At 45.5% G+C, this 144,179-nt stretch overlaps 1 protein-coding gene across 1 annotated transcript; it reads right to left on the bottom strand.

Moving 5' to 3' along the window:
* Positions 1–34,056: 34,056 nt before the first annotated feature.
* On the bottom strand, positions 34,057–133,591 carry GRPR (gastrin releasing peptide receptor). The gene is made up of 3 exons (XM_029601738.1): positions 132,800–133,591; positions 43,156–43,504; positions 34,057–34,651 (listed from the first exon to the last, which is right to left on the bottom strand). The coding sequence occupies exons 1-3, from the start codon at positions 133,216–133,218 to the stop codon at positions 34,259–34,261; spliced, it is 1,161 nt and encodes a 386-aa protein (XP_029457598.1). The 5' UTR covers positions 133,219–133,591; the 3' UTR covers positions 34,057–34,258.
* Positions 133,592–144,179: the final 10,588 nt, after the last annotated feature.

Below are 144,179 nucleotides of genomic sequence, written 5' to 3'. Positions count from 1 at the left end.
ACTTTTCACTGCATGGGGACGAGAAGGCACAAAGTGCAACTCGTCGCACATTTTATATTGTTATGCAGTGATATCCGAGGAGCGAGAACATTTCCATACCTCCCTCCAGATCAAGCCCCAATCTTCTTTCTTGTATAGGCTGTCCCAGCTCCTGAATTTTAATGACCCAGACCACTGCAAGAAGGCCTTATATATCTTGCTCGGCCAACCTTTTAGGATTTTGATTCAGAAAGCTCATCCGCTCTAGCATAGATAGTGTGCGCTCCACATGTTCCCGAGAACCACCCGAGCACACATCCCTCAGCTGCAAAAAAACAAAAAAAAAAATGGGAAAGAAGTTAACTGAAACTGCTCTTTAAAATCTTCCCGTGAGCAAAATTTACTTTGTTTAAAGAGCTGGGACAGAGTCCTTAGCGAAGATCCACATCACATAGTGCGTATCTATCTTGACCATAACTTGACCAATGCCTCACATCCTAGTATTGGGGTAACACCCAGCATCTGGGGACCACTCCTTTCCCTATGATAGTTCCTCCAATGTCTGGTAGCTAAACATGATCCAGGCACCCTCTTAGATGTCGTTCCCACCCATGGGTACCACCACACACACCCCATCCCCCGACTCCCTAATTCCCTCAGTTCTGCCTCAATCCAGCACTGATTTTTATTAGGGACACTCCCCTGAGCCAGAATCCTGAACAAAGCAGCCCCATAATAACTCAGCAAATCCGGAAAATTAATTCCCCATCCCCCCCCCCCTCCTTAGACCATTGCAAAATCTTCAGGCCCACCCTGGCGGTTTTACCTGCCCATAATAAATTCACAATTAGTTTATGCAAATCTTTAAAGAAACTAGCAGGTGGCACAATGAGAATCCTAGTGAGGAGATATAAAACCAGCACATTATAAAGGTCTGAGTAGCAGGGTGCCTGCTGATAGTTCAGTTATGGAAACAAAGATCTCCTTTTGGTCACGGTGAATATCTGCTATGGTGATAAAGCAGCCTTGGGCAAAATCAGCTTTCTTCCTTGAGGAAATACCCTGGACAGTTTCTGCTTCTTAAGCTTCTTTGAGGCATCTTCTTTGATCCCTGTTCTGTCGTCACATAAGGCTGGAGCTCGTCAAATCAAAAACAGTATCTACCTTGAATCATTCTGGATAATATAAAATAATGCACTAGTGGACAACAGAATACTGTGGGCAGGATAAATGATGACAAGGGGAATGAGAAATGCAGAGTTTGTTATACTGAGAGGTTCAGATGGATTTATAAAGATGGAAGAAAGTCGTGAGTGAAATGTGGGGAATGCTATTGTAATTTGTAATGTAGAGGTTTCTCAAGATCCTCGGGGGGGGGGGGTTCTTGCACACTTGGGGGGGTGCTTTTTTGGCCTTGGGGCTTTAAGCTCCAGGCCAGGAGTGTTGTTACGTGTACCGATCACAGGGCCCCACGGTCGGCTACACTCACCTCCTGACGCCGACCCACTGAGGCGGCCCCGGGCCCCCTGGCCATGGCAGGGAGCCGGAGCCAATGCCGCACTGTTCCGCCGCTTTCCAGCTCTTGGCTCAATGCGGCAACCCTCCCCGGGCCGAGCCGTCTCGCTGATGTTGCCTTGCCGCCTGCAGCCGCACTGGAGGCACCACCGCCTTCATCTCAGGCTGGGCGTCCCTCTACGCGTGCGCGCCTCCCTTGAAGATTTAAAGGCCCCGCGGCGGGAAATTGCCCGTGGCCCTTGCTGATGACATCACCAGCCTTTCCCTTGGCAACAAGACCCTTCACTTTCCTAGAGCTGCGTTCCAGTGTTCCTGTTCTCCAGCGTTCCAGTGTTCCTGCCTCCCTCCGTTCCCACCTTCTGTTGCTCCTGACCCTGGATGGACCTTCGGCTTCTGACCTTCTGCCTGGACCTGACTTTGAGTATAGCTGCCTGCCTATGACCTTTGGCCTGGCCCTGACTTTGAGTACTATCGCCTGGCCCTTTCCTCATGGGATCATCCACACAGAGGCCCACCTGAATCCGACTGGCCCCAGTACCCAAGGGCTCAATCCACAGGGCATGAGGGCTGGCACGGGCGAAGCTCCAGCTGGCTTCTGCTTCCCGTCTGGCCTCGCCTACCGATGGAGGGGGCCTGTGGGGGTCTCCCCCACAGGCAGTGCCAAACTCCTCCTTGGTTCAAGGGTCCACTCCTCCAACAAGGAGCAGCGGGGTGCACATTGGTCTCCCGATGCTCCTGGTGAAAGTTAGCTTCAACTCCTGAGTTTTAGTTAATTTTAAGGAAAATAGCATGGGTTGCCTTTTACGATGCAAGCTGCATTATTTTGTTTGCACGGGGAAGCAGCTCATTTGTATACCTGCATAATTTGACCAAAGATATTGCCACAACAAGTATTCATTGTGGTTTAGTAAATATATCCCTAAGTTTTCTAGCTGAGGCAATGGAGAGTGAAGTGACCTGGCCAAGGACACAAGGAACAGCAGTGGGATTTGAACGGTGGTTCTCAGCCTGCTGCTCTAACAGCTAGGCCCCCTCACCACTCCCTTATGAGATTCAGCCACGTACTTTCATGTGCATCGAAAGATTCCTAATTAACCCTTTGAACATGTACCTTTCTAGGTATAACATTTGTGCAACTGCTGACTAGTTTACCTGTCCTGTCTAGAAACCGAATATTTTTTTGCCCAAGGATTTGATTGTCTGGAACCTCTGGAAGGGGTAAAAATACCCACAGGCTAAATTGTGCAAGCCAAAATCTTGGGTACAAAATGGCGTAGGAGAAGGAATAGCCCAATGGTTAAAGCAATGGGACCCAGGAAATCAGGATTCAGATCCCCCTTCCTCCACTGGTGTCCTTTGTGACCTCGGGCAAGTCACTCTCTCTCCCTCTATTGCTGCCTCAGGTATCCACCTTGATTGTAAGCTGTTTGGGGCAGGGACTTACTGTATCCAACCTCTAAAAATGCTCTAAACCATCAGATGGGCAAATTATAACTTTTGTTAAATTTAGTGCTTTGGGGGGGCTAATCAGGAAGCATTTTCCAAAACCCTGAGGTACTGACATTTTCCTAGGACTTATGTGAGATGGGGAGGGACTTTGGCTAAAAGTCAGCTGTTTTGAAAAGGAAAAAAAGCATGAAAAAACAAAAACCAGTTCAGGGAACCTCGGGTGCATGCGTGCACTGATTTCAGCAGTTGAAGTTGATGAAGGGAAAAGTTTTATGATAAGGACAATTTCAGGCACCAGAGTTAAGCAATCCTCCTTTTTCCTCTTCGGTCTTGTTTCATTACCTCAAACAATTAAAAGTACATCTTAAGAAAACAACGTTTATTGTAACCAGATTTGAGAATCTCATTGGTTCCTAGAGGTTTGCATAGATAGGAGCGAAGGGATATGTTCCATTACCGCTGCCCGTTTTCTTGCACTAAAACAGAAGACAATGAGGTTTGTCCCGCCAAGCAGCTCAGGAGGATCAAAGAGCAAGTTGATTGATTTTTTTTTTTGGCGAAGCAACAATCCAAAAAAATCAAACAATGTCCCAAGCTCCTTCTTCTTGCAATGACTACAAACACCGCTGCCACCAATAATTGCACTGGAACATCGCCTTTTCCTGAACATTTTCTTCACATCTGCGGCTTTTCTTTCTCTGAGTGATTTGACCCTACCGAAGGGGGGCAGTTCAGATCAATATCAACCACGTACATCCTCCTTCCACTTATGCACTGCGCAGAGGGCAAAGGGCATGTGGATGGCCAGAGGCGGCAGCTCGGCGCAACTTCCGAGAGATCCCCACAAGAGAGTAGCCCAAGGCCTTCCCTAAACGATGTCACTGTGATGGCAAACCGAACGAGACAAGGCGGGAAAGTCACTTTACCTAAGAGAAGGCTTCCCAGAAAGCAGCTAAAACCCTGCCACCCTGTACCATTCATGGGCGACCACTGGAAAAAAAGGGAATTCACCAGAGACATGCGAAAGGGTTTGCATCCGCCGGGACTCCTTGCCCTTCCTGAACTAGTCACACACAAAAACAGCAAAATTCACAAAAATGCCTTCTTTTTTTTTTTTACCGCAAATTCGTGGATAATATGCTTTGCAAATAACTAACTAATATTTCTGTTATGTTTTGCAAGAATCCAGCATCATTTTCTTTCTTTTCTTTTTTTTTTTTTTTGTAATTTCTCCTGTGAATCATTAGTAAATGTAAAGGTTTCACTTTTCTGCAAAAGGCTCTTGCCATTTTCTGACTGCTCGTGCACAGAGATGTTACTTATTTTGTGGAGGGTGCGGAGAGTAACGGATCTTGGCCAGACTCTCTCAGGAGGAAGATCTGCATTCCTTGCACATCTTTCCAGGCCTCCTGCTCCCTTCTCGAGGTCCAAGGTCCACTTATCAGCAGGCAGCCACAATGACACGAAATATGATCACTGGGTCTAGGGGCTCCTTTTGATCTCTGTAATGGGGGCAATTAACTGTAGATTCATTTTTCTGAGGGCTGAGGTTTAGTTGATACGGCAAACAGCTTTGGGTGGCTGAGACTGCATAATTTGTTTCAGAAGATAAACTTCCCCGGCACATTTGCAAATCTTTCTCGTCGGCCTAATGCATTCCGGCTATGTAAATGTCAGTCTGCCCCACACTGTGTGCACCTGGAATTCATTCCAGGCACAGCCATGCCGAATTTGTCTTTTCTTGTGCTGTTGTCTCCTTCAGCAGTAATCAACAGCGTGAGGCTTTCCTTTAAATGTGGTTTCTGTGATTTATTGCTTGAATTGGCATAGAGAGTGCACTGGACCTCGAAGAAGCTAAATATCTGTGATTCTTTTATAGCAGGAGCTCCGGTGATCGTCAACACACATTTTATCTTGATTTTTTTTTTTGGTAGTTTATTACAGCAAGCGCAATGAAATGAAATATAAAACTGAAAAGATGGGGAGGAAAGGTTGGCAAAGAGAACCAAGAGTTTATTTTGAGCCTGCTTAAACACTACCTAATAACAACAATAAAATAATGTTAATTCTTAACTAGGAGCCTGCTGGTGTGAGGGATGCCAGTGGAATAGGGGTTGGGGGACAGGGGAAGGATAGGTTGGGATACTGTTTCCTCCTTGCACTCTCCATTTTTTCCTGCTCCGCCTCTCCTCCCTTCAGTTGTACTGGTATAGGTGAGGTGAATGTGGGGGTGGTAGGAGATCATGGAAATGTAGGTGAGGTATGTGTGTGTGTATATGTGCAGTCTACCTCCCACTCCAGGTTTCCCCTTCCTTACCCCATGTGAGTGGGGGGCCGGTGTTGGTGTAGATGGAGGGGAGTGATGTAGGGTGAGCATAGGGTAGTGGTGTTGGTGTATGGGATTTGTGGGGGATAGAAAGTGTATGTGTAGATGGATGGAGGATGGGGGTGGTTTAGGGGTGGGTGTACAGCTGGTAGTGGGTATACTGAGGTTGGGGTGCAGTGTCTGTGCATGCATCCCCCACCCCCCCTCCTGTACTCTCCACTTTCACACTTTCTTGTGTGTGTATGTGGGAGAGGTGTAGGCGGGAGAGCGCAAGGATGGTAGGGTATGTGTGTGAATCAGATGTCTGTGGGGGGATACTGTTGTGTTCCGCGGTCGTGGCACCCCACGACTGCGGCCCCCTACCTTAGCTGCGGCGTTCCTGTGTCGCGGGAGCCCCGGGGGGAGGGCTCCAATCCTGGCCATCGCCCCCACACGGCCTCCCGAGCTGCCCGCTGCAGGGGGAGCCGTCCTGCTCCCCCCCTCGCGGCTTCTCTCCTCTATGGGACAAAATCAAAGATGGCCGCCGCCATCTTTAGGCTCGAGGCTGCGCCTCCTCATTAGCCTTAAAGGGACATGATCCCTTTAACCAGGCTCAGCTATTCCCTATGAGCTGGAGCAGAGGAAGTATAAAGGGAGACTTCCTCTGCTCATTCCTCGACTTGGCAACGTCCCCTAGCGCTGTCTAGTCTGCTTGCTTCGGTGAGTCTTCAAGCTTTGGATCCCGTTCCTGTTCTGTCTTGGTGTTCCTGGTTCCTGCCTTCGGATTGGCTTACGGTGATTCTCTGGTTCCTGACTTCAGATTGGCAAGCGGTGATTCTCTGGTACACGACTTCGGACTGGTGAGCAACGACCCTCTGGCACTCGACCTAGGACTCCTTCAAGTCTTCGTCTCCAAGGGCCCACCTAAGTCCCAGCGGCCTGGGTCCCTACAGGCTCCTCCTGGGGGGACCGCGGGCTTCCAGGGCGAAGCTCCAGTTGGCCTTTGCACCGTTACCCTGACCTCCCTAGGTCCACCTAAGGCCCAGCGGTCGGGTCCCTACGGGCTCCTCCCGGGGGACCGCAGACCACCAGTGGTGAAGACACAGCGCCTCATCTCGTCTCTTCATCGCCTCCGTGTTCGCCTCAGTCTCCAGTGCCAAGGGTCAGCTGGTCCCGCCTCCTGTTCTGCCTCGCCACCCGACAAGAGAGCCTATGGACCCTCCGAAAGGTATTCCATCCTCTCGTCGGCCAAGGGTCCACAAGCCTGAGCATAACAGATTGCCAAGTCCATGGACCCCGGCAGAGCATCCACCCACCAGGCCATTCCGGGAATGGCCCAGCACCTGCTGGATCAGCAGAAAACCCTGGACGCCCTGGTTTCCTCAGTGCAGAGCCTGAACCAGCGTTTTGACGCGTTGGCTCCTATGAACCCTACGCTGCCTTCTCCACTGATGGCTTCTGGGGGTTGGCCGGTAGTTCGCATACCGGCACCGCCGTGGTTCTCCGGGGAACCTCGGGCCTGCAGGGGTTTTATGAACCAGTGCAATATGCACTTCCACCTGCAGGCCGCTCTCTTCCCAGATGACACCACCAAGATGACCTTTATCCTGGCTCTTCTGGAAGGGAAGGCCCTAGAATGGGCTTCTCCCCTATGGGAACGGGACGATCCCGTTCTAAGGAACCTCAAAGAGTTTTGGGAGTTGTTCCGAATAAACTTCGGGGATCCGGCTCAAGAAGTTTCCGCAGGGCCGAGACTACTGCAGTTATGTCAAGGCTCCAGGACATTGGCAGAACACGCCATCGACTTTTGGCCCCTCTCCTTGGAGCTCGGCTGGGACTCCGACTGCCTCCACACCATTTTCTATCAGGGACTGAACCCCCGAATTAAAGACGAGCTCGCAGGACGTGAGATACCGAGCTCCTTAAATGCTTTGATTGATTTGGCCGGTCGCATAGATCGATGCCACCAGGAGCGCCGCCAAGAGGCCCAGACAACATCTAAAGCCGCAACTCCGACCAGACGTCCGCGACATTTGCCCTCACCCAAGGGTAGGTCAGAAACCCCCTGGTCGCTACCTGAAGAACCCATGGATGTGGGACAGAGGAAGCTATCCTCCCGCGAACATCATCAGCGAATAAGGAAGGACCTCTGTTTTTATTGCGGTGCAGCGGGCCACCGGATAGCCACCTGCCCTGCGCATTTGGAAAACTCTCGTGCCTAGGACCAGGAGGAGGCCTCGTCCTAGGCTCAACTTCATCTATACCTCCACTAACTGTTCCAGTGGTGCTAACGTCACCCGCGGGTGAGTTTCATACATTAGCCCTGGTCGACTCAGGTGCCGGCGGCAATTTCATAATGCGGAAATTGGTGGAGCACCTAAAAATTCCACTGGCTCGCACCCCTGCTCCTCTGGTCATCTCCTCCATACAAGGGAGACCCCTCCCAGGTCGTGTGACCCACTTGACAGTTCCTACCCAGTTAAGGGTAGGGCTCTTCATCGGGAAGAGATGTCATTCCACGTCCTGGAGCACTCGATGCACCTGGTAGTCTTGGGCCTCCCATGGCTCCAAGAACACGGTCCCCAGTTCGAGTGGAAGAGTTTACAGCTGACCCATTGGGGCTCGAGCTGTCATGGTAGATGCCTCCAACCTGTAATCCCAGTCTCCTACTCTGTGGCCTCCACCAGGCTTCCAGGATTGCCAGAGCCTTATGCTTCATATGCAAATGTGTTTTTGAAGCAAAAGGCCGAGATTCTGCCTCCTCATCGATCCTTTGACTGCGCCATCAATCTATTTCCTGGCACTGAGCCTCCTCGTGGGCGCACTTATGCCCTCTCGCCTGCGGAAACACAGGCCATGAATGAATATATCCAGGAAAACCTGGAGAGGGGCTTCATCCGGAAGTCAAAGTCCCCTGCAGGGGCTGGATTCTTCTTCGTCGGGAAGAAGGATGGAACACTGCGTCCCTGCATAGACTACCGGGGCCTGAATGCTATGACGGTAAAGGATCGCTAACCCCTTGCCTCTTATCTCTGAACTCTTTGACCACCTGCAAGGGGCAAGAATCTTTTCCAAATTGGATCTTCGAGGGGCTTACAACCTCATTCGAATTAAGGAGGGTGATGAGTGGAAGACCGCCTTCAATACCCGGGCGGCCACTATGAGTATTTGGTGATGCCATTCGGGCTTTGCAATGCCCCCACAGTTTTCCAGAATACCATGAATGAAATATTCCGCGACCTTCTGTACCAATGTGTGGTAATATATTTGGACGACATCCTGATTTTCTCCGATTCCTTGACCGCCCACCGCTGGCACGTCTTCCAAGTCTTGCAACGTCTCAGGGAACATAAGCTGTATGCGAAGCTTGAAAAGTGCCTGTTTGAGCAGGAGTCTCTCCCCTTCCTGGGATACATTGTCTCCAGTCAGGGATTCCGTATGGATCTGCAGAAGCTAAGTGCCATTCGGGAATGGCCACAGCCGTCCGGGCTCAAGGCACTCCAAAGGTTCCTGGGTTTCGCAAACTATTACCGGTCTTTTATTCCCCACTATGCATCCATTGTGGCACTGATGACAGCCCTGACACGTAAAGGAGTGGACCCCAAAAAGTGGCCTCCAGCAGCGGAGGCCGCCTTCCGTTGCCTCAAGGAGGTGTTCATGCTGCAACCCTGCCTTCGACATCCCGATCCGCAACGCCCATTCTTTGTCGAAGTGGATGCATTTTCAGAAGGAGTAGGGGCCATCCTGAGTCAGGCCTCCGAGGGCCACAAGCTACGTCCGTGTGCCTTCCTCTCCCGCCAGTTCACACCAGCGGAGCGGAACTACGCCATTGGCGACAAGGAGCTCTTGGCCATCAAAGTGGCCTTAGAAGAGTGGCTCCCATGGCTGGAGGGGGCACAGCACCAGTTCACGGTCTTCACAGACCACAAAAACTTAGAGTACTTACACCGGGCACAACGGCTCCATCCCCGACAAGCTCAGTGGGCCCTGTTCTTCACCCATTTTAACTTCATTCTGCGATACAGACCAGCAGAAAAGAATACTAAGGCTGACACCTTATCACGGGTATTTGACTCCATGAAGGGTTCTGAGGAACCACAGTACATCATTGAGCCATCTCGGATCCACCTGGCAGCTACCACTACCATCCTGCCTGGAAAAACCCTAGTTCCGCCGCACTTGCGGAGACAAGTGCTGGCGTGGGCCCACGATTCTCAATGTTCCGGCCACCCAGGGCAATCTCGCACGTTGCAGCACCTGCGCCGGTACTACTGGTGGCCCAAGGTGAATAAGGATGTTCGGGCATATGTGGAGTCCTGCCAGACCTGCGCTCGCCACAAGAAGATCTCCGGTTCAACCCCTGGGTTACTCCAACCGTTACCTGCCCCTGCGGAACCGTGGACTCATGTGGCTACAGACTTTGTGGTGGATTGCCACCCTCCAATGGCAACACAGTAATATGGGTGGTTGTCGACCGTTTTAGCAAGATGGCGCATTTCGTGCCTTTACCAGGGTTGCCGTCCGCACCACAGCTGGCTCAGCTATTCGTCCAGCACATCTTCCGGCTTCATGATCTGCCTAAAGGCATCCTGTCCGATCGAGGGCCTCAGTTTACTGCTAAATTCTGGAAGGCCCTCTGCCAGAAGTACAACATCACCCTAGATTACACGTCCGCTTATCATCCACAATCCAACGGTCTCGCAGAGAGGACGAACCAGACCCTAAAGCAATTTCTCCGTCTGTATGTTAATGAAAAACAGGACGACTGGGCCAGCCTGCTGCCTTGGGCCGAATTTGCACTGAATTCCCATATCTCAGCCGCTACGGGGTCCTCCCCGTTTCAGATAGTGTATGGGAAGCAGCCACGCCCGCCACTGCCTGTTCCCATCACGGTTGCATCTCCGACAGCTCAACTCTCCGCCGATGAGTTGCATCGCCTGTGGATTTCCACGCAACGCGTCCTGATCAGGGCTGGTCAGGCAGCTAAGAGATACGCAGACCAGCACAGAAGGACGTACCCGCCTCTCAAGCCGGGCCAAAAGGTTTGGTTGAGCACGCAGTTCATCCGGTTGAAACTGCCCTCATCACGACTGGCCCTGCGATTCATTGGACCGTTTCCCATCATCCGGCAAGTGGGTGCTGTCTCGTATCAACTTCGTCTCCCTCCATCCCTCAAGATTCACAACACATTCCACGTCTCCCTACTGAAGCCTCTGGTTTTGTCTTGGCCTTCCAGCACGCCTCCAACCCCGCAACCTGTGGCCTCTGAAGATGACCTCACCTATCAAGTCCGAGAGGTTCTAGATATAAAGAAACACAGGAAGAAATGGGAGTACCTGATAGCGTGGGAAGGCTTCGGTCCCGAGGAGAACTCCTGGGAACCACTGGCTAATATCCTGGACCGGAATTTGCTGGAGCAGTTCCACAAGGACCATCCAGCTAAACCCAGGCCTCCAGGGAGATGCCCTAAAGAGGAGGGTACTGCTGTGTTCCACGCTCGTGGCACCCCATGACCGTGGCCCCCTACCTTAGCCGCGGCGTTCCTGCGCCGCAGGAGCCCCGGGGGAGGGCTCCGATCCTGGCCGTCACCCCTGCACGGCCTCCCGAGCTGCCCACTGCAGGGGGAGCCGTCCTGCTCCCCCCTCGCGGCGTCCAGCGGCATCTCTCCTCTGCGGGACAAAATCAAAGATGGCCGCCACCATCTTTCGGCTCGAGGCCGTTCCTCCTCATTAGCCTTAAAGGGACATGATCCCTTTAACCAGGCTCAGCTATTCCCTATGAGCTGGAGTAGAGGAAGTATAAAGTGAGACTTCCTCTGCTCATTCCTCGACTTGGCAACGTCCCCTAGTGCTGTCTAGTCTGCTTGCTTCAGTGAGTCTTCAAGCTTTGGATCCCGTTCCTGTTCTGTCTTAGTGTTCCTGGTTCCTGCCTTCGGACTGGCTTACGGTGATTCTCTGGTTCTTGACTTCGGATTGGCAAGCAGTGATTCTCTGGTACACAACTTCGGACTGGTGAGCAACGACCCTCTGGCACTCGACCTAGAACTCCTTCAAGTCTTCATCTCCAAGGGCCCACCTAAGTCCCAGCGGCCCGGGTCCCTACGGGTTCCTCCTGGGGGGACCGCGGGCTTCCAGGGCGAAGCTCCAGTTGGCCTTTGCACCGTTACCCTGACCTCCCTAGGTCCACCTTTGTCCCAGCGGTCGGGTCCCTACAGGCTCCTCCCGGGGGGACCGCAGACCACCAGTGGTGAAGACACAGTGCCTCATCTCGTCTCTTCATCACCTCCATGTTCGCCTCAGTCTCCAGTGCCAAGGGTCAGCTGGTCCTGCCTCCTGTTCTGCCTCGCCAGCCGACAAGAGAGCCTACGGACCCTCCGAAAGGTATACCATCCTCTCGTCGGCCAAGGGTCCACAAGCCTGAGCATAACAGATACCTTTGAGAGGAGATGGAGGCACAGTGAAGGTGTGGGTGTTTTGAGGGGAGGTGAAGGTGGGATGGAAGGCTGTGTGTACAAACAATTTTGCCATCACGGTCGGCCCCTGTGACATAGTGAGGGCAAAGGCGATCAGCGCCATTTTGAGTACTGGCATCGGACGGCCGGCGTGCAGGAGGTCGCTCCCGGACCCCCGCTGGACTTTTGGCAAGTCTTGTGGGGGTCAGGAGGCCCCCCCAAGCTGGCCAAAAGTCTCTGGGGGTCAAACAGGCGTCCCGGAGCGACCTCCTGCACTCCGGCCGTCCGATGCCAGTACTCAAAATGGCGCCAATAGCCTTTGCTCATATTATGTCACAGGGGCTACCGGTGCCATTGGTCAGCCCCTGTCACATGGTAGGAGCACAAGATGGCACCGATGGCCATGTGACAGGGGCTGACCAAAGGCACCGGTAGCCCCTGTGACAAAGGCTATCGGCGCCATGATGAAACCGGCACCGAGGACCCCCCGCTGGACCACCAGGGAGTTTTGGTAAGTCTTGGGGGGGGGGGGTTCAGGAGGGTGGGGGGTTTGTTTAAATTTTTATTTAGGTGGCCGTATAATTCAGCGAAGATTCGTGTATTCGTGGGGAATCGCAATACGTTTCACTTCCCCACGAATACTACAAATAGTGCAATATACGTTGCGGATCGCCAATACGGTGAAAACAAATGCACACCCCTAGTCTCCTGCAGGTCGGCCCAAGGGTCCACTGAACTGAGACTTCCATAACAGTTGCTCCTCTTTTCTCTTCCTCTGGTAGTTTTTGGGACATCCCAGAAGCCTTTCTATTGCTGTCTTCTGCTTCTACAGTACTGATTGTGCTGGCCCTGTTCCCACATTGCCCAAGGTCTCCTGCATCAACTTCAGCAGAGTGCCATCCTATCCCTTTACCCCCAAGGAGCATCACCATGCATGTGAATGCACGGGTGCACTGCGATGCTCATCTTGGTTTGAGGTGGTGGGAGTGAAATGTGATGGCACAGAGAATTTGCGGATGGGTTTTATGTGTGGGGTATATATATTTGAAGATTATGTGGGGTTTGGGGTGTATGTGTGGGTAAGCATTGGTGTGTGGTTGATGTGGTAGTGTGGTGAGGGTGAAGGTGTGGGTGTGGTTGATGGTGGTGGTGTCAGTAATGTGAGGGTTGAGTGGGTGGTGGGGTTGTTGCGTGGGAGTGAGTAGGTGTGTAGGGCAAGGGTTGGACTTGGTTTAGTGATTGTATGTGGTGTGGGTGGTAGGGTAAGGGCAGAGATGATCCATGTATGTGTGTGTATGGTATGTGGTGTTGCTGGGAAGGGGTGAGTTAGTATATGAGGGATGAGTGTTACACGATTTGTTGTGATGTGAGTGGCTGTGACGTGTGTGAGAAGATCTATTTGGTGGTGTGTGGTGCTGTGAAGGGGTGAGTGGCTAGGGGAGCTGAACCTTGCAACTGGGTTGCAGGAATCTGCAGGTGGAAGTATAGGGACGTGCATGGGTGATATGTAGTGGTGTGAGTGGTCTGAGGGGTTGAGTAGGTAATGTGCGGTGGTGAATGGGTTTGTGTGGGGGAGAGGGTTTCAAATGGTGTGCATGGTGTAGGTGACTGAGGGTGGGGATGTATGTGAGTGTATTTTTTAATGGGGTGAAGGACGCTGAATTGCCAGTGTGAGGAGGTAGGTCTGTGGAGGAGGGCAGAGTGTTGCAACTGGGTTTGCAGTGGTTTGCATGGTTGTGTGGAGGTGGGAGGTGCATTTGTGGATGGTGGTAGTGGTGCTGCTGTGAGGGTGTGAGTGGCTAGGGATAAATAGGTGTGCAAGAGGACTGAGTGTTGCAACCAGGTTTGCAGGGATGTGCAGGAAGAAGTGTGGGGGTGAGTGTGAGTGGTGTGAAGGGGTGAATGGGTGTGCAGGGGTTAGTGCTCATGGTGTAGGTAACTGTGGTTGGGGGTGTGTGGATGGGGATGTGTGCGATGGTATGTTTTTGTGGTGTGAGGGGGTGAGTTTGCAGGTAAGAGGCAGATTGTTACGACAAGGTTTGCGGTGGAGTGGGTGGTTGTCTGGGGGTGGAGGTATTGATTGCATTATGGGTGCTGGTGTTTGTGGTGTGCAGTGAGGTGAATGGCTTTTTAGCTGTGGAAAGGTTGCATGTGGATGGGAGTTTTGGGATAGGTGTTTCTGAATATATTTTTGTGGCGAGTGGATGGTATCAGTATTGTGAGGGTGAGTGGGTGTTCGAAGAGATGACTGGTGTTGGGTGGGGATAGAGGTGTGTTTGTGGGCTGCATGCACTGGGGGTGAGGAGAGAACTGTGGAGTGTGTAGGGGGAATGGGAGAGTTTGGAGGGTTTGGAGGGGGGGGCGGGTAGAAATGCTCTCTGCACTTGTCTGCTGTCTGCTCTTCCCCCTCCCTCTACTCTCTTGACCATTTGAGAAGCTGCTTGGGGCTCCAGTTTCACAGGGTTGGTTTGCAGACTTCTCTGGCTGCTGCTCACCCTCTCTATACCATACCATCACTGACTGGGAGGATGTTGTAAAATCCTGTTAGGAGTATGAATGTTTTCCTTGCCTGTTTCTCATCTGCCATTTCTGCCAGCCCCTCACTCACTCTGTAGATGTGTAAAACCACTGCATCATGCATTTACATCCCATGCAGCACTCTCTGTGGTCTGTTCTGTGCAATGTATGTTTCGCCTGATGGGACCTGCCCTCCCACACTATGTAGATAGATTAATCATATTTCTTACAATATTAAAATGTACCAGTCCAAGTACAGATCCCTGAGGCACTCCACTGTTTACCTTTATCCACTGTGAAATCAGACCATTTAATCCTACTTTCTGTTTCCTGACTTTTAACTATTTTGCAATCCACAAAAGGACATTACCTCCTATCCCATGACTTTATAATTTTTGTAGAAGCCTCTCATAAGGGACTTTATTGAACAACTTCTGAAAATCCAAATACACCACATCTACCAGTTCACCTTTTCCACATGTTTATTCACCCCTTCAAAAATAATGTAGGAGATATGTAAGGCAAGACTTCCCTTGGGTAAATCCATGCTGGCTGTGTCCCATTAAACCATGTCTATTCAAATGTTTTGTGATTTATTCTTTATAACAATTTCCACAATTTTTCAGCACTGACGTCAGGCTCACTGGTCTATAGTTTATCGGATCACCCCTAGAGCCCTTTTTAAATATCAGGGTTACATTGGCCACCTTCCAGTCTTAAGGTACAATAGGTGATTTTAATTATAGGTTACCAATTAAATGTAATAGGTCTGGAATTTCATTTAGTTCTTTCAGAACCCTGGGGTGTATACCATCTGGTCCAGGTGATTTACTACTCTTCAGTTTGTCAATCTAGCCTACTACATCTTTCAAGTTCACCATGATTTGTTTCAGTTCTTCTGAATCATCACCCTTGAAAACCATCTCCAGAACAGGTATCTCCCCAACATCCTCTTCAGTAAACACCGAAGCAAAGAATTAATTTAGTCTTTCTGCAATGCCTTATCTTTCTTAAGTGCCCCTTTAACCCCCTCAGTCATCTAGTAGTCAACCGACTCCTTCACAGGCTTTCTGCTTTGAATATACTTTAAAAAGTTTTTATTATGAGTTTTTGCCTCTATGGCCAAATTTTTTTCAAATTCTCTCTTAGCCTGTCTTATCAATGTGCCGATGCTTATGCTTTTCCTATTTTCTTCTGATGGATCCTTCTTTCAGTTTTTGAATTTAGATCTTTTGGCTTAAATAGCCTCTTTCACCTCACTTTTTAACCATGTTTGGCCTTCCTTCCACTTTTCTGAATGAATGGAATACATCTAGACTGTGTTTCTAAGACTGTATTTTTTTACAATGTCTATGCCTGTTGTACACTCTTAACGTTTGAAATTGCACTTTTTAGGATTTTTTTTAAACTATTTTTCTCATTTTATCAAAGTTTCCCTTTTGAAAGTTTAGTGCTAGAGCCGTGGATTTACTTAGTGTCCCTTTTCCAGTCATTAATTCAGATTTGATCATGTTATGATTACTATTGCTAAGCTGCCCTAACAACGTTACCTCTCTCACCAAATCCTGTGCGCCACTGAGAATTAGATCTAAAATTATTCCTTCTCATATCAGTTCCTGAACTAGTTTCTCCATAAAACTGTCATTTATTCTTTCCCGGAACTTTATTTCTCTAGCATGTCCTGATGTTATACTTACCCAATCAATATTGGGATAATTGAAATCTCCCATTATTACTTCTCTACCAAATTGGTTAGCTTCCCTAATTTCTCTTAGTATTTCACTGTCCGTCTCATCATTTTGGCCAGGTGGACAGTAGTATACTCCTATTGCTATAGTCTTCCCCAACACCCAAGGGATTTCTACCCATAAAAATTTGATTGTGCATTTAGTCTCTTCCAGGATTTTTATCCTGTTGGACTCTATGCCATGCTGGACATAAAGCACCACCCTGCCACTAAGTTGCTCCTCTCTATCATTGCGATACAATTTGTACCCTGGTATAGCACTAACCCATTTGTTATCCTCCTTCTGCCATATATCTGAGATGCCAGTTAAGTCTATGTCATCATTCTCTGCTAATCATTCTAACTCTCTCATCTTCTTAGACTTCTGGCATTAGTATACAAACATTTCAAAGTGTGGTTTTTATTTGTATTAACATTCTGCTTTTCAGTTGACAGGGATAAATTGGAATCTTTTAGCTCAGGCGAGTTTTTAATTATAGATACATGTATTACTTTATTTATTATTGGAACCTCTCTGTTGGGATGCCCTAACTCTAATGCTTCATTAGTATCATTCGAAGATACGTCCTTCCGAACCATGCACTGCTGAGCTATTTTTGGCTTTCCCCTTTCATTTAGTTTAAAAGCTGCTCTATCTCCTTTTTAAAGGTTAGCACTAGCAGCCTGATTCCACTCAGGTTAAGGTGGAGCCCATCCCTTCAGAAAAGACTCCCCCTTCCCCGAAAGGTTCCGCAGTTCGTTACAAAACTAAATCCCTCTTCCTTGCACCATCGTCTCATCCATGCATTGAGACTCTGAAGCTCTGCCTGCCTCTGTAGACCTGTGCATGGAACAGGGAGCATTTCAGAGAGGTTCTCGATTTCAGCTTTCTACCTAAGAGCCTAAATAGGGCTTCCAGAATCTCCCTCCCACATTTTCGTATGTCATTGGAGCACACATGTCCCATGACAGCTGGTTCCTCTCCAGCACTGTCTAAAATCCTATCTAGGTAATGCTTGAGGTCCACTAACTTTGCACCAGGTAGGCATGTTACCAGGCCTCATGCCCACCAGCTGCCAAGCTGTCTACATTCCTAATAATCGAATCACTAACAATGCGGCCAACCTAAACCTTCCCTCCTTGTCAGAGGCCATTGCATCATCTAGAGAGCAGATCCTTGCTATAGGATTATTTCCTGCTGCACCAGGTTGATGGTCTCTGACCAGGTCAACTTCCTCCTCCAAGGCAGCACCAGGGCTGCCAGACTAGAGTTGGGACTTGGCTACTATGTCCCTGAAGGTCTTATCTATATACCTCTCTGTCTGCCTCAGTCCCTTCAGGTTTGCCACGTTAGCCTCCAGGGATTGGATTCATTGTCTGAAAGACAGGAGCTCTTTGCAACAGGTGCACACATACAACCTCTCATCAGCGGGTAAAAAATCGTACATGTGACACTCGATGCAAAAGACTGGAAGGTCCCCTCTTGCTGCTGGACTGCTGCCTTCATCTTAATTTTGTTCAGTTCCTAGTGAAGTTTATGTTGCTATGGGAGTAGGAATGCGTACAATTAGGGTGACCTAAAAGAGGATGATTAAACTCTTGATAAGGACTGGGGCAGTCCTGAGTTTAAGTTAAAAGGCTGCTTTAAAAACAAATTAATGTGAAAGTGTCACCTGCCTATAAATCAAAGGATGAGCTAGGGATAGTGGGAGAGGAGTGGGAGGAAGGGAAAGACAAACACACAAACCCCTGCTTTTTACCTGCCTTCTGACCAGCTATTTAATACAAACACACAAACTCCTAGCATACCTCAGCATTTATATGCGTATATGGCAGCTTTTTAAAATAAGGTCAGTGCACATTAGCCTGCCTTCTTCGTGCATCTCCTAATTTTGGCACATTAGCCTGCCTTCTTCATGCATCGCCTAATTTTCACCTTTATGTCTTTATCCCAAGCTCTTTTGAATTCCATTATGGTTCTTGTCTTCACTGCCTTTTCTGGGAGGGCATTCCATGCATCCACTACCCTTTCCATGAAGAAATATTTCCTGATGATATTCCTGAATCTACCCCCTTGGAGCTTCATATTGTGACCCCTGGTCACAATGCCTGGTTCTACAGCTTTCTCTTCCATGTATTCCTCTTTTTGAGTTCCTTTGTACATTTTGAATGCTGATCTTTTTGCTTTTAATTTTTGAGCCACCTCTTTGGAGAGCCAGATAGATTTCCTTTTCCTCATACTCTTATTTGCTTTCCTTTCATAAAGATTTATTGTCTTTGTACCTTTTAATTTGGCTCATTTCACCTATTTTCTTCTAGTCTTCTAGCTCCTCCTCAAGGATCTTCCCCATTTCAACAAAGTCTGTATTTTTAAAATCTAGGACTTTAATCTTCATGTCACTTCTTTCCATCTTGGCTACTTTATTAAATTATACTGTCTGATCATGGGTGCTCAGGTGAGCACCAACCCAGACATTATGTTTGAAAGTATTTAGGGGTTTCCTTGTACATTTGGTGACTTTCCTTTTGGATGCCAATTCAGTTTCCATTTTTGGTGCATCATCATTTTCCAATGCAGAAAATGTATTTTGTATGAGTATCATTTGGAGGAGTAGGTGTCTCTGTCGCTGGTCTTACCCTTCCAGAGCCCACTATAATCCCTTTTCTCCTGGCTTTCCAAATCCTCTATGGAAGTAAAGGCAGAGATTTGGAATGCTGTACAATTTGGGGAAAGTGCTTGCCTCTGGTCTACTGAACTAAACCTTCATGAACCACTGTAATCCATTTATTTCTGGGTTTGTGGTACTTCTGTGGGAGTTGGGGCAGATATATTCCTGTTGCAGCATTATTGGGGAGGTTTTTCCATCCTAGACAATTTCTCTTTCATATGAGTGAGCTCTTTTTTAATTGCAGGCAACTGAAGACAAAATGGGGCAAGCCTTTAGCCTCTGGATAGTGTGCCTTAGGACTAAGGCCCCACAGTTGTTGCACTGAATAAAAGTCATTATATTAATGTGTTCTATGAGGAACACTTGTATTATTGTGACTAAATCTAAATATTGTTGGATTCGTTTTTAAATGAAGTGTATCAATATTTGACCTGAAAGAATTTTTAAAGAAAGAAAAACAAAAGACCCTAGGTTGGATGAGAAGGAACCAAAAACCTCTCTAGATCCAAGTCTGTTTATAATATCTTAAAAACCTATAACTATGCCAAGTTAAGATTTAGAAAAAAATTTTGACTCTAGCACATATTTTGAATAGATACTTTAAATGAAAAAAAAATAAAAGAATTAAACACAAGCCAGTAAAGATTAGTAGTCACAGTTTGAAAGCAAAATTCATAGCAATATTATGACAGTTTAAGTTTCTATAGTTATAATGTTATCTGAGTTGCAAGATAATTTGTATCTGTGTTATCACTATGTATTTGAAGATGATGTAATTGAAGATAATTAATTAGGAGTCCAGGGAAGACTATATTAGAAAAGCAGTCCAAAGGGTGGGTGGGTAGAGGAGTAGGATGGGAGGGTGAAAGGGTAATAAAACAGTTGATATTAGTAGCAAAGAAAATTCAAGGGAAAGATTTCAATGTTGCTTGCCATTCCCTAAGAGAGAGAGAAGCCCAGGAAGTTATTCTTTAAGAGTCAAAAAATATATATCATGAAACAAAATATAATGGTAAACTAAAACACAAAGCGGTAGATTTTAAAAGCCTTGTGCGTGAACAAATGGCCACATACGCATGTAAGTGGGCCATGCAGGAGCTATGGAAATTTTAAATAGCTGGGAAGTGCGTGCAAAAATGGCCACATACGTGCGTAAGTAGGCTACGCATGAGCTATGCAAATTTTAAATAGCTGGGAAGTACGTGCGTACATTGATGTATGCATGCCCAGAAAAAGGGCAGGGCATAAAAGAGAGTGAGAGAGAGAGAGAGAGAGAGAGAGAGACTCTTTATAAGACTATTGTAAGGGGCACATTGATTCGGGGTGAGTTTTCGGGAGGTGGGTTGGAGTTAGGTGAGGGTGTTGTTACAGACACATTCACAGGTATTCATTGAAAAATTGACATCATAAAAGTGATGCCAGTGTTACAATGAATACCTCTGAATGTGTCTGTAACAACACCCCCCTAACTCCAACCCACCTCCCGAAAACTCATCCCGAATCAAAGTGTCCCTGTACAATGGTCCATATATAGGGTATCAGACTGAGTCTTATAAAGAGTGAGTCTCTCTCTCCCTCCCTCTCCCTTCCCGTCCGATATGTTCACAAGAGTATTTTATAACCTATGCGTACAGTTTATAAAATAGCACTTATGCTTGCGCATGCCGAGATATGCGCGTTTATGGGCGCACATGCGGCCCTTTTAAAATCTACCCAGCAATAAATAAATAAAATTGATCTGCAATAAGAACACATAAAACAGCAATTTAATAAATAAATAAATAAATAAATAGATCACACAGACAGAACACCGAAAGAAAATTTAAGATAATAAAACAGTGCTGGACTAAAACATGATCAAAGGATAAAAAGAAAAAAATGAAATGCAAACAGAAATGAATCAGCTTGATCGAACAGCTAAAGAGAAATAAATCAGAGTTAAAAGTAATCAGCAGGCATCTGAGTAGGCTTTAATAAAAAGTAATGTTCTTAAAGCTTTCCTAAACTTCAAGTAGTCTTTTTCAAGTCGCAGAGATAAAGGAAGGGGAATTCCAGAGGTTAAGAGCCAGCTTGGAGAAACTTATCTCCTGCACTCTTTCAAAACGTCTTGCTAGGAAGACCTTAGTAACCATTTTAGAAGGTAGGGAACAATAATGTGAGCTAAATATGGGAGTACGGGTGGGGTTGAGGGTCCCAAATCAATAAGCCTTAAAGGCAAAACATCTGATCTTAAACTGTACGTGGAATGAAATCGGGAGCCAATGTAGATCCTGCAACAGAGGAATAATATGATCATACTTTTTTTTTTTTTCTGAAAATTATCTTGGCTGCTGTATTCTTTCAGAATTCAGCAGCCAAGGTAATTTTCAGGAAAAAAAAAAAAAATTTCTGATCTGATTGGTAGTGAATCAGTGAAAAAGAGAATTACAGTACTCTAGTCTCCTCAGAATGAGGGAATGGGTAAGAAGTTTTAAATCTGAGGAATCTAAGATGGGTTGTAAATGTTGAATAAATCACAAAAAGAAATACAACTTTTGCATCAGGTTAGAAATATGCAAAGAATCTAGACATGCCTAAGAGGAAAGATTTAAGGCGCGCATGCACACGCATTTGCCGTCGCACACACGTGGGTGGACGTGCCGATTTTATAACATACGCACATATGCACGCGTGTTATAAAATTGGCTATCCGCGCGTACATGCACACGTGATTTTATATTGATGCGCGCGTGTGTGCGTGAATGCCATCTGGAGCACATTAAGTGAGGGGAATTTTAGTAGGTACACACAGCGATGCAATAGACTTTTTCCCAGTTTGCCCCAGTAAAGGAGAGGACTTCCTAAACCCCCCTAGCTAAATTGCCTCCCCTTTCTTCTAATAGCCCGGCGCATTAAAACCCCGCTGACTATCCTTGCTTTTTTTGTTCCACCACTTACACGCTGTCCATAACAGAAGTAAAGTTATGCGCAAGGGGACCCCGGCGCGTGCTTGTGTGCACGTAACTACTTACATGCTGACTTCATGGTGCAGTCCTGGCCCCGCCCGTTGCCCGCCCCTTTTTACGAAAACTATTTTTTTTTTATGCACGTACCAGGAGATACGGGCGCACCCGCGTGGTTTTTAAAATCCCTTCAGCGCCCGCCGGGCTGAGTCACGCACACATCTCCCGGCTTTAGCGCGTGCAGGGCTTTTAAAGTCAACCAGTAAAGTAATTAACTGCTTCTTTAAGATGAGTAGGATTGCCAGCCATTGATGGTACTGGTAGTGGATCAAGGCCCTGCTTCCCGGTGAGCCACAAAACTTCTGACTTACAGGGGTCAGCTTTCGGCTTACACGTGTTAAGCCAATTGGCTTCTTCAGTTAAACAATTATTACATTCAGTTATAGGGTCAGAAGATCTTAGATCACAACTAGCAATTACCTGTATATCATCTGCGTAAAAATAGCTCGTAAAACTAAGGCTCTGAATGAGACTCGAAAAAAGGTACTAAATACAAATTTAAAAGAATAGTACAAAGCACCAAATCTTGAGGAGCAGTGCAATCTAGCTGTTGAGAAACAGAAGTGGTGGCATTACAAGATACCTGGTAAAATCTGTCTTCTAAGTAAAGCTTTATAAAAAATCATGATCTCGTACTACCAATTCAATAAAGGTTAGTGATCCACTATATCAAATGCAGCACACATGTCCAAACACACTAGAACTGCCTTTCCATTATCCAATGAAAGGCTAACCTCATTAACAAGAGAAACTAAAGCATGCTGAATCAGCTCTAGCTAAATCTGGTTTATTTGGAAGCCTTTTAGAAGATAATATTGAGCAACTAAGTGCTTTACAATAATAACTTCTGCTGGCCCTGCAGTTCCCTCCTTATTCCTTTGGGCTTCAAGCTCACTTGGAACTGGCCTCTACAAAGCCATGTTGCCAGTAGCCTTTGTTCACAACTACTTGAAAATTATTTCCCCTATTGCATGGGTGGTCCTTGAGAACCTCAAACAAGTCTGGTTTTCAGGATATCAACAATAAGTAGGCATGAGATAGATTTGCATACAGTGGATGCAGTGCATGCAAATCTCTCTCATGCATATTCATTGTGCATATACTGAAAACCTGGCCTGTTTGTGGCTCTCAAGGACCGCAGTTGGCCACCCCTGCCCTGTTGGATAATCCTCAACCTAATCCATTCATTACAACAACTATTCTGAGTCAGAAGCCACAGACTACGGCATTCTCCAGAACTCAATGTGCATGCACCCCAAGTCGGGCCAGTAAATATCACTGTTGAGAAATAGATGAAACTCCCTCTTCCTCCCCCAGAGTCTGTGAACACTGCGTCTGCAGCATTCCAGGGTCGGCCAGCCCAAGTACAAGAAGCTGGGCCTAGGAATTGAACCTGGGTCTGCAGTGACACTGAGAACTGAGCTGGTGGCCATGGCCCACTTCAGAATAACAAGATCTATTAGTCCCAATATAATATACTGACCTGGGCCGTATATGCATGTCAGCATGTGGTTCTGTGCACTTAGGATGTGCTTTCTTTTTAAACTAATGCTTTTTTAGAAGGAAAAAGTCTATTTTCAGTTTATTCTAACTGAAACGAACTAAAAATAGGCACCCACAAATATCCTAAAATTTTCAGATATTTTTCAATTTGTTCCAAAAAAAAAAAAAAAATTAAAAGGGGTCTCCCCAGGCTTCTGCTGCTGCCCGAAGTCTGGGATCTGATGATCTCTTCCCCCACCCATCAATAAGCTGGGCCCCAGGACCTATCCAGCTCAGCTGAGCCAAACCCAGCTAGGGGCCTTCCCAGGCCTCTCTGACCCCTCCTATACCCAAATCGCAAATAATCCAGGGCTGGGGACTTCCTTCGCCCCCATTTCCCACTTCCATGGGAGTCTTCAGTGAAGAAAGGGTCAGAAATGATCCCCAGTTGCTCTTGCCCCTTTGGCAACCCTTTAAAAATGAATGTACCACAAAATGGTGCTTGCCAGCCCTAAGTCAAATATTGTCGCCATTCTCTTGGCCAGGTGGATCACTCCTGACCCTTTCTTCATTGAAAACCCACACAGAAGGGAGTAAGCAGGGGCTAGGGTTCTGGCCTCAGCATATTTGTGAGCTGCGGATGGGTCAGAGGGGCTTAGGGAGACCTTGTCATGGACTTGGCTCGGCTCAGCCAGGTAGGCATCGGTCCCAGCTTATTGGCAGGGGTTGGGAGGTAAGAGGGGACCCTGGAGACCGCAGCTGAGCTAGTCTCAGTCCAGCTGGGTAGACTCTAGTCCCAGCTTATTGGTGGGGGGGTTGGATGGGCCTGGAAAGGGCTTTCTAACCCTCCGCTCTTTTGGTATCATATAGTGACCCTCCCACTACAGTGGCTGAAGTGCAATAATGAAAATGGGGTTTCAGATGTTATTAGAAGAGTCACCCTGTGAAGAAAACCAAGAAGGGGAGGGCAGAAAGGGAATTCTTCTTTCAACTGAGTCTCTCTTAAAATGGAAAAAAAATTGGTCCAGAACCCACCCCTCAGGGGTAAAGGGGAAAGGCAGAACCCAAATTAGAAAAGCAAAATTTGAATATAATCAGACGAAAACCCTTAGGGGTCAATTTTAAAAGGAGCGCGTGCGTGTCCATGTGCTCACGGTTCCCAGCTCGCGTACATGGACGCGCTGATTTTATAACGTGCGAGCGCAGCACATGCATGTTATAAAAACGATGGCTGCACAAAAATGCGCACCAGATTTCAAAATCCACGCATGCATGTGCGGGCGACCCGGGACTCACATGCACGGGGGGGGGAATGTTCAAATTACGCACGGCGACACGATTGACCTTTTTTCCAATTCCTTACCAGTCCTCTCCAATTAAGGAGTCTGCTCCAATTAAGGAGCGGATTGGGAGGGAACTTCCCTAACCCCCTACCTAAACTTCCTCCCCTTTGCCCTCTACACCCCGACCTCTAACCTCTACCTACCTACCCTATTTTATTTTGTTCAGTAACTTACCTGCTCTGATGAGCATCGAATGGTGTTGTCCCGGCCTGCCCCACCCCTTTGGAGAGGCCTGGCACTTCAACATATAACGGGGTGACTCGCATGGCTGGGCCCTTCCAAAAATGCACGCGGCGCGCGCAAGACCCGGCCACGCGCGTAACCCTGTTATTTATGCACATGGCCCTTTTAAAATCAGGCCCGTTAGAGTATTCAATATACTTCAAAAGTGATGAATTTTGTTTTCAAGCAAGAATTATCAGTGTTGCATGTGCAATGAATAATAATATCTTAACAAGAAAACAGGATAACATGTTCATATAAATATTAACTAAAAAGAGCTCTTTTCTTAGTTTTCTTAGCTCCAGGAACTAACAGAAGTGGTTCTGAATATAAACCAGGATAACTATCAGATAAGTTCTCTATTAGTTCTCTCCTTTACATGGACTATTAAAGATGGAGATTTAAATCAATAATTGTTTAAAGAAGCTGATTCTTTGTATAAACTCTTTTTTCAGATGTTACTGGAACCAGCTGATGAATGATACTTTGAAAAGATTACTAGGAGACTTCTCCGGTAAGTATGTTAGTCTCTATTTTTATCGCTCTTTCTCCTGTTATTTACTTTTACTTTTTCTATCACTATTTGATTTTGCTTCTTTAATCTCCTTTCTTTCTCTCTTTCTCACTTTCTCTGTTTGTGGTGTTCACTGTTGCCGTTTCTGTTTGTGAGTGCCCTTTCCTTTTCTTTAAAACTCTTTGTAGGTATAAATGGCCATTGGTCTAACTAGATATTCTGGTGGCCAAGTTGTCAGCGTACACTTATCTGTATCCTTATTTGAGTAATTTGAGTGCGACACACTAGTGTTAGGGTGCACTGGTTCTTCGTACTCTCACCAAATCTTGGGGTTGATGATAGGGGGCGCTGTTTGTGTGCACTGCATAATTAGCTGAGATTTTAAGAATTTTTATACTGGAAAATTTTTTAGAAGGGGTTGTAAATTTCATATAATTATTAGTGCCCCCGGCACGGTAATAGTTTGTGATTTAATCATCAACTTCCAACCACCTCCATATTTTTCTTAAATTACTAAAGTCCAATGTACTTTCAATTGAATGGCATACATTTTTTTTTATATCTATATTTTTTCTTTTAAGCTGTTATTTTATATATTATTCCACACACATAAGCCTAAAACATGAATGAACCCTGCTTAAAGTCCCAAATAGATGTAAACTTTAAGCAGAGTTCATTCATATTTTAGGTTTATGTGTGTGGAATAATATATAAAAAAAACAGCTTAAAAGAAAAAATATAGATATAAAAACAATGTATGCCATTCAATTGAAAGTACATTGGACTTTAATAATTTAAGAAAAATATGGAGGTGGTTGGAAGTTGATGTTGCACTGGAGGTGGACCCTTAGCCTGGTACAGGGTTGGTAGGCTCCCTGGTTGCACCCAGAGAGCGCCTGCCACCAGGAGGCAGAGCACAGGAGGAGACGGAGAAGGCCAGAACAGAGTCTCAGTGGTCAGTCCGTGGATGGTCAGATAGGCAGAATTACAGTAATCTAGTCTCCTTAGTATGAGGGAATGGGTAAGTTTTAAATCTGATGAATCTAAGATGGGTTGTAAATGTTGAATAAATCACAAAAAGAAATATGACTTTTGCATCAGGTCAGATAGGCAGAGGTCAGGTTCCAGGCAGCGGTCAGACGTGGTCGGTGAACAGGCAGAGGTCGGGTTCAGGCAGCAGTCAGGTGTGGTCGATGAACAGGCAGAGGTCGGGTCTGGCAGCGGTCAGGCGTGATTGTAGTCACTAGAATCAGGAAACAGTTAGTAAGGAGCCAAGACAATTAAGGAGGGAACCAGAGGCAACTAGGAAGAGACCTGTTGCAAAGGCAAGCTCTGACTGTCAGAGCTTGCCTTAAGTAAGGCTGGAGGAGTGATGTCATCCGGGTGGGCCCGGCAGCCCTAGCATGCTGCGGCCCCTTTTAATCCTGTGAAAGGGTGCATGCGCACGCTAAGGAAAACTCAGAAGTCCAGAGAGCTCGGCAGCGGTGTGTTGGCCGTCGGCCAGACCCGGGAGGGTGGTGGCGGCATTTCCAGCGTGCCGCAAGGCCACGTACAGCTGGCAGGACCATGGTGAGGAGGTGATCAGGGCCGGCCATGGAGCCCATGGCCAGCTGTCACAACAGTTGATGATTATATCACAAACTATTACAGTGCCGGGGGCATTAATAATTATATGAAACTTACAACCTCTTCTAAAAAAAATTGTCCAGTTTAAAAATTCTTAAAATCTCAGAGAATATTAGGACCAGAGTTTATTGGTATGGTAAAAAAAAACATTGAGATTGGTTCAAAATAAATGCTTGTATAATATAGCGGTGACAGGACACTTTGGTCCAATTTGATTGATAACACGTGAAGATCACTGCATGTAGTGAAGTGAATTAGGTACTTTAAAAATAAACAGGATTCCTTACTATCGTGATAGCATAAAGTCTTCTGATCCGGGAAACAAAAGTGTATACTATAAGAACATAAGATATGCCATACTGGGTCAGACCAAGGGCCCATCAAGCCCAGTATCCTGTTTCTGACAGTGGCCAATCCAAGTCACAAGTATCTGACAAGTACCCAAACATTAGATAAATCACAAGCTACTATTGCTTATTAATTACCATAATAGCAGTTTATGGATTTTTCCTCTAGGAACTTATCCAAACTGTTTTTAAACCCAGTTACACTAACTACTGTAACCACATCCTCTGGCAATGAATTCCAGAGCTTAACTATGCGCTGAGTGAAAAATAATTTTCTTTGATTTGTTTTAAATGAGATACTTGCTCATTAAGTGACTTGGTGTCACCTAATAATAACTGTGACCTCAAAAAAATAATTGATAATTAAGTATCCCTATGTCTAACAGGATGAAGAGGGAAGTTGTGGCACATATTGGCAGCGTTAACTCAGACACACAAAGAATTTCCTCTCTCTCTGTATGCTTAGGCTGACTCAGTCCAAAGTTATCATGAGAGTCTTAAAGTTGTAACATACAGGTATTACAAGTTCAACTTTGGATTGCAATGTGACTTTTATGTCTTGCCACTGCGAATTATCCTGCACGTCTTTATTCCCCAGACAGATAAGTGTTTAACTCTAGAATATCTTTGATCATTTTATACTGTAGCTGTAATAAGACAGGGATCACTATTCTTTCCCTCTCCTCATTTTCTGTTTGTTCACTGTTGTGGTATCAAAAAAATATTGCTTTCACATAAATCCTCCTTTCCTGAATTGAGACTATCAGGCTTGCTTAACTTTTCAACTTTTAGTAGTAAAGCAGCTTTAAGATTAGGAGGGCTTATTTAAAGATCAGGTTGGCTCTTACCCTGCCTTCTCATATAGCATTTTTATGTTATCTGGGATTCTATTGGTGATAATAACAATATCCCAGAACACTATTCCTTCAAGGAAGTTAAAAAGTATTTTAGCCGCAAGTAATGGTTATGGGCTAGGAAACCACTGTAGTTCATCGATTAGAGACTAATTTTTTTTCAAAAGTGATACCTCTCACACTACCAGAATTCCTTAGTCTTTCACATAATGGAGTAGATTTTAAAAGTTTGCGCGTGGGCGTATTTGTGCGCATGCTATCTGGCGCACACACATGTATGCCTGATTTTATAACTCGCAAGTTATAAAATCGGGAGTCGGTGCACGCAAGGGGGTGCACAATTGTGCATCTTGTGTGCGCTGAGCCCGCGCAGCCTTCCCCTGTTCCCTACCCCCCACCCCACCTTCCCTTCCTTTCCCCTACCTCCCCTGCCCTTTCCCCCCTACCTTTTCCTTTTGGTTTGTTTTGTTGCAAAACTTACTTCATCCCTGGGGCTGAAGTAAATTGCGCGCACCAGCCAACTGCCGGTGCGCGATCCCCGGCACAGCGGCTAATATGGCCACTGTGCCAGGAGCCTGACCCTGCCTCACCCCGTCCCCGTATTCCCCCACCCCGCCCACACCCTGCCCCCTCCCCGCCCCTTTAGTAAAGCCCCGGGGCTATACACGCGTCGCCGGGCCTTTTAAAAATAGGCCCGGCGCGCAGTGTAACCCTCTTAAAATCCGTCCCTATTTATAACAAATGCCAAGAAAATATTCCATAGTCTTGGCTAAAATGTATATTTATCTGCTCCCATCCTGACTCTTACCTGGACAAATGTCTTCAAATTTGCATTTAACCACTGTAAATTTCACACACACATCCCCTTCAATCTTAAATGTGCTGATACATTCCCTCAGTGTATTTTTTCCAGTAAAAATGGTACTTAAACAGATTCTGTGAAAGAGTAGCTGCTCTGAGCTCCTTCTCTGAGCTGTGCCCCATGTCTGTCTGCATGTGCTCCCTTCTCTCAAAATGGGGGGCTGCTAATTTACCTCTCATTCAGGATGGAATTCCCATCAGCCCTAGCATTAGCTGAGCTGCCTTTGCAAAATGAAAGTAAATTCTTGGCAGCTTTGCTTTCACCTTGATCAACACTCACTCTCTTCAGTTCCATCCCCCTTCTTGGCTGCACAGTACTGCTTTATTTTTTTTCTCTACAGCTTGTCACTGCCTGCATTTTAACAGCAGACTGAGTCACAGCTCCAATATCTCTACAAGTATGGGCCACTATAGCCACACAAATCAAGCCATGGACACGCAGAATTTTGAACTTTCTTCCAAAGGGGCTATGACATCCCTATAAGCTCTCTCTTCAAGCTGTCTTGTACAGAGCTCAGAACAGACATGGGGCATCACAGGACTGTTCATAATGAGCTATAACAGGTCTACCTCAACCCAGGTCAGTTTATTTTTAATTTAAAAAAAAAACTCCTTTTAATTTTTCTATTTTTGTTTTTTAATTTTAATTTGGGTTTGGCAAATGAATCAAACCAATATAAATATTAAATGAGATGAATCTCGAATAAGCCCCAAAATAAAAATGAAAATATTGAGTCTGCACATCCCTACTACACACATTTTTGTGCATAGAACTATACAGATTCAGGAAGGAGTTTTACAAACCAAAAACCGTGCACACAATCCTGATGAAAAATTAATGCATAGATTAGTGCTCTTCCATGCAAATTCCATGCTAAGTAAGGCATTAGCTATTACTTTCCAATGTAGAGAGGAGCATAGGCTTTACTCATGTTTTCTTAGAGCTGTAAATTTAACTCCTAGTTAATGTAGTTAGTGTAGCTGGGTTCAAAAAAGCTTTGGATAAGTTCTTGGAGGAGAAGTCCATTAACGGCTATTAATCAAGTTTACTTATTTATTTATTTATTTAACACTTTTCTATACCGACCTTCATGGCAGAGACCATATCAGGTCGGTTTACATCAAAAAGGAGGAACTGTAACGAAACCGTAGGTAACAGGAAGAACAAAGTTACATTCAACAAGGGAGGTAAAACTTGGAAGCAAAGACTGCTGGAAAGAAAAGACTAAGGAACGAAGTGTTTAGGATAATAAGAACATATTTTGGATAAGTGCTTAGGATAATAATAACATATTTATACTTAGGGAATAGCCACTGCTATTAATTGCATCAGTAGCATGGGATCTTCTTAGTGTTTGGGTAATTGGCAGGTTCTTGTGGCCTGGTTTGGCCTCTGTTGGAAACAGGATGCTGGGCTTGATGGACTCTTGGTCTGACCCAGCATGGCAATTTCTTATGTTCTTATGTAAAGGTGGAGTAAAATTTGTGGGGTTAGTGTTAGTCAGGATCCTGTACTCGCCATTGATGCACATAAAACATAGTTTGTGTTTTGTGCACACTTGCTACTAACTCGTGTTTTTTATGCTCATAAATCATGTTTTGTGCAACGATAATGCTCACAAACCATGTTTTATGCATGCTAAGCATAATTTTGTACAGATATTCTTGTGTTAGCATGCATTTTTAACTCCCGATGCAGGAGTGAACTCTCTTACTTATTATTTATTTGCCTCTAAGGCTCTTCAAAGCAGTTTACATTCAGGCACTATTAGGGTGCAAATACAGAAATATGCACTGAACTTCAGCACAACCTTTTTACTCGCATCTTTTTACATCCTACTCAAAGTTAATTGAAAGCATATGTGTGATAAATGCTGGTGGGAGATGTCCAGCTGTCCCCTCAGGGTTAGGCTATCTGTTAGGCATATTTGAATGGACAGATGTTTGATGTCTCCCGCATTGTCTTTCTCTTGCCCTCTGGCAGTGATAGGAAAGCAATGGAAGGAAACAGGAAGCTGACGTGCAACACTTCAAACAGGGCTTAATGCAGCTGTGACTGAGAGCTGAGCAAACCTCCATGGAGTGTTTGGCAATACTGAGTCAGTCTTAGTTAGAGCAAAGTTTTTCAGCTAATATAACTGTGCACTATGTCTGGCCATTCCATAGTATTATAACCCCACACCCACCATGTACTTTTGTGCCAGTTACCTCTCTCAGTACCAGAGGCATTGCTACATACATAAAAGATCTGGGGATGGGCCCAGGTTCGCAGGTTGGATTTGGCCCATCTGTCTCTTTCTCTCTCTCTCTCTCCATCCTGCAACTGGGGGATCTCAGCCTGCTTATGGAGCCTTTGGAAAGGGCGGGAATCCAGCCAGGTGGGTGCCAACCAGGGGGATGGGGAGGGAGAGAGACTGACGTGTGAGGTCATTTATTTATTTAGTTTTAGTTTTTATATACCGATCTTCTTGCATTAGATACAAATCAAACCGGTTTACATTGAACAAAGAACTTGCCTGTAGGCGGTACATGGAACCATTAACGTATAAGAAAAACTCTGGGTAACATAGTCATAAAGTAAATTGACCAGGAAAACAATTAGCATTACATAGTAATAAAAGTCACAATGAACGGTCGATCCAATTGAATTGAACTTGGATCCATTAGGCAGAAAAAGATTAAAGGGTATCTGAGGGTTTCCTCAAGGTAACGTGAGTTAGAGAAAAAGTGAAAAATGAAAGAGAACTTATAATAAACCAAATCATAATTGTGAAGAGAAGGTCATCATGAGGTTGCCATCCTCCTGCCCCTGCAACCAAAGTAAGCAGCATGGACATTCTATAAGGTCATCAGTGGGAGACAGCCAGTTGTGCCTTAGGAGAGAGAAAATCCCTCTCTCAAGCAGAGCCCTGCAATTTAGAACTTTTTTCATTCAAGTCCTACAATTTAGAACTTTGCTATTGTTATGCGCTTGTGTGAAATGATACTTCATTGTAAGTCTGTAGCAGTAATCAGAGGGGATATCGCATCCTAATCCCCTAGCCTGAAACTCTGACTCATCTCTTCAGTAGTCATTTAATTACCTTCACAGTAGGAGGTCTGATAACCTTTTCAGTCTTTCTCTGGCTTCCAGGCTGATGGCTTGGGTTACACTGCTGCATCCATCACCTTTCCCCCTGCTGCAGTTCATTTTATGGTAGCAGCTCTTTCTTCCCCTCTTGGGAGGGGGATTTCAAAGTTATTTGGGTAACTTTAACCAAATAACCTTCCTGCTTGCCAGCTTCCTGAAACATGGACCTCTAAGGATTTTCTGCTGTTGTGTGTCTATGGGAAAAGATCTTGCTGAATCCAGCCCTCAGTCAATAGAGAGCCCTGAAAATCTAAACTATCTATTCATGGGGTAATTTTGTAAAATAGATGGCAAATACATGCATAAGCTATGCCAATTTTAAAACCAAATTTACACATGTAAGTTCATCTTGGAAAGGTGCCCCACCAAAGCTACCCACATACAATTATACCTGCTAATTTGTAGGCAGAAATCTGTCATGAAGCTTTATGTGAATATTTTTGAAATGCAATGATATGCATGTCAGTGCGAATCCCTCACCAACCTTGTACCTGGGAACACTGCTACTCAATTCTGGTAAATTTATGTACATATAAGATGGAAGCACAAGTTTATCAGGCTGGCCACTTCCTCAGGCAAAGCACTGTTTTATTCATGGAGATGCCTTTGAAATTTTCCTTCCCTATGTACTAAACCTGTTTGGCTGAATATATAGTATTTAATGTGTATTAAGAAGCTAATATTCAGTGCCACTTAGCCAGATAATTTCCAACGTATCTGGCTGAATGGCACAGTTTAAATATTCAGCCACTGTCAGCAGCCACCATTTAGCCTGATAAATATTGGTGGGAACGTAAGAACATAAGACTTGCCATACTGGGTCAGCCCAAAGGTCCATCAAGTCAAGTATCCTGTTTCCAAGTATCCTGATTCCAGTGGCCAATCCAGTTCACAAGTATCTGGCGGGATCCCAAGAGCGAGGAGAATGGACATAGTGGGGAGGAATCGCGTTAATCTGATAAGTTATTCACCTAACTCCAATTATTCAGAGTTAGCTAGGTAACTTATCCGACTAACTCTGGTTGTTCTATAGACCTGTTCTAAAGTTAGCTGAATAAACTTATCCGGTTAACCTTAAGATAGCCAGACATATTCAGCAGCGCAGCTGCACAACTGAATACATAAGGTAAGTTAACCGGATAAGTATATCCAGCTAAACTTGCCGAGCTGTACAATGGCTGCATATGGACTTCGTAATATCTATTTGAAAAGATCACTTGCCTATCAAGAAAGAAGAACCCCATTGATGATGTAGATAAAAGTAGAAACCAGGTAGCAGGTGGTATTTCTTTATTAACCTAACTCAAAACATTTTTAGACATGCTTTAGAGTCACGCAACACACTCAATAATGTCCAAAACTTTTATAAGCATGCCGGTTGGTATATGATGTTAACTTTTACAGTTTGTTAAACTAATACTTTTATCAAGTGTTGAAGGAAGGCTGTCTCCAAAATCATGTGAAAAATATGTTGCAAGTCTGGTAAAATGGTATTATTGAGAAGTTTGCTGACTTCTTTTAAACATCTGTAGTCTACGAGAGACCTTAATTGATAGATTTCACTGTACCTATATATAAAGAAAAATCCATTGTCCAGAGCTGTCAATAGAAAACATAGATTATTATTTTACCCCAGCTTGATCTGTTATATACACTCCAGAACTGTAAACTGGGTTGTAATTATATTCAGTCAAATATTTACAGTTTTCACATTTACTGTACAAGCAACTGCTTGGTTGGAGGGCCTCTGAGCCCCAGTAAACAAAACTCTCTATAGCACAGCCCCCTTCTACAGACCAACAAATAAATACTGAAGAGATCAAAACAATCATAAATAGCAGGCAAGTCCATGAAATCATATAATTAATATATTTTTTTAAAGAATTACTCTCTAACTCTTTATCTCTGTCAGTAAAGGTTAAAATAAATACCTTGCCTTTTTCTCACATTGTCAATAAACAATCTCCTGCTCGGTAAGACATGTCTGCCTTTATACCTCCCCGCAGCAAACACATGTTTTCATTCACCACCACCCACCCACCCCCGTTCCCATCACAGCGTTAACAATCCATTTCAAGCCAACACCCTATTCCCCTATGAGCGTTAACAATCCATGTCAAGCCAACACTCTATTCCCCTATGAGCGTTAACAATCCATGTCAAGCCAACACCCTATTCCCCTATGAGCGTTAACAATCCATGTCAAGCCAACACTCTATTCCCCTATGAGCGTTAACAATCCATGTCAAGCCAACACCCTATTCCCCTATGAGCAGCCTTCATGACAGACGTGTTTGCCATTGATGAGGCTGAAACTGACCACCGACTGGTTGGTGCTCTTCAGGGAGGTCATGCGCGTGGTGCTTCTTCCCATGCTTTGGGACCTCAGGAGGAGTCGGGTCCTGCAGCAGCAGAGCTGGTTGTTGAACTGTTTCCTGAAGCTCTTGCTGAGCAGATAGAGAGCAAAAGGGTTCACGCAGGAGTTGGCGAAGGCCAGGATGCGAGCGCAGATGCTGGTGATAAAGTGCAGCACCGAGGTGTCGACCTCAGAATAATGGTAGGACCGGTACAAGTAGATGACGTGGTTGGGAAGCCAGCAGAAAGCGAAGAGGCCCACAAACACCAGCACAGTCTTGGCAAGCCGCTTGCGGGATTCAATCTAAGGAGCAAAAAGAGTAACACAGGTCAGTTCTTGGTGTCTTTGTATGCTTGAACCATTTAGTAAAGGAGGAACGTCCATGGATTATTTTGAGGAATATTACTATAAATGAACACAGGGAGGGTAATTCTCAAAGGGAGCTCTGTGAGTGAAACAGTGTTTCATGTGCAGAAATGCTGTTTATAAAATTACCCGCGAGTTTACCTTCCCTGAGTGAAAGTGTCCCCGGGGTAGGGGTTTGGACTTGCGTGCATACTTTGGGATTTCCAAAAGCATGTCGGTAAATTGTCATGAAAACATTCTGGGCACAATTTAGCAGATCTGTATATTCAGGGTAGGTTTGGTGAGATAATTTTCAAAGCGGCATGCATGCAAGTCTGCTTTGAAAATTGGTGTAATTTGTGCTTGTATTTACTGATTAACTTATGCATGACATTAGAAAATTATCTCCATTTGATTACCACACGATGATCAGCTTTGACATTAAAAAAAAAAAATCAGTCCTTCAGTACCATGTCAAAAATGATTTTACTAAAGACGAAGTTGAAACAGATCACAAATGACCGTTATAGGGTTCATTTATAATAAACTATTCTTAATGAAAAAATATACTCTGGTCCTCTTTAAAAAGTAAAGGGACAGGCTCTTTTATTTTTTTTGCTAACCAGGTTTTAATGGCCACTTGAAAGAGAAAAATACCCAATGAGGGGGGTTGGTTTAAATTATAATATAGTTTTCTTTCCGAGTTGTTTCCAGTGGGGCGGATTTTAAAAAGGTTGCGCGCGTAATATACACGTGTAACCCTTTTAAATCCGCTCCTGCGCGTGCCGAGTCTATTTTGCATAGGCCCGGTGACATGCGCAAGCCCCAGGACGCGCAACCTACGCCTGCCCAGAGGCAGGCGTAAATAAAAAAATAAAGGTAGGGGGGGATTTAGGTAGGGCTGGGGGGCAGGTTAGATAGGGGAAGGGAGGGGAAGGTGGGTGGGGGCGGAAGGAAAGTTCCCTCCGAGGCTGCTTCGATTTCGGGCATAGATTTGTGCGTGCCGGGTTGCGCGCACAAATCTACGCCTGCGCGTAGGTACGAAAATCTGACACAGTGTCTTTATTCTTCCTCTGAAGATAAAAAAAATTTAACAAATCTTGTAATGCTTTTTCTTGTTTAATGTAAGCCCAGAAATATGGTCTGTTACTCCCATGTTACTGTTAAGGTTAGCAACGGCCACTCCATGCAGGTTATCCCCAAGCCTTAAGTTAACGGTAGTAACTGGTGCTCCGTGCAGGTTACCCCCAAGCATTATGTTAAGGGTAGCAATGTTAACAATAAAAAACAAAGCACTGTCAAATCCAAAATAAAATTACTGCTAGTCAGACAATGCTGCTTGAAAGTGCTCTGCTTTTGGACTTGGCTGTAGAAGCAGTTCGGTGCTTTATCCCTAATATCTGTGTATCAGTATCCCAGACCGTTAAAGGCAGGGCCCAGCACTGACTGTCACCTGAATCCCATTTCCCTCCTCCTCCCCACCTCCACCACCACCACTACCACCAAAGAGGAGAGCAGTGTTGAAGTTGTGTCAGAATCATGTAAGCTAATTAGTTAAGGGGAGTAATCCCCATGCCTTCTGTTAGGGGACGTAGATGCCACTCCACGCAGGTTTGAGTGGGCAATTGGGATGGGTGCTAATTAGGTTTGGAGGATAAAGTCGGAGAAGAAAGTGGACAAAAACATAACAGCTGGCACATGAGGAGGAGCTGCAGAAAGGACTCCTACAGTTCTACAAAGAATCCTGTTCTCTCCCAAAGAATGAAACATCGGGTGGCGGCAGCAGCAGCAGAGGAGAAAGAAAGACCCATGGACCTTGCCTGCGGAGTGGATGCATGTGTGCATGAATGGGAGCGTGGGTGGGAGGGATGTGTGTGTGAATGGGAGGCTGCCTGGGAGGGATGAATGTGCATGTGTGTCTGTGTGTAAATGGTAGCCTGTCTGGTGGTAATGGGAGGTACGTATATATATATATATATATATATATATATATGTATGTGTGTGTGTGTGTGTATGGAAGCCTGTCTGGGGGGAATGGGGTATGTGTGTGTGTGTGTGTGAATGGAAGTCTGTCTGGTGGTAATGGGTATGTGTGTGTGTGTGTGTGAATGGAAGCCTGTCTGGTGGTAATGGGGTGTGTGTGTGTGTGAATGGAAGCCTATCTGGGGGGAATGGGGTATGTATATGTGTGTGTGTGTGTGTGTATGGAAGCCTGTCTGGGGAGAATGGGGTATGTGTGTGTGTGTGTGTATGGAAGCCTGTCTGGGGGGAATGGGGTATGTGTGTGTGTGTGTGAAGGGGAACCTGCCTGGGGGGATGGGTGTATTTGTGTAAATGGAAGCCTGTTTGGGTGGGACAGGGGTGTGTGTGTGTGTCTGTGTCTGTGTATGTGCCTTTATGTATGGGAGACTATCTTTTGGTGGGGGAAGGGGTGTAAAAAAAGGTTTGTGCCATCCCTACTAATCTACAAAATGCTCAGGGTGACTGGAAATAAAAAATTTTCAGGTATGGGAAGCGGGGGATTTTTCCCTTCTTGTTTTAATTATTGGATGTGTCTGCTATTTTGAAATATTTTATTGCTGTTTGGAAATTTTTAAAACTTTTTATATGAGTTCTTAATTATTGGATGTTTTTCTGTTTGTCATGAGTGTGCTAATATTATTTTTATAAGTATGGTTTATTATGATTGATTTATATCTCTTGATTTCATTGTTTGATTTATGAGGTCTGGAGATGTTTCTGTTTTTCCATTGCTTCATAATATAGAGTCTATCTTGTTGCAGTTTCCAGTTCAGTTTCTGTCTACACATTTCTATTTATATATATATATATATTTTTTAATTTTTTATTTATTGCATTTTAAGGATATAAACAAGTAAATACTTGACAGAAATATCTCAAGTACAAATATAATGGCAATTATGTTTAACAAATACTAGTTTTTCAATAAAGCAGTAGTCTTATTTGTACTCAATCTTAATAAAAGAAAAACGGGAGAGCAGAAACAAGGAGCATTCAATTTGAAATTAATACAATCAGGTAAACAGAAAAAGCGCCCTGAAATCCTCCACCTTTCTTTACGAATTCACCAAAATAGTAAGCCTTACTGGGGGTTAGTTTGAGAGTCTAGAAAGTCTCTTAAATGAGCAGGTTCCAAATATATATATCTGTGTTTCCCAAGTTTTATATGACATTTACATGGAAATTGGAGCTTGAATGTTCCCCCCTTCTGGAGAACTTCCACTCTCATATTAAGAAATAATTTTCTCCGCTGTTGTGTCTGTTTAATTAGATCCGGATAGCACCAAATCTTTTGACCGAAAAATAACGTTTGGTTATTTCTGAAATAGTGCTTAAAGACATTATTTTTGTCCATCAAGAATGCAAAGGAAACTAATAGTGGCCTCCTTTGGGTGACCACCATTTCTTGCGACGAGTTCAGTAATGTTGTTAAATCAGGCAAAGATATTTCTTCCTGATTACTTTGAGTAGGATTAGAAGGAAAAAGATAATAAGCTTTTGTAACAACCGGTCTAATTTCTTCAGGAATTTTTAAGACATGAGAGGCATACAATTTGAAAATATCTAAGGGAGCAATATTTCTAAAAACAGGAAAATTAATAAACCTAAGATTGTGAGCTCTCAAATTATTTTCAATTCTTTCTAGTCTCTTACTAGCTTCTATATCACTTTTGACCAAATTTGCCTGAATTTTCTCTGCCGCATCCATCCGTTCTTCTATTTTTTCCATTTTTTCTTTTTGGGTAACTAATTCCATAACATTCTGTTCAGTCTGTACTTTTATACTTTGCACATCACTTGATAAAGCTGTAATGGCAGTCTAAAGATTTGAGCGCATTCCAGATCATAGACAAAGTTATTTCCCCTGGAGCAGCCATTATCACAGAATGTTCGACTTCCTGAGGCTCAGCTTCCCTTTCCCCCACTTACTACTTCACCGCCGCCTTTGCTCGATCTCGACGGGCCTCCTCCTGAAGTTGGCTCCGAATCCACAGCCTCCACTCCTTCTCGCGGGACCGGTCTGCCCTGCTCCAGATCGGCAAGTCTCCCCGTTGTCGTCGCATGCGGCTCCAGCCCTGCCCCTCCGTTGTTCTCCTCGGAGGGGGGGGCAGCCTCCGACTGCCTTCGATCTTCTCGGCGGTCCGGCGGCGGCAGCGGTCTAACCGGTGAGCCAGGACTCAGTGATAATTCGGTCAGAGGGGGATATCCTCGCTCCTCGGTGTCCCCTTCAGCGACCAGGTCTCCCGGCGTTGGTGGGGGAAGCGTATACGCGGCTGGGAAGCCTCGGTCGGTGTGGAGGAACTCTCTCCACATCGAACCCTTGCTTTCCGCTTGGTATGTGGCATGATAGAAATAGTTTAAGGAAAAAAGTCAAGAGCTCCCTCTGCCCGCGTCTGTTCAGGGCGCCATCTTGGAAGCTCTCTTCTATTTATATTTTAAGGTCTCTTTATTCTGTATTTGGTGAAGGTCTGTGTCTGTGTTCTGCATGTGTAAGCGAGGTGACATATTCTGCTAGCATGTATAGTTTCTATGTAGGAATTTAGAGCAGACTGGTTTGTTCTGCTTTCCTAATAGGAGGTGTTTTAGGGCCTGGAGTAATATTTGCCTTTTCATAGATAGGGATGTTCCTGTTTGAGTGCTTGCAGTTAGTACTGTTTTGGTATGGAAATGTTATTATATTGCTGTCATTCAGTTTACTCAAGGCTGTCCAAGGGCCAAACCCACACCTAACAGGTGTTACAGTAGGCCCAGTAGTATAGGGGTTCCTAGTGTCTCTTTTTTGCAGGGTTTTCTCGGTGGAACCACAGCAGTGCGTCATCTTCTGTACAACAAACTGGTCCCAGCTACAGGGCCCAGCTACAGGGCCCAGCTAGCACCAATCTTCGGTACTGGTAGGTGGGGCAGGAGCACAATTTAGAAATTTTTGGACCTGTGAATTAGAGTAAAATAGGTTCAAGGGGCTGTGATTTATTTCGGTGGCAAAAGGGGGCCTGGGACAGAGCGTGAGATTGACAGTTTCCATTGTGTGTTGATTATTGGGGTAAACAACAAAAATTTTGTGTTAAAAAAAAAACATAACCCGGAGGTAGGGGGGCAGCAACAGCAATTTATTGCAGAAGACAGCAAAAATGCTAGCACCGGCCCTATTCTTCCTCAATATGCTTGTATTGAACTGTAATACGTTGTAGTCATGTTCTATGATGAGTGAGACCAAGTACAAATCTTCATATATTTGTGTGATTTTATCCTAACTCCCCAAATCAGCATCTTAACTACATTAACATAAAAAAGTGCTTCTCCACTAGGTCATCTCCTCCTTAGACGATCACCTCTGCCTACAAATCTGTGTGTCCCTAGCCATTGGAAATTTGCCTTTTACTTAGTGCTAAAATGTTGTCACTTGACCTCTGCTTTTGGTTAATGTGTAAATTGTATTTATTTATTGAAAAGTTTTTATAACCCACAGTAATCCAAAACTCAAAGCAGGAACAGGAATATATATTCACGGAATGATATAGAAATAAGCAAACAAATGAGTTATCTCCAAGCTGATTGGCCCAACTCATAAAGTGCATCAATGCAAACACAGCCTTGTCAGAAAACAATACGTACACATCATTCTATGCACAGCATCATATAATAATAATAATAATAAAAGAAATGTCAAAAACAGTTACAACTCCTTTTGTCTTTTGGCAGCTGATCATCAAAACAAATCAGTTCAAGCTCTAATCAATCAGCCCATGAAACACTTGCATGAATAAAAGAGCTGTCAGTTGTTTCTTGTAAGTCTGTCTGTAGGCAATGAGTCGAAGCTATTCGGGATGACAATTCCTAAATATAGACCCTGCAATAGAGAACGCATTTCCCAAGTCTTGGATATCTGAGTCCGATGGGCAGATCTCAAAGTGCATGGGGGGTTATAAATGCATAATATTGCACAGATCCAAGGAGAGGATGCAGTGCTCAAATGTCTGTGGATCAACAGAGCAATGAAAAAAAAGGACAGGTGCGTTCTGGTCTTTCAACCCTGCACCAGAGATGACATGAGCAGCTGAATTCTATCCGACTTGCAATGCCCTCAACACATTTGCCGACAGACCCATGTATAAGGAATTGCAATAGCTGAGATTGGTCAACACTAAGTCTCAATAAAGGTTTTAAATCATGCAACAAACGAGGCTTAAAATAAGAAGACTTCACAGCAGCCTTAATATGGGCTTTAAGTGATAAATTAGATTCCAATACCACTCCTAAGGTTTTTTTTTATCTGAGGGACAATTTTAATCTCTGTTCCTTCAAAATTGAAGGTTGAGGGGACCTTTATCTGAAAGGAAATGACTGAAAAGCAGCACCTCAGTTTTCTTGATATTAAGAGTACGTCTGTTATGAACTAACCACTGGCCTCGTTTTCTCAGTGGTTCCTTTAAGTAAATGTGTGAGAGAGGACTCCTCTAAGGGGAGTGGGCCCTGGTTGGGTTTAAGATTGCACTGAGAGTGGGAGTGTGTGCTTTTTTTTTTTTTGACTTGGGGGTTGGAAGAGATTATATCTCATGGCAAGCGGTAATTACTGGTGGTGGGTCCATGGGCGTATCCAGCCTAGCAAGGCCTTGGCCATCCTGAGATCCGGAGTAACAACTCCAGGCTCCTGGGCTGTGCTTGGAAGCAGCCAAGGGGGATCTATGGATCCAACATCCTTGTAGCGGTGTCCAGAAAATTGCTGAGACATGCTGTTGAGAGAGGTTCCTCTGAAAGGCTGTGAGGACTGAAGAGAGACTAAACCACTTATGATGTATACCATTCTGATTACTATCTGGAAGTGTTACTTGAGAAAAAGAAAATCTAAGCATATGTTTGTTTTTTCTACTGCCCATCTCTGTTGTCTGATGCCCGTGATTCATGCTTCTGGTAATTTATTATTATTATTATTATTATTATTATTATTATTATTATTATTATCGTGCTATTGGAAGGCTGGTAAACCTAGAAGAACAAATAATTGTTTTTTAAGATCTCCTTTGAGTGAGGCTGCTCACTTGATCCCAGGGTGTGGGTCTCTCAGTCAAAGGCTATTGGGGGGGGGGGGGGGGGTGCAGTCAGAGGGGAGAGGGAGGAATTTATGCTTTTCCCTATCCAGCATGAGAAAATCCAGGCTTTGTCGCTCGGCCAGGTCCACTACACTGTCTGCCTTGACCATGTTTGTGATTTGTTTGAACCCACAGAGACTCAGAAACGCAGCATCAGAGACTCTTATTGTATGTATCCCGACAGGAGGTTGCAACTGTTTCGCGACTGTCATTTACCTTTCTAAAGGGGACACCTTAAGAGTCTGCAACCTGAATGCTCCGCTCTTTCTTGCCGAAACATGAGGCGAGTGGGCGTAAGGTATGTACTTATTTTTTACAGGATTTTTTTTTTTTGACAGAAAACTGAATTATGCAAGTTTATGAAAGATGTGTGAATAAATGGTAGGTAAGAGTTGAAGCCTGGACAATGACTGCTACTGCTCACAAGTTTCAAACTGGTGCTAATTCAACTCCTTTTTGCCTATTAAAGTAAAACATCCCAGTAGCCTAGCAATGGTATCACCTATACTGATGCATTCGTCAAGTGTTAGTATTATTTATGGGCATTTCATATACTGGACATCAAAAATGCAATGTTAAAGATCACCACAGCACCCGTAAGCATAGAAGCAATTGGCTGCTCATACGCATGGGCCGGGTCATGTATCATCACTGGTCTCAAAGCGCTTGCTGTAGATATTTCTTTTGCAAGTAAAATAAATCGAAAGGGTTCAATTGAACATTTTGCTTTGTCACGAGCACGAATGTTCAATTGAAGCTCTTGATGCCACGAAACAAGAGACATCTTTTGCAGTGTGCACCCCTGATGCCGAAATCGTTCGAAACGTAGCGTTATGTCGGGTTTTGAAGTTTCCATGGCGGAATGAACCACTGCTCCCTTCTGCACAACTGAAAAAGGAAGCGCTTGAGGGAAGTGATTTAACCCCTTCAGTTTATTTTGCTTGCAAAAGAAATATCTACAGAAAGCGCTTTGAGACCAGTGATGATACATGACCCGGCCCTTGCGTATGAGCAGCCAATTGCTTCTATGCTTACGGGTGCTGTGGTGATCTTTAACATTGCATTTTTGATGTCCAGTATATGAAATGCCCTTAAATAATACTAACACTTGACGAATGCCTCTTTTCTTGTGTAACATACTTTGTGCATTTTGTCCATTGACTCCATTTTTTTGTGTACTGAACCACTTTGTTGAATTTCTTTCAAAAATTTTTATTTTTGATGGGATAACATGGTGACCCTTCTCTACTGTTTGTAATAAGCACTTAATAAGCAATTAATCAGTACAATTTCATTCTAATCCTAAAGCTTTTTTATCCTCATGCAAGAAGCTGCAAAGAGAAGTTGGCTTACCTGTCTCCTAACGTGCACGTTTCCTTCTGCAGGTATATTGTAAGCGCTTCGGATCAGGTTTTTTGCAATGAAATAGTAGTACACAGAAATGATGGTCAGAGGGATGATATAGAAGATCAGGAAGGAAGTCATTGAGTGGATTTTGGGGTGCAGTCCAGAATGTGGGTATGGTGCACAGCTAACAAATGTTTTGTTGGTGCCTTTCTCATAGAATAGATGCAGATCAGAAAACATGGCTTCTGGAATCGCCAGCAGCATGGAGAAAACCCAGATCAGAGCAGCCTTAATGCAAATCTTTGTCAGAGCGTTATTGGCTTGAATATCCATGGGTCGCACAATAGCTTTGTACCTAGGAGGGTGGTAAAAAAAAAAAAAAAAAAGACTTTAGATAATAACCAGGAAGATGTCTGAAGAAGGAACCGCTATGGTCTCTAAAGCTTGCAATGTAACATCTTTAGATTATTCTTCTGGCCCAATAAAAGGTGGGTTTTTTTATTTTTTTAAGGAATAGAAGAACTCTGCCTTGCAATTGAATAATACCACAGTTCACTCAACTGTCTTTGCTATTTTCAAAATCTGTTTTATAACCTAATCAAGAAATATTCTCCAAAAGTGTTTCTTCATTCAGTATCTAAAGCATTCTTGCAGCACATTCTATGAACAAGCAAGAGCTGAGCATTCAGACAAAAAAAAAACATACATTAAGATGACAATTTTCAAAACCAATTACATGCATCAATATCAATTTACCTGGGCAACGTGGCTTGACAGAAAGGCTAGGATGTACACATGGCACACTCATGAGCATACTTTTAGTCACATTAAAGAGTAGCAGTCATTTGGATACATCCCTGCAAATTTTCAAATAAGGAGTCAAAACATGGCTATTCCGACAGGCCTATCCCGACACAAACCAAATTTAATTTCTCCCCAGCCCCCCCTGTTCGAACTCTCCACCCCTTCCTTTGTTTCCCTCGCTTCCCCCCGCACCACCCATGGATACCCTAGAAGAAACAATATCCCCCCCTACTGCTTAATTTATCCCTTTTTGATCATGATCGGTTAATGTGTCCTTTTGTAAGAAATAGTATTTGGTTCTAAGGTTACATTGTTATGGTTTTACTTTTATTTTATTCTTTGTACATTGTTTTACTGTTTTATTGTATCGCCCACCTGAGTTATTTGTAAACCGGCATGATGTGCTGCACGAATGTCGGTAAATAAAAGTTAGTAAATAAATAAATAAATAAATAAATAAATTGTATCAACCTTTGTGTTCATCTGTGATACAATATATTCTGGACTGCACAAACTATTTGCATTGTGAAGATTTCTTCAGTAACAAGACTGTTGTCAATGGGAACCGCATTTCTGATGTCCAGCGTGTTATTTTACCGCAGGAATAAACAACAAAGGAAATACTTTTCCCGGAGGGCCTTACAGAAAATATCTCTGTCTGCCCCTCCAGCCCCCATGATAAGAACCCCACAATATAAATGGCTTTTTGTGTGTGTGAGCAAAGGGCCGGGTGGTTAAATTAATGTTACCGATTTTGCACAGCACTAGATTGTTTCTGAAAATTATCAGCAGAAACATGTTATTTCTGATTAATCTAGCCCGGGGGTGTTAACTTCACTATATATGCCCCACTAGGATATGCTGAATAGCAGACTGCACTGCAATGCTGGCAAGGTGGATGAAAATACATTCCTGCATTTGATCTCAACCAAATGACATTTTTATTTTTAATAATCTGAATATCTATATTCTTTCAACTTTCAAGTGCCCTGTTTCCCACTGACAGATAGCTCATATCCTATGGTGATAAGCCACTTATGATTCCCTGTATTCAAGTACCTCACATCCTTACCAGCAAAAAAAAAAGATGATTGATTTAACCTTTGGGGTTTTTTTTTTTTTTTTTGGAAGATCATTTGCGTTTGTGAAAATCTCAAATAAAATGTCAACACCTAGAAAGAGAAGCGACTATTATCACTCCCAGAAAATAATTCATTTTAGCCTTTAAATTCTGGGATGTTTCTAGTAGATGGAATAACTGTGGCAAAGCTTGAAATAATGCAATGAGATCGTGATTTACTTAATACTTTCCCCCCCTTCTGGATCTATGGGGGCGGCGGGGGGGGGGGGGGGAAGCTGAGTAAATAAGGCCCTATACCTGCCAAAGGTGGGGGGGGGGGGGGGCGGAAGCAAGTCAATGGCATTGCCATGGGTACCCGCATGGCTCCATAATACACCAACATTTTCTTGGCAGACTTAGAACAACTTTTCTTCAACTCCTACACCCAGAAGCTGCTCTTCTACCTAAGATACATTGTTGTCATCTTCATCATCTGGATACATGGACTTGAAGCCCTTAAAGAATTCCACCAATCCACCCCACCATCAACCTGAGCCTAGAACAATCCACTCAGCAAGTCTACTTCCTGGACATCACTGTCCAAATACACGAAGGACACATAAGAAGCACATTATACCGAAAACCCACCGACTACCATACGTACCACCATGCCTCCAGTTTCCACCCATCCCCCACTATCAGATCTATTGTCTACAGCCAAGCCCTATGGTACTGTTCTGTCCCCTCAGAGAAGGACTCCCATCTGAAGAAATTACAATGGACATTTTTGGAATTACAGTTTCCACCCAATGAGGTAAGAAAACATATTAACAAAGCCAGACAAATACCCAGGATCATCTAAAAAAAGAAACTAAGAGAACACCTCTGATTGTTACCTATAGCTCCCAGTTGAAACCACTGAAACATATCATCAAGGATCTATAACCCATCCTGGACAATGACACCACCCTCTCACAGGCCATGGGTGGCAAACCTATCCTGGCTTACCGGCAGCCCCCCCCCCCCCCCCCCCCCCATATCCTCAAATGGATACTCACCAGCAACCACAAATTGTACAATGACACCAGTTCAGGAACCAGACCCTTCCAGAAACTCAGATGCCAATTCTGTCCACATATTAACCCAGACAACACCATCACAGGACCCAACAACATCAACTACAACATCTGGGCCTCATTCACCTGCTCCTCTTCCAATGTAATATACGCCATCACCTGCCAGCAATGTCCCTCTACTGTCTACATAAGACAAACAGGTCAATCCCTAAGAAAAAGGATAAATGGACACGTCTGACATTGGAAATGGCAACATCCAGAAACCAAAAGGAGAACATTTCAACCTTCCAGGACATTCTCTTTCTGACCTTAAGGTTGCCATACTCCTACATAAGAACTTCAAAAGCACACTCAAGCATGAAACTGCTGAATGGGAAACAAAAAACTTAACACTATCACCCTAGGTCTGAACAGACAATGGCTTCATCTATGAACTTAATTGTTATCAAATCTTTCTGTCTTTTCACACTTACCTCAGTTGTCAGTAGGTTATACCATAATGTTATTAATACTCTCTCCACACCATAACCTGCCTAATCCAATGTCTTCTCTTTATTCTATATATGTTTTACCCATCTCATGTTCATTACTTCATGCATCTGATGAAGAGGACTGTCCTCAAAAGCTCATGCTTCAATAAACTGGTTAGTTTATAAGGTGCCTCCCGACTCCTGTCATTTTTTGCTACACCAGATTAGCAAGGCTATCCCTCTGAAGAATTTGCACTAGATGATTCAACAATAATGCATGATTTATAGTATCAAATGTCACTGTTAAGTCTAATTGGACCAACAACCCTGATCTGCCTTTAACTCACAGTGTAAAAAGTCCATCCATGATAATAGTAGGGTTTCTGTGCCATGTTTTTTCCTAAAGCCGTATTGCTGTGCAACCAAAATCGCATATTCATCTAAGTATTCTTCCAGCTGAAGAAGAATACATTTTTCCACTATTTTCCCTAAAGTGGGAATATTTGATACTGGATGGTAATTGGTAATTACATCAAAGTCCAGTGCTATATTTTTTGTACTGGTCTTATTGTTGCTTGTTTAAGACACATAGGAAAACTACCTTCCTGCAATCCACCAAATACATCCTGCAAGGATGTATTTGGTGGATTGTTTTATATGAAAAATCCTTTCCTATTGTTATAAGGCTAAACGGACAAGGATCAAGAATTGAGAAAGTTGAATGAAGTCCATTAATAACTGACGTCGATTCTTTTAGAGAAATCCTTTGAAATTTTGTCCACTTCAAATCACTCTCTTGCTTTGGCATAAGCAACAGGTCAATCATATGAATAGATCCCAATTGAGCTTGCATTTGGACAATTTTATCCTGAAAATAGTATTCACTTAGGGGCAGATTTTCAAAGGGGTACGCGCATAAGATACACGTGTACCCCCTGAAAACCTGCCCCAAGTTCCCCCTGTGTGCACCGAGCCTATGTTGAATAGGCTCGGCGGCGTGCGCAAGCCCCGGGACACTCGTAAGTCCCGGGGCTTTCCTGGGAGGGGGGGGTGTTGGGGGGGGCGTGTCGAGGGGGCACGTCATCTGGGGCGGGGCCGTGGGCGTGGTCCCGGCCCGGGGGCATTTTGGGGCGTGGCTGAGGTCTCAAAATTGCTCCCAGGCCAGGGAATCGGGCGGCCGGCATGCGCAAGTTACGCCTGCCTTGGGCAGGCATAACTTTTAAAACAAAGGTGGGGGGGTTAGATAGGGCTGGGGGGTGGGTTAGGTAGGGGAAGGGAGGGAATGGAGGCAGGCTGCGCGGCTCGGCACGTGCAGGCTGCCGATTTTACGCAGTCTTGCGTGTGCCAACCCCGGATTTTAAAAGATATGCACGGCTATGCATGTATGTATTCAAATCCAGCGTACTCTTGTTTGCGCCTGGTGCGTGAACAAAAGTACGCGCTTGCGTATTTTTTTGAAATCTGCCCATTAATGCTTTACAACTTGTAAAATGTTCACGATTATCAACTTGGTTTACAGTGATTTACTTTACCACATTAAAAAGATTAGTGAACTTTCTACTCTATTCTGAATCAAATGTATATCTATATAAATAATAATGTAAATTTGTTTAAAATCTTAAATCTCCGAAAGTTCTTCACCGATTGCTTTGAAATTTTGACACAATGTTGCATTCGAATACGCGCATGTTTTTATATACCTAGATTATATAGATGTCACACCTGTGACAGGTAAAACACCTGTGACAGGTAAAAACATGCTTTTTTGGAAAAACAGCACCATCTGTTGGACGTACAAGCAACACACGCTATCTACAATATAAATGGGCTCTGACCGATGGCCCACAAATGCGCAGTAGAGAGCAGCTCTACCACGGATGTGCGGACCATTGAGCTTTGGGCTACATGCTGGGTGTCACAGAGGAGAGGAGGAAAGGGCAGATGAGTCGCCACTCCGAGAAACAGCTCAGCCTGTTCCTCCCCTGCTGGGGAAGGGGGGAGGGAGTTGGGATGGCCGGAGCAGAGCAAATGCAGTAGAAAGCGGCTGTGAAGAGATCACAAGCTGCTGCAGCCTGCAGCAGCCAAAGCACAAAGAGCTGAACAGAGAACAGCTCGCCCTCCTCCCCCGCCCCCTGAGTCTCACAGATAAGGAGAAGCCAAGTAAATATCCCGCAACTGCGGGGGGGGGGGGGGGGGAGGGGGAAGGCAGTGCTGTCAACCCACCCGTGGGTCTCAGCCGCCACAGGAAGAGTTTACATGGGCATCACTCCACCCCCACTCCCAGCAAAGCACCAAGACAAAAGTGAAAGCCAGAGCCCTGCTCCCTCCTCCCTCTCAAGCCCCCGATCGGATTTCTTAAAGGCACAGGTCTCCCAGAAAGAGAAAAGTAAGCTAGGCAATGTGTTCCAAATCTGTTGCAGTGCCTGCCACCTGCCCTTTGCGATGGGGGGGACAGAGTATTTTCCTCACTCTCCCAGATACAACTGGTGTGGGAACTTTGCAAGCTCTTGCGAGTGCAGAGCAAAGACTTAGGTGGGGAGGGGACAAAAATCCCGCCCGTTTTAACTGTGTGAGAGAGAAGTGTGGTAATGTGTGCTGAAGGCGAGTGTGAGTGCCAGAGAGAGAGGGAGACTATGTGAGGGATTGTGTATGTGTGTGAGAGGGATTGGGCGTGCATGTGTGAGGGACAGAGGGAGAGTGTATGTGCAAGAGAGAGAGAGAGAGAGAGAGAGAGGAAGCCTATGTAGGGGGCTGTATGAGAGAGAGATTCTCTACCCCCCCCCCCCAGCTCTCCACTTATAGATTACAGTGGAAGGGGTTCAGTGTAGAGGGAAATGGGAAAGCAAAGAAATTGGGGCCTGTAAGGATAGAGTAAAAGGGGTCTGAGCCTGTCCCTCCACCACCAGGGAAGGGGGGAGGGAGTGGGGATGGTAGGACCATTACGCCTCGTGAGATCCCCCTTGGCCACCGCTGCAGCTCCTGCCACCGCTGCCGCCTCTGGCTCTTCGTGGTGCTAGGGGGGGAGGGGAGGAGCGGAGCAGAGCAAAGATGTAGGAGGAGAGGGGACAAAAATCTCGCCTGTTTTAACGGGCTTAACGGCTTGGACTACATATTTTACGATTCCATTTCAATGTTTCCGATTGCATTGTTAAATTGAATTTTCATAGATTTCGATTTATTTTCATTTTGATTTAATTATTTCATGTGACATTGCGTTGGAATTGAGCTGTCGTTTACCATACCATTCATTTAGAGAGTATAGTTTATGGTTTTTCTTTTTTCATTGTTTTGCATTTCTAGAATTATGCGGTTTACATCTAGACACCGATTGCTTCTCACATGGACAATTATATGTTGCGTGTTCCAGAGTCGGCAAACCAGACACTCTGTATATCTGCACAGACAATGGAACAACAAAAAATATTGTATACCCACAAGCATTGTGAAATTAAATTTATTCGAAATGTGCGCTTTCTCTTTTCTTTCCTTTCCATTTAACCAGACTGAGCCACAGCAACGCGTGGCCGGGTACAGCTAGTATATATATATATATATATATATATATATATATACATATGTGTGTATGTATGTGTGTGTATGTATGTGTGTGTGTGTGTGTCAAGACATGGCCTATTTGGGCCTTGAAATCTAGAAACATAGAAACATGTAACATGACAGCAGAAAAAAAGCATATGGCTCATCTAGTCTGCCCATCCATCCAATTAATTTAGTATTATAATTCCCATCACTTCCTTAGAGATCCCCTGTATTTATCTCATGCTATCTTGAATTAAAATACTGTTTTTGTTTCCACCACTTCCACTGGAAGGCTGTTCCATGCATCCACCACCCTCTCTGAAAAGAAATATTTCCAAAGATTATTCCGGACTCTACCCCCTTTCAACCTTATTGCATGACCTCTCATTTTAGAAACTCCTATCCAATGAAAGAGGCTCACCTCCTGTGCATGGAAACTTTTGAGATCTTGATTGTCTCTATCATATCTCTCCTATCTCACCTTTCCTCCAGGGTGTACATGTTTCACTCTTTTAAGTCTACCCCAATATGCTTTAGAACAAAGACCACTGATCATTTTAGTAGTCATCACTGGACCCACTCCATTCTGTTTATATCCTTTTGAAGGTGGGGTCTCCAGAACTGTACACAGTATTCCAGGTGGGAACTCACCAGAGACCTATAAAGGGACAATATCACCTCCCTTTTTCTGCTGACCATTCCTCTCCCTATGCAGCCAAGCATCTTTCTGGCTTTTACCATCACTTTATCCACCTGTTTGGCCACCTTAAGGTCATCAGATACAATTACCCCCAGATCACACTCTTCCTTCATGTTTAGAAGAATATCACTCCAATACTGTACCTTTCCTTTGCGTTTTTGCAACCTTAATGCATTACTCTGCATTTTTTAGCATTAAATCTTAAATCTGCCAGACCTTAGACCATTCCTCAAGCTTCGCTAAATCCCTCCCTCATGTTTACCACACCTTCCTGGCTATCCACCCTGTTACAGATTTTGGTATCCTTGGCAAAAAGACAAACCTTTCCCTGACAATCCTTCTGTTATGTCACTCACGAAAATGTTGAACAGTACCGATCCAAGGACAGATTCCTGAGGCACACCACTAGTAACATCACCGTCCTCAGAGAAAACTCTATTTACCATTTCCCTTTGTTGCCTCCCACTCAGCCATTTTCTAACCCAGTCAGTCACTCTATGTTCCATACCAAGGGCACTCAATTTATTTGTAAGTGTTCTGCATGGCCTTGCTTGCTGAAATCCAAGTGCACTATGTCTAGCGCTCTCTCTCTCTTGATCCAACTCTCTGGTCACCCAATCAAAGAAATTTATCAGATTCATCTGATAAGATTTACCTCTGGTAAAACCATGCTGCCTCAGATTTTGCAATCCATTGGATTCCAAAAATTGCACTATCCTCTATTTTAGCAGTGATTCCATTAGTTTTTGCTCACCACAGAGGTCAGACCTAACCAGTTTGTAGCTCCTAGCCTCCTCCTTACTTCCACTTTTATGAATAAAAACCATATCTGCCCTTTTCCAGTCTGCAACAATAACTCCAGACTCTAAAGAGGCATTGAAAAGGTCAGCCAGCGGAGCTGCCAAACATCCCTACGTTCCCTTAATACCCTCGTATATATATCCAATCCTGCCCATTGCTTTATCTACAGTACTTTGAGTTTCATTAGATCCTCACAAACACACTTTTCTGAAAATCAATTGAGGATTACTTCACTTTCAATCTTATTTGTGTTCATTTTATGTGGTCAGGCTCTTCCACAGTGAACACCGAACAGAAATATCTGTTAAGTAATTTTGCTTTCTCTTTAACAGCCTCTACATTTTCCTCCCCTTCACCTTTGAGTCTCACAATGCCACTTTTGACCTTCCATCTGTCACTAACATATCTAAAAAAATGTCTTGTCCCCCTGTTTTACTGTACTTGCTATTTTTTCTTCTATTTGAATTTTTACATTCTTGACTACTTTCCCAGCTTCTCTTAATTTTTCCATATATTGTCACCTGTCTTTCTCTTTCTGTGATCTCTTATAGTGTTGCGCGCCCCATCTGTGCTCGGCCCGCGCATGGATCTGCTCACCTTTCCAACTCCACTGCAGGTCCCGGGTCGGCCTCCCCGGCAGCAGCTACAAGCTCCTCCAGGCCTCGGCGTCCCGCGGCGGTGGGCGCCGGGCCTTCCTCAGTGCACCAGGCCTCATGGGGGGACTCGGCGTTCTCCATGGCGTAAGCCCTGCCCCTAGGCACGTGCAGACCATCCGGTCCCTTATAGGGCCAGGGGCGGGTCCAAGCTCCGCGGCGCGCCCTGATTGAGCGTACTACCAAAGGAGATGCCTGCCTGCACTTCCTTGCCTTGGCAATTAGGTTGACACCGTGTGTGTACTAGTTTGCCTCCGTATCTCATCGCTTGTTCCAGTCGTGTCCCAGCACCCTCATGTTTCAGCGTCTGTCTGTTCCTGCGTTTCCTCAGGTAGTACCTCTTGGACTGACTCTCTGGTACTGACCTTTGCCTGCCTCCTTGACCTTGCTGATTGCTGCCCGGATTCTGACCTTGCCTGCCGCCTTGAACATGTCTGACCTCTGGAACCTGAAACCCTGCTTTGGCTGACTACTCACGGACTGATCCTTGGAACTTGACCTCTGCTATCGTTAACCACGCCTCCTTGATTCTGGCCCTGCTCCTAGCTTTGTCATCGCAGACACTGTACTGGCCTTCCTTGATCCTTCAGGCCTCTAGTCAAGACATTGACCGTGCACCCTTGATCCTGGTGGGCAGACCTCTATACTTCCTATCTGGGAGACCCTGCGAGGTCCACCTAAGTCCAAGCGGCCCAGGTCCCCAAGGGCTCCACCCAGGGGGACTGCGGGCTTCCAGTGGTGAAGCTCCAGCTAGCCTCTGTCTCCTCCTGTGCTCCACCACCTGGTGGCAGGTGCTTCCTGGGTCCGACCAGGGAGCCGTCCTAGACTGCTCCAGGACAAAGGTTCACCTCCAAGCGCAACATGTAGTTTATGAAGGCTAAACTTCTCTCTCTTATCTTTTCAGCTATTTCTTTAGAAATCCACAACTGTCTCTTTTTCCTCTTCCCTTTAATTACATGCCTAAGAAAAAGATTACTTGCCCTTTTAGTTTTGCCAACTTCCCTTTTACTTCCCCCTAGATTTTCTCAACCAGCTAATGATTCCTTGAGGTATTCTCCCATTTTAAGAAAGTTAGTTTCCCTGAAGTTTAGGACCCTCACCTTAGAATGAACCTTCATCTCTTGTGTCTTGATATTGAACTACACCATATGGTGGTCACTGGATCCCAGATGATCATCCACTACAACATCAGAAATACTGTTCCCATTGGTAAGCACGAGGTCCAATATCACCCCCTCCCATGTGGGTATGTTACCAGCTGACAGAACAGTTCTCCTTGCAGAGAATCCAGGATCTCCCCTACTTCTAGAAGACCCTGCATTTGGGATGTCCCAATCAACATCTGGAAGAATATAATCCCCTAGCAGCAGCACCTCCATTAAACCTCTCTCTATCTCCTCTGTCTGTGATGGAGGTCTTTATATTACAGCAATATAAAAAAAAAGTGTTCCATTCCCTCTTTCCAGATTAACCCACAGTGCTTCCTCCTTACCTTGTAAACCCAGCAATGCTGTTGCTTTAATACCGTTCTTTATATGTAATGCCATACTGACTCCTTTCCTTTCTACCCGGTCCTTCCTGAATAGATTGTAGCCTGCTATAACTAGATCCCAATCATGGATTTCTGTGTACCATGGCTCCATGACAGCCACAATATCTAAATCGGCTTCTTCCATGACTGCCTCTAAATCTGGGACTTTATTCTCCATACTGTGAGCATTAATGTGCATAACTTTCCAAATATTGCTTTTTTTCCCATTTCTATATGAGTATTTAATGTTTTACTTACTTTAGGGTTTTGTGCACCCATCCCTGATTATTCTAGTGTAAAGCCCTCCTCACCTGTATTAAGTGATCATTCCTAATACAGTCCAGGTTACATCTCCATAAGCTCTGTGACAGATCTGTTTTACCAATTGCACACACATCTTTTACTAGTCTGATTATTGTGATTTTTGTTTTAAATAGAATTGTTTTATTTTATGTTTATTGATTTGTTGTACATACACTGAGTATCAATAAACTATTCTTAAATGTAAAAAAAAAAGAAAGAAAATGTTTGTGCATGGGTCAGAAAAGGGGACGCTAAGAAATGCCGCCAGCAAGATAAGGAAATTTTATCTGCGATCACAACGTACTTTGTCCAAGTGCTTGCTCTCTGGCAGCGCAAAAATGTACACTCAGCAACGATCATTTTTCTAAGAACTTTATCATCAAAACTTTCTTAAAATAAAATTACAGAGGGGTGGTTCAGATTTTTCATGTGCATGCAAGGCTCCTTGGAGAGGCTAATGCGACGGAGTGAGAACCTGTAGGCAAACAGCACATAATTGAGGTATTTTAATCATTGCAACTACAGCAAATTACTTTGCATTTTGAGTAGCCACCAAAATAAACCACAAGAAATTAAAGTAAGAAGAACCTGCACTCGAATCTGGACCCCCTGCAGTGACAAGGAGGTGTTATTAGCAGGGTAAATGAAAAAGGATTTAAGACTCCTTTGCTGGAAATGGGAAAGCATAACTGTAGGGGTCAGTTTCTGTCCTGCAGGCCGAGAGTAATCTTGCAGGATTGGCACTGCTCCCATTAGGTTTAGATTAAATTAAAACAGGCTTATGAGCTTAAGAAAATGAAAATTAATGACCGATATTTCAGCTGATAATTAAACAGGAGGGGGTCTGGTTATTCCAAGCAATTATACAATCCGCAGGGGAATGGAGATGAAGCATCTGGACTCAAAATCAACTGGATCCTCACAGGAGCACCAGGCATTTAGGATCATTTGTATTTAAAAAGATTATTTAATACCACATTTCGGTATGCAATCAAGGCGATGCACAATAAAATACATAACATATGTAATTACACAATACACCCTCTTAGCAAAAACAATAAAATGGCACAATATAATAAAATAACAAACTAATAGCTAGATTTATCAAAATGTGAAAATTATTGCATGAATAATGCCAGTGATAAGGAAAAGGTGCATGGCTTTGATAATTTTAGAGTCACCGCACCAGCACTTTATCACAATGTGCGTTAAAGTTATCGTGATCTGTAATATTTGTACTTTGCAAGTTGCTCAAACAGGCATTACATACGTTTGGGCTGGGGGTGGGGGAGAGAGAGAGAGAGAACCTCTTTATAAGGCTCTCATATTAGTCAACTCTTTATACCACTATAGGGGGGGCCAGCTTGTAACTCAAGGTCTCAAGGTAAGGTTTTGGTGGTGGTGCAGGGTTTTGGGGCCAATTTTACATGCACAGTGAGATGTACGAATAGCACAGCACCCAAGAGGCACTCTCTCTCTCTCTCTCTCAATTTGCAATAATTATCACAAATTCTGCTTCGGTGGTAATATCACACAGCTTAAATGCCAGGAAAAAAGATGTAGTTATTTCCAGCTTGTGATAATGCCCCTCATTTTCATTGATCCTGCCCAAACCCCTCCCCAATCCCACCCCTTTGAATAAATTTAAAAAATTTGCATTTGTGTTGTGATAAATATTGCATGCATTATGGCATTATTGCAGGTGTTAGGGCCATAATGCCATAATGCATTTTGATGAAGGCCCTGTAAGGAGCCTATTTGCTAAAGGTTATCTCCCATTTCAGTTTATAGAAAAAATGAGGTAGCGCAACTTAGCCAGATAAGTAGGGCTAAGTTACATGTGGCAGCAGCTAAATATCTGGTCCCGTTCAGTGGCTGCCATTTAGCCGGATAAGTATTTATCCAGCTAAATAGTTAGCAGGATAACTGGTGGGTGGGATGTAGGCGTAACGGGAAGGAGTTAATTATCCAGTTAACTTAGCCAGATAAGTGCCGATATTTGGACTTATCTGGTTAAGTTAGACCTGCTCAGGGAGCTGGAACAAAATGGCGCCATGAAGGGAGTACGTGCTGGAAGGAGCTCCCGATCGTCATTGATTTTTTCAGTTTATTTCCTTTTATTTTCGATATGCCGCACACCAAAAGGAAGGGGAAGCTTAGGGAGGGAACCTCGACACCCCTGAAGCCAGCCCCGGTGCAGATGACGTTTCAAGAATTCTATACAGGATGAGTCCAGGAGAGTCAGCTGCAGTGTGCAAGGCAGAGCAAGCTTCGCTTCCGCTCGACGAACTATCTCTTAGTCCTGGAGCACCGGATACTCCCTCCCCCGCCCATGTTGGAGCTTTTGGGCCTGCTGAATCCCCGGAACCGAAGTTGCTACAGGGGAAGCAAGCTTGTGAGGGAGGCCTAGCTGTTGGAGTGACGGGGCAAACCCAGGGCATGAATATTTTATCTGCCCTGCGAGAAGCTAATATCGGGATGTTAAGCGGTGTAGGCAGTTCGCTGCCAGTTACCACCGCTCAAGGAAGGAGCCTGATGGACCTATCCGAGGTTGGGATATCAGTGCAGAAGCCACCGGTAAATATTTCACAAGTAACATTGTTAACAAAGCTTGATATAGTGACTCTTGACGTTTTATGGAACGGTGTTTCAGTGTTGGAAAAAGCAATCATTTTTTAACTGCTAATATAACAGGTTTTCAAGACCAATTTAGTTTGATAAACTCTGTGGGGCAGATTTTCAAAGAGGTACACGCATACCCCCGAAAACCTGCCCCAAAATCCCCCTGCGTGTGCCAAGCCTATGTTGAATAGGCTCGGCAGCGCACAAGCCCCGGGACGCGCGTAAGTCCCGGGGCTTTCCTGGGGGGGGGGTGTCGGGGGCGTGGTGCAGTGGCGCATCATTCAGGGGCGGGGCCACGGGCGTAGTTCTGGCCCGGGGGCATTTCGAGGGCATGGCTGAGGCCTCTGAAACAGTTCCTGGGCCGGGGAATCACGCGCCGGCAAGCTGGCTGGCGTGTGCGCAAGTAACGCCTGCCTCTGGCAGGCGTAACTTTTAAAACAAAGGTAGGGGGGTTTAGATAGGGTTGGGGGGGGGGTTAGGTAGGGGAAGGGAGGGGAAGGTGCGGGGGGTGGTGGTGGTGGAAGGAAAGTTCCCTCCCAGGCCGCTCCGATTTTGGCCCTATTAGTTATTCCCGCGCGATCCAGAAAGCAAAATGTGCAGCGAAGCCGCACATTTTACTTAAAAAATTAATGCCTGCCCAAAGGCTGGCATTAATTTCTGCCGGTGCCGGGGAAGTGTACAGAAAAGCAGAAAAAACTGCTTTTCTGTACACCCTCCAACTAAATATCATAGCGATATTAAGTCAGAGGCCCCAAAAATAAAAAAAAATTTTTTTTAATTTAAAAAAAATTAAAATTGGCCCGCGGGTCGGAAGACGGACGCTCAAATATGCCGGCGTCCATTTTCCAAACCTGTGGCTGTCAGCGGGTTCGAGAACCGACGCCGGCAAAATTGAGCGTCAGCTGTCAAAACTGACAGCCGCCGCTCCTGTCAAAAAAGAGGCGTTAGGGACGCGCTAGTGTCCCTAGCGCCTCTTTTTACCGCGGACCCTCAAATTCTTCACCCCTGAATCGCGTGACTTTTACTGTATCGGCCCGTATGTAACAAATCCCCTATGTTATTCACAGTTTGCACCCCCCCCCCCAGTGATTTATAGAGAGCCAAAATAAACTCAATGCTTGAAACTTCCTCCCACATCTAACAATCTGACAAACCTTTTTTCACTCCTTCTCCGCCCACCTGAAAAATACAATGGACTGAGTACCTGAATTACAGTCAGGGTTCCATAAATAGGTAAATAAGAAGAAATCTCCGAGTTTTGATGAAACGTTTACAAATACATGTGAAACAATAAGAAAATTACCCCAAATCCACTGAGGTTTAAATTGCCACATGGCTAAATAAACCAGTTAGAGTGAAAATTCTCATTGTTTTAGTTCCCTTTCAAGCTGAGGATCTCTGGGAGGAAGACACTGGGGTTACACTTAATTTAAATAGCCCTCACTGACCGCAGTTCCAACTGTGGGAGTTAGAGCAATATGCAAAGCTTCAGTACTGCCACTCCCTGTCTCTGAATTTTTAATCCCGGGATTACAGTTGTTAGTAGGATCATACATGCAAATATTATAGTCAGCAGGGTGACTTCCACTTCTTATTCCAACAAATTTTCACTCTAACTGGTTTATTTAGCTGGTTTATTTAGCTGTGTGCGCCTTCGCACGCATGTTATAAAATCGGGCATACATGTGTGCACGCTGGGTAGCGCATGCACATATACACTCGCACGCTCCTTTTTAAAATCTACCCCTATATATATATATATATATAAAATAGTGTTATATGTGGGACATATTGTTTCTAATACTTTTAAAGGGAAGGTTAGAATTATTTAGTGTTAGGATTAAGTGGTTGCTTTTTGTTCATTTCTGTATATGTGAATAAACTTGAATAAAGAATTGTAGTAAATTACCACATTGTAACTAGATTTTGTTTAATTTTCATAGATGCTTTTTCCCCATTCCCTTTGGAGTGCTGTTTTTTCTCTCTCTCTGTCTCTCTCTATATATATATAGTAGGGTATAATGTCATTTCGTAGTGTATCCTGAGAGTGACAAGGGCAAGAAATTCCATTGCTGAAGTTTATCCTTCGATTATGCAAGCAGTGGTGGAATATTAACTTTATAAAGATGCACCAAATCCGAAGGCAAGATAATACCTAAATAACGAAAAGACCTCTTGCACCCATGATAACGGGACATCCAAACACCATAATGCAGGCACTGTAGAGTGCAATCCTAAGGCTTCGGATTTAGTAAAATTTAGCTTAAGTCCACAGACTAGTTTGAAATCAGAAAATTGTTGCATTTAACTGCTTCGGAAAGACCCATGGGTTCTAGAGCAGAACCAATTAAGTTCTCCACAAACGTGGCTATTTTAATTATGTGACCACCCAAACCAGCCCCTCTCACGCTCTACTCTAACTGCACACATCTTTAAAAAGTCTCCAAAGAAAAGAGAACCAGTAAAGGAGATGAAGGGCATCCCTGCTGTGTACCCTGAAATATTTCAAACTCAGAGGAATTAGTGCTCATGAGACTCTACCATAGCCTTGGGATGAGAATAGAAAAGGTGCAGCGGTAAGAGGTGTGAGAATAAGGTGACCAGAGATAATGCAAATAGCCAAAATTTTTTAATTCAAAAATGGTGCTCCAATAAATATTGAAGTGATTCCAGTCCACAGAGTCCAAGATTATAAAGGGAAGATTTTCCACTTGTGCGCGCCGCGTCCATGTACGTGCGCTTCCCGGCGCGCACACACACATGGACGCGCTGATTTTCTACCATGGGCCATGCGCACATGCGCGCCGGATTTTATAATCCGCGCGTGTATGTGCAGGCGGCGCTCACGGGGGGGGGGGGGGGGGATTTTTGCAATTTCCACACGGTGATGCATTCCGGCCTTCCCCAGTTCCCTCCCTATTTAACCTCCCTTCCCCTTCCCCTTCCCATCTCCTCTCCACCCCCTAAACCCCACCTTTTTATTTTTATCTTCTTTGTTTTGCGCACGCCAGCCGACAAGTCTCCGGGACAGCAACCAATGGCACTGTCCGGACCTGCCTCTTCCAGGAAGCCTGGCACTTGCGCGCATAGCGGGCTTCATGGGTCGGATTTTAAGAGGTATGCGCGGGCGTACATTTGTGCGCGCAACTCGGCACGCACAAATGTACGCCTGAATTTATTACATGCGTGCACAAGTGTGCACCCCCCTTGTGCGCGCACAAGGGGGGTGCACACTTGTGCACCTTGCGCACGCCGAGCCCTAGGGGAGCCCCGATGGCTTTCCCCGTTCCCTCTGAGGCCGCTCCGAAATCGGAGTGGCCTCAGAGGGAACTTTCCTTCTACCCTCTCCCCCCACCTTTCCCTCCCTTCCCCTACCTAAAACTCCCCCTTACCTTTATTTTTCAAGTTGCGCCTGCCTCTGGGCAAGTGTAGGTTGTGCGCGCCGGCATAGTGCCGGCGCACGATCCCCCAGCCTACAGGCCCTACAGATGCCTTTGGCTACGCTCCCGCCCCGGACCACCCCCGCCCCGCTCCTTTTTTAAAGCCCCGGGACATACGCGCGTCCCGGGGCTTGCATGCGTCGCCGGGCCTATGCAAAATAGGCTCGGCGCATGTAGGGCTTTTAAAATCTGCCCCTATGAGCGTGGCCGGGCCTCTTGGAAAATTCGCCCAGCGCAAGCAAGGCCTAGCCACACGCCTAAAGGCCAGATTTTATGCATGCGAGCAATTTAAAATCCACCCTTATATGTTTATATTCCAGAAATACTTAAAGTTTCACAAAGTAGGTAAGTTCAGAGCAAGAAGGTCCCCCATATTTATTTATTTATTTGAAACTTTTTATATACCGGCATTAGTAAGCATACATCATACCGGTTCACATTGTAACTGAAAGGCTGAAATTACAATCAACGGGGAGGGGAAACATATTAAGGAAAAGACCAGATATTCCAATACTCTCAAGAACTAGTAACATATATTCCCACCCAACCCTGTCAAAATATTTTCTGCATCAAAACTAATCAAAAGGGAGGGAGGAACATGATATTCCTTGGCAGAGAAATTTCTCCAAAGGTTAAGTACTGAATGCCTCTGTAACACCCCTTACCTCCAGACACTCCCAGCATAGCTTCCTGCAGCATGCTACATCCTATGGCCTGGTTGAAATCACCTGCACTTTATAGCCCTTTTGGGCGCTGACTGATGATGATATCATCCCAATTCTAGAGTATAAGAAACTCAGTTCCACCACCCAGCATCTCAGCAATAGATCCCTTGCTGTGCTTTCTGCCTGCAGTGCTGGTTACTTTGTGTCCTGCTTTTGCCTTGCCTGGTTCAGTCCTTGTTTAACCTGCTACAATCCTTGTCTTGCCTTGTCTGTTCCAGCCCTTGTCTTATCTGTCTTTGTTTTGACTACTCCTAGTCCTCTTGGACTGTCTGCTGGTTACCTGACTCTTACCTGGATTCTGATGTCACCTGTTTGCTGCCTGCCTAAACCCCTGCTCAGATACAGACTCTTTTGTTCACTGCCTTTCCTGACCCTGGCTCTGACCACGTGCTGCTTGACTGCTCTCTTGCTGGTTCCTTGCCTAAGTCCTGCTGGCCTCCGAAACCAAGGGCTAAACCTGCAGTGGAAGAGGCTGGTAAAGGTGAAGCCCAGTTCCAGTCCCAGCTTGAATGTGTCTGCCTACTGTTGGTGTGGACCTAGTGAGTTTGCCTGCTGGTGTTGCGTATGTGGACCTTTGAACCGAGACGATGTTGGAACCACCACCGAGGGCAGGCCCCCAGTGGTCCTCGTCATCAGGAGGTGGTACAGGCGGAGAAGACCCAACTGGAGCTTCACCTATACCAGCCCACATTCCCCTCAAGTTGAGCCCTTGGGTGCCGGGGTCGGCAGGACATAGGTGCAGGTCTCTCACGTCGAGGAGTCCAGGAAGAAGGCAAAGCAGTGTCAGGCAGAACGGATCGAGACAAGTGGAAGATAGGCGAAACCAGGGACAGGCCAGAGGACAGGGCAGGCAGCAAACAGGCAGAACGATGAGGCAGGCCGGAGGTCAGGACAGTCAGCAAATGTTATGGAGTGGACCTTTGGTCCAGCTAGGAGATGATGAGAGGCCGCTGAGGTGGCCCACAGCGGAGTCCATAGCCGGGAGGCGGATAAAGTCCAGGAGACCAACTGGAGCTTCACCACTGGAAGCCCGAGGTCCCCCTGGGTGGAGCCCTTGGGGACTCGGGCCGCCTGGACTTAGGTGCAGTCTTCTGGTGAAGAAGAGTCCGAAGAGAAGGCCGGGTCAAGGCAGGTGGAGAAGAGTAGTCAGAGAGAGTCCAGAGGTCTGGGGCATTGCATAGCCTGAATGGCATGACGAGATACTCGTAGTGTCCGCCACGAGTATTGAAAGCGGTCTTCCATTCATCTCCGGGATTAATTCTTACGAGGTTGTAGGCTCCACGGAGGTCAAGTTTAGTAAAGACCTTGGCTCCTTGTAACCAGTCCAAAAGTTCTGGAATGAGAGGCAGGGGATATCTGTCTCTGCGTGTGATGGCATGTGAGCCCTCGGTAGTCGATGCAAGGTCTGAGAGAACCATCTTTTTTTGCAACAAAAAAGAAGCCCACTCCTGCTGGTGAATTTGAGGGACAAATGAAGCCACGATCCAAGTTTTCTTTTATATAGCTAGACATAGCTTGTGTCTCCGGAAGAGACAAGGGGTATACTCGACCCCGAGGTGGAGTTGTCCCTGGCAGTAGATCAATGGCGCAATCGAATGGTTGATGTTCCGGCAGAAGTTCAGCCATCTCTTTCAAAAATACGTCCTTGTACTCAGAATACTGTGATGATAATGCGAGGGACATAACCAACAAAGGTATACTGGGTCATGGTAGAGAGGGTAAACAGAAGGAGAAACATTGTGGACTCCATGCCGCTATCTGCATGGGGTGGATTTTAAGAGCCCTGCTCGCGTAAATCCGCCCAGATTTACGTGAGCAGGGCCTTGCGCGCCGGTGCGCCTATTTTACATAGGCCTGCCGGCGCGCGCAGAGCCCCGGGACTCGCGTAAGTCCCGGGGTTTTTCGAGGGGTGTGTGTCGGGGGCGTGTTGGGGGTGGGGCCGATCGGCGCGGCGTTTTCGGGGCGGGACGCGGCGTTTCGGGGGCGGGCCCGGGGGCATGACCGCGCCCTCCGGAACCGCCCCCTCCGGAACCGCCCCCGGGTCGCGTCTCGGCGCGCTAGCAGCCCGCTGGCGCGCGGGGATTTACTTCTCCCTCCGGGAGGCATAAATCCCCCGACAAAGGTAGGGGGGGGTTTAGACAGGGCCGGGGGGGTGGGTTAGGTAGAGGAAGGGAGGGGAAGGTGAGGGGAGGGTGAAAGCGAATTCCTCCGAGGCCGCTCCAATTTCGGAGCGGCCTCAGAGGGAATGGAGGTAGGCTGCGCGGCTCGGCGCGCGCCAGCTACACGAAATCGGCAGCCTTGCGCGCGCCGATCCAGGATTTTAGCAGATACACGCGGCTACGCGCGTATCTACTAAAATCCAGCGTACTTTTGTTTGCGCCTGATGCGCCTACAAAAGTACGCGAAGGCGCCCTTTTTTAAAATCTACCCCATAGTGTCCCAGTGGATGATAGGAGAGTGCTTTTGAAGCCAAGGTAACCCTAGCACAAAAGGGTGGATAGACCTCTCCAATACCAGAAATGAGATCTCTTCTGTATGAAGAATTCCAGAATGTAAAGTCACAGGTTTTGTCATAATGGAGACACACGCTAGAAGTAATGATCCATAGAAGAAATTCGTAGTGGTGGTTTGCGAGGAAGCACAGAGAGTTGCAGCTGTTGCACCAGGTCAGCAAGAATGAAGTTCCCTCCTGCTTCAGAGTCCACGAAGGCAAAGGTGGAGAAGGTACCTCCAGGATATTCGATGGTAACAGGCACAGTACATTGAGGAGCAGGACTGATACAGCCTAGGGACAGCTCCCCAATGAACCCTAAGCCCTGGAGTTTCCCAGCTGCTCACCACACTGAGCCAGTAAATGGCCCTTGCCTCCACAATACAGGCAGAGACCTAGTGATCGGCGACGTCGTCTCTCCTCAGGCGTAAGAGGACTATGCTCCAGTTGCAGGGGTTCGTCACCCTGATTGTTTGAGGGGGAAGAGGAAGAAGACATAGGCCAGGAGAAGACCGGAGCCAGTGTGACTGGACTTCGGGCTGGTTTTACCTCTCGTGTCCGTTGGATCCTGTGATCAATCCTTCCTGCCAGATCAATCAGGCTTTCGAGATCGTCAGGAAGATCTCTTGCCGCAAGTTCATCTTTAATGCGAGAAGACAGCCCTTCCAGAAATATGCTGCGTAGGCTGTCCTCAGGCCAACCCAGCTCGGTGGACAGGGTCCGAAACTCAACGGCATAATTCATCAGTGGTCGAGAGGCTTGTCGTAATTGCAGAAGTTCCGCAGCTGCGGTGGATTGGCAAGCTGGTTCACCAAAAACTTGTTTGAAGCTGTGTACGAATTGTTGAAGATTTCCCAGCAGAGGCTCATTACGCTCCCATAACGGGAGGCCCAAGCCAGGGCCCTTCCAACCAGCAAGGATAATATATAGGTGGTCTTCACCTGGTCAGAAGGAAACTGATTTGGCAGGAGAGCAAACCGGATTAAGCAATGATTGAGGAAACTCCGACACTGCTTAGTCTCCCTTGCATAGCGTGAAGGAGGGGGTAGATGTGTTGAGGCCGCTGGTCAGGGAACAGGAGCAGGTGCCTGAGGCGGAGTTGCCACCGGTGGAGTAGAATCCAGGCGGTTCACTAACCTTTCAACGGTAGCTGCCAACACATCCAAGCAGTGTTGCTGTTATTGTATCCTTTGAGCGATACCAGGTATGGCCTGGAGGCTGGAAAGGTCCGCCAGGTCCATGGCCTTGCAATCTGTTATGGAGTGGACCCTTGGCCCGGCTAGGAGATGATGAGAGGCCACTGAGGGGTGGCCCACAGCGGAGTCCGTAGCCAGGAGGCGGATCAAGGCCAGGAGACCAACTGGAGCTTCACCACTGGAAGCCCGAGGTCACCCCAGGTGAAGCCCTTGGGGACCCGGGCCACTTAGGTGCGGTCTCCTGGTGAAGAAGAGTCCGAAGAGAAGTCCGGGTCAAGGCAGGCAGAGAAGAAACGTAGTCAGAGAGAGTCCAGAGGTTGTGGCAGGCAGCAGAGAAGCACAAAGAGGAAACAGACCAGTAGTCGGGGCAGGCAGCAGACACAGAGCACCAGAAGCAAAGCCGAAGTCAGGAACCAGGAAGACAAGCCAAGAGGAAGCTGGGACTGGAGTGAGGACTTGGAAGCAGGAACTGGAGCAGGATCAGGAACATCAGGATCAGGAACAGCAGGTGCAGGATCAGGAACAGCAAGATCAGGATCGCAGCAACTAGTGACTCAGAAGAGTGAACCTCGTTGCAAGGCAAAGCATAGAAGCAGTTTCTGGGTTAAATATCCAGTGGTGTCTGACATCATCCTAGGGGCCGGGCCAGAGTTTCCCGCCACAGCCCATTTAAAACCCGAGCCCTTGTGTGTGCGCGCACCTAAGGGGTGGGGTATGCAGCAAGAGCTCGGCGGCATCTCCCTCGTGGAGATGCCGCCGCGGGCAGGCTCAGTCATGGCCCGGGGAAGGCCGGAGAATGCTGCGACTCGGCAGGAGCTGACAGCAAAGCAGGTGAGAGCCCGGCAGCGTCTCGCGGCTGGGATTCATAACAGCGAAGAAGCGGAGTCGAAGTACCAAGCAGGAGTCAAAACCAGGAAGTCAGTCCGAGGGCAGGAGCAGGAATGGAACCGGGACAGGAGCACAGGATCAGGAAGATGAAGATGGAAGGCAGGAGCAGGAAGGCAGCTGGAACACAGGATCAGGAAGGCAAACTGGAACGCAGGAACAAGCAACAATGCACTCAAGGATGAGCCAGACCTGTTGCCAAGGCGAAATGCAGAGGTCTGAGCCGGGTTTAAATACCCGAGTGCAGTGATGTCATCTTCCGGGGCCGAGGCAAAGTTTCCTGCTGTGGGCCCTTTAAGAAGGGGAGAGAGGTGCACGCGCACACCTAGTGAGGCAGACGCTGAGGCCGAGTCGGCGGCATCTTGTGCCGCGTGGGCAGAACACTGCCACAGGATTTGGGGCCAGGCTGCCCCGGGCCGCCGAGGAAGGAGCCCGGATCGAGGGCTTGCCAGCGCAGGTAAGGGGGCCTGGTCACGGGTTGCCACGGCCGGGAGTCCTAACAGCTGGGCTCTGTCCATCATGACACAGCCAAAGAACTCACACTCGTGACAGCCTCCTTTGCATAAATCCAACCTGTATAGATAATATTGAAGGCAGCAAACCTGCCAATCTGTTTGCCTTTATTTTGTTGTTACCCCCTGTACATCTGGGGTAACCTTCCCAGCCTCAGGGAGCTTTGTACTCACTATTCTGAGGTGGGGAATTAAATCTCCGGGGGCCGTGAGCTGGGAGCAGGATAACCTGAGAACACTTCACACACACAAACCACTCTCCAGACTCAAGTTGTGCTCCAAAAAATGGATAGTTTTCTGCAGAATCTTCTGAATCAAACATAATGACAGTTCAGGTAGATGCAGAAATTAAGCAGAGTTACAGTTCTAGAAAATCTCTAACTCTTCTCCTTATAGCTCCTCTCAAATAACAGTTTCTTCTTTCAGAAACACAGGGTCTTTGCCTGGTTACTTTATTTCTTTCTTCTCCTCAGACTTTTGCACAACCTAGCCTGGTCCTCTCTTTAATTTCTTCAGTTAGCAAAATAATTACTCATAAGAATGTCCTGCTCAGCTCACGGACAAATCCTTCTGGTGCAGCATCCTCTGAACCCCAAAACAAGTTCCCTCTGGCACAGTTTCGCTTCCTGATCTAGATACGTTCTTGCCCCAATTAAGCACAGGCTTTATCTTTTAACTTCCAGGCTGAATTGCACCCTCTGCTTCTTCTCCTCTGGCCCCTGGGGATTTTTAGAGGAAAATCCCTGCCCACTCCTGCTGCTCCCTTCTGTAATCCTGGGAAGGGATCACAGCACCAAGCAGCCTCTTTCCCTTGCAATCTGAAGCAGCTCCAGTCTCAGTAAAGTCAGGGTTTTTATCATTTCTCCTCCATGACCGAGCCCCTAGGGGATGTACCCCCTTGTCTGTGAAGAAGGGTAGGCTAGGTAATACCTTCCGACACATAAATGACCCAGTGCTCTGGAATATTCCAACACTGGCTCCAGGATAACCTCGTGCCCTCTCAACATCCTGTGCACTTCCAGCAGATGTTACACACTGTTTGAGGCTCTGCAGATTTCCCATTTGGGGAAACCTCTGTTTTACCATAAAACCTGCTTGTGCTGTTAACCTCTATACACTTCTTGTGGCATAGGTGCCACATCGGCTAGGAGCTTTATGTCAAAATTAAGTAGGAAAATTGTCCAGCAAGACTCTGATAGGAACAAAATTTTACCCAATTTTGGTAGACCTGTGAACGGACTGGAGTTCATTGAAGAAAAGGATCCCTGTGCTATATAAGTATTAAATGCCATCTGTAGGGGACTAGCCACCAGATCTTGCAAAATCTTATAAAATTTCCCTTCAAAACCATCTGGTCCAGGCATCTTGTAAGATTTTGTTGACTGAATTCAAAAAATAATCTCACAAATAGAGATAGGAGCATTAAGCTTAAGTAAAAAGTCACTTGCAATTTTAGGTAGGTTACAATCCCGTATAAATTTCTCCCCCTAATTCTACACAAATCTCTTCTGCTGAGTAAAATTGTTGGTAAAACTGAAAAAGATTTTATTGATGGGTTCACTCTTATTCACCAGTTTGCCTATGAGATCATGGATCATTTCTATAAACCACTGCCCTGACCAAGTTTTGTTATCAAATTTGCCAACATCTTTCTGGGCGATTCCCAAATTATAAAATTTATATTTATAATATAACAAAGACTTCAATACTCTTGATGTAATAATGAGTTCAAAGTAATCTGTGCTGCCAAATTCTCAGTTTTAACTCTTCCTAATGGGTGTCTAGCCAAATAAAGCCTACATTTCTGGACCTGCCTCTCCAGCTTCAGAATCTGTGTCTCTCTAGCTCCTTCTTTCGGTATGATACATAGGATATAATATCCGACCTAAGCAATACCTTGGCGGTCTCCCAAAACATGGGGGCTAGAATGATGTTCCTTATTGTGTGAACTATATTGTTTCCATTTAGAAACCAGAAAATCATGAAACCTTTGGTCCTCATACAAGTAAACATGAAATTTCCACAAGTGGGAACTCTTTGGGGAAGAAAGCCAATTGAAATCAATCAAAATTAAAATGTGATCAGATATTTCTAAAGGCCCAATTTGCAGTAAAGAAACCTTAGAAAAAAGACTTTGGGATATTAGATAGTCAATCTGTGATTGTGTCACGTGTGCTTATGTCATGTGTACATGAGACGTGTTTGCATAGTCCCTTTGCAAGGGATGTAAAATTCACCACGCATCTAGATTTAAATGTTCACACAGTTATAGCCTCACCTTTACTCTTGGATAGTTTTTCCTCAAACTGTTGTGTTCTGTGGCCATAGAAGGCCACAACCGTGGTCCCCTACCATGCCCGCAATGGCGACCTGCTGCAGGAGCTCCAGGGGAGGTCCCTGATCCTTGCCCGTCGCTTCGGCACGGGCCCCAGTGATGGTCACTGGGGTGGGACCCGTCCCTGCTCCTCCCTCGGAGCATCCAGCAGCGTTTCTCTCCACGGAGGGAATCCAAGATGGCCACCACCATCTTTAGGCATGAGGCCGCGCCTCCTCCTCAGATTTAAAGGGACCTGATCCCTTTAAGAACATAAGAATATAAGAACATAAGAAAATGCCATACTGGGACAGACCAAGGGTCCATCAAGCCCAGCATCCTGCTTCCAACAGTGGCCAATCCAGGCCACAAGAACCTGGCCACAAGAACCTTTAACTACACTCAGCTGTTCCCTATGAGCCAGAGCAGAGGAAGTATAAAAGGAGGCTTCCTCTGCTCATTCCTCGACTTGGCAATGTCCCACGTAGTCAGGTCTGCTTGCTTCGGTGAGTTCTTGTACTTCGGATCCTTGTTCCTGTCTTGGTGTTCCTGGTTCCTGACAGGATCGGCTAATGGTGATTCCTGGTGTTTGACTTCGGACCGGCAAGTGGTGATTCCTGGTGTGTGACTTCGGACTGGCAAGTGGCGATCCCTTGGTATACGACCTCGGACTGGTAAGCGACGACCCTCTGGCATGTGACCTCGGACTACTTCTGGACCATCGTCTTCAAGGGCCCACCTAAGTCCCAGCGGCCTGAGTCCTACGGGCTCCTCCTGGGGGGACCGCGGGCTTCCAGTGGCGAAAACTCCGTTCTCCTTGTCGTCACCTCTCTTCATCTGCTTCCACAGTCGCCTCGGTCTCCAGTGCCAAGGGTCAGCTGGTCGCATCTTTATTATTGGGGGCATAGGCAATTGATAATAAATCCATTTCTCCAAATAGCTTACCATGAAGTATGAGATAGCACCCTTCAAGGTCTTTAAGCCCAGCATCTGATTGAAAATCAAAAGTTTTATCAAAAAGTTTGGCAATCCCGGCCTTTTTACCAACAGGAGAAACCCAGTGGGCAATCTATATCCACCATCTTTTAAGCTTGCTATGCTCCAAATTACTGAGCCCACCTCATGGTGAAGTAATGCGCACACTTTGTGTCTTTTAATTGGGGAGTTTAAACCTGACACATTCCAGGAAACAAAGTGCAAATTATTAGGATTTACATTTATAGCTGGTTAAGTAACAAAACACATGCCCCAAAAACTAAGAAGGTCTCCTCAGCCTAAGACCCACCTCCATTCACGCAAAACCTTTAAACTCTTATCATCCCATTGCTTGCCCTGATATTGTATAGTGTCTCCGCTTTCATCCCCTCCCCAAAATCCCACCTTCCTCAAGCCTGCCCATCCCACCCCCATCCTGACATCCCTCACCAAGGAGATTAGCCCGTTATCCTTGGAAGTTCCTACCTCTCTCTTCACTTCAATGACAAAAGCAGAAGAAACCTTTTTCTACTATTATTAACAGCAATAAAGTACTATTAATATTAAATAGAATAGATACTCAGATACATATATCAGCTATCACCAACAACAAGGCTTCTAACATAAAAATAACAATATAACTCAGGTAAAAATTAAGATTATCAATCCAGAGACAACATCCCTAAAAAAACCCAGACCAAACTGGCTGTTAAACATACAACAGCACCACCTGGAGATAAGAATAAAGGTCTCTGTATAGAGAAAAATTGCACAAAAAGGAAAACATGAGTTTTGAATGTTCTCATTGACAAACTGCAGAACATTCTTCTTTTATGCACCTTGTAAAGAAAAAAAGAGGGCACATATCCATACTGTAGGAATCTTTTTAACTTGCTCCCTTTCATAGGTGACTCTTGGTCCATTTGATTACAAGAGTGTTTAAAAAACCCCCACCTCCCAACCAGTCAAAACATAATCATTATCACAAATTAAATTCCCTTAGTAGAGCAGGACTAAACATCTGATGAACACGGAAAACAGGAGTATCATCAGAAATGGTGAATAATCCAGTGACGTCCAGATCCTCATACCTATTACAGACACCTTACCAAACGCCCTGAAAACCTGGGAATCCGCACTCAGTGCCATCAACTCCCTACTCTCTAACAGCCACCTTGCGCTCAATACCGCTAAAACCGAACTCCTACTCATCTCGTCCCACTACAACAACCTTAAACCACTCCTACCCAACACACCACCTCCATTCACCACCTGCTCCCAAAATATCCGCAGCCTCAGAGTCACCCTAGACAATCACTTCGACCTCAAAAAATTCAGAAATGCCACCCTAAAAGATGGCTTCTTCAAGCTCCACACCCTAAAGAAACTGAAGCCTCTCCTACATCTGAACGACTTTCGCTCAATTCTGCAAACCATCGTCCTATCCAAAATCGATTATTGTAATGCCATCCTCCTAGGCCTTCCAAAAAATGCCATCCAACTGCTGCAGATGCTCCAGAATGTTGCCACCAGCATCCTCACCAATGCCCATCGACACGATCATATCACCCCTGTCCTCAAACACCTGCATTGGCTGCCAATCCCATCCCGAATAATTTTCAAGTCACTTACCCTCATCCACAAATCCTTCCACAATCAAGACATGCTCTGGTTCAATGAGCACCCCCACTTCCGCACCACTGACAGACCCACTAGAACGCAATATCTGGCAACACTGCACACGCCCTCACCCAAGCTCACTACACTGATGACCACCAGAGAACGGGCCCTCTCCATCGCTGGATCTGCGCTTTGGAACAATATGCCCCCCAGCCTTCGCCAGGAACCTTGTCCAAAAAAATTCAAACAGAACGTCAAGACCTGGCTTTTTAAACAAGCCTTCACCTGAACTAAGCAGCCTATGCTCCCTCCCCCCAGTGCTTGCACCTCCTCTCTCTGCTGAAATTTACCCTCTTGTCAATTCTCCTTTGTAATCATGCTTGTAAATATCAACATATCAAAACTCCTCGATCTACCTCCTGCAATACATCTCCCCCTGAACCTTTCCCCCTAAACCCTCCATTACACTGTAATATCCCCCTTGCTGTAACTATGTTAAATCATCCTGTTACTGTCATCTTTCCTGTGTTTACTGGTAAAGCCTTCAATTAATCCCCCAGAATGTGATCATCCTTCCTCCCATATTCCTTTCTGTACGCATTCCCCTTGAGGAATCACTTGCTGACTGTTAACTTCTTACTAGCACCCACTTGATGTTAATATTTCCACACTCTCTTTAGCTGGTAAAGCACTGCTACTACTGCCATTAATCCCAGTATTAATCCCAGTATTTTATTAAAGCCCTCAATACATGTTCTCTAATATCAACAACTTTCTTCCAAGGTCCTTTTCTGTACAACCCCCATACCAATGGTTCCTGCTGTACATATTTTCCTCTGTTAATCAGTTTCTGTTATGCTATGATATCTGTTCTGTAATGCCTGTTGCTGCTTTGTGTTACTTGTAAACCAAGGTGATGTTCCCAACGTGCCGCGGTATATAACAAAACTTAAATAAAATAAAAATAAAAATTATGCCTAAGCAAAATAAAAAAAAAAAACAATCACCACCCACCTTGGAGGATGAAACATTCAGGAACAATTACCAGCAAACCATAATATTATTTATTTATTTAAAAATATTGGTGGATCGCCCTTTCCAGATTTAAAGAAAATCACTCAGAGTGATGTACAAAAATCTACATATACTACAACATAGTTATAGAGATATTTCATGAAATCCAAAATAAAACACATCAAAAAATCAAATAAAAATAAAATTAAAACACTTGCACTATTCAACTGTAAGCCACCGCTATCATTAGAAAATGGATGAATTAAACATGGCATCCATCCTGTCGAAGTCACTCCAGCGCTGTGTTTAATTTCTCCCCAAAAAATGTCGTGCTTCAGCCGATGAGGCAAACAGCTTGGAATGGCCAGCATGGGTAACTCTCAGATGCGCAGGATACAGTATCGTGAAACAAGTTTGGGGGTTTTTTTAATAGCTGGGAACAAATAGGTAAGAACTTTTTTAGTAGCATGGTTAATTTAGCCAAATAGTCTTGAAAAATAAGCACAGGCATCCCATCATATTTAGGCTGCCCTCCTCTCCTCCTAGCTTGAAGGATGGACAGTTTGTGCACAAAATTTAGGAACCATGTAACTACTCTGGGCCTCTGATCCTGTTTTTGCTTAGGCCTCACTCTATGTGCTCTCACAATGTCCAAACAGCTTCCTTTCTCCTCTAGGTTCAGTTCTTTCGCAAACCACCTCTCCAGGAAAGGGAGCAGTGCTGTCTGGAATTCCCACCAGTCTCAGGTTATTCTGCCTAGACCTATTTACCAAGTCCTCAATCCTGTCCTCACAATGGGAAACCTGTTTTTGTAGCTCTGCTACAGTGGAAGCTGTCTCAGGCCTCATCAATAATATAAGACACCCATTGCTCTAAATCAGACATGCACTGTGCATAAGTATTTCAGGGAGGCTGTAACACTACCAGCTGCTTATACACGCTGTCGAATTTAGCTTCCAACGCCTGCACTGTGGCTGAGGAGACAGCTTCAATATGGACCACACTCACCCGGCTCTCCATTAGGTGTATTAAGAGCGTCCACCATCTTTGCCTCTATTGACCTGACTTCTCTTTCTCTCATCTTGTGCACTTCGTTGCCATTAAACACTTGAGTTTGGTTAAAAAAAACCAAAAACACCTGAAGATCCTTTCAAATCCTCGGTGGTAAAACTATAAAAAATGGCAAAATTCACACCAAAAGTAAGACGGATATGGGGGCAGCACAGAACAGGCCAGATTCACATCTGGCTCTTACTTGTTCCACCACATGACCCCACATTTTTGTAAAGGCTTTTGCCACTTAACCAACTATATTCTTTTGAATATAGCCAGTTAAGGTTAAAATTATCAGGGAATATACTCCCAGATAACTTTAGACCTGTTCCAGGACATGGCTAGAGTTAGCCAAAAAATCTTATTTGGCTAACTCCTAATGTTGGAGCTAGCCAGATAAGTTTCCTCACTAACTCCTCCCTGCCCCTAAATGCCTCCGAAACACCATTACTTATTTGGCTAATTGTTACGTCAACCGGCCGCTGGACTCGTGACCGGCCTCTCTCACCTCCCGCTCCTCCCTGCTGGGACACTGCTCGGCTCCGGGGCAGGGCGGGGGGAGTGCTCTTGGTGCTGTCCTCTCCCCTCCGGCCCTGCCTGTCTTCAGGAGGCCTCTCCTCGAGGCGGAGATGCCGCCACCGTCGACTTCCTGCTATCCAGCCTCCAGGCGTGCTAGGGCACCCCTCTACTTTTCTTATAGGGCCCGTGGCGCGCCAGGGCTGCCAGCCCCTCCTCATGACGTCATCCCCTAGGGCAGGGGTCGGGAACCCATGGCTCGCGAGCCAGATATGGCTCTTTTGATGGCTGCATCTGGCTCGCAGACAAATCTAAATCAGTGTGTCGCCACACTTTCCAGTCCCCCGCTGACCCAACTGCTCCCCGGTCCTCCTCCGCCCGGGCTTAAAATGCTGTCAGCCCGGGCGGAACGCGGCAGAATAGCTGGAGTCGGCGGCACCGGCATGCTCTCTTCTTCCCGCCCCCCCCCCCCCCTCCCTGCGGCCCGGAAGCGGAAGTGGTAAGCATTGGGTGCGTGCGCGGGAAGAAGAGACCACGATAGTGTGGTCAGCAGCAGTCCGACGAAAAGAAGACTGTGAAGCGCGGCTCGGAGGAAAATAAAGAAGAGCTTCAACCGCAGCCGATGGGACTCCACCTCCGCGAGGGCTGAAAATGAAGGAGGTTAGCGTTGGGAGGAGGCTGCTGCTGCCACGAGTTCCCGGGGTGGGGGTGGGGGAGAGAGAGAGTGAATGAGCGAGCAAGCATGTGTGTTTGAGATCCTGTGTGTGTGAGTGAGAGATTGCATGTATGTGAATGATTGAGAGCCTGTATATGTGAAAGAGAGTATGTCTGTGATTGAGAGCCTGCCTGTGAGAGAGAGAGCATGAATGTAAATTTACCATTGGGAACCTGTATGTGTAAGTTTGTGATTGAAAACCTGTTTGTGTGAAAGAGTATGTGTGTATGATTGAGATCCTTTGTGCGTGAGAGAGATCATGTGTATGTATGATTAAGAGCCTGTGTGTATAAGTAAGAGAGAGCATGTATGTCTTGTGTGATTGAGAGCTAGTTTAGGTGATGGAGCATGTGAGTATGTGATTGAGAGCCTGTGTGTAAATGAGAGAAAGAGAGGACATGTTTGTAAGCATGTGAATGAGAGTCTGCGTGTGAGAGAAAAAGACAGCATGTATTTATGTGATTGAAAGCCTGTGTGTGTGTGTAAGCGTGAAAAGATAGACAGCATGTGTGTAAATGTGTAATTAAGAGCCTATATAAGTGAGAGAGAAAAAGCATGTGTATATGTGAGTGACTGAGAGCATGTGTGTATAGCTGTGTAATTGAGAGCCAGTGTGAGAGAGAGCGCTGGTATGTGACTGAGAGAGGAGAAAGTTCCAAGCAAACCACCCCTCCTCCTGCTAATTCAGAACAATCTCAGGACACCTGGATATCAAACGTTCCCAGGTATGCAGAGCAAAAAATTTTTTGTATCCTTATTATTTTTCATTACTTGTCAGATAGACAGCACATACATGTGCTGTCTATCTTTTCACGCTTACACACACACACACAGGCTTTCAATCACATAAATACACACACACACAGGCTTTCAATCACATAAATAATGTGAATGAGAGTCTGTGTGTGAGAGAAAAAGACAGAATGCTGTCTTTTTCTCTCACACACAGACTCTCATTCACATGCTTACAAACATGTCCTCTCTTTCTCTCATTAACACACAGGCTCTCAATCACATACTCACATGTTCCCTCACCTAAATCAGCTCTCAATCACACACAGACACACATGGGCTCTCTCTCTCATTTAAACACAGGCTCTCAATCACATACTCACATGCTCCATCACCTAAACCAGCTCTCAATCACACACAGACACACATGATCTCTCTCTTACTTATACACACAGGCTCTTAATCATACATACACATGATTTCTCTCACACACAAAGGATCTCAATCATACATACATACTCTTTCACACAAACAGGTTTTCAATCACAAACTTACACATACAGGTTCCCAATGGTAAACTTACATTCATGCTCTCTCTCTCACAGGCAGGCTCTCAATAACAGACATACTCTCTTTCACATATACAGGCTCTCAATCATTCACATACATGCAATCTCTCACTCACACACACAGGATCTCAAATACACATGCTTGCTCGCTCATTCACTCTCTCTCTCCCCCACCCCCACCCCAGGAACTCGCGGCAGCAGCAGCCTCCTCCCAACGCTAACCTCCTTCATTTTCAGCCCTCGCGGAGGCGGAGTCCCATCGGCCGCGGTTGAAGCTCTTCATTTTCCTCCGAGCCGCGCTGCAGTCTTCTTTTCGTCGGACCCACTTCCTCTTCCGGGCCGCGGGGGGGGGGGGGGGGGGGGGCGGGAAGAAGAGACCACACTAGCATGGTCTCTTCTTCCTGCGCACGCACCCGATGCTCACCACTTCCTCTTCCGGGCTGCAGGGGGGGGGGGGCGGGAAGAAGAGAGCACGCCGGTGCCGCTGACTCCAGCTGTCCTGCTGCGTTCCGCCCGGGCTGACAGCATTTTAAGCCCGGGCGGAGGAGGACCGGGGAGCAGTTGGGTCAGCGGGGGACTGGAAAGTGTGGCGACACTTGTCTGCGAGCCAGATGCAGCCCTCAAAAGAGCCATATCTGGCTCGCGAGCCATGGGTTCCCGACCCCTGCACTAAAAGGTCAATATTCAAAAGCCATTTAGATGGATAATTGAAAAGTTATCTATCTAAATGGCAATATTGAGAGACTTATCTGGCTAAATTCTAGGGGGAGGTATTTGGGGAGAAGCGGAGTTAGCCGGTTAACTTAAGTTAATAACTTAAAGTTAATAAGACAGAAAGAGGGAGAAAATGTGCTTCACAAGTTTATTAATAATATAGTTTAGAGCTAATTCATACAAAAGTATTATAACGAAGATATCATACCAAGAGTCACAATAACTAAGGGTGGCCCACTCTATTTGTCATCGGTTAAAACCTATTTTACACATCGCATTCAAACCATGTACCCCTACGCTCATAGTACTTAAAACAAAACCCAATAGAGAATCCTGATTTGATATAAAATAGTTTCATCAGGGGGATTTCTTAATGCCATAAAAAGAACTAAACAAGGAACCCGATAGTTATTGTGACTTTTTACATGGTTTCAAGACAATATTCAAAACATATAACATTCACATGAATAATAATCATACAAATATCATTCACCTAAAATATAATCATACAAATATACTTTCATGTGACCAAAGTTATACAGAAATACAAAAATTCAATAAAGCCATGTGAAATGACGAATTCGAATAATGCAGACAACAGCATAACTCTTCTCAATTGACTGTTGCGTTGGTGGACCCTTGAGCCAAAGCAAGGTTGACACTACCTGCAGGGAGGGGCCCTGCAGGTCCTTGCCATTGGTGGGCAGAGCTGGCTTGTACGGAGGCCTAACTGGAGCTTCACCAATACCAGCTCATGTTTCCTTCAGGTTGAGCCCTTGGGTGCCGGAGCCAGCTAGACTTAGGCACAGACCTCTGGATGTCATGGTGTCCGAAGAAGAGGCAGGCGAGGTCAGCACAGACCGAGGTCAGGGCGGGCAGCAGGCAGCAGAGATGAGGACAAACCGTGATCAAAGCAGGCAGCAGATCAAGCAAAGTCAAAGGGGGTCCGAAGTCAGCCAGGGGACAGTCCAGGAGGAAAGTGCAGTTGATGAGCAAGCCGGGGTCGAAACCAAAGAGACAAACTAGTAGGAGAGGGCAGTGGAGAAGATGGAGCAGGAGTCAGGAACTAGGAACACTCACTAGAAGCAAGGCTGGAGGCAGGGACATGGAACAACTAGCTACTCAGAGAGTCGACCTGTTGCTGAGGTGTCAGTGGATGGTCCAGGCTGCCTTTAAATGGAGAGATACAGGTGACATCATTGGGAGGTGCCAAAGTGGATTTCCCGCCATAGGCCCTTTAAATCCTGTCAAAGCATGCATGCCTAAGGAGAGCCCCTTATCGGTGCGGCGGCCCTCGCACAACACAGCTCGGCCCGTGCAGCGGCCTGCCGTGTTTTTGCTCCCATGGCCCTCGCAATGTCAGGGAAAACCCCACCATTCCCAGCAGAGGTGAGTGTGGCCAACCACGGGATGGACCTGCGGCCAGCTGAACGCAGCACTGACAAAATTACTAAGATTCAGTAAGAGAGTGTAAAGAAACCAACTGGTATATTTTCCTGTAACCCCATCAGGGAGAAATGGAAAGGAAATTCAATTTTAGGGCCAGCTAAACAACTCGTAGTCGAAGTGTAATTTTATTAATCTTCAATGCATCAAAGATAGACCTCCTTCAAACAGTTCATTAAAGTAAATCAGACATTTCCACAAATTCCGGAGAAAAAGCAGTAACTGCAGGGTTATTATTCTCAAATAGATAGACACTAAAAAATGGAGAAGTAGCTTCAATATATGTTCCAAGGAGTGATCATAAACTTAAAAAAAAAATTTGTATGTAGTTTCAAGAGGATCGCAGTCAAAAAATGAAGTTGCCTTTAGTAACTAAACCAACTGTGGACACCAGGAGAGGTCCCTCCATATTTCTCCATCTCTTTGTTCCCCTTGTTTGTCTTTTTCTAATTCCTTTTTCAAGGTCTCTTTTATTCTTTCTGTTTCTTCTCTCTCCTCTTGTCTTCTTTCCTTCCTCCTTCATACTCACACAGATTCTCTCTCACTGTCTATCAAACACATGCTTTCTCTCACACATGCTTTCTCTCACACAGGCTCCCACTCTCGCATGCTCTCTCTTACATACACACAGGCTCCTACTCACACCCCCACTCTTATATGCTCTCTCAAATGCAGTTTCCCACTCTTACATGCTCTCTCAAACATGCAGGCTCTCACTCTCTCATGGTCTCACTTGCAGGTTCCTACTCCCTCACACTCTCTTTTACCCAGGCTCCTACTCCCACACACAGATTCCCACTCTCACATGAAGATTTCTACTCCCACACACACACACACAGGCACTCTTACATGCTCTCTCCTTCATGCAGGCTTCTACTTCCACATGCTCTCTCTCACACCAACTCTCTCTCTCACACCAACATGCTTTCTTTCATATATACACACACACACACAGGTTCTCCACTCCCATGCTGTCATACATACATACACAAATAGGCTTCTCACTCTCATGCTCTCTCTCTAATACATATACACACAGGTTTCTCACTTCCATGCTCTCTTTCATACACACAGACAGGTTTCTCACTCCCATGCTCTCTCTCATACACACACAGGCTTCTCATTCCCATGCTCTCTCTCATACACACACACACTTCTTATTCCCATGCTCTCTCTCATACACACACACACACACACACTGGCTTATCACTCCCATGCTCTCTCTCATAATCACAGACAGGCTTCTCACTCCCATGCTCTCTTTCATACACACAAACAAGCTTCTCACTCCAATGCTTTCTCTCTTACATACAGAGACTTCTCGCTCTCATGCTCTCTCTCATACACACACACACACACACACACACACCGTCTTCTCACTCCCATGCTCTTTCACATACATTCACTCACAGATGCTTCTCACTCCCATTCTGTCTCTCTATCTCATACGTATATAAACACACACACACACACACACACACACATACACAAACACTATATCAAGGCCTCTCCCTCTCTTCTGAGCCTCTTTGCTGCAAGGCCTCTTCTCTGGCCATGCGTTTTGAACTTCGTGACAGCCCTGCAGCGGTCGGGCCTCTTCTCGGGCTGTGCATTTTGAGCTCCGTGACAGCCCTGCAGCGGTCGGGCCTCTTCTCAGGCCATGCGGGATGAGCTCTGCAATGGTCCTGTGATGGTCAGACCTCTCTTCTCAGGCTGCGCGAGATGAGCTCCATGATGGCCCTGAGACGGTCGGGCTTCTTCTCAGGCATCGAGCCATGCAGGATGAGCTCTGAGACGGCCCTTCAATGGTCGGGTCTCTTTTCTTGGGCCACACAGGATGAGCTCTGCAACAGCCCTGCAAAAGTCAGGTCAGGCCTCGGGCCATGTGGGATGAGTTTTGTGATGGCCCTGAGTCAGGCCTCTCTTCTCAGGCACTGGGTAACTCTGAGTGGGTGGGCCTGAGCGCAAAATGGGTGGACCATGGCCCAACTAGGACCACCCATGGCTATACCACTGCCAGTAAGTCCTGGGAAAGTCCTAGTGCAGCTAGTAAGGAATAATTAGGGGAGAATTCATTCAATACAGCCCCACCTCTTGAGGGTACTGGAGTGACCATCCCCTTCTGTGAGGTTATATAGCAGCTTTCTACAGACAGCTCAGAGAGGCAGCATAGTTTGCCATTTTGGAGGAAGGTTGGAAATTTTCTCTTGAGTTGGGTTTTTGGCCAGCTTGGAGGCCTAGGCTCTGTCCTGCCTGGGACACTTTGGGCTGGTCAGGGACTCCACTTCTGTAACCCACTCCATAGATGCAGAGTGGTCATCTTGGGTTAAGTTTGAGGATTTTGAAACTTGTGAGACACCTGGGCCTCTCCTGGAAGCAGGGTACAGGGAGCACCCAGGGATAGGGAAGACCTGCCCCTTAGAGGTGGTGACCTGCTGCAAGGATACACTCTGGTGTTAATATTTTGGGGGGAAGAAGATTTTTGATTGAAAGACCTGGGAGTACATTTTTCTGCCCCTCTTCCTACCCATCAGAGGAAAAGTTGAAGCTGCTAGTTCCAGGAAGATCTCACCCATCTGAGATCCACAAGGGACAAAGAAAAAGCCAGAAAAGAAAAGGTCAAGGAAGAGGAGGAGAACTGCTAACTGTGAGTAAGCACAAGTTAAAATCATTGAGGACACCCAAACGGAGTCTTCGCCCCTGGGGAGAGAAAGAATTGAATACTCTATGCAGAGACTGTGTTTAAACTTTTTACCAGTGCTGGAAGGGTTTCCTGCCCACACAAGGATCCTCTGTCCACCTGGACACGTCATTTTTCCATGACCTAGAGGGTGGACATTTTCCTGACCCTGGTATAAAAGGGCCATGCAGAGTTAGAGAGAAAGAGACTAACACAAAAAAGACATTCTGTGGTGATGAAGATTAAGTTTGTTGCATTATTCTTCACCAGTGTTTTCAACAGTAAAGACTTTAATTTTGGGACACTAAACCAGTGACTCCAGAATGTTTCTTTGGCACCTACAGCACACAATGAGGACACATACCCCTTTCGCAGGGGGACACAGAGACAAGTGAGACCCCTCTCCCAGGGACAAAAGAAAGAAAGTCACCCTTAGCACGCGGGGCCCTGAAAGTTGACTCTTTCCCCCCCACACTCTGGGGAAAAAGAGAAGAGAATTAGCAAGCGATATATCAGCTTCTAAGAGACTAACAAATTCTTTTATGGCCCCACCAGAGTTCTGTGGGTGGGACCCTGCAGAGTAGGAATAAGAATGTGGGCCTAGCTGGGAGCAAAGAGGGCCCCGAGTCTCCACAGAGAAGACAGCTCCTGACACATCTCTGTCCTAAGGTGAAGGGAGTGCTGTGTGAGCATACACCTGGAGGTAAGCAGTTTACTTCTTGCTAAGCTGTTCTGTGTGTAATAAAGCTGTAATTTTTAAGAAGAAAGACTGGAGTCTTGCGTGGCATATGTCTCCAGCCTAAAGTATACTTGGCCATCCCACAAATCCCTATTATAATTTCCTGCCCTGGTATGCTAAAATGGGAGAGGTTCCTTTAAGAGTGGGAGCCTTTTGTAGTGACCGCTAGAATTCTCCTGTCCTCTTGAATAGTTCAGGACCAGGATCTGAAGGAGCCAGTTACTCAAGACTAAGCTAGCCCTGAGAAAACTCTGAAAAAGGATTCTATAACTCTGTTATTTGTCTGTAAAAAGCTGTTACAAATACTCCTGGGCTTGGAGAGAAAAGCAAGCTGCAGGCCTAATCGACCCCCTTTCCAGGCAGCTGCAACTTGTGGAGACACAGTAGGACATAACCCTAATATTGGCTGTATGTTTAATCACACTGCACTGACAAATGCTTCTAAGCAGTGGAATGTTCAAAATCAACAGAGTACCCGGGACGAGTGCTGCAGCAGCTTCCACCTGCCACGTTTTCTCTCAGTGGGAAAAAGTGAAAAAGGTTCCAGGGTGGTGACTTAGCAAAATATTACCAATGCTTCTAAGAACAAACTGAGACATTTCATACTGTATGGTTGTATGCTTAAGTTACTCAATCCAAACAGAGTTCTCTTTACAGTTCATATTGTGTGGAAACCTATTGCTGGCTCAGGTATATCTAACTTTTATACTGAGTTTTGATATACTGCTTCGGTAGAATTAACCTGCTCTGAGACTGTGCAATCTGAGCCTTTTGGTTACTGAAGTATCAGAATTACCACATGCTTAAAAATCAGCATTTTCACAGGCGTGACTGGGGAATTGTGCATTAGTGCAGCCAGATCTCATCTTAAAATATCCCTGATCCTTCCATCTGCAGCAAAGGGATGAGCCTCATGTAGAAGGGTTACAAATAGATTCAAGAGGATTGTCTTTGTACCATATACATCAAGTTTTGTTTTGCTTGGGGGTTTTTAAACATGTTTTTATATGATGTTTGTAAAATCACTCTGAGCTAGTTTGAAAGAAACAGTTCATAAATTTCAGTATTGAATGAATAAATAAATAAATAAATAAATAAATAAATACTCAACCAATAATGTCCTAAACTGAAGAATAAGTAGCGCTACAGAATAAGTCATCTTAAAAAATATCTTATGGCAATAGTCCAATGCATTTCAGCATAGATTTCTTCTCAAATATGAGTTTCTATCAGGGAAAACATAAAGAGATTAATATTCAAGTTATCCGGCTAAATGCTGAGTTTTCAATATTTCCCCCACTTATCTAGCTAAATTTTAGCCAGATTACATAGAGGCATTCCAGGGTAGAATTAAGTTAGATGACTAACTTACATATTCAAAGCTAGTGAAAATGGAAGGCTCCGTGAAGATGGAAGGCCCCGTGTGCCGTGAACGGAGTGTGCTCCACTCGCAGCGAAGATAAAGGCCCCGGTGAGAGAGAATGGGTGTGAGAGAGGGGAGGGGGTGTCGGGGAGGGGAGGGTGAGAGAGAGCAGGAGGGTGTGAGAGAGAGCATGGGAGGTAAGAAAGCGAGGGGGGTGGGGATGCTTGAGTGTGGGTTTCAGAGAGAGGGAGCCTATATGAGGGAAGGGGGTGTGGGGGAGGGGAGGGGAGGGTGAGAGAGCAGGAGGATGTGAAAGAGAGCATGGGAGGTAAGAGAGCGGGGGTGGGGATGCTTGAGTGTGGGTTTCAGAGAGAGGAACCTATATGAGTAGATTGTGAAGGAGTATGTATGTGTGTGAGAGAGTGGGAGCTCGTGTGTATGAAAAAGGGGATGTGTGTGTGTGTGTGTGTGTGTGCAAGAGAGTGAGGGAGCCTGTATGAGGGTGTGTGTATGTGTATTAGAGAGAGGGAGCATGTTGTGAGAGAGGGAGGGACAGAGGGAGCCTGAGTGAGGGGCAGTACTGAGAATGGGGTCAAACTCTGGGATGAGCAATAGAGTGGAAGGGGTTGAGCCTAGAGGTGGAGGGGAGAGATACTGGCAGGTGGAGGAGTTGGGGCCTGAGAGGGCAAAGTAGCCAGGGGAGTAGGGAGAGCGAGCGGAAGGGCACTCTTACAGTGAATTTTTAGGGAAATTCTGCTCAAAATATTTAAAATTCTGCATCTTTAAGTAATAACTTTTTTCTGTATTAATTTAAATGTAATTACTTAAAGACTGTCGTGTAAATTGTGTTATTTTGACCAATATAAAATTTACAGAATTTTAAGTTTTGTGTGCAGAATTTTAAGTTTTTGTGCGCAGGATTTAAAAAGTTTTTAAAATTTTTTATTTATGCAATTTCAAAATTATACAAGACAATCTTGATGAAAATGAGAATTAACAAATAAAGGAAAAAGAAAGGCAGAAAACCACCAATCAATACATATTCTTGTAAACACTTTCAATTTTCAGTCCAGACCTCGATAGGGGGGCAGAACACCAATCCACAACCCAAGGGAAAAAAAAAACAATAGGCAAAAGATCTAGAAACAGCCATTACAATATAGGGAACTGTTGTGAGACTATTATGACTGGAGGTCAACTAAAGGTTTGGTAGAAGGTGCTTTACCTATCAAAAATTGGGTCAACTTGGGCAGGTCATAAAAAATATACGAATTATTCTGGTATTTTACCATGTACTTGCATAGAAATTTAAGGGAAAAAAGCTCCCCACTTGATGAACCCTAGGATGCAATAAAAGAAATTGCTTTCACCTATTTTGAGTCTGCCTGGAGACATCCAGGAAAAGTTTAACTTTACCGTAGAAAGGGTTCTAATCTATGCCGAAAAAAGAGTTTCAGCAACCAGTCTTTGTCCGGCTCAAGAACTAGTGTAACAATGAGTGTTGTAGAAACTGTAATCTCAGTGTTTGATGTTTCAAGTATTGTAGAAATATCCATGCTAGGCCCTTCAACCAGGGCCAGGGTATCAATTTGTTCTCCATGTTGATCATTCCAAGATCTCTTAAATTGTGGTAGATAATAAATTCTGGAAATAGGTGAGCGGGACGGATCCAAGATGGCCGACTGATCAAGAACGCCGTGCGGATCTCTCTCGGGCTATTTTTCTTTTGAACTTTTCTGCTAACTATTGTCTAAATGGGAAGGAAGAGAAAGCCGAGGGCAGGGCCATTCCCCATAGTCCCTTCATCGCACTCTCTGACGGGCCCGATGGACTCCCACATCGTGAGAAGCAGCTCCTTGTTGGGCATTCAGGCGCTGGAGAGAACGGGAGGGGAACTTGAGCTCCCTTCTCTCCCAGACTCTTTGTCACCCTTAAGCCCGACCGAGGGAACGCCACCTGGCAATCCTGCATTGGAGAAAGGCTCCCGAGAATCACAGGAAACGCAGGTAAACCTAGAGGTGGGATCGGCAATCTCTGTGGGGAGTGACCGGGATCTTAATTTCTCTGCTGCTCGTCCATTTTGTGATCTTGGACAATTGGATGCTGAGAGTTTGCAGGACAGAAGACATGGAGGCGACACAGGAACTGTTCAAGGGGCTCAAGGAACTGTGAGTGAACTATTTTCGTCTTCTGCTTCACTTCTTTTGATTCAGAGACCCTATGTGTTCTCACTGGAAACTATCTGGGATGCAATAGCTGAATTCCGTGGTTCTGTTTTACAACAACTATCTCCTTTGACTTCACAGTATGGGAACTTGGATAGTAAAGTTTCTGGCTTAGCTAATGCTACTGCCGAATTAGAGCAACAATGTTTGTCACTTTGGGTTCAAGTGAATACAATTCAGCAATCTCAAACATTATTGATTAAAGAAAATAACAGTATGGCTTTATGGATTGAAAATCTGGAAAATTCTGTGAAGAGCAAAAATCTCAGGTTTATAAATTTCCAAAGCTGCCTTTAATATCTCCTAAAGAAATGTTTAGGAGATACTTATTAGAAGTTTTGCAAGTCCCTGAGAACGCAATTCCACCTGTTTCAAGAATTTTAAATTTTTTTGCGCAGAATTCCCCTAGGAGTATGTATAGTAGTCCTAAAAATAGCTGGATTTGTCCCTTAAATCAATGCTCTCCTATGTTAATAAAGCTGCTCCGAGAAGAGCTTAGTATTTATATGTGGCATCCCTACAGGTTGGCCCCAGATGTCACTAAAGCCCTGTACAGAGCACACAATCAATGAGTCTTCCATCCCTCACAGCCCCTCCCAACCTGGAGGGTCTGGATTAGATGTCTCAACCCTATTTGGCTCAGCTATTTTAGGTCTCTTTGAGATCATTGAGCTGATCCAAGACCACACCTTCAATGATTTTTGACAAAAAAAAAGACAATTAGATTTAGACTAATAATTTCACAGCACAGAAGGAAATCTTGTGACAGTAAGGATGGTTTGGTTTTACCCTCTGGTGAGACCTCTCAGCTTCACCCTGGAGTTTCAGTTGGAAGTGATACCTCATCATGCACTTCCTGCCAGAGGGTCCTTCTCCTACTAATTTACAGAGATAGATTTTTATGTCTGATTCCTATTGGGGCAAAAGGGCTGTCAGCCAGAGGACCAAAGACCTGTGAGTCCACTTTAAACCCTAGGTGGACAAGCACCAGTGATGGATCCTGTTGCAAGAGACAGTGAAGGCTGAAGAAGTATCCAGGTTAACATTTAGTTGACACTGAGCTATGTACTAAATGTAGGATGGATGTCAGAACCTTAATGCATGCATTTTGGTCCTGTGCAGAGACAGGCATTTTAGTCTACAGTGGTCACCTGCATGTCAAAGATCTTGGGCTATGGGATACCATTGACTCTGCATGCATTATTATTTGAACAATTTCCACCTATGCTATTCAAGACCAGCGTAGATAAACTGTTTACTAGAAAGGCTTGTGCATTAGAGAAAAATGTCATATTTTGTTGCAATGGAGAGAGGAAGTAATTGCATGATATGATGCAAATGGACAATAGTGCATCTAATATCACCTTTTCAAATATATATTTTAGATGCTAACCCCAAGAATGAGGAGTCTAGTGTTGAATAGTACTCCATGATCTATTGGAGGTAGATAACTGACAAGAGCAGAGTTATTTTGTAATTCTGACAGGAAGATAAATAGGAAAGGGCTGGGAAGGAAGGGAAGTGGTGGGTAGAGTATTCTTTTGGGAATAATAGTGGGTTTGGGATAATGGAGTAAGGAAGTAGGGAAACAAACTGAGGGGGGGGGGAATACAATGAAAAAGAATTGCTTGTGTGTTTATATGTTGCTTTTCCTTTGGAGTACATAAGAAACACTGTACTTTAAAGGCGTTGTTATTGGTTCTGTATGCAATAAAAATTTTTTAACATAGAAGTATTTTTGGACCTGAGCAATGTGCGGAGGGTTTTTTGGATCCCCTCTCCCCACAGGGATTGCAGTGCTGATGTAGCCTGATCCCATCTGACTTTTCCCCATGAGAAGACCCCCAGAAATATAAACTAAGGATGAAAGAACAAGATCAGGAGACCCCCAATTGGATCTCCACCCATGGGACCAGGATGGGCTGGGTATCCAGAAAGGAGATGGAGCAATGTGGGACTTTTTAGTGTGAAGTTGGGGACCCCTCCTATAGGAGTCCTGGTTAGCTGCTGGGGGAGCTTCATGCAAGTAAAATCACCATGGGAGCTCTACCCAGAAGCCTGAAATTAAGGACACCTACCTACTTAGAACTATATTTGTACCAGCAGACAGATGTATTTTCAACATTGTGGACTAATGGACTTTATTTAATTCTAACCAATCAGTAAACTTTATTTTAACACCCAGATCATGATTCTGTCTGATTTATCACAGCACCTCACCCCATGGGATAAATTTACATTATTTAAACACACTGTGAAGCAAGACACCATGGTCCGGACCATAAACGAGAGCTTCCCCCATAAAAAAATATCCCCTCAGGGATTAAGAGTCAAGCATGGGATAGAATTTGCTAGCAAGAGCATCTCTGAAGAAAAATAAATAAGTTTTTTGTGCCCTCAGGATTAAGCCTCCCCACTGTTACATACATCAATAAAGTTGTAAATATTAGAGATGTGAATCGTGTCCTCGATCGTCTTAACGATCGATTTCGGCTGGGAGGGGGAGGGAATCGTATTGTTGCCGTTTGGGGGGGTAAAATATTGTGAAAAATCGTAAAATCGTGAGCCGGCACATTAAAACCCCCTAAAACCCACCCCGACCCTTTAAATTAAATCCCCCACCCTCCCGAACACCCCCCCAAATGACTTAAATAACCTGGGTGTCCAGCGGCGGTCCGGAACGGCAGCGGTCCGGAACGGGCTCCTGCTATTGAATCTTGTTGTCTTCAGCCGGCGCCATTTTCCAAAATGGCGCCGAAAAATGGCGGCGGCCATAGACCAACACGATTCCACGGCAGGAGGTCCTTCCGGACCCCCGCTGGACTTTTGGCAAGTCTTGTGGGGGTCAGGAGGCCCCCCCCAAGCTGGCCAAAAGTTCCTGGAGGTCCAGCGGGGGTCAGGGAGCGATTTCCCGCCGCGAATCGTTTTCCGTACGGAAAATGGCGCCGGCAGGAGATCGACTGCAGGAGGTCGTTCAGCGAGGCGCCGGAACCCTCGCTGAACGACCTCCTGCAGTCGATCTCCTGCCGGCGCCATTTTCCGTACGGAAAACGATTCGCGGCGGAAAATCGCTCCCTGACCCCCGCTGGACCTCCAGGAACTTTTGGCCAGCTTGGGGGGGGCCTCCTGACCCCCACAAGACTTGCCAAAAGTCCAGCGGGGGTCCGGAAAGACCTCCTGCCGTGGAATCGTGTTGGTCTATGGCCGCCGCCATTTTTTCGGCGCCATTTTGGAAAATGGCGCCGGCTGAAGACAACAAGATTCAATAGCAGGAGCCCGTTCCGGACCGCTGCCGTTCCGGACCGCCGCTGGACACCCAGGTTATTTAAGTCATTTGGGGGGGTTCGGGAGGGTGGGGGATTTAATTTAAAGGGTCGGGGGTGGGTTTTAGGGGGTTTTAGTGTGCCGGCTCACGATTCTAACGATTTATAATGATAAATCGTTAGAATCTCTATTGTATTGTGTTCCATAATGGTTTAAGACGATATTAAAATTATCGGACGATAATTTTAATCGTCGAAAAACGATTCACATCCCTAGTAAATATATCTCTCTCAGAAGGCCTCTTGCCTTCTAGTCTGAAGAAGGCCACTGTTCGTCCCTTTGTATCCTCTGCTGTGTAATTATTGGTCTATATCTAATTGTCTTTTTTGTCAAAAATCATTGAAGTTATGGTCTTGTATCAGCTCAATGAATTTTGGAAACAGCATGATATTCTTGATCAGTTCCAATTTGGCTTTAGAAAGCTATCAGCACAGAGACTGTTAATGTCCAGGTTTGATATGATTCATTGTGGTTTTGATAGAGGTATAATATATGTACCGTATTTCCACGACAATAACCCGCCCACGTATATAACCCGCCCACACACATAACCCGCAGGTTTTCCAGATTTATGAAAAAAAGTTTTAATATACCCCGCCTCCTCATATAACCCGCGGGCAGACAGGGCGCTTGTCCGAGGGGCATCGCATCCCTCGGTCATTCATGTCGTTCATTTAAACCGATTTCTGGTTCCAATGCGAACCCCTCTGTCACAATCAGACCGTGAACACGGAGCAGTGAGACCAGGCTGGCGGGAAGAGCCGCTTAAACCCCGGGGACCTTTGCGCGGTTTGCAGGACTTGCAAGCTTAAAGCCTGGGGAGGGGAAGGCCGTAAAGCGCCGCTCAGGTCTGGGCCAGAACCCGCGCTTCCCTCCAGCCTTACCCCCATTGCTTCCTTCCGTGCTAAGCGGCTTTTCCCCGGCAGGGGCGGACGCTGCCCGCTCTCGGAGCGCACGGCCGGGCTCTCAGTCACCGACCGGAAGCTACAGCTCCGCCATGGTTGTGAGGGCGAGACAGGCGTGAAGCGCCGGGGCGGGGGGAGAGAGATGTTAACCGCTGCTGTAAAATTTTTTCTGGATAACCCGCCCACGTTTATACCCCGCGGGGGGCATGCGGGGTAGGTAAAAACGCACATTACCCGCGGGTTATATGCGTGGAAATACGGTAATGGTTTTGATATCTCTGCAGCATTTGACCAATCATTGTGTTTTACTAAATCGTCTAGCAGAGATCAGCTGTTCCAGAGTTTTACTTCACTGTTTTATACCGTATCTTTCTGATCGTGCGCAGCAAGTGACCAGTGATGCAGTTCACTCGAAATGGCATAGTGTCACAACTGGATATAACAGGGCTCAGCACTCTCTGCGTGTTGTTCAACATTTACATGATGCCATTCTGTAAGTTATTAACAGGCTTGGGAGTTTAATATAAAATATACGCAGAGGATATTCAGTATTTTATGCCTAAGCTCTCTTCGTTGTCAGCTACTAATGATCTTCTGATAATCTATTTTTCCTCTATCAGAACTTGGTTAACTCACAGTTATCTTGCAATTAATCTAGATAAGACAGAAATTGTCATTTTAAGCAGGTTCCTGCTAGTGGTGCACCATCTTATTTTGAATTCGAGGATTATAAAATTCAAGTCTCTTCCACTGTCGATAATTTGGGTTGTATTCTTGATGAAGCCACAGATAAGGGCTGGAGTGCCGGAAGCGGGTAAGGAAATAATTTGCTCCTGGCATGGACAGGGGGAATGGAGGAGGGCTCCAGTGTAGATATGTGTGTACTGGCTAGATCATAAACCTTGGATAGGTAGGGGGAAGATTTACAAAGTCTTTAAATTGGTAACGGAGTTGGCGGGCCAGAATATGTAACAGGATTTGAGGAGTGATAGATGCAAGGCCGACAGGGCTTCAGTTATAATATGGAGAAGGGATCTAGAGAAATGGGCCATCGGACCCTTTACATATATTTTTTTCCTTTTACCGATCTCTACTTAATTGGATATCTTTAAAGATATCTGGGTAAGTAGCAAGTTATCTGGCTGCACAAGGCTGCATAACCTTAGACCTGGTCTGAAGCAGGTCTAAAGTTATCTGGCTAATCTAGTCAGATATACATGATATTCAGCTAGGATAGCCCCTTTTTTCCCACTAAATTATAGTTGTACTTATCCAGCTATAAATTAGTTTTTTATGCCTAAACTCGCTTCGTTGTCAGCTACTTCTGATAATCTATTTTTCCTCTATCAGAACTTGGTTAATTCACAGTTGTCTTGCTGGATAAGTGACTGAATATGTCATATTTACCATTTAGACGGATAACATGTGAGTTGTACATCTAAATGGCTTTTGAATATTGACCTCAATGTTTTTAATGCAATCTGCCTTTACCTTTTCTGGATATGTGCAAAATATCATTTTTTTACAAATTTAAAAAATAAATAAACGTACCCAGCTATCTTTAAGATCGCTAGCTATATTCAATGGCATGGCTGCACTACTGAATATTACTCCAAAGTTTGCCAGATAAGTTTATCTGGCTAACTTTGCACTCTGGTCAGTGACTGAATATGGACCCCAAAATAATTCAGCAACATCAAAAACACTAGGGATGTGCACAGAAAATATTTTCTTTTTAATTCATGAATTTGTTTCATATGCCTCCAGAATTTGTTTCATTCATTTCACACAAAACATTTTGGTTTATTTGTGTCATTCCTTCATTTGTTTACAATTAAAATCAATGGCGGAAGCAATGCATCATATTTTTCTCTCCAAAATTGAGACTTTCTAATCAGTTTTAATGAAACTTACTGGTAGACATCATCAAAACTAAGACTGTGTCAAAATGGCACCAAAAGAGGCACAAATAGCTCAAGGTATCATGACAGGGCAAAGTATCCCAAATTAAGGTAGGCATACACCAATGTACCATAAGAGGAGCAAAGCAACAGCAAGAGTGGCAAGAAGACCCCCAAGACTCCAAAAGATGGGTAAAGGGCACCAATAACAGTGGCATGAAGACCCAAATGCACTGAAAGAGTAGCAAAACAGCACCAAGAATAGCATGAACAGCTCAAGGTAAAATGAGAGGGGGAGCGAAGCATCAAAAGTGGCATCCAAGGCACCAACAGAGGGTCAAAGAAGCACAAACATTGGTATGAAGATCCCAAAGCACCATAAGAAGTGCAAAGCAGCCACCCACAGTGGTAAAACCACCCCAAGTGAGGGGCAAAAGGCTCCCTGTTCCACGCGCAGGTCCCCAAAAGCAGACAGAGCTTTGGTGTCTCAATGCGTGGATGAGACGATGGTGCAGAGAGGAGAGTTTCATTTTTGTAAGAAACTGGTCAACCTTTTGGGGAAGGGGGAATCTTTTCCGAAAGGATGGGCTTCACTTTAACCAGGATGGAACCAGGCTGCTGGTGCTAACCTTTAAATAGGAGATACAGCAGCTTTTAAACTAGAACAAAGAGGAAAACCGACAATAGCTCAGCACCACATGGTTCAGAGGGAGGTATCTTTGAAGGATACTATTGTGGGTTTTGCTAATAGGTTCTGCTAGTATTTGTATTTGCCCTGGGGTCTTTATTACTGAACTGACTAAGAAAAATGACAAGACTCACTGGGGCCCATATTCAGTAGAACGTTTAGTGGACAAGTTATCCTGCTACTGGTAGCCAGATAACCTGCTAGAGAGGTAAAATTCCTGGATGGAATAAACAACTGCTTCATGGAGCAATTGGTTAGGAACTGGTGAGAGAGCAGCTATTTTAGATTTAATTCTTAGTGGAATGCAGGATTTGGTGAGAGAGGTAATGGTGGTGGGGCCACTTGACAATAGTGATCATAACATGATCCAATTTGAATTAATGACTGGAAGAGAGATGATAAGTAAATCTACAGCTCTAAACTAAACTTTCATGTTTAAAAATACCATCTTAGAAGCACAGTCCAGATGTATTCCATGCATTAAGAAAGGTGGAAGGAAGACCAAACTCCTGTTGGCTTGGTTAAAAGGTTAGGTGAAAGAGGCTATTTTAGCTGAAAAAACTTCCTTCAAAAATTGGAAGAAGGATCCATCTGAAGAAAATAGGAAAAAGCTTAACCATTGGCAAATTAAATATAAAACACTGATATAACTGGCTAAGAGAGAATTTGAAAAGAAGCTGGCTGCAGAGGCAAAAACTCATAATAAAAACTTATTAAAATATATCTGAAGCAGGAAGCCTGTGAAGAAGTTAGTTGGACCGTTAGATGATCGCGAGGTTAAAGGGGTACTTAGGGAAGATAAGGCCATTGCAGAAAGACTAAATTAATTCTTTGCTTCTGTGTTTTCTGAAGAGGATGTTGGGGAGATACCTGTTCTGCAAACTGTTTTCACAGTTGATGATTCAGATAAACTGAACCAAATCACAGTGAACCTGGAAGATGTAGTAGGCCAAATTGACAAACTAAAGAGTAACAAATTGATCGGACCAGATGGTATATATCCCAGGGTTCTGAATGAACTAAAAAATGAAATTTCAGATCTATTGCTACTAATGTGACCTGTCATTAAAATCATCCATTGTACCTGAAGGCTGGAAGGTGGCCAATGTAACCTCAATATTTAAAAAAGGCTCTAGGGGTGATCTGGGAAACTATAGTGTGCCTGATGTCAGTGCCAGGAAAAATCATGGCAATTATTCTAAAAAACAAAATCACAGAACATATAGATAGACCTGGTTTAATGGAACACAGTCAGCATGGATTTATCCAAGGGAAGTCTTGCCTTACAAGTTTGCTGCATTGTTTTGAACTGGTTAATGTACATGTGGAGAAAGGTGGACTGGTAGATATGGTGTATTTGGATTTGGCATCTAAGAAAATTAAAAAGTCATGGGATAGGAGGCAATGTATATTTGTGGAATGCAAACTGGTTAAAAGACAAGAAACAGAGAGTAGGATTAAATTATCAGTTTTCTCAGTGGAGAGAGGTAAACAGTGGAGTGCTTCAGGGATCTGTACTTGGACTGGTGCTTTTTAATATATTTATAAATGATCTCAAAGGGGAATGATGAGTGAGGTGATCAGATGTGCAGATAATACAAAATTATTCAGAGTAGTTAAATCACATGCAGATTGTGATAAATTTTGAAACTGGAAAATTGGGCATCCAAATGGCAGATGAAATTTAGTGTGTATGAATGCAAGGCGATGCATATAGAGAAAAATAACCCATGCTGTAGTTACACAGTCTTAGTTTCATGTTAGGAGTTACCACCCATGAAAAAGATCTAGATGTCATAGTAGATAATACATAAAAATCATCAGCTCAATGCACTGCAGTGGTTAAAAAAGCAAACAGAATGTTAGGAATTATTAGGAAGGGAATGGTGAATAAAAAGGAGAATTTTATAATGCCTCTGTATTGCTCTGTGGTGAGACTGCACCTTGAGTACTGTGTTCAATTCTGGTTGCCACATCTCAAAAAAGATATTGATGCACTGGAAAAGGTACAGAGAAGGCGACCAAAATGATAAAGGTGATGGAATGGCTTCCCTATGAAAAAAGGCAAAGAGGTTAGGGCTGCTCAGCTTGGAGAAAAGATGGCTGAGGAGGGATACGATGGAGGTCTATAAAATCATGAGAGGACTGGAATGGGTAAATGTGAATTGGTTATTTACTATTTCAGATAATATAAGGACTAGGGGGCACTCCATAAAGTTAGTAAGTAGCACATTTAAAACTAATCGGAGAAAATTATTTTTCATTCAATGCACAATTAAGCTCTGGAATTTGCTGCCAGAATATGTGGTTAGTGCAGTTAGTGTAGCTGGGTTTAAAAAAGGTTTGGATAAGTTCTAGGAGGAGAAGTCCATTAACTGCTATTAATCAAGTTGACTTAGGGAATAACCATTGCTATTACTGGCATTAGAAGCATGGGATCTACTTAAGGGCGAATTTTAAAAGCGCTACGTATGGCAAATCCAGGAGATACGTGCGTGACAGGGATGCACGCGTGCTGCACAGATTTTGGAGGGCTGCAGCCATGCACATATCTCCTGGTACATACACTGGAAAGGATTTCGGAAAAACGGGGCGGGCAGGGGAGCTTGGTCTAGGTGAGTTTGGACAGCGCTCTTAAGTCAGAGTTGTGCACAAGCGCGCGCCAGGATCCGATGACTGCATAAGTTGCTGCTGCTATGGACTGCAGGTAAGTAGTAAAATAAAAAAATTTAGGATAGTCAGCAGCGTTTTAGGAGTCAGCGCTAGTAGGGTAAAAGGGAGGCAAGTTAAGTAGAAGGTTTAGGAAGTCCACTCCTTTATGGGGCAAACTGGGAGGGAACAGGGGAAATATGCCCTAATGCGTCGCCACGCACATCTACTAAAATCCCTCCACTTACGCGCGGGAGATGGCATTCGCGTGCACATCCGCGCATCGATATAAAATTATGCGCGCAGCTGGCGGATTTTATAATATGCATGCATGTCATAAAATCGGCGCATCCATGTGTGCGCACGCAGGCGAATGTGTGCATATGTGCGCTTGTGCTCAACTCTAAAAATCTACCTTTATACATTTTGGGTAATTGCCAGGTACTTGTAACCTGGATTGGCCACCGTTGGAAACAGGATGCTGAGTTTAATGGTCCCTTGGTCTGACCCAGTATAGCAACTTCTTATGTTCTTATGTTCACAGTGAGAGGGTGAAGCAGCAGCAGTAGTGGGATGAACATGTCAAGGCACAGTGAGAGGGTGAAGCAGTAGGAGCATCAATGGGATGAACATCTCTTGGCACAGTGAGAAGGTGAAGCAGCAGCAGTAGAGGCAGACTGAACACATCAAAGCACAGTGAGAGAAGCAGCAGCAGTAGTGAGATGAACAACTGAAAGCACAGTGAGAGGGTGAAGCAGCAGGTGCAGTAGTGGGATGAACATCTCAAGGCACAGTGAGAGGGTGAAGCAGCAGCAGCATGAACACACTAAGGCCACAAAAAGCACAACAAAAGATCACCAACAATAGTTGCATGAACACCAGGAGGCACCTAAAAAGCAACAAAGTAGCAGCAGCAGTGGCATGAAAACTCCAAGGAGTAGTGTTTGGGATATAACAAACATGAGTGGCAGGAATACCGCCCAACGCATTGAATGTAGTGTATGGCAAACAATACAGCAGCGTCAACATCACAAAGCATCATGAGGCAAAGAGCACCCTCAACAGTACCACATGAATTCTCCAGGAGCAAGTCAAGCAATAACAGTGGAAGCACAGAACCAGGAAAAAGTGGGGAGAGAGGAGAAACTTGTAATATTTTAAAAAAATTTTTAACATGTTTTCTTCTGAGGGACAAAACACCCCAGTATTACCATCAGAAAAGCAGGGTGGAAGAACCAGGTCAAGACCTAAGAGTGGTGCAAGGAAACAGCAAGGTACAGGAAAGGAGGAGAAAGGAGAGGTAAGGCATGAAGAGCAGGCAAGTTAGCGCAACAGCAGTGACAAGAGATGCACCTGCCAACAACACAGCAAGGTGCTAGGGGCCATACTATGGGGCAGATTTTAAAAGCCCTATGCGCCTAAATCCAGCTGGATTTACACACGTAGGGGGGTTATGCGCGCCGAGCCTATTTTGCATAGGCCCAGCAACGCGCGCAAGCCCCGGGACGCGCATATGTCCCGGGGCTTGAAAAAAGGGGTGGGGTGTGGGCGGTCCGGGGTGGGGCAGGGGCATGGCCAGAGGCCTCTGTAGGGCCGCTAGGCCAGGGGATCGCACGCCAGCACTCGGCTAGCGCGCGCAACCTTCGCCTGACCAGAGGCAGGCGCAACTTGCAAAACAAAGGTATGGGGGGTTTTAGGTAGGGCTGGGGGCGGGTTAGGTAAAGGATGGGAGGGGAAAGTGGGGGGGTGGAGGGAACAGGGAAAGCCATCGGGGCTCCCCTAGGTCTCGGCGCGTGCAAAGTGCACAAGTGGGCATCCCCTTGTGCGCACCGACCCTGGATTTTATAATATGCACGCGGCTGCGCGTGCATGTTATAAAATCGGGTGTAGATTTTAAAATCTGCCCCTATGGGCACTGTTCACTCAGTCCTCCTGCCACTCAGATGGAAATTGCGGGAAACCCATCAGAAGGAGATTTATTTTAAGATCAGCTTTTCTGTCATCTCTGGCAATGGCTGTGAATGATGCAGATGATGCTCCCTGAAAATGAGTGTAACCCTCCTAGGGTCACTAAAAGGAGTTTTGTCAGAGATTAGGCTGTTTTCTCTGCAATGGACATTCATCGAAAAGACAAGGAGCTGTGTCCAGCACTATTCTGATGGGAGGTGTTTCCCCCCCATCAAGGGGATGGGTTAAAGTGGCATATATTATAGTTTTTCTGCATCAGACACAAGGGAGTTGCTGGTAGAGAAAAGATGAGACAGAAATATTTGCAGAAGTTCCTAGCCCAGGATTCTCATGTTAGAAAAGCTGAGAATTGAAGATCATGCTATTGAGAAATTGAGCTGTTTGGAAGAGCCCAGGAGGGGTTTCAATTTGGATCTCTGGAAAGCAATCCAGAGGGACTGAACCTCTTGAGAGAGAAAGAGAGGTTGTCTCAGCTAGGGAATCCTACAGTGAAGGAGAAGTTACAAGAACTGTACAGCACTGCATATGTCGTGTTGCGCTATAGAAATGTTAAGTAGAAGTAGTAGTAGAGGTACTAGAACTGTATTAGGAAAGATCTAACCTGATAACTCAGATTAGTAATGTAAGACTTGATATAACATCTGGAGTGGATTCTATCTGAAGGATGTTGAGAAGAGCTAATAAGTGACTGTGATTCCTTTTTCTCTTCTTTTCCTTGAGGTGTTCATCCAACTACTGCTGCTGCTGCTGCTTCTCTGCAATTGAATTACTTTAGACTTTACAATACATTTGTGTTGCTTTGCAACTACAACTGAGATGTGGACCTTGTTTTCTATTTGATAAGTCTCCCTTTGGGCCTTCCAGGTTTTATGTGGTCCCCAACTGGTTGAACTCTGTTGCTGGTTATTTCTCAGCTCATTCCAGGGCTGCAGAAGAGTCACTCGCTGCCTCTGCAGCTGCCAAAAGTGACCCCCAACAGGAAGGGGATTACATGAGAATACTCATTCATTAGACACACTGGTCGTAGGGCAGGCCAGGAAATGCTGAGCCACATTGGTAGGGTCTGGCCAGATTGTGGCCTTATGTGTCCAATATGCAAATGGATTTGTGTCCTCATCCTCTATGGGCTTTGCCAGATAGTGTGTGACTGATATTTGTGCTGGCATCTCCTTTGCTGGGGATGGATAATCTCCTCTGCTGCCAATTGCTGTAACTATGGCCTATTTTAAGAGAGAGCATTCTGCCTTTGCTATAGGGGAAAGGGGGAGGGAATAAAAACTGGGAAAGAAGTGGTAGGTGACATCTGGGCCAGAGAACATACAAATTTAAAATACCCGGTTAGGGTTGGGGGTGGAAGGGTGGAAGAAGCCCTGGAGGCCATCATTTGCATCAGATTTAGCAGAACCCAGGAGCAGGCGGGGGAGGAGGAGGCTGGCACCAGCTCCTAAAATTTAAGTGTTGATAAGTTGAAAGAGTTCTGGAGGTGGGGGAGGCAGGACCCAGCATATGGAGCTTGGGTGGGCAGGAGGAGGGAGGATGTGATAAAGCCATTAGGCCCGCAACCTTTTCTTTTTTTTGTTGACAGATAACTTTAGACTTGCTCCCAGGCACATCCAAAGATAGCCAAATAACTTATTTGGATAGCTTCAAATATCAGAGTTAAATTATTCAGCTAACTCAGCCCCACCTTGGAGTCCACCCAACATGCCCCTTTCTTATTTGGCTAAAACCTAGCGGGATAAGGAATGAGTATATTCAAAACTCTTTCTAATTGGAACCTTCTGAAGAATTGACAAACTTCCATGACCCACCATGAATTGAAATCCCTATACCTCATTACAAATCACAAGTTTTCACAGTACAACTAAAAGGCTTCCAGTTTTCAGGCAATGGCTCTAAAGGAGCTGACAATCCCTACATTTCAAAAACTATGAATAGATTTCTGCTGCTATTGCTCCTTTGCTTTGCATTTCTGATTTTCCTATCAGAACTTCACCTAGTGACTCAGAACATCATGCACCAGTTTAATCTGAAATAGATTACATCACATGGGTGCAGTTTTCATCTCAGCAACATGCAGAATTGATCTTTTCTAGATTTATAGCATGTGAAACTGTACAATGGCTGTTCCACCAGATAAGAATTCATAGCTCAGGGCTAGCCATTCTAAGAGCTCAGTGTACAGGCTGCAGCTGTTTCAATAAACTCATGAGGCTCATCAGAGCCCTAAACTAAGCATTTGGAAATCTAGCTTGAAAAGGGCATCCAGAGGAATAGAATGTTAGGTCGGTAGCACATTTTCCTTAATTCTAAGGGGTAAGCAGAGAGGCACTAAATAAAGTAACTCTAAGATATAAATAAAGAGACTTAACAAGAAACAGTCATTTGCAAGGGGGGGGGGGGGAGAGAAGCAACCTGCACAGACTGCAAACAACGTGGGTCTTTTTACCGTGCCATACTTTATAGCTAATTTTCAAAAAGAAGCTGCTTGCGCTAAAAGTGGCCCATGTACTTTGCAACTGCTGTTTGTGCAGGCAGTGGCGGGGAGATGGGGGGAAAGGGTAAAAGAGCGAGCATAGAATGTTGAAAATGCCAAGCAGGCCCTGCTGCTTTATTCCTCCGACATAAACACTCCCCCGGGAATGCCGCTCTTTAACTCACACGTACTATGGGGCCGATGCAATATTATCCGCGGAAAGCGGGCGCTGACTTTTCAGCGCCCGCTTTCTTAACACATGCATGGCGCCCGCAAGGGGGGGGCCATGCAATAAACAAATTAGCGCCTCCATGCTAACGCGACCCCTCGGCGTCGGTTCTCATAACTGGCTGACTGCAGTAATGAAAACCGGCAGTAATGTATAACCCGCGTCCGACTGAGCGCACTGTATTGCATCGGCCCCTATGGAGGCACACTCATACCTTTAGCTGGGCTGCAGGGAAGGGCAACATTCATCCAGGTCATTTTACCCAGGTAAACGGATTTGAAAATTGCCTTCCCTCTCTAATGCATCAGGATTTTAAAACTTCATTTTCCTGCTTGCTTAAAAAAAAAAAACCTAGCCTACCAAACACAGAGAAGGGTAGATGGATTTTTCTGTTCTCCAAAGAGTAATGGAGCAAGTATTCATAAATAAATAAATAAATAAATACGCCTCTCTTCCCGCTGTGGGCAGGACTAGTGAAAAGGCACTAATTGGTAGGGTCCTAGTCTCCACTCTTGACTATAGCTCTGTCAAGGCAGCATGCGCTCTTATCTTTCGTCAACATTTCGCCACAATTAAAAGAAAAGTTGCATTTTATATGTACTGGTGGTAATGAACAAACTATTATGTGAGATTTTTCCAGGTAAGACTGTTCACTTTTCATATTTATGTTAAGGCTGCAGCTGCCCCCTTGTACGGTATGTTTGCAACATTGTTGGATCAAGCTTAGCAGGCAGTTTCACAATTCCTTTGTGTTTGTAGGCCACAGTACTGCAGATAGGAAATGTAAATGTTGTTTTTATTCAGCTTAACGAAGGCAACATCTAGTACATACACTTTCTATTTTCCATTTCTGCACATAATTACCTGAAGTATTTTTTTTTATCCTTCTCAAAGAAATAGAGACAAACAAAATATTTACCAATCAATTACAATATAGATGAAATAGGTTGAAATATTCTGATGCCGCCCTTAGTGCACTTCTGGTTCTTATGGGCAAGTCCATTCATTGCTTTATTATTTCAGAAATACACATCCAATAAGTGTAATTAGAAATTGAAGGGGTATATTAGAAAGCACCACCATATCGAGTGCTGCAAAGCTCCATGAGTGAGGCCTGCCTCTTGTGCATTTATTCCTTCGAGGTATTTAAACATCTCTATTATATCTCCCTTTTTACCTCCTTTCCTTCAGATGATTAGATCCTTAAGTTTGACCCCCATACATTTTATTATGAACATCTCTGACACTGACCATTTTAGTAGTGGCAGTCTGGAGCAACTCCATTCAGTATATATCCTTTTGAAGGTGCTGTCTCCAGAATTGTATACAATACTCTAGAGTCTAAATGTGATTTCACTAAAGAATTATACAAAGGCAATATCAATTCCCCTTGCCAACTGGCTTTTCCTCTCTCTGTATACCCAAGCATCCTTCTGACTTTTACCATAACCTTATTTACCTGTTTGGACAACTTAAGATCATTAGATATGATCACCTCTGGATCCCGCTTTTGATTTGAACACAGAACTTCCCTTGGCTTTTTGCAATATGAATGAATGACCCTGCATTTTTTAACATTTAATCTTACCTGCCAGACTATGGACTATTTCTCAGTCTTCACTAGATACCTCCTCATATTTTCCATATCTTCCAGGTATCTGCCCTGTTGCAGATTTTGGTGTCATCTGCATCACATAACATAATATAGTATTGACAGCAGAAAAAGACCAAATGGTCCATCCAGTCTGCCCAGCAAGTTTCTTATAGTAGTAACAATCAAAACCAAGCAACTGTCAAACCCATAACAAAATTACTGCTAGCAATATTTTTACAGGGTGAGCAGCCTTCTTGATAATGCAGATGATGCTGCTTGAATGTGGTTTGCTTTCAGACTTGGCCATATAGAAGCAGTCCTGTGCTTTTTCCCTAACAAATGTGTATCAGTACCCTGGACCATAAAAGTCTGTGCCCAGTGTCAGCTATCATCTAAATCCAATTCCCCCTTTTTCCCTCCACCGAAGTAGAGAGTGATGTTGCGGTTGTATCAAAAGTATGAAAGCTGATTGGTTAAGGGTAGTAATCACCATGCCTTCTGTTAAGGGTAGTAACTGTCGCGGCTCGTGTGTTACCCCCCCCCCCCCCCCAATACCCCCTTTTCTTCACTTTCCAAACTCTAGCCTTTAGGGATCCATGGGGCAGATTTTAAAAGCCCTACGCGCACCGGGCCTATTTTCAAAAGGCCTGGTGGCGTGCATAAAGCCCCAGGATGCGCGTAAGTCCTGGGGCTTGAAAAAATGAGCGGGGCGTGGTGGGGCGTGGCCAGAGGCCTCCGTATAGCCACTGGGCCAAGGGATCGCACGCCTCTGGCAGGCGTAACTTCCACAACAAAGGTAAGAGGGGGTGTTTTTTTCGGGCTGGGGGGTGGGATAGGTAGGGGAAGGGAGGGGAAGGTGGGGAGGGAACGGGGAAAGCCACCTGGTATCCCCGAGGGCTCGGTGCGTGCAAGTTGCGCTAGTGTGCACCCCTTTTGTGTGCGCCGACCCCTGATTTTATAACATGTGTGCGGCTGCGCACACATCTTATAAAATCGGGCATGTTTATCCCATGCCTTTTTGAATTTGTATACTATTGTTTGTCCACACCATCTCTTCCGAAAGGGCATTCCAGGCATCCATCACCCCCTCTGTGAAGAAGTATTTCCAGATGTTGGTTCTGAATTGTCCCACCTGGAGTTTCATTTTGTGATCCCCTAGTTCTACTGATTTCTTTCCAATGGAAAAGGCTAGAATTTCGTGCATCATTAAAACCTTTCAGGTATCTGAAAGTCTGTATCATATCTCCCTGCATCTCCTCTCTTCCAGGATATACATATTTAGATCCTTCAGCCTCTCCTCATAAGTCTTCCATTTTGGTCACCCTTCTTTGGACCGCCTCCATCCTATCATTATCCTTTTTGAGATATGAGCTCCAGAACTGAACACAGTACTCCAGGAGAGGCCTCACCAAGGAACTGTACAAGAGCATTATCACCTCTTTTTTTCTTACTGGTTATTCCTCTCTCTATGCGGCCCAGCATTCTTCTGGCTTTAGCTATCACCTTGTCACACTGCTTTACCATCTTAAGACAACTAGACACTATCACCCCAAGATCCCTCTCTTGGTCCATGCACATCAGTCTTTCACCCCCCTATCACATACAGCTCTTTTGGATTACCAGAACCCAGATGCAGGACTGCACTTTTTGGCATTGAATCCCAGCTACCAAATGTTTGACCAGTCTTCAAGTTTTCTTAAATCACTTTTCATTCTCTCTACTCCTTCAGGCATGTCCACTCTGTTGCAGATCTTATTACCATCCGCAAATAGACAAACTTTAACTTCTATTTGTTCTGCAATGTCACTCAAAGATATTGAACAGAACTGGTCCCAATTCCGAACCCTGTAGCACTCCACTTAACACCATTCTCTCTTCAGAATAGGTTCCATAGGTTCCATTTACCATTACAACCGGTTGTTTTAAAATTTACCTTTGCATGTAGAGTGACCAAGTAGCTTCTTGTCAAAGGAAAATAAACTGAACCAGCTCCTGGTTTACCCCAATGCATGCAATGAGACATAGTTCTGCTTTTCTTATGGAACTCAATAGAGAAATCAGAACTACATTTCTATGAACGCAATGGGGTAAAACCAGGACTGGATTGGTTTGTCCCCCTTGATATGGAGCTATATGGTCACCCAAGTCTGACAGGACCTTCCCCTGATAAATCCATGCTGCTTCTGGTCCAGCAACCCATCACTTTGTAGATAATGTGTCTTTCCTGATAAAACCTTCCACAATATGTTTTTTTTACAAAAATGTTAAACTGAATCAGACTGAGGATTGATCCCTCTGGCACATTTCTGGTAATCCTCCTTTCCTCGGTGTGAACTGCATTTGTTACTGCCCTTGGTTGTCTTCCATTCAACCAGTTTCAAACCCAGTCAATCAGTTTTGAGCCCATAACTAGAGCACTCAGTTTGTTTATAAGTTGCCTATGTTGAACTGTCTCAAAGGAATTGCTGAAATCCAAGTATACTACATCTAGTTCTCTCCCTGATATAACTCTCTAGTCATTCCGTCAAAGAAATTGATTAGATTTGTCAGACAAGACATTTATTTATTTATTTATTTATTTATTTATTTATTTATTTAGCATTTTTCTATACCGACCTTCGTGGTTAAATTACCATATCAGATCAGTTTACATCAAACAGGGAAAAAAAAACTGTAAAAAGAAAAACAACTTTTTTATAAACACAGAAGAATCAAAGTTACATTCAACAAGGAGAGTGAACTTGGAAGCTTAAGCAGCTGGAAAGAAAGGCCTAAGGGGCAATAAACTAAGAACATAATACCAACGCGGAGTCAGGGCTAGTGCTTATTAAGTAGTTAGAAGAGGTACTAGTGCTTATAAAGTACTTAGAGGAGGAACAAAGTTCCATTTTTAAAGATGACGCCATTTTTAAAGATGACGCCGGCCATCCAGTGCTCCCTTCATGTGACGGGGCCGGCCAATGGCACGGATACCCTGTCACATGGTAAGGGCAAAGGCCATCGGCGCCATTTTGATTAGTGGCAGCCAACGGCCCGAGAGCGGGAGATCGCTCCCGGGACCCCCATTGGACCATCAGGTACCTGTAAAATGTTTTTGGGGGGGGGTCAGGAGGGTGGGGGAAACAAATGGATTAGTTTTAAAGGGTCGGGGTGGGTTTTTTGTTTATTGGCTCGGGCGCAGCCGATAAACAAAACCGCGATCGGGCCCGATGAAAAAAACCCCACATGTGAATCGGAACCAGAATCCGAACCAATTCCGGTTCCGATTCACATCTCTATTAGTCACCACTGAATTCAGACTAATTGGCCTGTATTTTTCAGACTCCTCCTTACTTCCACTTTAATGAAACAGGATCACATCCACCTGCCTCCAGACCTCTGGAACCACTCCCACCGCTAAAGAAGCATTCTCAGTTTGCTGAATGAAATTATCTTTGGCTATCGCATGCAGAAACCATCCTTGGAACATTTACTATTTTAATTTTTGTTTTTATTGTTTTGATTATATGTGTGTTTGTGTTTTATGTTTGTATCTAATCTATTACTATTTTAGATGTTTTATTGTTAATATCACACTGTATTATATGTTTGCTTTTAATTGTACATTTTGACAGTGGAGATGGGAGGAAGGGGAATTGGATTCAAACGACAACCAACATGGGCCCCGACTTTATAGTCTTGGGTACTGAAACACAAACATAAAAGAAAAAGCACAGGACTGCTTCAATAGCCAAGCCCAAAAGCAAAGCCCATCAAGCAGCATTGTCTGACTTTTCAAGGAGATTCCTCATCTAGTAAAAGTGTTGCTAGCAATAATTTTATGGGTCTAACAGTTACTTGGTTTTGATTATTTATTTATTTGATTCTTTTCTATACTGACATTCATGATGCATATCATATTATTATTATTTTATTTTTTTTTATATATAAATATTACTACCCTTTTCATAAGTTTTGGGGATAACTGCACGGAACGGCAATTGTTACCCTTAAGAAAACCATGGAGGTAACCTGGATGGCACAGCAGATACTACCATGGGAAGCTTGCTAGGCAGACTGGATGAACGATTTGATCCTTTTCTGCTGTCAACACTATGGGGCGGATTTTAAAAGGAGCGCGAATAGCCTACTTTTGTTTGCGCTCCAGGCGCAAACAAAAGTACGCTGGATTTTAGTAGATACGCGCGGAGCCGCGCGTATCCACTAAAATCCTGGATCGGCACGCGCAAGGCTATGGATTTTGTATAGCCGGCGCGCGCCGAGCCGCGCAGCCTACCCCCGTTCCCTCCAAGGCCGCTCCGAAATCGGAGCGGCCTCGGAGGGAACTTTCCTTTGCCCTCCCCTCACCTTCCCCTCCCTTCCCCTACCTAACCCACCCGCCCGGCCCTGTCTAAACCCCCCCCTTACCTTTGTCGGGGGATTTACGCCTCCCAGAGGGAGGCGTAAATCCCCGCGCGTCAGCTGGCCTCCTGTGCTCCGGGACGCGACCTGGGGGCGGGTCTGGAGGGCGCGGCCACGCCCCCGGGCCGCCCCGGGCCGTAGCCACGCCCCCGGGCCCGCCCCCGGAACGCTCCCGACACGCCCCGAAAACGCCGCGCGGTTCGGGCCCGCCCCCGACACGCCCCCCCGACACGCCCCCTCCGAAAACCCCGGGACTTACGCGAGTCCCGGGGCTCTGCGCGCGCCGGTAGGCCTATGTAAAATAGGCTTACCGGCGCGCAGGGCCCTGCTCGCCTAAATCCGCCCGGTTTTGGGCGGATTTAGGCGAGCAGGGCTCTGAAAATCCGCCCCTATGTTACTATGCTTTGATTTTCTATGAAGAAAGGTGATTCAGTAAACTAAGCATTAAAAAGTTCAGACAGAGGAGCTGCCAGAACTTCCCTAAGTTCCTTTAATAACCTCTGGCCTAATTGCTTTCTTTGTTTTGTTTTTGCGAGGAGGTAGCAAAACTAAGCCTTCTAAAATTCATCTGAGGTCCATTCCTATTCGTGGTAGTTTTCAAAGAACACGGAACTGAAATATATGTGTTAAACAATTCTGCTTTCTCCAAGTCAGCCTCTAGACATTCCCTGCCTTCACTGATTTCCCTGGGTTAAAGGAATGTCTGAAAACTGTTCCCCCTTAATGCATCTAAAAGTATGCACGGGGTTCCACAACTGTGGAAAGATAATGTTAGACAGCTAGATCTCCGAAAGACTTTATACCGCGAATAGACAGCTGTGGATCTGAACAGACTCCAAGGATTGATGAGTATGAATCAATATATTGCATGTGGTTTGAGTGCGGGGATTGTGCAAAGGCATGGCACTATCACCATTTGTTCCCTACATTCCTGAGACATTCTGGCAACAATGAGCTGATAAAGAGCTGGGATGGCCCTAAGGAACATCTGGTTTCTCTGGGGACATCAAAGACTAAGACATTGGGTATTTCTTATCACCTGGGAAGATCAAATGCTAAAGATTAGTACCCATAAACAATGAGTTGATAATAAGTTAAACAACTGGTGTTTTTTTTTACCAAATGGGAGATCAAAGAACTGGTACTGAAATGCCTTTGAAATACCTAACTTGCAGAGAGATATATAAAGCATAGCATTTACTTATTCTAATTAGATGAGCTGAGAAAAACAGAGGGCGAATAGCTGGTTCTTTTCAGAGTCTCTGCTCCCGTAATAGTCCTCCAGATTTCCTAAAACTGGCTTATATGAGGAGGGCATATAAGGGAGGTGTTCATTTGTTTGTTGTTTATTATTCTTTGATTAATGTTCTATCTTTATTTCTGTCTGTCTCCTATTTACCTGTATTAATTTATGTATAGCTTACTGTGATACTGTATTCAATGTTGATACTACTTTGCTGATTTATTATCCATATATTTACAACATTTAGTAAACTAAGTTTTGTTTTTGAATATTTGTTTCTGCATGTTGTATGACATAATATAAAATACTAGCCGTTAAGCCCGTAATAACGGGCTACATTACATTTTTTTGGTTCATTTCCTTCCCCCTCATTCTCCCTCCCACCTCCCCTCAGTCACTCCTCCCTCCCCTCTCCCCTCAGTCACTCCTTTCTCTCCCCCCTCCCCTCAGTCACTCCTTCTCTCCCCCCTCCCTCACTCCTCCCTTCAGTCACTCCTCCCTCCCCCCTCCCCTCAGTCACTCCTCTCTCCCACCTCCCTCCTCCCCTCAGTCACTCCTCTCTCCCCCTCCCTCCTCCCCTGTCACTCCTCTCTCCCCCTCCCTGTCACTCCCCCCTCCCCTCAGTCACTCCTTTCTCTCCCCTCCCCATCCCCTCTCCCCTCAGTCACTCCTTTCTCTCCCCCCCCTCCCTCTCCCCTCCCTCCCCTCCTCCCCTCTCCCCTCCCTCTCCCTCTCCTCCCTCCCCTCACTCCTCCCCTCTCCCCCTCCCCTCCCTCCTTCCTCCCCCTGTCCACTCCCCTCATCTCTCCCCCTCCCCTCAGTCACTCCCCCTCCCCCAGTCACTCCCCCTCCCCTCAGTCCCTCCCCTCCCCTCAGTCACTCCTCTCTCCCCCCTCCCCTGTCACTCCTCTCTCCCCCTCCCTGTAACTCCCCCCTCCCCTCAGTCACTCCTTTCTCTCCCCCCTCCCCTCAGTCACTCCCCTCTCCCCCTCCCTCCCCTGTCACTCCCCTCTCCCCCTCCCCTCAGTCACTCCCCTCCCCCTCCTCCCAGTCACTCCCCTCCCCCTCCCCCTCCCCTCAGTCACTCCCCTCCCCTCAGTCACGCCCCCCTCCCCCCTCCCCTCAGTCACTCCCCCCTCTGTCACTCCTCTCCCCCCCTCGGAAGATCTCCGGGGGGGGGGTCCTTCCGTCCCTCCCTCCCTTGCGCGCACGCCGCCGCCGCCACTCCTGCTCTTCGGGGCCCGCCGCTCTTGCTGCTCCTGCTCTTCGGGCCGCCGCTCCAGCTCTTCGGGCCGCCGTCGCCGCTCCTGCTCTTCGGGGCGCTGCCGCTCTAGCTCTTCGGGCTGCCGTTGCCACTCTTGCTCTTCGGGCCTCTGCTACTGCTCCTCCAGCGCCAATTTTAACAGGCACGCTCTGACCGACGTGCTCGCATGCGTGGTAGAGCTGCTCTCTACTGCGCATTTGCGGCACGTCGGTCAGGGCTCCCTTATCTAGTAGATAACCCCACACAGCCACCGTGTACAACAACAAACGCGCTTTTAGCCACATTAAGTGGAGGGGTTCCTAGGAGCATATTTAGGTCAGGAGAGGAAAATAATGCTGGTGGATCGCATTGTTTCAAATCTATGCACATTTTCCATGAGAAGAGTACACAGCTGAAGCAGGTTAAAATGTCTGTGGGCACTTTATACCCATACCAATTTTCAAAGTCTTTCATTGTGGAAATTGGTACAAAACCTCTAGTCTGAAGTGCCTCCGGCATCGTGCTCATCCCAGGAACCAGGCTGAACCTCCTGCAGTTCCTGAGCCCTTTATAGCACCTGCCAGCTGGATTTCCTATAACAAGCACAGGTGACATCACATCCTGCCTTGTATAAAAGAAAGCTCAGAGCCACCTTCCAGTGCCTTCGCAACAGGTCTCCTTCTCATTCTGCAGTGCTAGTTGCTACAGCGAGTTCCTGCCTTATTCCTGGTTTGTTTGTGTGTTTCTGGCATGCCTTCTTCCAGCCTTGCCCAGGGTCCAGGCAGAGGGCCTGCCTTGCCCTCTGCCTGGACCCTGACACCTCTTTGTTCACTGCATGCCATGACTTCAACCTGTCCACTGACTTTGCTTCTTCTACCCAGCATGGAAAACCCTGCTGGCTGACAAAAACTGTGGGCTCAACCCAAAGGGGAGGTGGCTGGTCCGGCAGAAAATCTCCTCTTGTGGCATATCAGCTGCTGCCTGTTAAGGCCTATCTTGTGCTCACACAAGACAGTACCAATTTAACAATGGTCCAAGGGCTCACTTTGTGACAGATTATGATCAGGGGCGGATTGACCTATCGGGGGATCGGGCTTCCCCCGGTGGTCCGGTCACTCCTGTCACGTGATTTTTTTTGTATTATAAAGTTTCCAACCAAAGTATTAGGAGGCGCCGCGAGCAGTGGTATCCCGAGGGGAGCCAATGCCCCCGGGTGCAAGGAGGCTCAAGCGGCCGCTGAGCAGTGACAGACAATGGGCAGGGCCGTGGTGAGGCTCACGTCACCACGGCCTGAAGAAAAAGATCGCGTTTAAACGCGCTGATGCTCCTCCTCCTTCCTGCCTGTGCAGCCCCGGAAGTAAACGTTGCCGGAGCCGCGTGGGCAGGAAGGAGGAGGAGCATCAGCACGTGCAGAAGAGGAGCAGCGGCACGAGAAGAGGAAGAGGCCTGGTAGCAGGGCCGCCGCGGCCCGAGAAGACCAGGACCGCTGCAGAGCCCATCCTGTGGCGACCCGCAAAGAGGAGGCACAGAGGTGAGAGAGAGGCTGAGGGTCTGTAGAGTGTGTGTGTGCGTGTATGAGATAAGTTGAGAGATTGTGTGTGAGAGTAAGGACCTGAATGTTTGCAGAGACAGCATGTGAGAGCCTCTGTGTGTGTGAGAGTCAGACAGCATGTGCCAGTGAGAGACTGTGTGTATGAATGATTGTATGAGAGAGAGCATGTGACAGTGAGAGCCTGTGTGTATGAATGATTGTATGAGAGACAGCATGTGAAAGTGAAAGCCTGTGTGAATGAATGATTGTATGAGAGACAGCATGTGACAGTGAGAGCCTGTGTGTATGAATGATTGTATGAGACACAGCATGTGACAGTGAGAGGCTGTGTGTGTGTGTGTGTGAGAGAGAGAGAGAGAGAAAGCATGTGAGAATGAGAACCTGAGTGTGTGTTTGAGGGAAGAAGATGGAGAGAAAAGAAATAGAAAAAAAGACAATATAAAAGGAATTGGCAAAAAAATAAGAAAGGGAAGGAAGAAAAAAAAAAGCCTGTGACCAACCGATTAGAAAACTAAGATCAGCCAGCAAAGGTAAAAAAAAAATAAATTACTTTTTAGTGATTGGCACATGTAATCTTTGGGAATGTGCAAGAATAGCACTTTCTCTATGCGGATCTCACAATGTACGAGATCAGCATGGAGAAAGTGGAAGCCCATGGGGCCTGCACAGAGGAGGCAGCAGAATGGGCTTCAGTGTCAGTAGCAGCAATCGGCACCTCCCCAATAGCCATGCGGTAGCAGAGACAGTGGCAGCAGAGGAATGAAAGAGGTTCCGAGGTTGTTGGCAAAAGAAAGAGAGGGGTGTCTGCCTTTAGTGTGTGCATGTGTATGAATGGGACTCTGACTGGGGGTGTATGTGTCTGAATGCATAGGTGTCTGCCTGGGGGTCTGTGTGTGAGAATGAATGTGTGCATGCCTGGGGGATGGGGAGGGAGTGGTGTGAAAATGAATGGGAGCCTGCCTGGGGGATGGGGAGGGAGTGGTGTGAAAATGAATGGGAGCCTGCCTGGGGGTCAGTGTGTGTGTGTGTGTGTGTGTGTGTGTGACTGTGAGAGCATGAGTGTGTATGAGAAAATCCAAGGGAGTAAGGGTGTGTGTGTGGAGGGGGAGTGTCTTAGAGCCTAAGAGTGTGTCAGTGTCAGTGTGAGCGAGAAGTTATGGTGGGTATAAGAGCACGAATGTGTATGTATGTGACAGTGTATGTGTGAGAGAGAATGGACATGTGAATATGTGTGAGAGAGAGAGGATAACCTCCTAAGCCTCGACAATATCAGGGTGACTGGAAATAAAGAGCTCCCACAGAAGGGGACAGCAGGGGCTTTTTAAAATCCTTATTAGTTTTAATTATTGAATGTTATTTGATATATGTGCTGTTTTGAAATATTTTATTAGTGTTTGGGACATTGTAAAAAATGTATATGATTTTAATTAATAGAAATTCTATTTATCAGTAGTTTTAAAATATTCTTTTATTATGGTTTTACTATTATAACTGATGCTTTATGTTTCTTGATTTTATTTGTTTTATGAGGAATGGTGGTTCTAATTTTCTATTGTTAATACATGGAGTCTGGCTTCTTGGAGTTTCCATTTCAGTTTTTGTCATTTGTGCTACTTCATTTAGTATTCTGTATTTGGTGTGAGTTTGTGTTCTGCATGCAAAGACTGAGATGAAGCATTCTTTTAGCATGTGGTTTCTCTGTAGGGATCTGTAGTAGCTTGGCCTTTCTGTTTTCCTGATAGGAGGTGTATTGATATTTTAGATTCTGGTGTAATTCTTTTTCATAGGTCGGGTTGTTATTCTTTGAGTGTTGGCAAATAGTACTGTGTTGATATGGGAGGACCATACCGAAATATAGGGGTGAGTACATATATATGTAAATTATATGTAAATTATATATGTAAATTATATTGTATTTGTAATTGGGTACCCATGGGCCAGTATGGAGAAAAATCCCCCGGGCCACTATTTTCCCACAATCCGCCCCTGATTATGATTCATGCTGATTCACAAGTGCTCCAGCTCTTGCAAGTACTGGCCCTACAAGTTCAGCAGCTCATATGGTCTGTGCAACCTTATGCAACTGTCTGGACCCCATACAGACTGGGAGTACTTTGGTCCAGCCTCTGCTCACTGCACAGCCACCAGTCACAGATTTGCCCAGGACAACAAATTTCAACCGTGACATCAGGCATAAGTCTCTCACCATCATCACATTAGAACAGAAACCCCAAGACTTGCAAAGGGTTCCCGAATCGGTGCCAGCTTTTTTTTAACTAGGAGTTTCCCATCAGACCAGTCTAACAGGCCAATATAGTAAAGCGTGGCCACAGTTACCCTGCTTCTAACCCGCTTTCTACTCACAATTTGGCCGCGTTAGACCAACCCGCGATTCACTATCCCTTTTAACCCATCCTTACCGCCTCTTTAAATCAACGGGTAACCCTTTCCGCCCGCGGCATGTATATGAGATGTAAATGATCGGATTAGCTATTCCCTCCCATACAGTAACGCGCGCCCCAATTATCGCTTTTTAAACCTGCAGTTTTGCCGCGCGTTTAACCTGCTAACTTACCGCCTACCCCTACCCCTGCGTTAGAGGCAGGGGTAAGGGTAGGCGGCAAACTCTCCCCCAGCCCCCGCTCACCTGCCCTGGCTGCGTCCATGGGTGCTGGTCTCCAGGACAGCCCCAGTCCTCTCCCCTCCTCCTGAAGCAACTTTAACCAAAAGAAAACCTAAAATCCCCTCCTCCCGAAGCAAGGCGCAGGCGAAAAGCGACTCGACATGTAAAGTGTAACCAAAGTTAACTTACTTTTCTTGCAGCCCTCTCTGCCCTCCTCCGGAGACACGCACCGCGGCTCCCCTGCCTCCCGGGGGCAGCCGGCAGCGAAAGCGGCCCTGCCGGCGAAGATGGATGCCCGGCGGAGAAAGCGGCCCCGCCGGCGAAGATGGATGCCTGTAGTGCACGGGCCCCCAAGCCAGCGAAAGCGTATGCACATACACCGCTGGGCATCCATCTTCACCGGCGGGGGCCGCTTTCGCTGCTTTCGCCGCCAGACATCCATCTTGCGCCCTTTGTGAGTTTTGGGGTATTTCCATAGTATATGTAACCTCCTTTTATCCCATTAATCTCCATAAGACAACCCTACCAGAGGGTGGTTGGTCTATAGGACAACTCTACTGGAGCAGCCAACAGTACAGCAGAGATTGGTACTGTGTGTTACGGTCGTGGACCCTTGGGCCAGCTAAGACAGTGGATGGTATGCTGTGGAGGACCACAGCGAGCGTCACAGAAATTGATCAGATTTGTCTGACAAAATCTACCTCTGATAAAGCCATGCTGCTTCAGATCTTACAATCTATTGGCTTCTAGAACCTGCATTATCCTCTGTTTTAACAGTGATTCCATTAATTTGCTCACCATTGAGGTCAGACTAACCAGCCTATAGTTCCCAGTCTCCTCCTTACTTCCACTTTTATAAATAGGATCTACATCCATCTGTCATCAATCCTCTGGAACTACTCCTGACCCTAAAGAAGCATTGAAAAGGTCAGGGAAAGCGGTCAAGACTAACATTATAGCAGAGTTTAAAAAAAGGTTTGAACAAGTATCTGGAGGACATGTCTATGATCAGCCAGCCAGATAGACTTGTGTGTCTCCACTTCATACTTATGGGAATGAGCAATAGGGAATAGATTTTTCTATTTCGATCTGCTGGGTTCTTCCAGGTAACCCATATTAGCCCTGTCAGAGAGAGAATGCTGAGCTCTATGGACCATTGGTCTGTCTAAGCATGGCACTTCTTATGTTCTTATTTGGAAGTACCTGTCTTCTAATGACAGCATCCACTAAGCTTGATTCTTCTGCCATAAATCTTTGAAGTCCATTGACAATGTATGTGATGCAGCAAATAGTTTATCATCATTTGTGCATCTATTAGTAACAAAAAATTCAAATATATTCATAGAAAATGTCCATGCTGATTGACTCCAAATAAATGCATTCATAGAAAATATCCATGCTTTTTCAAATCTGACATGTTTTAGGAGATTGCCTCTTCCAAAGATAGTTTCTAGATGCGAATGTAGAACTTCTCATTAAGCAAACTGATAATAAAAGATCATTATGATGTATCTCATTTGGTGTGATTTTTGTTACACTATTTATGTACTTTTATTTTGTATGATTTTGGTCTCTTTAGCATGTTTATATTATGTATATTATCGTTATAAATCACCTAATACATTTTAATAAACATAAACATAAATATGATGCCTCGGGGAGAAAGGGGATGAGAAGGGGAATTGCTTCAACCAGCTAATCAGTGTCAAAATGTGATGCAAGATAGAGTCTCACGCTTGTGAAATTTATTGTTGGCCAGAGCTAAAAAGCATTTAGCCCACTATTCAGCCGTATTCCAGAGGTTTTAAAGTTGAAGAGAACCCACTTATATCAGAACATCTCTTACCAAGAATATATTAAAATGAGAGCACATATCCAATATCATGCCATGACAAATAAATATGATTATTACACCCTCCACCCCCCACCTCCATACATGACTATTAAAGATTCTCAGATTGCTGACTGAGCTCTTTGGCTATCACATACAGAAACCATTCTTGAAACAGACAATTCCTCAAATCACACACAAGATTACAAAAGCATGGACATTTTCAATTAATGTATTTGAATAATTGTGATCCCTTATTGCATATTCTACCAGTTTATACTGTATATACATTTGTAATCAACTAAGTATACTGCATTCCACATGCTATGAATGATTCATTAATGCATGGCAGAAAATTAATGCTTAGTCCATCCTCTCCCCTCTATTAGCTACAGGTATGTATGTTTTTTGGAGCCAAGGAGTTTACATTGATCCCTTTGCATTGGAGTAGAAAATATCTGTCTAGCAAGCAATCATGATTATAAAACTTTGTGATATGAAACAGAATCAGTGAGAAATCAGTAACAAATCTGATGGACACTACTACACTGGCTTGTCGACTCTTTATTATTTATGCAGTTGTAGATATATTTTTTTACTTTATTTCTTTATTAATTAACATTTATAAATATTCAAAATCTGAGAGCCACAGTAAAAGAAAAAAAAACCCCCGAAAAAAACATTGGCATGACCCCAGACTCCAAAAATTAAATATACCCAGTACAAAGGATCTTTCTTATGGCACATTTCAAATTATTATGGTTTAAGCCATGTGATAAGCACATAAGAGCTCATTACTTTGACAAGATGAAGCTTCACTCACTAGCAATATATGCCAAAATTCATGCCAATGGATTCATCATGTCCTAGCAAAACAGAAAGTTCTCAACCTTCTTTGAAGTCCTAGCATCATCCTGACCATCAACAGTTCTTCTCACCTGAACCAGATGGTATGCACCCCAGGGTTCTGAAGGAACTAAAACATGAAATGTCAGATCTATTAGTTAAAATTTGTAACCTATCATTAAAATCATCCATTGTACCAGAAGCCTAGAGGGTGGCCAATGTAACCCCACTATTTAAAAAGGGCTCCAGAGGCAATCCAGGAAACTAGAGACCAGTGAGCTGACTTCAGTTCCGGGAAAAATAGTGGAAACTATTCTAAAGATCAAAAATCACACAGCATATAGAAAGACATGGTTTAATGGAACACAGGCAGCATGGATTTACCCAAGGGAAGTCTTGCCTCACAGATCTGCTTCATTTTTTTGAAGGGGTTAATAAACATGTGGTAAAAAGGTGAATCAGTAAATATAGTGTATTTTGATTTTAAGAAGACATCTCACAAAGTCCCTCATAAGAGACTTCTAAGAAACCTAAAAAGTCATGGGATAGGAGGCAATGTCCTTTCATGGATGCAAACTGGTTAATAACAGGAAACAGAGAGTAGGATTAAATGGTAAATTTTCTTAGTGGAAAAGGGTAAACAGTGGAGTGCCTCAGGGTTCTGTACTTTGACCAGTGCTTTTCAATATATTTATAAATGATCTAGAAAGGAATATGACGAGTGAGGTAATCAAATTTGCAGATGATACAAAATTATTGATAGTAGTTAAATCACAAAAGTATTGTGATAAATTGCAGGAGGACCTTGCGAGACTGGAAGATTGGGCCTCCAAATGGCAGATGAAATTTAATGTGGACAAATGCAAGGTGATGCATATAGGGAAAAATAACCCATGCTGTAGTTACACAATGTTAAATTCCATATTAGGAGCTACTACCCACGAAAAAGATTTAGGCGTCATAGTGATAATACATTGAAATCATCAGCTCAGTGTGCTGTGGCAGTCAAAAAAAGCAATCAGGGTGTTACGAATTATTAGAAAGGGAATGGTGAATAAAATGGAAAATGTCATAATGCCTCTGTATCGCTCCATTGTGAGACCGCACCTTGAGTACTGTGTAACAGTTCTAGTTGCCGCATCTCAAAAAAGATATAGTTGCAGTGGAGAAGGTACAAAGAAGGGTTACCAAAATAATAAAGGGAATGGAACAGCTCCCCTATGAGGAAAGGCTAAAGAGGTTAGGGCTGTTCAGCTTGGAGAAGAGATGGCTGAGGGGGGATATGATACAGGTCTTTAAAATCATGAGAGGTCTAGAACTGGTAAATATGAATCGGTTATTTACTCTTTCAGATGACAGAAGTACTAGGGGGCACTCCATGAAGTTAACAAGTAGCACATTTAAAACTAATCAGAGAAAATTCTTTTTCACTCCACTTACAATTAAGCTCTGGAATTTGCTGCCAGGGAATGTGGTTAGTGCAGTTAGTGTAGCTGGGTTTAAAAAAGGTTTGGATAAGTTCTGGGAGGAGAAGTCCAAGTTTACTTAGGGAATAGCCACTGCTATTACTGGCATCAGTAGCATGGGTTCTTCTTGGTGTTTGGGTACTTGCCAGGTACTTGTAGCCTAGATTGGCCACTGTTAGAAACAGAATGCTGGGCTTGATGGACTCTTGGTCTGACCCAGTATACAATTTCTTATGTTCTTAAGCAACTGAAGTATGCAGAGCCATTTAGAGAAAAAGATCATCTTGAATGCTGGGCTTGATGGACCCTTGGTCTGACCCAGCCTGGCAATTTCTTATGTTCTTATATTCTTTGATTCGAAGGTTGGGAATTACGGTGCCCCAGGTCTGTCTCTACTCAGCTTTCCTTTTTGTTTTGCCGTTTCCAAATTTCGACCAATTTTTCATGCCATCTCCCCACACTCCTCTCTGCTTTCTTGTCTCTGTTTTGCCCTCTACCATGCCCCTCATTGCTAAATTTGCCACCAGAACCTCTGATTACATGACCAGCAAATTTCATTCTTCTTTTGACCAGGTCTTCTTCCAGAGTCCCTCCCACCTCCCTCCATCTCCTGCACCTTTTCCTTTGAGATCATGTCCTTCCTGCACATCTTCAGACCTCTTCTCTAACACCACATTTCACATGCATGTATTTTATTCAGGATCTCTTTACTGTAAGCCCATGTTTCATGTCTGTCTCCTACCACTAAGATGTCTGCATTCAGGAGCCTCTTCTTCAGCCTAAGATACTCTTTACAGTCCTAAAACCTATATTTTGCTTTCACATTTTTTCTTTTTAATGTCTAAGAAAGTCCTATCACAAAACTCTTAATTGCATTGCTCAAAACAGTGGAATGATGAGACTGCCCTTTTATTCACAAAGCTATTGATGAGAAGATGTGACACATTTTAGGGTCCATTCAGCTCAGGCATAATCATATCATGGAAAGCAGGTGGTGCACTAAAGTTAAGTGGTATTTTGTTTACAGTCCACTTTCCTTGACCAAAGTTCAACCCAAAGCAGTTAACATCAGAAAATAATGCAGTGGGTACACATTAATATAAATACATCAGAATTATATGATACATCAACAAACACACACAGACAATAAAATACAAAATGCATTACTCTGCTCACCCTGCTCTCACAGGGAAGGTATCTTTCAAAGCGGCATGTATGGTGCACATTGATGCATGTGAGTCAGTGTGCACCCAGATACACGGCCATTTTATAACTTGTGCGCACATATGTGTGCACGTTGTAAAATAGCTAGGGTGCATGCACATGTGAGCACAATTTTAAGTGTGTGTGCCCAGCCACGTAAATCAGGTTTCTACTGTGTAAGCCAGGGTATTTTAAAATGAAAGCGCATCTACACCAAGACCAGTTTCATCAGTTCATCCACCAGTTTGCCCACTCTACAGTTAAGTACTCCAAACCCCCCTAGTTTAATAGTCTGCACTCCATATCCTTTAAACCCTCCAAAATGGCTGGGTTGTTTTTGTTTTTTTTATAAACTTACATCGCCTCCATAGCAGAAGTAAACTTACATGGCAGTGGACCTGGGCACACGCCGGGGCATGTACATATTTATGCACACATATCTTGGCCACACCCCGAAATGTCCATGTCCTGCCCAGAGCATGCCCCCTTTTTGAAGTTGAGTGAGATGTATGCACTGCAGGAGATACACATTCATCTGGGCAGCTTTTAAAATTTGGTCAGCGCGCGCGAGCCCAAATTGTGTGCACATCCCCTCATTGATTCACGAGCCAGGCTTTTAAAATTCACCTTTAAGGAAGCCAAGCTACTAAACTGACTGCTCAAATAATTTTATCATCATGTTGCTAGAACTGTGAGTGGACAGGGACATTTAAAAATAGAACATTAAAGCACAGAGATTCAGGAGGTATGAGGAAAGGGGTGAATTGATCGCACTTCCATTTATATTGGAAAGACAGAAGAGCCAGGTAGCGAGCTAGTCAAAGACATGCATAAGATTGCAGTGGAGAAGGAGGTATTGGAGATGGTAGAATTTAATCAGTCTGGTGTGGATAGGGTTGTCCCATCTAGGGAATCAGTTAGAAATGGAGGATCTACTAAGGCACATGTTCGTGGAATCCATAAGGAAGGGAGGGCAATACTGGATCTGGCACTTACAAATGGAAAAAGTGTTTCTAATGTCCAGTGGGACCTCTATAGGCTCCATATTATTATCTCCCATGCACTTATTGGTTGTAAGCTTAAGTGCTTTCCAGGGAAGGTCGTGGCAGAAGGGGGGCAAGACTAGAAGGTGAGAAAAAAAGATAAGCTGTGTGGAGAGGCAGACCATGGCTAAGAAGAGACACACATTCAGGAGAGAGAACAGAAATGCTAAAGAAATGTATGTCGTTAGTTAGCCCAGCCTTTTCAATAACAGCTCAAGGTGAGTTACATTCAAGTACTGTAGGTATTTTCCTCTCCCCAGAGGACTCACAATCGAAGGAGTTCATTCACAAATCTGTGTTCGGCTATTTACTGTGTGGGGAAATGGCCTAACATGGGTATAATGGGGGGGGGGGGGGGGTTATTTCAAATATTACAACCTATAAATACAACCTATGAAATCCGTTCTGAGGAAACGTGCATTATCCACAGCAGGCCCTTCACTTTGGAACTCGCTCCCTCCAGACCTTCGTTTAGAACCATGCCACTCTACATTTAAAGGGAAACTTAAGACTTGGCTTTTCAAACAAGCTTTCCCCTAGAGCCAAGAACACGAAGAAAAGTCTTTTCAAGCCCACAACGAGTTATTCAGATCTATTTTTTTCTTCCTTTGTTAATCAGAAATTTACACATGCTGACTTCAATGTAAAACTTATTACTTTGTTTTTGTTCAATGTAAAACTTCTTTTATTCTGTTCTATGTAAACCGCTATTTGTAGCGATAGTTACTGTTCTTTGTGAACCGGGGTGATATGTATATTATACAGGAACCTCCGGTATATAAATTAATTTAAATAAATAAATAAATAAATACCTTGTGGGGCGGATTTTAAAAGGAGCGCGAATAGCCTACTTTTGTTTGCGCTCCAGGCGCAAACAAAAGTACGCTGGATTTTAGTAGATACGCACGGAGCCGCGCGTATCCACTAAAATCCTGGATCGGCGCGCGCAAGGCTATGGATTTTGTATAGCCGGCGCGCGCCGAGCCGCGCAGCCTACCCCCGTTCCCTCCAAGGCCGCTCCGAAATCGGAGCGGCCTCGGAGGGAACTTTCCTTTGCCCTCCCCTCACCTTCCCCTCCCTTCCCCTACCTAACCCACCCGCCCGGCCCTGTCTAAACCCCCCCCCTTACCTTTGTCGGGGGATTTACGCCTCCCAGAGGGAGGCGTAAATCCCCGCATGTCAGCAGGCCTCCCGCATGTCAGTGCATGTCAGCGGGCCTCCTGCGCGCCAGGACGCGACCTGGGGGCGGGTCCGGAGGGCGCGGCCACGCCCCCGGGCCGCCCCGGGCCGTAGCCACGCCCCCGGGCCCGCCCCCGGAACGCTCCCGACACGCCCCAAAAACGCCACGCGGTTCGGGCCCGCCCCCGACACGCCCCCTCCGAAAACCCCGGGACTTACGCGAGTCCCGGGGCTCTGCGCGCGCCGGTAGGCCTATGTAAAATAGGCTTACCGGCGCGCAGGGCTCTGAAAATCCGCCCCTGTGTTATTTAGCTCCCAGCACTGCGCATATTAAAATGAATTAGCCATAACCTACTCTATGCAAATTGAAAAATGCAGCTTGCCTGAAAAATTGCAAGCTGCATTATTTGAATGGAAGTTAAGCGACAACTCAAGAGATGTCACTAACTTCCCCTGGAAGCATTGGAACACTAATGGTGAGACCACACCTTGAATACTGTGTACAATTCTGGTCGCCGCATCTCAAAAATGATATAATTGCGATGGAGAAGGTATAGAGAAGGGCTACCAAAATGATAAAGGGGATGGAACAGCTCCCCTATGAGGAAAGGCTGAAGAGGTTAGGGCTGTTCAGCTTGGAGAAGAAATGGCTGAGGGGGGATATGATAGAGGTCTTTAAGATCATGAGAGGTCTTGAACAAGTAGATGTGAGTCGGTTATTTACACTTTTGGATAATAGAAGAACTAGGGGGCACTCCATGAAGTTAGCAAGTAGCACATTTAAGACTAATCGGAGAAAATTCTTTTTCACTCAACGCAGAATTAAGCTCTGGAATTTGTTGCCAGAGGATGTGGTTAGTGCAGTTAGTGTAGCTGGGTTCAAAAAAGGTTTGGATAAGTTCTTGGAGGAGAACATAATAAATTGCCATGCTGGGTCAGACCAAGGGACCATCAAGCCCAGCATCCTGTTTCCAACTGCTATTAATCAAGTTTACTTAGGGAATAGCCACTGCTATTAATTGCATCAGTAGCATGGGATCTTCTTAGTGTTTGGGTAATTGCCAGGTTCTTGTGGCCTGGTTTGGCCTCTGTTGGAAACAGGATGCTGGGCTTGATGGACCCTTGGTCTGACCCAGCATGGCAATTTCTTATGCTCTTATGTTCTTAATGCTCCCCCACCTGCACCCTCCAAACACCAAAAAGTCCCAGGGGTCTTGTGTCCCTCCCTAGTGAAAGAAATAAAAAAAATATTAATATTATAGGATCTGCCCTTCTCCAGCCCTGTGGTCACTGGAAAATGTGGAAAGGGAGAAGAAATAGTGGTGGCATGCAACGCTGTGGGCTAAACTTCCCTAATATGAGGAGAGGCTGCAGCAGGGCTCAAACCGAAGGGCGACAAAAATGAGAAAAAAGCAAAACATTTTCCCCTGTTATATCGTGCAGGAGCATCAGGTTGTGTGAGCCCAAAGAAGTAGCGGGGCAGCAGCAGAAAGAGGTGACAGAGCATGGGTGGATTTTGATGGGGGGGGGGGGGGGGGGGGGGGGGGGGGTGCAAAGGGTTTGACTCGTCTGTTTCCCTCCTGGCTTAGCTAACCATATCCTGGCTTTCCTCCTCTCACTCCTGAGCCCTTTCTGCAGTTCCACTCCTCACTCCTGACTGTTCTGACTTGGAAGGTGGACCCTTGTCCGGCGATGAAGGTAGTTCGTTCGTTGGAAGGCGAGGCCAATCACAAGAGTCGCTGGAGAGACTCGATGATGATCTGGATGCAGGCGCCTCCTGCGGGTCGTTTAATCCAGATAGCTGGCACCTCCAGCAGGTCGTGAGAGCAAACGATACCAGTCCAGGAGTCAAGAGCCAGAACACTCCGCAGCCAGTCCAGGGGTCGAGAGCCAGAAAGTACCACAGCCAGTCCAGGAATCGAGAGCCAGAATATTCCGTAACCAGTCCGGGGGTCGAGAGCCAAGCAGGGACGTCAGCCAATCCAGGAATCACCACACGGAGGAACAAATCAGGAACAACGAACAGGAAACACCACCAGAGCCACGAAGCCAAGGCACGGTCTGAAGGCTCAGACCTTGCATTAAATAGTTTGCAGAAGATGGAGTCTGCAGGAAGGAACCCCCCTAACTTCCTGTAGGGGTTCCTTTAAGGCCAGGTTCTAGCCGCCCGCACGGCCCTAGTAAGGTTCAGGGGGCGGGGCTTAGCCGCGCCGGGAGGACGCCGCGGCCATCTTGGAGAATGGCAGCACTGCCGCGGAGGCGGCCTGCCGACGCCGGCCTCGGCGTCCGTGCTTGGACCTGCTGCGAAGGTGAGCAACCGGCCCCCAGTCACGGTCTGCCGCGGCCGGCGGTCATAACACTGACTCCCAGTTCATCTCCTTAGGCTGGCTATTGGAGCTGTATTAGCCAGACTGACTGACTGGCACACAGTAGGGTGGTACAAGTGCGTATTCCCTTGTCTGGGGCTGCTGGTGTAGGTCTGGCTTTCTTACTCAGCATGTGATCTCTGAGGTTCAGGGCTGACACTGGGAATCATCATGTGTAGCTGCGACCCCCAGGGCTGGAGGATACTAATTGCTAAGCTGCTGAGCCTTGGCGATTGCTTGCAGTGGAGGGGATCACATGAACCGGGTGGGTACAGGACTGCATCGGCCTGGAATCTGTGAGCGCCAGGAGAAATTCTTCAGGGGATGAGATGGGAAGGCGGCAGCAGTCCCAGAAAATACAAATGTAACTGGGTTCTGGGAGGGCAGGGTAGGTAGGTGTTCTAACCCTGTGAGAAAGGAGGAATAACAAATTGAGGGGGGTGAGCCGAGTCTGCCAATGAGAAAGGATAAGCCAAACTTGCAGGGAGGAGGAGCTAAGGAGGGGACGCTGCTGGGGAGTGGAGGGATAGGGGGAGCAACAGAGAGGAGAGCACTGCCTGCTGGGTCAATGGAAAGTGTAGAGCAGAGCAGACTAGGAGGTGGCAGTGGAGAAGGCTGTGAGCTATAAAACAAATACAAAAGTCAAATCATATCTATGTGAGAGAGGGGGAATTTAAAAAGAGTAGAAGGTGTAAAGAGGGAAGCTGGAAAATAGGATAAGAAGGGGAATGGAACAGGAGAAGAGGGAAAAAAAGATTATGAAAATGTGAGAGAAAGAGGAGAATGTGGAGTGATGTGCTGAAAGATGAGCATGGAGTGGTGTGCAGAAAGGGGATCATGTAGTGTAGTGTAGTGTGCGGAAAGGGGAGAGTATGGAGAGATGTGCGGAAAGGGAAGAGTGTGGAGTAGTGTGTGGAAAGGAGAGGATGTGGTGTGGACAGGCTGGGGAGGGAACAGAGATGGGTGGCGACCGAATTGTAGTAGAGCGTATGGTGTGATGTGGATAGACCAGGCTGGAAGTGGGAAACAGAGCGTGGCGTGGATGGGTTACAGAAGTGGAGGTGGGATGAGCTGAGGCTGGAGGGGGAGGAGAGGCTGATGCGACTTTCAGTACTTCCTAGCTCCTTTTGGCCCCATGAGTCCTCCCTATGTCCATACTACATGCTGTGCTCTGGACATTTAAATACAGGCTGATCATGCCCATGACTTGCTGTGCTTTGATTTTTCTTTTTGGCTGGGGAGGGGGATAATTCATGTTGAATTCAGCACACCCATCCATTTTGAAAAGAAACCTGAACTTGAAGGATCATCAAATGGTACAGTTTAACATAAGATCCCAAGCAAAGGGAGGGGGGGGGGGGGGGTCATGCAAGAGTCAAGTCCTATAGTTCGGGAGAATGGGGGAGCACCTCAAGGAGGTGCCAGCACTAGGCTGGGAAGTTCTTTGTGAGGTGGCATAAGAGTGGGCTGAGTTAAAAAGGAGCTACGGTAAAGGCAACAAATCTTCTTGTTAGGAAAGCAAATAAAAGCAAGAGGAAAAAGAGATCAAAGAGGTGCCTGAAAAAGGAAGGGCAGGAAGAAGATCTTAGAAAAGAAGCAGAAAAGGTAGTCAGGGTGGCAAAGGCGCATGTGGAAGAAAAGGAGCTAAGGTGGTAAAGTGAGGTGAGGAGACTTTCTGCAGGAATGCCGGGGGAAAGGAAGGGCATGCAGAGGAGAGAAAAGGGACTGCACAGAGCAGGGGCGGCCAACTCCGGTCCTCCAGAGCCACAGACAGGCCGCGGTTCTTCAGGATCTCCGCAATGAATGTGCATGAGAGAGATTATTTTAGAAAGTTTTGTTTATTGTACATCACTCTGATTTACTGATGTAATAAGTTGCGACACAGCAAGTAATAAATTACAATTATAATTGCAATCTGCAAGAGAGTGGGTACCCCTGAGGGAATGAACAGAATGAGAAATGATCTAAGAGAGCCCGAGGAACGGTCTAGTGCTTGGCACTTAAGATTCAAAGCAAAGAAGCGCAGTTACGTTTGAGGTGCAGAAATCCAAGGGAGAGGTATACAATTGGGAGGGGGGTGAGTAAGAAACTGATGGGCACCAGCCTGAAGAGAGACCGTGGGTGATCATGTCTGATCTCAAGATAGTAAAACCAAATGAAAAGACAGGGGCCAGAGCCAGAGGGATGTGGAGGTGTATAGGGAGAGGCAGAACCAGCAAAAAGAGGAACTGATAATGTCTCTGTATAGGTCATTAATGACACTTCACCTAAAATATTGTGTTCAATGCTGGAGTCTGTACCTACCTACTAAAGTACACAGTCAGGCTGGAGGCAGTCCAGAGAAAGGCTACCAAAAGGGTGCAGGCCGATGTGCTGTGGGGAAGAAGCTGGAAATTGAAGAGCGATATTTGGAGGAGGTTTCGAGGAAGATATTTTATGATAGCTGATATTCCTATAACAGTTGGAAATGTTTTTATTTGAATGTTATACTTTATTGGTGAAGGTTATGTACTATTTGTTGTATTTTATGTTGATGATTATATTTTATTGTATTGCTGTAACTTACATGGAGTGTTTTGTATGGGAAAGCGAGAAAGAAATAAAATATGATGATGATGATGATGATGGTGCAGGATGTGTAAGAACATGTCATATGGGTCAGACCAAGGGTCCATCAAGTCCAGCATCCTGTTTCCAACAGTGGCCATCCAGGCTACAAGTACCTGGCAAGTACCCAAAAACTAAGTACGGTATATCCCATGCTACTGATGCTATAATAGCAGTGGCTATTCCCTAAGTCAACTTAATTAATAGCAGGTAATGGACTTCTCCAAGAACTTATCCAATCCTTTTTTAAACCCAGCTACATTAACTGCACTAACCACATCCTCTGACAACAAATTCCAGAGTTTAATTGTGCATTGAGTGAAAAAGAATTTTCTCCAATTAGTTTTAAATGTGCTACATGCTAACTTCATGGAGTACCCCCCTAGTCCTTCTATTATCCGAAAGAGTAAATAACCGATTCACTTTTACCCGTTCTAGTCCTCTCATGATGTACCAAAAGCCATATGAAATAGACTTAAGTACCTTATATACCCTTTAGGAGGGTAGAGAATGGGGAAGATATCATAAGATACATTCAGATACCTCAAAGGTATTAATCAGGCAAAAGACAATCTTTTTCAAAGAAAACAATTCTCTAGAACAAGAAATCACAGTATGAGGCTCCAAGGGGGTGGATTCAGGAGCAACATCAGAAAATATTTATTCACCAAAAGGTTGATGGATGCATGGAATGGGTGATAAAGACAAAAGGAAAGGGCAGAGAACGGAAGCATGACCTAATGACACTGCAGGTCATAGAGTAACCAGGGTTGGTACCAGCAAGCTCAACTCTCCAGAACCCAACTCTGTTAGTGCTGGCAGGTTGGTAGTGGCCAGGTACTCTCCAGCAAGATCATGGGGACCTAGGCAGCTGAATGTTCTGGCAAAGGCCTCATTAGTTTTGGTAGCTGTTTAGATTATTACAAAACTGGTAGTAGGGGTGTGTATACTGGGATTTAGATTAAGTGTGGGATCTTGAATCATCTACATAAGATGGTAAAGAACCAATGATGAAAAATAATAATAATAATGCATAAGGCGTGATGTTCATTAAGTGGCCAAGCTGGAATATATTCTTGTGATGTGAACAGGAGCAACTGGGCAGATTGGATGGGCTAATTGGTCTTTTTCTGTCATCATGTAACTATATAAGGACTCTTTTCTTTCTAAATGATACAATTAATAGGTTTTGTGACCAGAGAATGTTCTGAGATTACTAGCAAGGGTGGATGTGTAGACCTTGGGTGCTGCTTTTTTCCTTTATTGTCTGTGAAATATGCCTCATCCTTTTCATATCACTATCAGCTGTACCTACTTTCAGTAGGAAATCAGATCTGTAATCAGAAAAAATTGCATGCCTGAAGTTCCTGAATAACGTGCGCACCTGGTTTGGTGTAATTTTGCTGTGGATATAAAGTAGTTCTGAACTTTAGGTTTGCATGGTGACCTGATACTAGTCTGTCATCAGCATAAATTCTGAAGAAAACGACACAGGTACTTGGAACAGGAAGTTTTAGCAGAACATCAAAAGCCTGCGATTTTACATGTCCTTACAACACTCGGGAAAGGATGGTGGTCTTTCAAACATTATTAGATGGAAAGCATCTGCAGTGCTGAAGTTTCTGCTGGCATTCATTCTGCTGCTCTTAGCAGATCCTGAATTCAGGGACGCATTTAGAACTCTGCTGCCCCTGGGCACTTTTGGTGCTTTCCCCACTACCACCCCCTCTAAGATGCTGTTTCAGGGAAGCAGGGGGCTCCTGTCTGTTGCATGACATCCAGCAGAGCTGGAAGGTGGCAAATCTTAGCCAGCCTGCTGCCCCTAAATGTTTGCTGCCCTAGGCACAGACTTAATGGGTGCCTATTGACAAATCCAGGGCTGCCTGAATCTGCACTAATCAAAAGAAATAAAGAATATGGTTGATATTTATCTTTTAAAAAAAAAGTGAATGAGAAAAACAAAAAAAGAGTCCACCTAAGAGTAAAACCACTAGAAAGAAGGACAGGAAATAAAAAAAACTGATCTTATGACATTGTAAAATTACAGAAAGAGCCTGGAAGCAAGAATTTTGATGGCATGTTTTCCTGAAATGATTGTCAATTTTTTTGTGGGCAGACAGTGCTCCTTGTCCATCCTCATATTTTGTTTCTATGTGCGGTCAGTCAAGTTAAGACGAATGCACACTTTGACTTTATTTGAAACATGTTCAGATAAAAAAGTTGTTGTCGGGTATTTAACAACAACTTACTCAGTCTGAACGTGTGTTGAACAGCAACTATGGTATTTTGTGTAGGAGTTATTTTTAAAACAGAGACATTATGCTAGGACCCTATGTTCCCCACTCTTTGCTAGATAAACTGAGTATTTTTTTCCCATAGAACCAAAATGGCAAAATCCGTGTGGCACATCAGGTAAGTGACTTAAAATTAATTAATGCCAGGTTCATTTTAAAACAGTTTTATATGCAGACGTGACCTTTTGCAACCTTGTTCGCCCAATACGAAAAACATATGTATATTCCAGCTTTTGTGACTGCTCAGCCACTTCGAAGCAGATTACATACAGGTAGTGTAAGTATTTTCCTGTCCCCAGAGGGCTTACAATGTAAAGGTTTTCCTCTATTGTGTGTTTATAGGAAAAATGCTTAGCAAATGGGTCCCTATGTTTGCACCTGAGGCAATGGGGGATGATGCAGTTTGCCCAAGATCACAAGGAGTGTCAGCAGGATTTGACACACAGGTTTCCCTGGTGCATGGCCCACTGCTCTAACCACTAGGGCTACTCCTCCACACATAAGTGCTGTTCACACATAAGTTTACACAGCTTGAGTGAAGGCATTCCTGGTGGTTGAGTCAGGGGGCTGGGGTGGGGGGAAGAGTTTGGATTTACGCAACATACTTTGTAAAATTCAACCATATGTGCGAAAATGTTCAAGAAAATATGGTGCGTACCAAACAGCAGGGTATAACTTGCACAAGGTAGATTTGGTGGGATCATTTTTAAAGAAGACTTAACTCATGCTAAGTCCAGTTTGGAAATGGGTGCAAAGTACTGCATGTGCGTATTTGCAGCAGAAGTTGAGCAGGATGTTCGACAATTACCCTCCTGAGGACGCACTCCACTATGCCATAGGAAAATGGCCACATACACTTCAAGGAGATTTCTAGCTTGCATTCACCTTCTGTCCCAGGTGACCAAAAGCTCCCTCTAACAAAGGCAATATGCTTCAACTAGTACTGCACACACTTAGCCCTGATAACATTATATTCATATTTATTTTATTCAACAGATTATTACGATCTTGCGTCACTATAGTTTTCAGTTAACTTCATTGTTCTCTGCTAAAAGTTCCTTCATCCTTCTTTAAACAAGACTCCCTCTCTCTCTTGCTCGCTGTTCTTTTGCATTTAATATCTGGGTGCTAAGACCACTTGGCAATGTTAACATACAGTATTTAGAACCATTCAAGAAATTAAGTGCAAGGTATCAAACCCGTCATCCTCGTATGTAGATAAGCAGGTGATATATAATTATTTTTATAGTGCATTTGGGTAACAAAACATTTTGTTAGATTTCACCTTCCATTAAACTGTGCATAAATCATAAAGTCTGTTTAGTTCTCTTATTTAAAAAATCACTTTCTCTCTCTCTTCTGCAATATAATATCAAAGCATTTCATTTCCCCTTTGTTCTCATTTTGCTGTTATATGTGTCTTCTTTATAGGGGTTGGAATAGGGGGGGGGGCCATGGCCCCTCCCCAAAAATATTTTTGCACCACTACTACCGCTGCCCTACCCCGATCCCCTCACTCACCCTCCATGCTGAAAGAGTAGAAGGGTCGTGGCCTTGCAGTGTCTGGTCGATTCCTCCTCCTTAGTTGCTGGTGCCTGAATGACATCATCAGGCACAGACAGCCGAAGAGAAAAAAAACGGCCAAGATACTGCCAAGGCCACGATCCTCCGACGCTCACGACAGACCTGAAGAACATATGTGGCTAGACCTAAAGAAAACTTTGGCGGCGCAGTGATAAAGTGCTCGCTGGATCCCCTCCCCACAACTTGAAGAGAATCACAGCAACATCAAAGATGTGCCAGCAGGTCCGAAGGACTGAGGCAGTGAAAGGGAAGAGAAGGAAGGGAGAGTGAAGTTCTCACTCTCTTGCCTCCTCTCCACTTGCCATCTTCTTCACTCACTCAGCTCCCCTTCCCTCCTTTTTTCTTCTTACTGAGAAAAGAGGGGAGGAAAGGGGAGCTAAGCCTAGTAAGTGAAAAGGAGGGGAAGGGAGGTGATTGTGAATGTGGAGAAGGGGGTGTCTGGGGGGAGGGAAGGGAGGGAAGGGAGGTGTGAGTGAAGGGAAGGAGGATGAGTGATAAGGAAGGAAAAGAAGGGGTGGGTGAGTGAGCGAGAGAGAAGGGTTGAGCGGAGGAAAGGAAGGAAGAGTGAGTAAGAGGTAAGAGGGAAAGAAGGAAGGGGAGGAGGAGTAGGTGACGAGAATAAGAAGGGAGAGAAGGAATGGGAGGGGAAGCAGTTGGAAGGAAAGGGTGAGAAGGGAGGGAAGGAAAAGGAGTGAGTGAGAGAGAAGTGGAGAAAGGATGGGGGTGATGAGCGAGAGGGAAGTGTTACGCATGCCGTCCGCGGCAGACACGCAGCACGGCCCCCTCACCTTCTTACATGGACTCCAGCTCCTGGTTCCTCCTCGCTGGTGGCAGTGGGCCGCTGGCTCCATCCTCGGGCCGCCCCCAGTGCCTCCGGCTCTGCAGATGTCCCCAGTGTTGCCAGTCAAGATGCCATTGCTCGTTGGGCTTCTCCATGTGGTCTGCAGAGTGACGCCACCACCCGTGCCGTGCCCCTCCCTAGGCATGCTCATGCATCGCTAATTCTTTTAAAGGGCCCGCGGCCAGAACCTGGCCGCGGGCCCAGATGTTGACATCAGACTCTTCAGTGTATATAAGCTCAGGCCTCGCTCCATAGCGTTGTCTTTGCAACAGGTCTCCTCCTACTCCAGGTACTCGTTGCTGATAGAGAATCCCCTCTATTCCTTGTTCCTGACCTTCATTGTTCCCGGTTTCTGTCTTCATCGTTCTTGCCCTGTCTATGTTTTGGACTGACTCTATGGATATCGACTTTGCTTTGTTGGAATACGCTAATACCTATCTCCACACCCGGACCTCCGCTATGCCTAACCACTCTATTGCCTATCTCCAGACCTGGAACTCTGCTACGCCTGACTACTCTATTGCCTATCTCCAGACCCAGACCTCTGCTATGCCTGACTACTCTATTGTCTATCTCCAGACCCAGACCTCTGCTACACCCGACTACTCCACTGCCTATCTCCAGACCCAGACCTCTGCTACACCCGACTACTCCACTGCCTATCTCCAGACCCAGACCTCTGCTATGCCTGACTATGCTAGACTTCTCCGTGATCAGACCATTGCCTTGATTGACTACGCTATAGACTTCTCCATGTTCAGAATTCTACGTTGCTTGCCATGACCTCCGTTTGCCGCTAGTCCAGATCCAAGCCTGTCCTTGATGCCTCTCCTAACCTATTCCCTGGACGTGGACTTACCAGGCTCCAGCCTATCTTTGCTTGAGCGCCCCCAGTTACTCTTCGTTCCATTGGCTCCCGAATTCCTGTACCGCACCCAGTCCAGGGTAGGTCTACGCCACCTATCGACTGCTGTCTCTGGGCTGAACCAACTACTCTCGCAAACCAACCCCGAGGCCCACCTACATCCTGCTGGCCCCGGCACCCAAAGCTCAACCCACGGAGAACGAGGGCTGGTATAGGTGAAGCTCCAGAGGCCTCGACTTTCAGCTCGCTCCACCTGCCAACGGTGGAGACCCATAGGTTCTCACCTACGGGTTGCGTCAACCCCACCTTGGTCCAAGGGTCCACCTCCGATGCAACAGGAAGGATCAGGAGCAGCACTGGCCTACATAGCCAGCAGAAAGGATCAGGAGCAGCATCAGCCCATGCATGGAGAGGACAGAGGAATTGTTCCATTGGCTGCATGGGCTAAAGGTGGGAGCTGTCACAACTTCTGTGTTCTAGAGGGGAAGAATGTGTGTGTGTGTGTGTGTGTGTGTGTGAGCATGTATGTACAAGAGAATGAACATGAGTGCATTAGTGTGTGTATATGAGAGAGAGAATGAGAGAAGGCAAAGTTTATGCTCCCTCTCCTCCCCCAACTAATCCATGGAAATTAAAAGTTCCGAGGTATGGAGAGTGGTGAATTTCTTGTATATGTATTAGTTTTAGTTATTGGCTGTTGGTTGATGTGTCTGCTCTTTTGAACTATTTCATTGATTTTTGGGAACCTTTTCAATATCTTTATATGAGTTAAATTGTTGAATATTTAATTTGTTAGCTGTATTGCAATATTCTTTTTCTTAGTATATTTTTCCTATTGTGATTGATGTTTTATATTTCTTAATTTTGTGCTTTGATGTTTTATGAGGCATGGTGATGTATCTGTTTTTTCATTGTTGCACTACATACAGAGTCTAGCTTACTGCAGTTTCCAGTTCAGTTTTTGTCTGAATCTTTCGATTTATGGTGTCTTTATTCTGAATTTGGTGACAGACTGTGTGTTCTGCATGTGGACCGATGTGAGGTATTCTACTAGTGTGTAGTTTCTATGTAGGAATCTATAGCAGGTTGGCTTGTTCTGTTTTGTTGTTTTCTTTTACCACTCTGCCTGATTTTCTAGCATCAAGCATTTCATTGGTTTGGAAATTAATTATACTCTATGATTTAGGTGAAAAATATATGTAAGAGTGACATTAACTGTAAATGTAATGTGAAAAACTAGCAGTAGGAGTGTGGGTGGAGCTTGGTTTGCCCTCCCACACACATACACACCCACCAAAAAGCGATTCTACTGTCTCTGGTCTTATGTTGGCATTTAGGATTTGATTCACTAAGGCATTTTTTTTTCCCATTCTCTTTCTATGACTGTGATGCATCAAGCCCTTAGTGTATTAAAAGTCCACTGAAAGCATATGCAACTAAACCAGACAGACATTTATGGTATATGTTCACAGCACTGAATCTTCAATGTATCTGTTCTCCCTTTTCTACATTAAGAGTAGCATTAATTAATTTTCAAATTTCATCCTTTTATATGAAAAGTGAGATTAATTTTTCTGGCTATGATGATATTTGCTTCATACAAATACATTCCTAAATTATGGCTTCTAGAGATTAAAGAATCGAGGTATGTACAATGATGGGTTAAGACAGAACATGGGCATCACATAACTCTGCTGCAGACTAGTGGAAAATGCATCTACTCTTTTGGTTAAGGGTGTTTAAAGCTGAATAAAGGCTGCTCTGGCTGGATGTTAAGTTATAAAATATTTCTTAAAGTGTACATAGCCACAGGTTTTAACCAAATATCGACTGTGATACCTTAGGTGGTATTTTGTGCTATATAATCACGTTAAACTGAAGTTACATGGAAGTTACTGTGCTCACAGATACAATTATGCTGAATGGTAACTGTGCCAGAAAATGAAATACTACAACAGCACTGCAATGACTGTCTCTTGCTACTGCACGTCCTCAGGGTTTGCTCATCTTGCAGGCACCGCAGCACTTTTACGGTGCTTTGCTATAGGAACATTTTTTAGTTTGTTCAAGAAAGCAGCATGTTCTGCTTGTATTCTTCTTTCATCTCCCTCCCCCTCTCCGAGTCAGTCTCCTGCCTCAGTGTGACTGTTTTCAGAAATAGCCAGTAGGGTGTTTGCATGAAAGCGAAACCCGGTGCTGATGCAAATGGCAATCAAACGGTACGATGCACGGAATTCTTGTTTTTCTACCTCTGCAAGGCTGCAAGGGCCACTTAAATGTTTGTTCATTCACGTCCATACGCTTCATAACCAAGCCTGGCAATGGATATAGCAGAAGGTCACTTCTCTCAATGAATGAACGTGTGAGAGGTTTTCAGACCTGTGATTGGTAGAAATTAAATTGTATCCCGTTGCATGTATTGTGTTAATGAGTGGCGTTTTGGGAAATGTAACTATTTACTGCCCGAACTCTCAAAATAAAATGTTGGCAAGCATATGTTATATACAATGCAGTATGAGAAGCATAAAGTTGGTGGTCACATGGAAATCAGGCACAGGTTTCGTGCCAAAAGTGTGTACATATCAAAGGGAAGGCAATATTTATGTTAATCACTCATTAGGAAGGACTTTCTAACTGTAAGTTACTAGGCACTGGATCAAGTTACTGAGGAAAGTGGGGGAATCTCCATCATTGGAAGTTTATAAAAGCAGATATTTTAGGTACAGTGGGTCCTGCATGAAGGCAGAAAATAGACTAATTGTTGCCGTATAAACAGAAAGATGAAATACTGTAATTTTCAAGCAATTAGTTTTAAAGAACATCAACTAATTTACATGACGCAGGGGGATTACTATAGAATTTTATTGTTAGATTTAAATCCCTTAAAACCTCTCTCCCATTATAACAGAGTTGTGCCCTATTTTAAAGCAGCAACTAAGACATTTTGCTGCAAAAGTCCACTTTCCGAGTTCTGAATGTCATTTCTTTCCCATTATGTCTGCGAACTATTCAGTTACTTTATTCATAGAAATATGCAAGCGCAAATTCAAATCAACTGCAAAAAGAGCAGTCCGATTTTACAGCACTAGACAGACATTGCGTGCGTGTCGGGTCCACAGATCCACGCTAGTCTCAGACCTTTTCATGTTACCGTCTCTTACTCTCTTTAGTTGGAAACACAGTGCAGGCTTTGCAACTTAGTTTAAAGTTCCTAAGAGCCACCGTCACTGCAATCAGAAGGCACTTACCTGTCTGCAGAAAGAGCCGTGAGTGTAAAGACGGAGACCCCAACAGAAGTGAGCTGTATGAAGGGGATCAGCTTGCACCCCACCCTGCCAAAGAGCCATTCGTCTGCCAGGTACCTGCTGGCATCCACAGGGGCGCAGGTCACGAGCAGGAGCAAATCCCCCAGTGCCAGGCTGGAAATGAACAGATTCGGGATATTGCGCATGGACTTCACCGTGCAAAAGATCTTAATCAGGGTAACGTTCCCAATGAGTCCTATAAAAATGATGATGCCATAAATCGTTGGGATAGCGTACAGGTACCCTGGGTAAAACCAATCTTCCCGCAGCATGGAATGATTCGAGGTCTGATTGATGGAGATGTTGGATAGTACAAGGCTGTCCATTTCTAGGTCCAGCAGAAAGCATTCCTCTGGTGTCATTGTCTCGGGTCTTCCTGGCCTCACGCAATCCAAACGAATGCCTCCTTTCCCAAAAGACACTTCCCCTTCCTCCTCTCTCGGCTGCTTTGTTTGTTTAACTGGAAACCATCACAGTTAGAAAGTCCTGTGGCTGCATATATTTCCTTCCTTATGAGTACAAAGTTACTCATCGGCTTCACATTTTCAAAGGTTTGAGCAATTTGACTTCCTAAATTTCCCCTCCTTCTCATTCGTTAACAAAGCCTTCACCTAGGAAAAAAAGATCATTTGTAAAGCTTAAGGGGAATAGAAGCGCTTTAATGAGCAAAGCATGTGCACGCGCCTGGCTGAAGTTTGCAGATCAAGGTTAAGGAGCTGGAACTGGCGCGCTGGGTTCGGTGGTGCAAGCCGAAGGTGGTGCATTCGTCCCTCCTCCCTCAGTCTCTTTTAATCCTCCGCACCTGCACTTCCTGGCTTGGTTTAAAAGGAGGAAAGGGAGCTTGCTTGCTGCTCTTTTAAAACTGCCGTGATTCCCGCAGGCAGCCTCCTCCGAGCCAGCGTCACCCTGCAGCTCAAGATAATGGGAAATGTCTCTGGAGCCGGGCAGGGCTGCTGCAGCTCACTGCTGGCGGATGCTGCTGGCCACCTACTGGCCGATATCATCAGTGCTCCGACCACAAATCTTGTGCATCAAATCTGCAACCTCTACCTCCTTTCAATCAGGTATACCCTTTGAAATTTCTTTTTATCTTTTCCTTTTTTCTGCTCAAGGGTTTGCTACAGAGTAAAAAGCATTCCATTTGTGACCGGGGTGAACTAGACATATCGAATGCTGTATATTGGCAAATGATATATGTTTGGCTCAATACATTTTAAGACAACACGGAATTCAAACATTAAAGATCAAGACCATGAAAGTCTAGAAAAATAAGCAGAAAAACTAAAAAATCTACAAAATACAAGGCTGTAAGTTATATACGTTAATGATTTTCCACTGCCCTGCACATCAGCATCCTCTACAGTATAAAGGTATTATAGCATGCAGAAAACTCTGCAGCTCTCATTGTGCTTCACAAGTAATCCCAATAATTCATAGTGTACTGGAGAGGTTGCAGCTCATCTGCATACTTCTTCCATCTGTCTCTGTGGTTGACTTCAGAAGTCACCAAAACCCATCTCAGCTGGAGCTGCTCCCCCCTCATGCTCCCTGAGCAGCTGGTCAGGTACTGGGGAGGTAACTTGCAGCCCATCTGTACTCTTCTCCCTGCTGCCTCTGGAAGTCACCTCAACCTGCTTTGGACCTGAGCTGCTCCAATCCCACATCCCACAGTTCTTGAGCAACCAGCCAGGTATTGGGGAAGTTGTAGGACCTGTTATTTCCTATGGCTCCACTAATTTTTCTCTTCCTGATGCTAATTCTTCCCAATCTTATTCCCTGCTCCAAATCACTATTAATACCAAGTCTGCCTTCGTGTTCTCTACATTCTTTCTCACCTGCTATTCTATTATCTGCACTGCTCTTGAATTTCAAAGTTTTTTCCTCTCCTCTAGCTATCTCCATGCTCCTGAGAGCATCTCATCCTTGGTGCTGGGGAACCCAGTTGTACAGAGCTGTGATAAATCTAGCCAGTCAAAATTTGACTGGCTAGATATAGCCAGATTTTCAGCTATAAACCTAACCCGTTAAATTAATTTGAAAATTGGCATAAAGATAATCAGTTAAAATTAACAGGTTATCTTGATTGCTCAGCATCTGTTTGAAAAGTTACCCCATAATGTCTGAAGGCACAGCATCCCCCCTAAAGCAACAAGCTACTCATTTATTTGTTTATTTAGAGATATTTACATACTGTCTTTCCTATATTTTTAGAACAGGGCGGTTTACAAAAATAAAAACATTCACAGTTTGTACAACATACAAAAATACAAAATAACAGTTATACATAATAAAATAATAATACTTATACTCATCTACAGTGTATTCCATGAATATACCATTTCTGCAGCTATTCCTCTAATAACATGCAAATATTATGAAAGACCGCAAGTTTGTCCACAGGTGACTTTGCCATCTAATCTCATATGTGTGATAATTTGATGAAATCTCTCCACTCATGACTGCATGGAAGCAAGGATCCCGCATCTCCTCCAGAGCATTATTTCTGTGGTACAGGCCACTTAAAATTAAGAGACCAATGTATTCTTTCAATATTGTTTCATCAAGCTGCTTCCACTCCTTGGTATTGTCAGGATGGCATCCCTTTTTATAGACATGGTTTATAGACCTCCAAATCAAATGGAAGTACTAGACAGAGATCTGGTTGAAGACATCCAGAAGATGGGTAAGAAGGGAGAAGTGGTGATTGCTGCATAAAGATGTGAATCGGAACCGGAATCGGTTCGGTTCTGGTTCCGATTCAAATCGTGCATTTTTTTTCGTCTGGCCCAATCAATTTTTTTTTTATCAGCTGCGCCCAATCCAATAAACAAAAAACCCACCTTGACCCTTTAAAACCGCTCCCTTAGCCTCCACCACCCTCCCTACCCCCCCCCCCCCCCACCCAAAAACGTTTTAAAATTACCAGTGGTCCAGTGGGCCTCAGGAGCGATCTCCCGCTCTCGGGCCATCAGCTGCCACTAATAAAAATGGCGCCGATGGCCCTTTGCCCTTACCATGTGACAGGGTAACCGTGCCATTGGCCGGCCCCTGTCACATGGTAGGAGCACTGGAAGGCCGGCGCCATTTTTAAAGATGGCGCCGGCCGTCCAGTGCTCCTACCATGTGACAGGGGCCGGCCAATGGCACGGTTACCCTGTCACATGGTAAGGGCAAAGGGCCATCGGCGCCATTTTTATTAGTGGCAGCCGACGGCCTGAGAGCGGGAGATCGCTCCCGGGGCCCACTGGACCACCAGGTAATTTTAAAACATTTTTGGGGGGGTCGGGAGGGTGGTGGAGGCTAAGGGAGTGGTTTTAAAGGGTCGGGGTGGTTTTTAGGTTGTGTCCTAACTCCCGTTAGTGAGCACTAACCCGATTAACGATTTTTTCACAATAAATCGGTGGAGTTTCTATTGTATCGCACTCTAACGATTAATGACGATTTAAAAAATATCGGACGATATTTTAAATCGTCAAAAAATGATTCACATCCCTATTGCTGCAGATTTTAATCTGCTAGATGTAGACTAGAGAATCCCTTCTGCGGAATCTAACAGTAGTAGAGAGATAGTGGATTCCCTGCAAGGGGCTCTGTTCAAACAAATGGTAATGGAGCCTATGAGGGCGGGAGCTATACTCGATTTAGTGCTCACTAATGGAGATAATGTCTCTAATGTCCAGGTGGGTGCCCACCTCAGCACCAGTGATCATCAAACAGTGTGGTTTGATATCACTAATACGATATGGAGAAGTCGCACAAAGACCCGGGTTTTGAGTTTCAAAAACACTGACTTTGTTGAAATGGGGAAGTACCTGGAGGAAGAATAGAAGGCTGGGAGCAAACAAGAGATGTGGAACAACAGTGGGCCAAACTAAAAGGAGCAATTACTGATGCAACTAATATATATGTTAGAAAAGTAAAGAAAAGCAAGAAAAGAATGAAACCTGGTTCACAAAGGAGGTAGCTGACAAAATAAAAGATAAAAGAACAGCGTTTAAGAAATATAAAGGATCCCAAAGGGAGGATCACAAGGTAGAATATCTGGTAAAACTGAGAGAGATGAGGAAAGAAAGCGAAAAGTCAAGCGGAAGAAAGGATTGCCAAAGAGGTAAAGTGAGGTGACAAAACATTTTTTAGAATCATCAGTAAAAGGAGAAAAGTCCAAAGTGGTATAGTGAAATTGAAAGGTGAAAAGGATCAATGGGTGGAAACAGATGAAGAAATGGCAGAAATATTAAATGAATACTTCAGTTCAGTGTTCACTCAAGAAGACCCCAAAGAAGAACCGTCACTAGAAAACAAGAAACTGGAGGGGAGTGCAATGGAAAGGATGAAACTCTGTTCATGGAAGAGAATATATGGGAAGAGCTAGGAAAACTGAAAGTGGACAAAGCCATGGGGCCTGACGAGGTTCATCCCAGGATACTGAGGGAGATCAAAGATGTGCTGGCGGCTCCACTTCATGACCTGTTCAATAGATCCCTGGAAATGGGAGTGGTGCCGAGTGACTGGAGCAGAGCGGCGGTGGTCGGTTAGCCTCACCTCTGTGGTGGGAAAAGTATTGGAATTGCTGGTGAAAGAAAGAATAGTTAACTATCTACAAGCAGCAGAATTGCTGGACCAGAGGCAGCATGGTTTCATCAAGGGAAGGTCCTGTCAGAGAAATATGATCAACTTTTTTGATTGGGTGACTAAGGAATTGGATCAAAGAAGAACACTCGATGTCATCTACTTGGATTTTAGCAAAGCTTTTGTTACGGTCCCGCACAGGAGGCTTGTGAATAAACTGAGAAGCTTGGGCTTGGATAGCAAACTGGCTGAAGGACAGACGACAATGTGTGATGGTAAATGGAACTTACTCGGAAGAGAGAGTGGTGATGAGCAAAGTGCCGCAAGGCTCGGTGTTGGGACCTGTCCTGTTCAATATTTTTGTGAGCAACATCACGGACGGGATAGAAGGTAAGGTTTGTCTGTTTGCGGATGATACTAAGATCTGCAACAGAGTGGACACGCCAGAAGGAGTGGAGAGAATGAGATGGGATTTAAGGAAGCTGGAAGACTGGACAAAGATATAGCAGTTGAGATTTAATGCCAGGAAGTGCAGAGTTATGCCTATGGGGTGTGGAAATCCGAAAGAAATGTATTCGATGGGGGGTGAAGGGCTGATGTGCACGGAGCAGGAGAGAGACCTTGGGATGATAGTGTCTAGCGATCTGAAGTCGGCAAAACAATGTGACAAGTGATAGCTAAAGCCAGAAGAATGCTGGGCTGCATAGAGAGAGGAATATCGAGTAAGAAAAGGGAAGTGATTATCCCCTTGTACAGGTCCTTGGTGAGGCCTCACCTGGAGTACTGTGCTCAGTTCTGAAGACCGTATCTCCAAAGGGACATAGACAGGATGGAGGCGGTCCAGAGAAAGGCGACCAAAAAGGTGGATGGTCTTCATCGAATGACTTATGAGGAGAGATTGAAGAACCTAAATATGTATACCCTGGAGGAAAGGAGGAGCAGGGGTGATATGATATAGACTTTCAGATACTTGAAAGGTTTTAATGATCCAAAGTCAACGACAATCCTTTTCTGTTGGAAAAAAATCAGCAGAACCAGGGGTCATGATTTAAAACTCCAGGGGGGAAGACTCAGAACCAATGTCAGGAAGTATTTCTTCACAGAGAGGGTGCTGGACGCCTGGAATGCCCTTCCAGAGTGTTAGGAATGAGCGGTGTTTGGGTGAATCCTTGGGTATTGTGGCAGATGACCACAGGGCTCCTCACGGGGAGGAACCCCATGAGGAGCCACAGTACTAGGCTAGACTCAGCCGTACAAACACAGTTAGTTCTTTATTAAACAGCTTTGAAGAGCAGAGGAGGCAGTAGTGAGGAAGTTGTAGTCTCAGGGACCTCGGCAGAGGGAGCCCTTCTCACCCCGTTGGTAATGGGAGGTTCCGAAGCAGGTTTCCCAGCAAGGAAGTACTGTGGATGAGATAGACTGAGAGTTAGTGTGCTCACTAGGTGTTTGCTGTTGATAGGTGATTCCACCAGGTTGTAGAAGTAAGTGCAGGCACTGAGGCAGGGAGAGCAGGCCCTTAAGGAGCAAGTACCTGTTCCCTGTAAGGCACCTGAAATAAAGCAGAGTGCCCCCAAGGAGCGGGTACCCAGGTTAGCAGTTACCCCAAAGGGCAGAGAGAGAGCTTCAATGGCAGCACGGAAGCAGCAGAGTAGCATAGACAGGAACGGAACATAACCGGAATCAAGTCCATACAAGTCCTTGCTAACTCAATGAGCTAGCAAAATAGTAGATGCTATATACCCGGATGGCATGATGTCAGTAAGGGGGAACGTCCCCGAGGTTCGCGCCAAGAGTTGCATAAAGATGTGGGTGATGTGCGTGCGCGCACCCTAGTAGGTACCTGGGAGGAGCATGGCGGGAAGCAGCACCATAGCCGTTCCAGGGACGCCGGAGAGGTCGGCTTGTAGACGCGGCGGTAGCCATCTTTCCTAGGTAGGTAGGAGGAGCCGCGAATAAGGTGAGGCAAACGGGGCAAAGCCATCTAGCACCGACGGATGCAACATGGAGGAAGTGGTGAACACCAAAACTGTGAAGGATTTCAAAGGGGCATGGGATAAACATTGTGGATCCATAAAATCTAGAGGATGTGAATGAGAAGAGGCATGGGGGTGGCTTTCAGGAATGAAGGCTACAACTTGGTGATTCATACCCTTATTCAATAAACATACACACGGTTAATGCGATGCCAACATTGCTCTATGCTTCAACAGCAAGAGGAAATTTATTTTTATTTATTTAAACACTTTTATATACCGAAGTTCGTATGGACATCACATCGGTTTACATAAAACGAAAGGGAAGAAGAGGAAGAGAAATCGGAAGAAAAAAAATTACATTATAACAAATAACTGATTAAATAAAAGAGACTAAGAGAAGAGAAAAGGATAGAGAAGAGTGGATAGGTAAAGGGGGTGGTGTTAGAGGAACAGGAAATATGGGAAAAGGATTTGCATTCACAAATAAGCAGGGGAGTAGCTTGCTTGTTGCAGCGGTTACTATCCCAAACCAAATAAACTTGATACTTCTCTTGGAATACATATCCAGCGCAGCTTTCTACTTCAATGGTAGGGGGGGATGAAGATAAGAGGATTTACATTGACAACAACCAACAAGGACTGAATTGCATAGTCTGGGTAAACAAATAGGAGTGGGAGTAGCTTGCTTGTTGCGGCAGTTACTACCCTGAATCAATTAAGCCTGATACTTCACTTGGAATACATATCCAGCGCAGCTCACTGCTTCAACGGCAGGGGAAATGAAGAAAAGAGGATTTATATTCAGACAACAACCAACAAGGACTGAATTGCACAGGCTGGGTAAACAAATAAGAGTGGGAGTAGCTTGCTTATTGTGGCAGTTACGACCCCGAACCAATTAAGCTGGATACTTTACTTTGATGCAGCTCCAGCACTGCTCTCTGCATCAATGGCAGGGGAGAAGAAAATTAGAACCAAAAAGTTACAATAAGAGCCAAGAATAACAGATAAGTATGAGAAAATAAGAATGAAAGCTGCTGGGCAGACTGGATAGGCCATTTTGTCTTCTGCCATCATTTCTATGTTTCTATTCTCATTCCATTTCATTTTGCCTCTCTTTGTTTCATCTATGAAAATAGAATATTGTCTGAGACAAACAGGCCTAAAATTTCCTCTAATGGGTCTTTTTTTTTTTTTTACTATTGTATTGACCCACTATGTGTTGCGGTCCCAGTCGCGGCAGCCGCGACTAGGCCCTTACCTCCTTGGTCCCAGCCCGTCTCTGAGGGTCTGCGGCTTGTTTCGCGGCATCCCCGCGGGGGGGGGGGGACACACACACCGCCGAGAAGCCCTGCCTGGACGCCTTCTTCCTAGGCGCGCGCGCAAGCCGCACTTATGAAGGCCGTTTCCCGCCACTGAAGGCTCTGCCCTATCCGTGACATCAGATGCCGCGGCCTATGTAAGGCCGCCGCGGAGCCCAGGACTTTGCCTTGCAACGGGGTTCCTTGCGGTTCTCTGTTGCGTCGTGCCCCGGAGTGTGCTATTGCGTTAGCAACTCCGTTCCTGCCTGAGACTTGTTTCACTCCGTGCCCAGGTCTTGCTTCTGTCTGACTTGCTTGCAGTAACCTGTTCTGCTTCAGCTCCTGTCTGGTTCCAGTAGTCAGTCCTGCTTCAGCTCCTGTCTGGTTCCAGTAGCCAGTCCTGCTTCTGTCCCAGCCTGCTTCAGTTCCTGCCTGACTCCTGATCCCTGCCTGCCCACTCCAGCTCCAGCTTCCGTGATCTCCTAAGTCCCAGCGGCTGGCCTCTTATGGGCTCCTCCCAGGGGAGTACCGGCTTCCAGGGTGAATCACCTAAGTCCCAGTGACTGGGCTCCTACGGGCTCCTCCCGGGGGAGTACCAGCTTCCAGGGTGAAGCTCACATCCAGCTCCTGCCTGGTATCCGCCTCCCGACCTGTCACTCACTAGAGACTATAGTACACCTCACCCCAGTCTCTCACAGGTCGGCCCAAGGGTCCACTAAACAGCTCACTCACAACAGATTGCAAGGCCATGGACTCGGCCGAGGTACCAGGACCCCAGGATCTTCCTGGGTTAGTTCTGCAGCTACAACAGCAACAACAATACCTGGATGTCCTGGCCGGATCCGTTGGGCAACTGGCTGCCCGAATGGATGCCCACGATACTCCTTCTTTGCCTGCTGTGGGTTCAAGACCCGAGGATGCAGCCTCACCCATGACTCAGCTGCTGCCGCCGCCTGCTCGCTACGCTGGAGATGCTAGGATCTGCCGTGGGTTTTTGAACCAGTGTTTCATCTGCTTCTCTCTATTGCCCCGGCAGTTTCCCATGGATTCTGTCAAAGTAGCGTACATTCTCTCCTTGCTCGATAGAAAGGCCCTGGTGTGGGCCTCCCCCCTTTGGGAGCATAACGACTCCTCCTTGGATGACTTGCAGCAGTTTGTCACCAACTTTCGCCAAGCCTTTGATGAACCAGCCCGCCAGGCCTCAGCCACGTCAGATTTGCTACAGCTTCGCCAAGGATCCCGTTCCCTGGCGGACTATGCAATGGACTTTGGAACTCTCACTCAGGAAGTAGGTTGGCAGGACGATAGCCTTAAAGCCATCTTCTTGGAAGGGTTGTCAGGGCGCATCAAGGACGAGATTGCCACCCGGGATCTCTCGGAAGATCTTAACGCCCTCATTGACATGGCTGCCCGCATCGATCGCCGCCTGCAACAGCGAGCACGAGAGTTACGCACGACAAAGCACAGCCCTGCCCGCAGTTCCTCTTGCCCGCTGCCTTCACCCAGACCTGCCCGTCCTGATGTTTCTGCCTCTGAACTCATGCAGTTAAGACGTGCCCCGCTCTCCGCTGAGGAGAGACAATGCCGCCGCTCCAGGGGCTTGTGCCTTTACTGTGGTCAGGAAGGCCACTTCTTGGCACGCTGCCAGGAGCGTGCGGAAAACTCCAGAACCTAGGAGGTCGGGAGGAGCTCCTCCTAGGTTGTTCCACAGCTCCTCAGAGTATGATACTCATCACCTTGGAATTTCCCGGAGGGTCTTTGGAAACCCTCGCCTTCCTGGATTCCAGAGCCGGAGGTAATTTTATCCAGCAAGACCTGGTCTCTCAACTGCAGATTCCTACACAGAAACGAGAGGTTCTGCTTCGAATTACCCCATTCAGGGAACGCTCCTTCCAGGTCGCATATTGACTGCCACGGCTCCCATCACAGTCCGCACCAGGGCAATCCACTTGGAGGAGATAGCCTTCCTGATTCTCGAAAAGGCTGTCCATCCCATGGTGCTGGGGCTGCTGTGGCTCCAGAAGCACTCGCCTGTGATCCAGTGGGATACTATGCAAATCATTAAGTGGAGTCTCTATTGCCTCTCTCATTGTATGAAGGTTCCCAAGCCTCCATCACTCCTGCTTTTGCACTCCGCCCTTGGTCCTCCAGCTCCATACGAGGACTTTACCGATGTCTTCTCGAAGACTAAAGCAGAAATCCTTCCGCAGCACCGCCCATATGACTGTGCTATTGACTTGTTGCCCGGAACTATGCCACCTCGGGGTAGGGTGTACCCCTTGTCCCTGCCCAAGACACGGGCCATGTCCGAGTACATCACTGAGAATTTGGTGAAAGGATTCATTCGCCCATCAAAGTCGCCCGCCGGGGCAGGATTCTTTTTTGTCAGCAAGAAAGATGGCTCCCTGAGGCCCTGTATCGACTACTGAGGGCTCAACGCGATTACGAAATGGGACCGCTACCCTCTCCCGTTGATCCCAGAGCTACTTGATCGGCTCCAAGGCACAAGAGTCTTTACTAAGTTGGATCTACGTGGGGCCTACAACTTAGTTAGAATCCGTCCCGGAGATGAATGGAAGACCGCGTTCAGTACCCGGGATGGGCATTACGAATACCCCGTAATGCCCTTTGGCCTTTGTAACGCCCCAGCGATCTTCCAGCACTTGATGAACAAGGTGCTACGGGATTTACTCAACATCTGTGTGATCGTCTACCTCGACGACGTCCTGATCTACTCCCATGACCTACCTACGCACCGCCAGCATGTTCGCCAGGTGCTCCAAATACTCAGAGAGCACAGCTTATATGCTAAGCTTGAGAAATGCAGCTTTGAAAAACTTCCTTGCCGTTCCTGGAGTATATTGTTTCGGCTGACAGCTTCCAGATGGATCCAGAGAAAGTTGCTGCAATTAGGAACTGGCCGTGGCCGAGGGGCCTCAAGGCATTACAACGGTTCCTCGGCTTTGCTAACTTTTATCGGCATTTCATCCCCAATTATTCCCGCATAGTGGTCCCTCTGACTGCACTCACCCGGAAGGGAGCCAATGCAGTAGACTGGCCTGCCCAAGCCTGCCAAGCCTTTGAAGATCTGAAAAGATCCTTCCTACAAGACACATGCCTCCGCCATCCTGATCAGACTAGGGGGCACTCCATGAAGTTAGCATGGGGCACATTTAAAACTAATCGGAGAAAGTTCTTTTTTACTCAACTCACAATTAAACTCTGGAATTTGTTGCCAGAGGATGTGGTTAGTGCAGTTAGTATAGCGGTGTTTAAAAAAGGATTGGATAAGTTCTTGGAGGAGAAGTCCATTACCTGCTATTAAGTTCACTTAGAGAATAGCCACTGCCATTAGCACTGGTAACTTGGAATAGACTTAGTTTTGGGTACTTGCCATGTTCTTATGGCCTGGATTGGCCACTGTTGGAAACAGGATGCTGGGCTTGATGGACCCTTGGTCTGACCCAGTATGGCATT

This window comes from Rhinatrema bivittatum, chromosome 5, assembly GCF_901001135.1.
Source record: "Rhinatrema bivittatum chromosome 5, aRhiBiv1.1, whole genome shotgun sequence".
Classification (NCBI taxonomy): Eukaryota; Metazoa; Chordata; class Amphibia; order Gymnophiona; family Rhinatrematidae; genus Rhinatrema; species Rhinatrema bivittatum.
This window is presented reverse-complemented; position numbering and strand designations above follow the sequence as displayed.

Excerpts from the sequence above, each read along its gene's own strand:
- GRPR (XM_029601738.1), bottom strand. The coding sequence starts at position 133,218 with ATGACACCAGAGGAATGCTTTCTGCTGGACCTAGAAATGGACAGCCTT. Across the intron at positions 43,505-132,799 it reads ACGGCTCTTTCTGCAGACAG|GTACAAAGCTATTGTGCGAC; the intron begins GTAAGTGCCTTC and ends CCACCCTCCTAG. Across the intron at positions 34,652-43,155 it reads ACGTGCACGTTAGGAGACAG|ATTGAATCCCGCAAGCGGCT; the intron begins GTAAGCCAACTT and ends TTTGCTCCTTAG.